We start from the raw sequence: 143,427 nt of genomic DNA, 5'->3' as shown, positions 1-143,427 counted from the left end.
GTGACAGAACCTCTCTCGGCTCTCAGAAGGCTCCAGGTTCAATCCCCGGCATCTTCTGTTAAAAAGGTCATTTGGTAGATGATGGGAAAGACCCCTGAGACTCTAAAGAGCTGCTGTGTGTCTCACCAGACAACACTGACTTTGATCGGCCAATGGCCTGATTCAGTATCAGTATAAGGCAGCTTCTCTGGTGTGTTTTAACTGCTAAGGAGATCCTGGGTCGGCTGCTTTGCTCAGTAAATCTAAACATTTGTCAAGGCAGATATTTTAGTGGGAGGTAGGTGGGAGTTGGCTTTGCAAGGTTTGAAATCCCACACCTGCCTGAGTGCTAATCCTGCAAAGTACAGGATGGTCCAGCAAGATGATATAACAGAATAGTATAGCAGGATGGTACCGCAGAATAGCACAGTAGAATAGTACAGTTCCTGTTTGGCTTTTTCTACAAGAAAATCCCTGCTTGCGTTAATCCTAATTTTGAATAAAGTTCTTAGAACCCCCTCCTCCAGCAAGCTGAAGCATTATAGGAAAGGAAAGGTCCCCTGTGCAAGCACCAGTCGTTTCCAACTCTGGCGTGACGTTGCTTTCACGTTTCCATGGCAGACTTTTTACAGGGTGGTTTGCCATTGCCTTCCCCAGTCATCTACACTTTCCCCCCAGCAAGCTGGGGACTCATTCGACCGACCTCAGAAGGATGAAAGGCTGAGTCAACCTCGAACCAGCTACCTGAAAACCCAGCTTCCGCCAGGGATCGAACTCAGGTCGTGAGCAGAGTTTAGGACTGCAGTACTGCAGCTTTAACACTCTGCGCTATGGGGCTCTTTTTATTATAGGAAAACCTGCCCATAAAGGTGACCACAAGAGAGCGCTGTCCCTCTAATAATGCAGTTAGTGAAATCTCGCTTGCTCTACATTGGAGCCCAATTTTACTAGCAAGTCTAAGAAAGGGAACAAAACTGGTCAGGAGAAAATTGCCTGGCTCAGCATCACCCGGCCCTCCTTCGGTCTGCTAGACGGGGCTTCTTAGAACAGCCGGCAAGGGACCCGAAGCTGCAGCTGAAGAGGCTATTTCTGATGGCGGTACAGATGATCACTATTGTCCCAAAGCAGAGGGGCTCTATTTTAAGCCTTCAGCCTGCCTGAATTAAGGTCACGGCGAGGCCCAGCGCTTGCAACAAAAGCCAGGCAACTTGCAACTGAAGATCCAGTTGAAGATCCTCCGCCCCAGTCTGTGTCTTCTAATTAGGGGTGCCAACCTCCTGGTAGGGCCTGGAGATTTGGAACCGAAACTGATCTCCAAACTATGTTGGAATCAGTTCACCTGGAGAAAATGGCTTCTTTGGAGGGTGGATTTTGTGGCATTTAGACTTGGTGAAGGCCCCTCCGTCAGCTCCGCACCCCAGCTTGCCAGGGATTTCCCAGCCCATAGCTGGTAACCCTACTTCTGTTGCACCTGTCGAATAGGTACGCCCCTCCCTGCAGCCTCTTTTCCCTGGGAAAGAGCCACATGTGGCTCCCGAGTCACAGTTTGGCCACCCTTGGTTTAGGCAACAGGCAGTGGTTCTCTCTCTGAGGTTCTTTCCTACACTTGCTTCCAGAGCCCCCCTTTTTCAGCCTGCAGGCCCATTTGGAGTTCTGACAACGAAATGGCTGCCATAGGACATGGACAGGAAGGCCGGCCTCCAAGTGGGACCTGGGAATCCCTTGGGATTAAGGCTCATCTCCAGACTACAGAAAACATCTACCTGGAGAAAATGGCTGCTTTGGAGGGTAAGCTCTGTGGCATTGTACCCCACTGAGGTCCTTGTCCTCCCCAGTGTAATGTACTGAGTTGCGAGATGGTTCGAAGGCAACATGCTTTATTCAGTGGTACACTACAAGAGAGGGAACACGCGGGCCAGGTCCCGCTTATATACATTCCCCGGAACTGCCCCCCAGTCTGACCAGTCCAATCCCGACCAGTCAAACTTCCTGCCACAGATCTTGATGGGCGGGGCATCTAGCGAGCTACATCCGGGGACTTGTGGGGTCGCCTCTGTAGCGATCGCCATGCACATCGGCTTATGTTTCAAGACATAACACTCCTCCCCCCCCCCCCCCCTAGTTCAGGACACATAGTCTTTAGGCTTCCCAATCCCCAGGTCCCAGAGGGGGATCCCCCGGTTTTACAGGCTTCCCCCCTCCCCCAGCCAGCTGGCCGGCGTGGGAAGCCCCACCCCCATAGCCATCATGCACCTCCATGAACGATTCCCATAGGGAATGATGGGGAATTGAACTGCGGGTATCGGGGGCTCTGGGAGGGCTGTTTTTTGAGATAGGGGCACCAAATTTTCAGTATAGCATCTAGTGCCTCTCCCCAAAATACCTCCCAAGTTTCAAAAAGATTGGACCAGGGGGTCCAATTCTATGAGCCCCAAAAGAAGGTGCCCCTATCCTTCATTATTTCCTATGGAAGGAAGGCATTTAAAAAGATGTGCAGTCCCTTTAAACGTGATGGCCAGAACTCCCTTGAAGTTCAATTATGCTTGTCACACCCTTGCTCTTGGCTCCGCCCCAATGTCTCCTGGCTCCACCCCCAAAGTCCCCAGACATTTCTTGAATTGGACTTGGCAACCCTAATAGTCTTGCAAGTAAGCGGGGGCCTTGCGTTCCCTGGTCGACCTCCTTGGAGTTACTTGTGGTGGTGTGGGAGCGGTCACCGGGGCTGCCGGGGCGGCGGCGGTTTCCCCGTGTGGGAGTAGCGCCTGCCTATGGTTGTCCGCCCCCTGCTGCTCTTCTGGTGTCCCTACTCTTGGGGGGTCGCCCCCGCCCCAGTGCAGCTCTTCCGCCTGATCGGTCGGAGCGGTCGGCAGAGGCGGGCTAGCTCTCAACGTGGGTGCGGCTGCTGGTTCATCCTCGTTTCGTACTGCAGCCGACTCTTCTGGCAAGGTGCGGCGGTGCATCTGATCTATATGCCTCCGCAGGATTTGGCCCCCCTCGGTTGAGACGTTGTAGTGGCGGGACCCAGTCACGCGCAGCACCCGACCCACTACCCACTTGGGGCCACTAGCGTAGTTCCTTGTGTATACCGGATCCCCCAGAAAGAATCCCCTAGCCGCTTCCCTGATCTCGGGAGAGCTGCGGAGATCGGTGGCCCGGTCAGGATGCAATCGGTCCAACCTTGTGATCAGCTTCCTTCCCATTAACAACTCTGCTGGGCTCACCCCCATGACTGGGTTGGGGGTGATTCTATTGTCAAATAGGGAGGCGGCCAGGCGGTGGTCCCAGTCCCCCTATACTATGCGTCCCAGGGCCTCTTTAGTGGTGCGTACCATCCGCTCCGCTTGGCTGTTGGTGGCCGGATGGAAGGGGGCAGACCGTATATGTTTTATTAGGTATCTCTGCAAGAACTCCCGGAATTCCCGGGAGGTGAACGCGGTCCCGTTATCCAAGACGATGGTGTCCGGAATCCCATGTGTGCAAAGAACCCTGCGCAACGCTCAGACCACCACTGCCGTTGAGGTGGAGGCTACGGGGATAACTTCTAACTACTTGGTGTAAGCGTCCACCAGAATGAAGAATGTTTGGCCCTGAAGAGGCCCCACAAAGTTAAAATGTTACCTAGACCATGGCCTCCTATCGGCTTCCCAGCGGTGGACTGGGGCACTGGGCGGTTCGGGCCGGGACTCCTGGCAAGGTTGGCACCTTCAAACCCACTCCTCGATCTCCTCGTCCATCGTTGGCCACCATACATAATTGGAGCTCTTGTGGAAGAGGAATCGGCGGGCAATGATTGAGGGCTGGGGCAAGAAGTGCCCCGTGAGGAGTCAGACTATCTCCTCATACGTCTTCTCCGTGAGTCTCGCAGGGGCTGAGAGACCCTTGGCGATCTCAAATGTGGCCTCTCCGCAGACGCTCAGGAGCACGTCTCTTTTCTGGCTGTCGTCTGTTATCATGTTTGCTCGAAGGTAGCAATCGACCCGCTCTGTGTACGTCTCCCACCTCTCCGGTTTAGCGGGGTTGAATTCTTCGAGGCGACCCGTCGTTCCGCTCAGGTTAGCCATGGTGGCTGCGGCGGCGGGTGCTTCCGTCTCCCTGGATGGCGTGCCTTCTCCGTCTCCGGCCAGCTCCTCGAGGGTCCTCTTTGGGAGTTACCTGGCTAGAATCCCATCCTCGTCGCAACTGTAATGTACTGAGTTGCAAGACGGTTTGAAGGCAACATGCTTTATTCAGTGATACATTACAAGAGACAGAACACGCGGGCCGGGTCCCGCTTATATACATTCCCCGGAACTGCTCCCCCAGTCTGACCAGTCCAATCCTGGTCAGTCAAACTTCCCGCCACAGATCTTGATGGGCGGGGCATCTAGCGAGATACATCCGGGGACCCGTGGGGTCGCCTCTGTAGCAATCGCCATGAGGTACATCAGCTTATGTTTCAAGACATAACACCCAGGCTCCACCTCCAGGTATCCTGGAGTTTCCCAATCTGGATTTGGCAATCCTGCCCCCCTTATCCCCAGATGACAGCCAGGAGGAATTTAGACCCCCTAGACATGGATCCAGCCACAAATTAGTGGCCAGAGCTTCCCTTCACACACTCAGCCAAACAGAAGCCTTGCTGCGCAATAGCCCCACCTACTTCCTCAAAACACATGACAGACACCAGGAAAGACCAATAGGGATGCTGGGGACCACTGCTCTAGTCTGTAAAGCGACAAAAGAGTCCATTGCTTTGGTTCAACCTACTCTCCCCTTGCCATGAAAGACCCTGCCCAGACAATAAAAGCTGCTTCCCCCCCGCCCATGCCCAACAAAGATGCACCTCAGCCTTTGAAAGGTATCAAGTTGACTTTGCTCTCACCTTTGCCCACCTAAAAAACTTGAATGGATGGGGGAGGGGTCACAACCATAAAGCCAACTAGAATGTCATCATCAGGGCCTTTTTTTTTGTAGAAAAAGCTCAGCAGGAACTCATTGCCTATTAGGCCGCACCTCCTGGCATCACTGTTGTTTCACACATGGCTTTTTTGCGGGAGAAGCCCAGCAGGAACTTATTTGCATATTATGCCACACCCCCTGTCATCACCGTTGTTTTACACAGGGCTTTTTTGTGGGAAAAGCCCAGCAAGAACTCATTTGCATACTAGACCACAACCCCTTACACAACCATTGTTTCACACAATGTTTTTGGTAGGGAAAGCCCAGCAGGAACTCATTTGCATATTAAGCCACAGCCCCTGATGCCAAGCCAGCCGGAACTGTGTTCAGGCTGTGCGTTCCTGCTCAAGAAAAGCCCTGCCCCTGCCAATGGATGCAGGACTCCCGTGCCTCAGTGGCTAAGCCCCTATAGCCACTGAAATCTACTAGAGAGAGGGCCTTCTCGGTAGCAGCCCCGTAACTGGCGGAACCAGCTACCGGAGGACATGAGGGCCTTGTGGGACCTCTCCCAGTTCTACAAGGCCTGTAAAACCACACTCTTCTGGTTAGCCTTTAACTGATCTAGAGTTACTGTTATTGTGGGAGAAAATGTAAGAACACTGAAGCCATCGGATGCGAAAGGACGACATACAATATCAGCACCAGAGTGTTTTAATGATTGTTTAATTATTGAATTTTAAATTGTATTAATGTTATGCAATTTTTAAACTGATTGTTTTTGTTTTATTGCCACGAGCCGCCCTGAGCCTGCTCTGGCGGGGAGGGTGGGATATAAACCAAATCAAGAAATAAAATAAACAAATTCTGTTAAAACTGGGGGGGGGGATACCCCTCCTTCATCCATAAGCCTTTGCATTTGGGGGTCCAGACGAAACGCTGGCATCTCTTGGGAAATGCAGAGCGGTGCCTAGGGAGAGGCTGCCTGGAACGCCCACCAGCCCCGAGGTGCCAGCCTGCAGTGCCGTCTTCTTGGCAGGGGGACGTCCACCAAGGCCCCAGGCTGAGCGCATTCAAGGCTGGAGGGGGGAAGAGAAGCAAGATGTTGTTCTGCCATCTGAATTATACAAACCTGCTTGTTTTACATAATCCATATCCGCACATCGGAGCCATACGGAGCGGATGCTCCCCCCCCCCCCCCGTCCTCCCGCTCCTTCTCTGGCTGCTGAGGCTTCTTTGCAGAAACAGCCACCTCCTATTTTGCATGAGTAAAATGCAAGTCTTGGTCATAGGGCATCCCATGCTTTTTGCATGCACAAAATGGGCAGCGTGCTCCACAAGCCACAGGCAGAAACACCGCTGGGGATATTTCAAGCGCTAGAAATAGGATATACTGGAGCACGCCCCAGTCGGAGCACGGGCTTCCAATTTCAGAGATGGGAGGCTTGGAAGAGGGAGGGCTTTTTTTGAGCAGGAACGCAGTTCTGGTTGGCTTGGCATCAGGGGTGGGGCCTAATATGCAAATGAGTCCCCGCTGGGTTTCTTCTACAAGATGCCATGGGAGCAGGCAGGGTGGGAAGAAGATATCGAACGAAGATAATGGGTTTATATCCCACCCTATACTCAGAGCGGTCACCATCTCTTTTACCTTCCTCCCCTACAACAGACACCCTGTGAGGTGGGTGGGGCTGAGAGAGCTCTCACAGAAGCTGCCCTCTTCGAGGACAACCCCTACGAAAGCTATGGCTGACCCAAGGCCATTCCAGCAGGCGCAAGTGGAGCAGCGGGGAATCAAACCCGCTTCTCCCAGATAAGAGTCCGCACACTTAACCACTACACCAAACCGGAAGGCCATTGCCAGAGGGGCCCAGTTTGTGGAAACAAGATGGGCTGCTGGTCTGTTCCAGCACGGGTGCTCTTTGATTGTTATGAATGCTTTCAAAGGGGATTAGAAAGATTCACAAAGGAGAGGTCTATCAGTGGCTACTAGCCATGGTGATTAAAGGGAAACTCCACAGGCAATCGAGCTCTGCATCTCAGTGTCACGAAGCAGCATCTGGGGAAGGTCTCGGCCTCTGCCCTGTTGCTGGCCCTCCAGAGGAACTGGTTGAGGCTGCTGTGTGCAACAGGATGCTGGACTAGATGGACCTTTGGTCTGATCCAATATGGCTCTTTGGCCTCTGTGCCCTATTCTGTTGCACCTGGTGTGGGATCTCCAGAAGAACTTGTTGGCCATGTGTGAGACAGCTGAACTAGATGGACCCTCACTGGTCTGATCCAGCAGGGCTCTTTCGATGTTCTTATGAGAGGAAGGCCTCGGCCTCTCTGCCCTGTTGTTGGCCCTCCAGAGGAACTGGTTAAGACCACTGTGTGAGACAGGATGCTGGACTAGGCGGACCAGTGGTCTGATCCAGCAGGGCTACTGTTATGTTCTTATGAGGGGAAGGCCTCAGTCTCTCTGCTCTGTTGTTGGCCCTCCAGAAGAACTGGTCAAGGCCACTGTGTGAGACAGATTGCTGGACTAGGTGGACCCTCACTGGTCTGATCCAACAGGGCTCTTCTGATGTTCTTATGAGGGGAAGGCCTCAGCCTCTCTGCCCTGTTGTTGGCCCTCCTGAGGAACTGGCTGTCTCCTGTGTGAGACAGGATGCTGGACTAGATGGACCCTCATATGTCTAAGACCATCTTATTTCATTTATACCCCATCAGTCTCCACAGATGGGACCAAAGCAGCATATATTCTTCTCCTCTCCTCTGTTTTCTCCTTACAACAACCCTGTGAACTTAGGTTAGGCTAAGAGAGAGTGATCAGCCCAACAACCTTCCATGGCAATGGAGATCTGAACCTACATCTCTCAGATTCTACTCTGACTGTCTTAACCACTACACTAATCTGGCTCTTTAGGGCAGGGATTAGTGCCTATGGTTGCCATGCCACCTGCCAGCACCTTTTCTGGCACCCGCCAAGTGTTTTTAGGAAGAAGATGGAGCCAGGTAGGGTTTTGGCCAACAAGGCTTCTGATTGGCCCCTGGAGATTTGATTGACTGTGCAATTTTTTTTAAAAAAAAAAACGTTGTTTGGACAGCAGCTGCCACCCCAGCACAAAGATCTACGCTGTGTGACTGAAATGAAGCTGTGGCAGCCATTTTGTAGCTAGCTCCAATTCTGGTGATGGCCATTTTGTTGCTGTGCCCATAGGGTTGCCAAGTCCCCTGCGTTCTCCAGCATGTGACACAATGATGTCACCCGGGAGTGACATCATTACCTTGGAGATATCACATGTGGCCGCTCTAGGTGTTTCCGGGAAAACTCTATAGTTTTCCCAGATGCTCTAGTCATTTGGGAGGGGGAAACTATGGTACCTATGAGGGCTGGTGGGTTGGTGCCCACCATACGTGTCAGAATTTAAAATGTGACCTCAGGCTCAAAAAGGTGGGGGACCCTGCTCCAGGGAGTTCAGCTCAGACCCAACGCTGTGTTCCTTTATTCTGACGTTCCATGTAACTCAGTGGGCCTTCTAAGTAAAAGGTATAGGGATACGGATTGTTAGATGCATACCTTCAAACCTCTCAGTGCTACCTTAAGGACTAGAAACTTAAAACAATCTCAGAATAATATCAATATATTACCAAGCCAGGAGGAACTACAACCAACAGGCTGAAATTAAATCAAAAGAATTTCCGGCTCAACATTAGGAAGAACTTCCTGACTGTTAGAGCAGTTCCTCAGTGGAACAGGCTTCCTCGGGAGGTGGTGGGCTCTCCTGCCTTGGAGGTTTTTAAACAGAGGCTAGATGGCCATCTGACAGCAATGAGGATCCTGTGGATTCAGGGGGAAGTGTTTGTGAGTTTCCTGCATTGTGCAGGGGGTTGGACTAGATGACCTTGGAGGTCCCTTCCAACTCTGATTCTAAGCCTTCTGAGGAAAAGCTGAGGGATTTGGGAACATTCACTCTGGAAAAGAGGTTGGGGGGCATGATTGCTCTCTTTAAATGCCTGAAGGGTTGTCAGAGGACAGCGGGGAGCTGTTCCTGTTGGCAGAGGAGAGGACTCGTAATAGTGGGTCTAAATTAAGGGCAGGAAGGTACCGGCTGGATATTAGGAAAAGGTTTTTTACAGTCAGTGTTGTTCAACAGGGGAATCAGCTGCCGAGGGAGGTGGTGAGCTCCCCCACCCTGGCTGTCTTTAAGCAGCAGCTGGACAAATACTTGTCAGGGATGCTAGCCTAGGCTGATCCTGCATTGAGCAGGGGGTTGGACTAGATGGCCTCTAGGGCCCCTTCCTACTCTGTGATTCTGTATATTTGTGTGTGTGTGTACACCCGGACGATACTGAATCTTGCGGGCATATATCTATTGGGTTTGCATGAACTTGGCTGCAAAAAGAAATCTGAAAAGGTTGCAAAGTTGAGGATTTCAGTTGCCTGGGTAACCTAACTCGAGTCCCTCCCTCCCCCCTTTTTGGTAGTGGCACAGACTTAAAGCTCGGATCACACAGTGATTATTTTCCACGGCTCCTACCTTGTTGTTCAATGGTCGGGGAGGGAGGAGCGGGGGCGGGTGGGTGGATGGATTTTGAATGTTGTTCTTCTGTGTAATCCCGAAGTCGGGATTACTTTCTTTAAAACCTGTGTCAAAGAACTGCTCAAAAAAATATAATTAACAGTAAGAGGGATTTGGGGGAGCTGAGGAATGAAAACGAAAGGGCCGGATCCTGCCGTTCTTGCATCTGGGGAAAAGCTGCTTGCATGTTTCTGAAGGGTTGAACAAACAAACAGAAACCTCAGAGTGAGAATAGGTATAAACATTTGTTTTAAAACGTCTGTTTCATAGAATCATAGAGTCGGAAGGTACCTCCAGGGCCATCTAGTCCAACCCCCTGCACCATGCAGGAAACTCACAAATACCTCTCCCCATCCACACATATCAAGTGACCCCTGCTCTGTGCTCAGAAGATGGCAAAAAACCTCCCGGATCTCTGACCCAACTGGCCTGGAGAAAAATTGCTGACAGACAACAAAATGGTGATCAGTATTTCCTTGGGTGCATAAGAAAGGACCTTGAGAACTAAGCACTGATGCAACCCTTCGTGAAGGAGCTGGGCATGTTTAGCCTGGAGAGGAGGCAGCTGAGAGGTGATAGGATCACCATCTCCAAGTACTTGAAGCGCCGTCATCTAGAGGATGGTGCAGAACTGTTTTCTGTTGCCCCAGAAGGTTGGGCCAGAACCAACGGGTTGAAATTAAATCAGAAGAGTTTCTGGCTCAACATTAGGAAGAAGTTCCTGGCAGTTCGAGGAGATCCTCAGTGGAACAGGCTTCCTCGGGAGGTGGTGGGCTCTCCTTCCTTGGAGGTTTATAATGCTGCTAGATGGCCATCTGGCAGCAATGCTGATCCTGTGAATTTAGGGGGAGGTATTTGTGGATTTCCTGCATTGGGCAGGGGGTTGGACTAGATCGGGGATCATTTTGTAGAAGAATAGGTGGTGGAGCTCACCCGGGGATTGTTATGCAGCTGCACCTACTATTCAATAGACAAGGTAGGTAGCTGGGGAGGAAGAACCTCAGAAAGGTTCAGGAGCTGTGCTCCTGTGAGCTCCTGCTGAATCTGAGGCCTGGACTAGATGACCCTAGGGGTGCCTTCCGACTCTGTGATTCTATTATTCCTGCCCTCCCTCTCATAGAATCAGTCATAGAATCACAGAGTTAGAAGGGACCTCTAGGGTCATCTAGTCCAACCCCCTGCCCAATGCAGGAAACTCACAAACACCTCCCCCTAAATTCACAGGATCTTCATTGCTGTCAGATGGCCATCTGGCCTCTGTTTAAAAACCTCCAAGGCAGGAGAGCCCACCACCTCCCGAGGAAGCCTGTTCCACTGAGGAACCGCTCTAACGGTCAGGAAGTTCTTCCTGATGTTGAGCCGGAAACTCTTTTGATTTAATTTCAACCCATTGGTTCTGGTCCTACCTTCCAGGGCCACAGAAAACAATTCCACACCATCCTCTATAGGACAGCCTTTCAAGTACTTGAAGATGGTGATCCTCTCATATCATATCGTGATCTGCCCATTTCACAAGATCCTCATTGCAGTCGGGTGGCCATCGAGCCTCTGTTTCAAAACCTCCAAAGAAGGACAGTCCACCGCCTTCTGAGGAAGCCTGTTCCACTGAGGAACCGCTCTGATAACTTTGATGGATTCCCCCCTTCCTTACTGCCCCATGGTGCATGGCCCAGGCTATCCTAGTCTCAGAAGCTAAGCAGGGTCAGCCCCTGATTGGTATCTGGGATGCTGGACAGGTCTACAGCATAACGTCTGAGGGCTCAAGAAAGTCCCAGGCTCAATCCCTGGCATCTCCCACCAAGTGATACCCAGTAGCAGAGCTGGGAAATGACTCATCTCTGCTGGAAACCCTGCCAATGGCTGCTGCTAGACACGCTAAGCTAGACAGACCCACACTTTGCGATGCGGCAGCTGCAATGTGTTTGCTATCAGCTATGGCATGATGGTGGTGGAAAGAGCCATCAAGTTATGACCGGGTTGGGTTTCCAAGGCAAGAAATGCACAGAAATGGTTCACCACTGCCTGCTTCTGCATAGCAAACCCCAGGACTTTTCTTTTTTCATAGGAGGAACTCCTTAGCATGTTAGGCCACAGCCCCACGGTGTAACCAATCCTCCACGAACTTACAGGGCTCTTAGTACAGGGCCTACTGTAAGCTCTTGGAGGATTGGCTACAACAGGGGTGCATGGCCTAATATGCACGAGTTCCTCCTACAAAAAAAGGCCTGGCAAACCTTAGACTTTCTTGCAGGCAGGCCTCAGACTCAGCAGGAGCTCACAGGAGTGCAGCTCCTGAACCTCTCTGACGGCTCCCCCTCTTCCTCCCCACCTACCTTGTCCATTGAATAGCAGTTGCAGCTGCATAACAATCCCTGGATTAGGAGAGCGGGCAGCCAGCCAGCCACCAGGGGCTTTGCCACACCCCCAGCAGCCCTCATTAATCCCTGGAGACTCTTTCTCCACTTCTAATGTGATTTTGGGCAAGGCGTGGCTTGCTGGCCTTTTGACTGGGGGGCGGGCAGCCCTGGAGAGCCCCAGGCGAGCAAGTCCTGCTTGGGCTGGCTGGATCTCTAGCCAGCCCAAGCAGGCCTCGCTCGCCCGGGGCTCTCCTTTCTTGCGTCGGGTTGCTTTTGGCTGTGTGGGGGGGGCATATGCTAATGTTATGCTAATGAGCTTCCACCATCTATTTTTCTACAAAGCAGCCCCTGCTTGGAGGTTTCCCATCCAAGTACTAACCAGGGCTGACTCTGCTTAGCTTCTCCAGCTGGTTAGCCTGGGCCTTTCCAGGTCAGGGTAAAGATAGCCCCCTGTGCAAGCACCGAGTCGTTACCGACTCGGGTTGCCAAGTCCCCCACAGCCTCTGGCTATGGTACCTATTTACCATAGAGTTTTCCCTCCTAAACTGCTAGAGCAGCTGGCATGACGTCGCCAGCACAGTGATATCACTCGTGGGTGACATCATCTCGCCGGCGATGTCGGGAGAGGTTCCCCCTGCAGGCCCAGTTGGGAACCTCCCGGGTGGGAGAACCCTCACCCGGACCGGGGGCTTGGCAGCCCTATTACCAACCCATGGGGTGGTGTCACATTATGACGTCTTCTTGGCAGACTTTTTACGGGGTGGTTTGCCCTTGCCTTCCCCAGTCATCGACACTTTCCACCTAGCAAGCTGGGGACTCATTTTACCGACCTCGGAAGGATGGAAGGCTGAGTCACCCTCGAGCTGGCTACCTCGCCAGTTTGGTGTAGTCAGCTTGGTGTAGTGGTTAAGTTTGGTGTAGTGGTTAAGTGTGCGGTTTGGTGCAGGGAGCCAGTTTGGTGTAGTGGTGAAGTGTGCAGACTCTTATCTGGGAGAAGCGGGTTTGATTCCCCACTCCTCCACTTGCACCTGCTAGAATGGCCTTGGGTCAGCCATAGCTCTGGCAGAAGTTGTCCTTGAAAGGGCAGCTGCTTGTGAGAGCCCTCTCCAGCCCCACCCACCTCACAGGGTGTGTGTTGAGGGGGAGGGAGATAAAGGAGATTATGAGCCGCTCTGAGACTCTGAGTGGAGGGCGGAATATAAATCCAGTGTCGTCTTCTTCTTCTACCCGAAGCCAGCTTCCGCCAGGATCAAACTCAAGTCCTGAGCAGAGCTTGGACTGCAGTACTGCAGCTTAACACTCTGTGCCATGGGGCTCTTAAATGGTGGAGAGGCTGAGAGACTTGGGAATGTTCAGTCTGGAGAAGAGGAGGTTGGGGGTTGGGAACGTAATGTTTAAATATCCGAAGGGCTGTCACTTAGAGGAGGGCAGGGAACTGTTCCTGTTGGCAGCTGAGGAGAGGACTCACAAGAATGAGTTTAAATTAAGGGTGCGACGGTACCGACTGGGTGTTAGGAAACACTGTTTTACAGTAAGAGTTGTTAGGAAAAGCTTTTTTACAGTCAGAGTTGTTCAACAGTGAAATCAGCTACCGAGGGAGGTGGTAAACTACCCCCCCCGCCCCCGGCAGTCTTTAAGCAGTGGCTGGACAAACATTTGTCAGGGATGCTCTAGGCCACGGGTGGCCAGACCTCAGATGTTTGAGAGCCAGAAGACATGAACGTCAGATGTTTGAGAGAAGGGAGGGAGGATGCAAGGAAGGAAGGAAAATATATGGGGAGGGAGAAGTGAAAAGAAAGCTACTTTAAATACATTCTCCAAGCTGCCAGCTGGTTTCGCAAAGTGATTTAAAGAGAGAAATGCCTTCTCCAAACTAGCCAACATGGCAGTAGGGGCTTCAAGAGCCACACAATATGTGTGAAAGAGCCACACGTGGCTCCTGAACCGCAATTTGGCCATCCCTGCTCTAGGCTGACCCTGCATGGAGCACGGGGTTGGACTAGATGGCCTCTACGGGCCCTTTCATAGGTATCATAGAGTTGGAAGGGACCTCCAGGGTCATCTAATCCAACCCCCTGCACAATGCAGGAAACCCACAAATATCTACCCCAAATTCACAGGATCTTCATTGCTGTCAGATGGCCATCCAGCCTTGAGAAGCTATGTGATTTCAGCTATGTGATTTCATTATTCTACAGCGTAAATGAAGTAAATAAAATCAGTATTTCTTTTTTCTCGATTTTGGGTTTTCCAGTCCTCACTAGGGTTATTATTTATCTTCTTCAGTGGCCGCGATGGAGTGAAAAAGATATTGGTTGAAAGGTGGGGGGCGGGGAAGGAGAGGACTACTCTAAGCACAGGTGAGATCTGGTAAGACTTCACCTGCAGTATTGTGTTCAGTTTTGGGCACTACATTTTAAGAAGGATATAGACAAGCTGGAACCAGAACGAGTCCAGAGGAGGGCGATGAAGATGATAAGGAGTCTGGAGACCAGGTCCTATAAGGAAAGGTTGAAGGAGCTGGGGATGTTTAGCCTGGAGAGGAGGCGGCTGAGAGGTGATATGATCACCATCTTCAAGTACCGTACTTGAAGGGCTGTCCTATAGAGGATGGTGTAGAATTCTTTTCTGTAGGTAGGACCAGAACCAGTGGGTTGAAATCAAATCAAAAGAGTTTCCGGCTCAACATTAGGAAGAACTTCCTGACTGTTAGAGCGGTTCCTCAGTGGAACAGGCTTCCTCGGTGGGCTCTCCTTCCTTGGAGGTTTTTAAACAAAGGCTAGATGGCCATCTGGCAGCAAATCCTTTGAATTTAGCAGGAGTTATTTGTGAGTTTCCTGCATTGTGCATTGGACTAGATGACCCTGGAGGTCCCTTCCTACTCTACGATTGTAATTTGAGTGACTTAAATATTAACGAGTGTGTGTATAACTAAGTGCTGATTCATTGGTGCAATAATCTTAATTAGAATTTAATGCATTCTGGAGATTCTTTCTTGGGGAGGAGGGATACGCACACTCACCCTACACACACAAACAAAAGAGTCAAAGATCCCGTTTTGGCAGCTCCGTTCGCCAACAGAGCCACCCGGCTGCCAGACGAGATCATTTTGTCAGTTTTTGCTAGTGGGAGAAAGAAGAGGAGGGTATCCATCAGGAAAGGGGGTGGGGATACATACCGGAGCTGTCTGACACTGTGTGGTTAGGAGAGAGAATGTTTGCGTGTAGGGAGAGGGAATCCATCCTAGCCAGGAATTAATCTGAGCCACAAGTGTGTGTCTAGACACTGAGAGCTTCTAAGCACTGTGCAGTGTTTTTATACAGCTGAGCATGTATATAAGAAGAGCCTTTCTGGATCAAACCAGGAGGTTGAGCATATGGAGCAGAGGTCCATCAGTGGCTCTTAGCCACAGCGTATTGTCGGAACTCTCTGTCTGGGGCAGTGATGCTCTGTATTCTTGGTGCTTGGGGGGGGCATGTAACAGTGGGAGGGCTTCTAGTGTCCTGGCCCCACTGATGGACCTCCTGATGGCACCTGGGTTTTTTGGCCACTGCGTGACACAGAGGCCCTGTTCACACAGTGTGTTGAGTCCGTGTTAAACTGACCCGGTTCTGTTCCGAATATATTTGTTCCTGATATTATCCATCAGACTGCCATATTGCAATTCGAATCACTCCTCAGTGAAACCGTCTTCTGCCATCCACATGACGGCCCCATGCAGTTCTTTTGTTTGTTTGTTTCCCCCACTATTATGTGCAAATGCGCATAGGTTAAAACATTATGTGGTTATGCGGTTATGCGCATATCGCGAAGTAGTAAAAAAAATGGCAGCTGTAAACCGGATGTCTCTGAGGCTCCTTTTGCTCTGGGACAGCCTTCAGACATCCCGACATTGGTTAATATCGCAGCAGAACTATCCAGACGGAGAAAACTACGAGGTGAAACCGGACAACTCAAAAAACACAACAGATAACAAAATAATCCGGTTCAGAGCAGGATTGGGAGGGGGTGACAACGATTGACGACTGGGAGGCAGATGTTGTCTGATCAGCCACTTTTAATCCGGTAGGAAACAGCAGCGACAACTGATTAAACTGTGCGTCTGAACAGGCCCAGAGTGTTGGACTGGATTGGCCATTGGCCTGATCCAACATGCCTTCTTTTATGTTATGTCCATTTAGTCCAGCATCCTGTTTCAAACTGCAGCCAGCAACAGGGCATCGGGCCTGAGATCTTCCCCTGATGTTGCCTCCTGGCTCTGGGATTTTGAGGCTCGCTGCCTCTGAATGTGGAGGTTCCCCTCAGTCACCATGGCCAGTAGCCACGGATACACCTCTCCTCCATGAATTGGTCTCATCCCCTTTTAAAGCTGTCTGCGCCTGTGGCCATCACTACATCCTCTGGCCATGAATGCCACATTTCAGTCGCTTAATTTCAATGGAGAATTGATCTGCGGGTATCTGGGGCTTGACAATACGCCGTGTCAGCAAAAAAGAGCAAAAGTCCAGGAGCGCCTTCAAGATTAACAAAATTTACGGCAAGGGGTGAGCTTTCGTGAGTCACTGCTCACTTCTTCAGATATCAGCATCTGGAGAAGTGGGCGGTGACCAGGGGGTCGTTTTGTAGAAAAATAGGTGGCAGAGCTCATCAGCATATGCCACCACCATCACCCAAACAAAAGCAACTGGATGCAAGAAAGGAGAACCCTGGGTGAGCGAGGCCTGCTTGGGCTGGCTAGAGATCCAGCCAGCCCAAGCAGGCCTCACTTGCCTGGGACTCTCCTTGGCTGTCCCTCTCCTATTCAAAAGGCCAGCAAGCCACCTACCACCCAACATCACATAAGAAATGGAGAAAGGGTGGCATGGGCTTCTCCAGGGATTAATGAGGGCTGTTGGGGGTGTGGCAAAGCCCCTGGTGGCTGGCTGCCCGCTCTCCTCATCCAGGGATTGTTATGCAGCTGCACCTACTATTCAATGGACAAGGTAGGTGGGGAGGAAGAGGGAGAACCGTCAGAAAGGTTCAGGAGCTGCACTCCTGTGAGCTCCTGCTGAATCTGAGGCCTGGCAGTGACGCACGCAAGCTCATCCTTTGCCCCCTTGCCACAAATTTGGTTGCTCTTTTCTGCTGCTACAGAAAGACTAACACGGCTCCCCGTCTCCATCTATTTTGTGTCAAGAAGTCGTCCCTGTTGTCCATTCTGAATCTGCTGACCATCAGCCTCATCGGATGTCCTTGCGTTCTAGTCTTTTGGGGAAATGCGCTGCATCTGTGCCGCAGAGGGTTATGGGAATGAACCGAAGTTTCTAACAGGGAACGAATGGGAACAAAATGGATGTATACATGAATCTTCAAGTCTCCTCACTAAAATCCCACCACTGTTTAATCAGTGTCTTATTGCAAACCTGTTTTGCAGAGTTGCATTATGGTTGCCAATCCCCAGGTGGGGACAGGGGATCCCCCGGTTTGGAAGCCATCCCCCCACTTCAGGGTCATCAGAAAGCGGGGGGAGGGGAGGGAAATGTCTGCTGGGAACGCTATTATTCCTTATGGAGACTTATTCCTATAAGGAATAATAGAGAATTGATCTGCAGGTATCTGGGGCTCTGGGAGGGCTGTGTTTTGAGCTAGAGATACCACATTTTCAGTATAGCATCCAGTGCCTCTTTCCAAAATACCCCCCCCCCCCCAAGTTTCAAGAAGATTGGGCCACGGGGTCCAATTCTATGAGTCCCAAAAGAAGGTGCCCCTATCCTTCATTGTTTCCTATGGAAGGAAGGCATTTAAAAGGTGTGCTGTCCCTTTAAATGTGATGCCCAGAACTCCCTTTGGAGTTCAGTTATACTTGTCACACCCTTGCTCCTGGCTCCATCCCCAATATCTCCTGGCTGCACCCCTAAAGTCTCCCTGCTCCGCTCCCAAAGTCTCCAGACATTTCTTGAATTGGACTTGGCAACCCTAAGTTGCATGCAAAACCCATAGATATGTGGCTGCTGTCTTGTGAACTCGTTTAGGCACTGCATTCATTTACTAGGAAAATGTGTCCGCTGTCTCTCCAGAGAACTTGCATGAGGTCTTGCAAAACGCTTGGGGCTCTTTAACTTGGAGAAACGTCGACTGCGGGGTGACATGATCGAGGTTTACCAGATTGTGCAGGGGATGGAGAAAGTAGAGAAAGAAGTACTTTTCTCCCTTTCTCACGATACAAGAACTCGTGGGCATTCAATGAAATTGCTGAGCAGTCAGGTTAAAACGGATAAAAGGAGGTACTTCTTTACCCAAAGGGTGATTAACATGTGGAATTCACTGCCACAGGAGGTGGTGGCGGCTACAAGCATAGCCAGCTTCAAGAGTGTCAAGCATCAGATCTCAAAATAACCAAGCGTTGATTTTGAAACAAAGTCTTAGTTTATTGGTAATCCATTGTGCTTGAGTAGGCACCAGATTGGAGGTGATACAGTGTAACTCTAGAATACTAACTTTAAGGGGGCACATCAAAGGTATCTCAGGAATTCTTACACAGGGGTGTGAAACTAACACGCTGGCTACTTTATCTATTCTTGCGGTTTAGCAACATCCTGGGTCCAGGTTTGAGCCTGGGAAAGTATCCCAGGAGGCATTATCTTCAAAGAGGACATTCCTGCATTTGCTACTAGTGAGAACTAAAGGAGAGGATACATGGCTTTGATGTGCAATACATTAGAATAACAGTTAATAATACAGCTATACCAAGAAAGAACCAATATGCTTGACAAAGAGGGGACTGGATAAAAATATGGAGCAGAGGTCCATCAGTGACTACATATATGTGTGACTATATATATATGTGTGTGTGCGTGTATACACATACACATATATTGGCCACTGAGTGACACAGAGTGTTGGACTGGATGGGCCATTGGCCTGATCAAACATGGCTTCTCTTATGTTCTCTCATGTTCTTATGTCTACATGTTGCAGGGCAAAGTTGCAAACTGGGAGACCCCAACTAGCCACTTAATGAATTTATTTTACAAAATTTATATCCCGTCTTTCTGTCCTCATAACGGCCACAGAGTTGGCTAGTGAATTAAAATGTACATAATAAACTGGAAAACAACCCAAACTCATAAGAAAATGGCAAATGGGATGCATAAATCTAATCAATGGCCTTTACTATATCTTGCCCTTTCTTGGAGGAGCTCAAGGCCATCTTATGTGTGTTTCTCGCCTCCTTTTTAATGTAACAACAACCCTGTACAATGTTAACTAAGAGAAGTGGCAGGGAGATTAGGCCCCGTCTTCCACAGGGGGTTAGATTAAATATAACTTCTCAGGAGCATCTCTCTTTAGTTTGCTCACTGAATATTGTTTTAAACAATTAAAAATGACTGCCTTCTAATCTGGATGCCAAAGCTATGGGTTCCTTTGCTTTTCTTTTTTTTTTTTTAAAAGAGAAGTTGGCTTTGAATTGTGTTGATAGCCTTGTTGAAGCTGTTGTGGCATACTGCAAAGGAACCACGAGGAATGCTCTTAAAAACAGGACGCTGCCTCCATTCTAAGGGCAGCACTTTTCTCCCGCACAAGAAACATTCCCCAATGCAAGAGGATCATTCTGCCAGAGGGAAGTGAGCATCCAACCCACATTGTTTCCTCTCGACCCATTTTGCAATCCACATCTTGACTATATCCAAGAAGAAACCTCCTGAAGAATTAGTATTGCCAGCTTCAGGTTGGGAAATTCTTGGGAGATTTGGGGAGGGACCTCAGCAGGGGATGACACTGTAGAATCCCCCCTCCAAAGCAGCCATTTTCTCCAGGGGAATTGATCTCTGTTGCCTGGACTTCAACTAATACTGAGGGGGAGGTATCAGGCCTTGCCTGGAGGTTGGCCCTACCTGGAGTGGAACAGGGGAGAAACCCAAAGGCTCCATGTATCAAAACCTCTTAAAGATGTCTGTCAGTATCTTCCAATAACACAATAAAGAATCTTTAGTGCCAATATTTACTTCTGCTTCCAATGTGCCAAAGCACACAGGTATATCCAAAGCACTGGAAACTAATGGTCTTAAATCAGGGCTTTTTTTGTAGCAGGAACTTCTTTGCATATTAGGCCACACACCCCTGATATAGCCAATCCTCCAAGAGCCTCCAAGAGCCCTGTAAGAAGAATCCTGGAAGCTCTTGGAGGATTGGCTATATAAGAGGGGTGTGGTCTAATATGCAAATGAGCTCCTGCTACAAAAAAAGCCCTGGTCTTAATAATGAACAGGACCTTTCATGCATCCTGCAAATTTGATAAATGTGACATTCAGTGGTCTGTGTGTGTGATAGAAAAGAAAAAAAATGTATGTATAACTTTTAACAGGTATGAAGATAGTTAATGAAATACACCTGCGGAACCAGACTTTAGATAGCATCTTCTTGAGTAACTGAAGTTGATTATAGTGGTTAAGTCATAGATACAGTAGCTATACAGGTTGAATGGATTAAATAACTGGGTGTCAAGTTTATGAATATTATTGTCTTGTGGTGGAGTACAGACTTTGAATGTCAGGACTGTAATTCCTCCACCTTTGGAGATGTACCTGTGTGCCTTGGCGGGTTGGAAACCGCGGGACATCTTTATTATTGGCATGAAAGAGTCTATTGTATTATTGGAAGATATTGACAAATGTCTTTAAGAGGTTTTGATACATGGAGCCTTCGGGTTTCTCCCCAGTCCCACTTTCCGTGTGACTCTTGGTTGCTACACCTACCTGGAATTTGGCAGCCCTACCAGTGAGAATCTGCCCCCCCCTCACCAGCAGCCATTCTGAAGCACAGGATTGGAAGAGCAGCACATTCGTGCAGCAAGTCCACACACACAGAAATCTCCTGCACGAAAGATAGCCACGTGGTCAACTCTTGTGTACAGGATGCAAGTTTCATATTTAATGCTAATTCCTACCGGGGGATGCTGGACTGAAGCAGTCCTGACAAATCAAAGTCCCCCCCTCCCCTGTGCTTCTGAGATTAGCAGGCGGGGTTGGCTGAAACTCAAAGGAGGGCAGCTTCCAAGTGAGCCTGAAATTGTGGAAATTACTTGGCGTGTATCTGTTTCTTGCACACAGCGCCTTCCTTCCTTTCCCTTGCTGGGAGTGAATATTTGTGTTGGGCTTTGAACAATTAAAAAAAAAGTTATATAAATATTCTGTAGAGCAGGGGTCCCCTACCTCTGGGCTGTGGACCAGTACTGGTCCGTGACCTGTTAGTAACAGGGCCGTGAGTTGTATAATTATTTCATTATATATTACAATGTAGTAATAAGACATTGGATTTATATTCCGCCCTCCACTCAAGAGTCTCAGAGCGGTTCACAATCTCCTTTATCTTCCTCCCCCACAACAGACACCCTGTGAGGTGGGTGGGGCTGAGAGAGCTCTCCCCAGAAGCTGCCCTTTCAAGGACAGCTCTGAGAGAGCTATGGCTGACCCAAGGTCATACCAGCAGGTGCAAGTGGAAGCTTTCTATTTGCAGGGAGATTTCCCCCCCCCTCCAAAAAAACCAAAACAAAGCAGAGCAAACATGATCCATGTGGAGTGTAAAGTGATGCAGTTCATTTGTCCATCTTGGCATTCTTCTGCATATGTGTGAACTGGGTTCAAATCCCACTTGCCAACAAAGCCTTTGAGGGGGGGGAACATAGGCCAGTCTTGTCCTTGCTTCGGGGCTTTTTGTGTAGAGAAATCCCAGCAGGAGCTTATTTGCATATTAGGGCACACCCCTGACATCACCATTGTCTCACACAGGATTTTTCTGTAGAAAAAGCCCAGCAGGAGCTCATTTGCAAATTAGGCCACACCCCCTAATGCCAAACCAGCCGCAGCTGCCTTCCTGCTAAAAAACAAAAAAACCTGCCCTTCCTACTTCACAAAGCCATTGTAAAGATAAAAGGTAGCTTATCTCCTGCTGCAAACTCCTAGGAGGAAGCCAGGATAATAACGAATACAATTAAAAAATATCATCTTTGGCATTATAGTACAACACCTTCCACCCTAGCTTCTGCCTCACAGTGTCCAATATGTGCATTCTCCTCAGTGTGGTGTAGTGATTAGGGTGTCCGAGTAGGATCTGGAAGACCCCGATTCGAATCCCCACTCCACCCTGGAAGCTTGCTGGGTGTCCTTAGGCCAGTTGCAATCTCTCAGTCTAACCTACCTCACAGGGTTGTTGTGAGGATAAAACAAGAGCACAGGAGATTGATGTAAACCACTTTGTGTTCCCACTGGGGGAAAAGGCAGCCCAGTGTCCTGTTTCCTACTGTGCCCAAAAAGGTGCCCTCAGGAGGCTTGAGGGACAGAGGCCAAGTCCACTTCTGTTGTTACTGCTCCCACAAACAACAGGTATAAGCTCTGTACATGGAGGCTCCCATTTTTTCATTACAGCCAACCATTATTTATGGTGGCGGGAAGTGCTGTCAAGTCACAGGTGGGCAGGGGTGTCAAACTCATTTGTTACGAGAGCCAGAGCTGATAGAAGACGACCATAGATTTATACCCCGCCCTTCTCTCTGAATCAGAGCAGCTCACAATCTCCTTTATCTTCTTCCTCCACAACAGACACCCTGTGAAGTGGGTGGGGCTGAGAGAGCTTTCTCAGAAGCTGCCCTTTCAAGGACAACTCCTATAAGAGCTATGGCTAACCCAAGGCCATTCCAGCAGCTGCAAGTGGAGGAGTGGGGACTCAAACCCAGTTCTCCCAGATAAGAGTCCATGAACTTAACCACCACATCAAACTGGGTCTCATAAATATGACCTTGCTGGGCTGGGCCATGTGTGTCATGAAATGTAATGCCAGGTAGCAGAGATATAAACTTTATAAAAGGACACAGACAAACACAGATTTTTAAAAACTTGAAACATGCTTAAAACATTAGCACTTGTTGGTCTTAAAGGTGCTTTCTTTGTATCTCTCCTGTGCAATCCAGGCTGTCTTCATTGGACACCCAGTATTTTGGGAGAGGGAGAAAAAGTTTTGAGATATAGCAAACCAGAACTGCACACAGTATTCCAAATGAGGCTGCAACATGGATCTATACAGTGAATTATAACGTTGGCTGTTTTATTTACTCATGCATCATGGATATACTTCCCACACTAGCTTTGTGCGTGCCAGGGTTGTGTGATCTGTGTGACCCACTACGCTGGGAGAGAGAAAGATTTCCTCTTCCTTCCCCAACCCCTCCTATCATTCACACAGAACATTTTGACCAGAGCATTTGGCCCTCGGCTTGCACCCCCTCCTACAATTGGGCTCAGGCGCTCCAATAATGTAGATGTCCCCAAATCTCATTCAGCTCCCTTTCCTTCACACCCACGCCAGTCTGCTTTTCTCTACTCGCCCCTTTTCACACCTAAAGCTGCTTCTCATTCAGCAATTTCTTCCTCCCTCTTCCCACCCAAACCCATGTCTGTGGTTTTTCCTTCCTACACATCATTTTCTTATTGTCTCCCATGCACACACAAACACACCATCTCTCTCCTTTCAGACATTTCCCTCACAATCCCCAAAACCTACGAAGGCAAATTATTTCCTTTCTCTCTCACCGTTCTACACAATCCCTCTCAGGCATACACACAGGTGTCCCATCCTTTGTTTGTCTGCCTCCCCCCTGCCTCATACAGTTCCTTCAGTCTGTTCACTTCTCTGTCATTTGCAGGCAAATCCTGTGCATGTTTACTTATAAGTACGCATTGTGACACAGGGAAGTGTGCAGAATATGTCTTATACTCTTATCTCTCTCACACCCAGATTCTCTCACACAAACTGTCCCTCATGATTTTCCTCTCACACATTCACTTCCATACTCCCCCCTTACATTCCCTCTATCTCACACACAAACCATCCTTCATAATTTTCCTCACATTCACTTCCTCACGCCTTCTCCTTCCCATTCCTCTCACAGACAAACCATTCCTCATAATTTTCTTCACATATTCACTTCCATTCTCCTTCTCCCTCACATTCCCTCTCTCTCACATACATTCTCTATCACATAAACCATCCCTTTTCTTCTCCACTCTCCACTTCCACTCCTTTTCCCTCTGTCACTTTCCCTCTGTCTCTCTCTGTCCCTAATAGTTTCTCTCACACCATTACTTCCCCACTCCTCCCTCACATTCTCTCATACGCACATTTTCTCTCCCATTTTCTCTTCTCACACACTCAAAATTCCCTCTCTCATATGTTCACTCCCTTACATGCATAGTTTCTCACAAACACACTCTCCATGCATTCTGCCCTTTCACGCATTCTGCCCTTACTATTCTCCCCTCTCATAGGCACTGCCTCACATACATCTCTTTTCCTCTCCCCTCCTCACAAAATCTGCATCAGCAGTAGGGCCACCACTTTCCCAGGCAGGGCTTTAAACAAATAAATGTGTATTTGATGGGGGATTGTGATTTTCCTCATAACCAATGGAAACTTCTAGAACTCTCCCCCTCTTCAGTGGCACTGTCTCCAACGTCAGAACTTTGGAGCATCTCAGTGCCTTTTAGTTCCTGCAAAATGAGAACAGATTCCTCTTTTTCCTTTATGCCTCTGTATCACTCAGTCTTTTCCTCAGTCTTCTCTTGTGAGGGAAACAGTGCTCAGCATGGCAAAAACAGAACACATGATGTGGGAAGGGAGCTGCAGTCTAGTATTGGCATGGGGTAGTACATAAACATATAGTTTAATTGAATGAAACTAAATCCTCAGGGCCAGATAAAGAACTTGTGGATGTAATTTTGAGCCTCTGTCCATTATTGTTGAATTCCTGGAGAACAGGTGAGGTGCTAGAAATTGAAGGCGGGCAAATGTCCCCATCTTCAAAAAGGAGGGAAAGTAGGATCCAAGTAACTACCATCCTATCAGCTTGATGTCTATATCTGGAAAAGTTTTAGAACAAATTGTCAAACAATCAATGCTTGCATATTTAGAAAGGACGGCTGTGATCACTAAGAGTCAACATGGGTTTCTCAAGAACAAGTCATGTCAGAGTAACCTCTCTTTTTCTGAGAAAGTTACTACCTTGTAGGATCAGAGGAGCAGACATAGTCTGTAGATATAGTTTATCTTGATTTCAGTAAGGCATCTGATATAAGTTCCACATAATATCCTTGTTGACAAGCTGGTAAAATGTTGTTTGCATCCTATTACTGTTAAGTGGATCTTTAACTGGTTGAGAAATGATCTCAGGGATCTGCCCTGGAATCTGTTTTGTTCAACACCTTTATAAATGATTTGGATGAAGGAATAGAGGGAATACTTATTAAATTTGCATAAGATACTAAATTGGGAGGGGTTGCAAATACAGTAAAAGACAAAGTCAGAATGCAGGATGATCTTGACAGGCTGGAAAACTGGGCTAAAACAAATAAAATGAATTTTAACGGGGATAAATTTAAAGATCTCCATTTAGGTAGGAGAAATCAAATGCATAATTATTGGATTGGGAGACTTGGCAGTAGCATGTGCAAAAAAGATCTAGGGGTCTTAGTGAACTGTACCCTGAACATCAGCCATCAGTGGGTTATGGCAGCTAAAAAGGCAAATGTGATTATGGGCTATATCAACAGAAGTATAGTGTCCAGATCATGCAAAGTGATGTTACCACTTTACTCTGCTGTGGTTAGACTTCACCTAGAGAATTGTGTTCAGTTTTGGGCACCACAGTTTAAGAAAGATAAAGACAAGCTGGAACAGGTCCAGAAGAGGGCAATGAAGATGGTGTGAGGTCTGGAGACCAAGTCCTACAAGGAAAGGCTGAAGGAGCTGGGTATGTTTTGCCTGGAGAGGAGACAACCATCTTCAAGTACTTGAAGGGTTGTCATATAGAGGATGGTGCAGAATTGTTTTCTGTTGACCAAGGTTGGACCAGAACCAATGAGTTGAAATTAAATTTTAAAAAGTTTCTGGCTAAACATTACGAAGAACTTCTTGACAATCAGAGTGGTTCCTCAGTGCAACAGGCTTCCTTGGGAGGTGGTGGTGAGCTCTCCTTCCTTGGAGGTTTTAAAACAAAGGCTAGATGGCCATCTGACAGAAATGCTGATTCTGAGAACCTAGGCAGATCATGAGAAGGAGGGCAGGAAGGGTCGCATCAGTGCTTAGTTCTTGTGGCCTTTCTTACATGCCCAGGGAAATGCTGATTGACATTTTGGGGTCAGGAAGCAATTTTCTCCAGGCCAATTTGGTCAGAGATCCTGGAGGTTTTTTGTTTTTTTTAACCATCTTCTCTGAACATGGAGCAGGAGTCACTGGGTGTGGAGACAAGGCATTATGAATTTCCTGTATTATGCAGCGGTTTGTTCTAGATGACCCTGGAGGCCCCTTCCAACTCTAGGATTCTACTTTTTAAGGTCAGAGGGTACCCCGTCATTTCCTTAGGAAAAGAAATTTCCCTTCCTTTCCCCTTTAAGCCTTGGGTCCTGCTGACATCCCTGAAGGGGAAACATGCTCTGGAACCTGACTGCAATATATCTACCTTGAAAAATCCACCTTGAGCAGTTGGGGGGGGGAGGGGGGATCTTGGAGGGCCACAACAGTGGGGCGGGGTTTGAAGCGCGGTAACGTCAGGGGGGGGGGCACCAGGCATTACTTATTTTGACTGTAGATTTATAATAAATCATTTATTTCTATGCCACATCCGCGCTCCGTCTCCCTTGGGCCACACTTCTTCGTATTGCACTCACTCCCTGAGGCTTACTTACCGAGCAAGCACGCACCCAATTCGGATCGTGCAGCGCAGCGCTGCAAGAAAAACGTGTGTGTTCGTTCTCACGTACAGTGCAATGCACCCGCACCAGTCAGCCTTCCTCGCCCGCCTCTTGGGAAGTTAATTTTCCATTACGCTCAGGGGCGGCTTACTTCCCGAGTAAGCACGCATGCAATTTTGAATGCTGCAGCGTTGCAAAGACAAACCGGGGACTTTTTTTTTTGGTTGCATTTTTCAAATCTCATGCAATGCAATGCAGTTGCACCGAGCAGCCCTCGCCCGCCACGTGGGAAGGCAATTCCCCATTGCACTTACTTCCCGAGTAATCACGCGTGCAATTTGGAGGGTGCAGCGTTGCAAAGAGAAACGGGGACCTTCTCCCCCCCCCCCTTTGCGTTTTTTAATCTCATGCAATGACCCCGAGCAGACCTCGCCCCCTTTTGGGAAGGTAATCCCCCATTGCACTAAGGGGGGGATCGCTTCCCCGCGATTCGACGGATCGGGCCGCAGATCCCGCTGCCTCTGAGTGCGCGCAAGGCCCCGGCGGGAGACAGGACCCCGGGGCAGCAAGCAGCCAGCCCCACCGCTGGGCGGGCCACCCACCTGCTGAGGATCCCCTCCCCTCCCCTCCTCCGCCGGCTAGCACGAGGGCTTCCTCCCGAGTAAGCGCGGCGGATCTCTCTCCCTCTCCCGGCCTCCCCCTTCTCTGGCGCCGCCCCGTCCGTCTTGCTTCCCCCCTTCGGCGGCGGCGGCGGCGGCTCCTCCTCCTCTCGCCCTGCTCTGCCCGCCTCGCCTGGACGCCTCGCAGACAGACGGCAGGAGCCGAAGCGGCGGCCGATCCGCGCGGAGGATGGGGGCGGCGTGGACCCCCTTGCCGCGCCCTTAGCCGCCTCGCCTGCCTCTCCCTTCCCCGACGGCTGCCGCCCCGCCCTCCCCGCCCCATGGCTGAGTAGCCGCCCGCAGGAGGGCTTGGCTGCCTTCTCTTGGGGGGGAAGGTCGCGAAGGGGACCCCCCCTCCCAGCCCCGAGGCGCCCCACCTGCCAGCCGCGTCCCCCCCCCCCCCCAAGTCCCCTCCCGGCCCCACCATGGCGTTCACCTTCGCCGCCTTCTGCTACATGCTGACTTTGGTCCTCTGCGCCTCGCTCATCTTCTTCGTCATCTGGCATGTGAGTGGGGGGGGGGTCGAGGTGGGGGGACGGAGAGCCCAGGGGTGGGGCGGGAAGGGGGAGGGAGGGAGCGGCTGGGGAGCCGTCGAGGGAATGGGGGGTGAAGTTGGATGAAGGGAGCAAGCAGTGGGGGCTTCCTAAAGGCGGGCAGGCAGTGGGTCTGAGAGTGTGTGGGGCAGATGCCTAAGGAAACATTTTTTGGGGGGTGGGGACCTCTGGGAGAAATCTGGCTACATATGAAGTGGGGAAGGCTGGGGAGGCTTCATGGAGGCGCCTTGGATTTGGTGGGGGGTGGAAATGAGAGGATGTTATGCCTTGAGAAAAAAGGTGGTTCAGGGAGAGGAAGGGGGGGATCAGGTTGTGGGGTTCAGGCAGGGCAGGCCCTAGACTGTCTGGCACTCAATTCGGTGCCCCCAAAATGCCGGCGCTGTAGGCGGTCACCTAGTTTGCCTAGTAGCAGGGCCAGCCTTCGGTTCAGGGCTACAAATCTAGCAGTGCCGCCAGTGGCGTTGTTCACCTCTTTCTCACGATTCTTGGGGCCTTGATATCCTTCCTCTGCCATGGTTTCTTGAACCCAGAGCTCGCTGTCCCGCAATTGGAGAATGTCTGAAGGGAAGTCACTTGGTTCTGACAGGGCAAGGGGGCTTATGGGGTTTTGAATGCAGGAGGCTTTGGGGGCGTCACAGTCCCCCAATTGATTTGGGGCCCTAAAGTTAGGGAGAGCTGCCATGTGCAGGGCACAGCGTGGCAGCGGTCTGTGGATAGGTGCCTGGGAATTTGGCACGATTCCACAGAAACGGCGCCCCAAGCGTGGGGCATTGCAGGAGGCCGCCTTAGAGGACATGGGATTTCTGGGTATGGGGCCTGCTGGCTTGAAGAGCTGGGGGTTTCTCTGTGCCTCTGAAAGGGCCGCCTTCTGCAGACATGAACCTGTGGGAAATGGGGGAGAAACGGACTGAGAAGCTTTAGCTATGCAGTGTGTATTCAGACACAGGAGAGGCCAGCCTGGTGAGCTGGGCGAATTTGGGGAAGGGGCGAAAGCTGTAAACGTGGCAGTGCAAGACTGGGGAGGCCCACGGTTATGGGTCTTGAGGTTTTGGTGGAAAAGTGGTGGCGTCTGGCTGGAGTTTTTGGATATCAAGAATACCTGACAGCCAGCTTTTATCCTGGGCCTTGTGAATGGAAATGATTTATTGTGCGGGTCGGAGACTGTTTCTGACCAAAGGTCCAGATTTGTGGGCCGGTTTGCTGGAGATACGGGCTGGATGGAACCACTGGCTTCCCCTTTTTTCTCCCAGATGATAGGATTTTTGAAGGGCTGAGGCCTGTTGAACTTTGCCAGATCATTAGAACATTTTTTTTTAAGGATAGAGGGGAGAAAGGGGGGAAAATCCCTATCTTACTTACTCTCCTTATCCTACTGAATGAGAGGCAAAAAAATCATTTTTGTGGGGGAAATGGATGGAAGGGTTGTGGTAGCCAACGTGTATCCGGGCTACCTGGATCTCCGTTTCTCTCCCCCACCTCCTCTTTCTCTGTCTCTTCCCCCTCCCCCCTTTTCCTTCCTTTCGGGTGACGCTTTCAGGAATCCCAGAAAAGAAAACAATTTCTCCACCCGTTCTGCCTGCCTTTCTCTGCCATCTCTCCCCTCCCAAACTCCCTGTGCCTCCCCCCCTCTATCCGTAACTAAGGAACCTGGCTCCGGTTGCCATGGGAACTACATATGTTTACAAAATGATGCTCCCCTACTAATAATCTGGATGCTACCATCTTTTAACCCCTTTTTTGCTGCAGCCCTGGGAGCATCCTTATCTCTCCCCCTCCCCCATTCATTACTGCTTATCAAACATAAAAAAAACCCTCCACAGACATTGGCCGGTGTGAGAGGGAAGCAGTTTTAGAGGAGAAATCTTGCAGGGACCAAAAGGGTAATAGATCTGGGCATGCCTGGAGGAGATAGATCTGCACATTTCTTTTGCTGCCTGTGTTGCTCAGATTGCAGTGCTCGCCTTTCTGTCCCCTCTTCAGAATCCATGAGTACCACCGGGTTGTATATTCAATTGTTATAAGTGGAGGTCCCACCTCATTGTTTCAGTAGGTCAATTTGAGGCTTTTCCGTTCCAATCTGCTGCTGTGAGTACAACGTTGGGTTGAAACTGGTGTTTGGTTTGGAAGTGTACAAGGGTGTGACTTTAGGTTTGTGGCCTCTCTTGTTTGCACCTTTCTCACAGTCACCCATAACACCGTGGACCTGTGTGACTTATAGCGAGGCTTAATTTGGAAAGCCCTTGCAACAGTTTTTGCTTTTTGGGCTCAGGCCATCAGTATCATTGAGCGTATGTAGAGTGCCTTCCTTTTCTTTCAGGGAAAGGAAAGGTCCCCTGTGCAAGCACCAGTCCTTTCCGACTCTGGGGTGGCTCTGCTTTCACAATGTTTTCACAGCAGACCATTTTACAGGCTGGTTTGCCATTGCCTTCCCCGGTCATTACACTTTCCCCTCAGCAAGCTGGGTACTCATTTTACCGACCTCGGAAGGATGGAAGGCTGAGTCAACCTCGAGCCGGCTACCTGAACCAGCTTCCGCTGGAATCGAACTCAGGTCCTGAGCAGAGAGCTCCGACTGCAGTACTGCAGCTTTACCACTCTGCGCCATGAGGCTTAAATAACCCCTCTTAGCTGCATCTTTCTGTCTTTAGCATGATCCTTGCTGTAGCAGAGCAGGAAACGGAAGAGAGGGCTTTGGAAATGCACATCAGTATCTTGGACCATGTAAGGTTTTGCAGTCTAACCTTGGAGCAAGAGCCATTTCATAGATTTCATTCCACACCCTTTTGTATCCAACCACCTTTTTCCTTTTTTCCTTCTTCAACCAAATCTTTCCCCCCTTCCGGTTGGGTGAGCGGCCACGGTGAGGCGGGCCGAAGGTGGAGGCGATCACGACTTCTGTTTGGAATTGCCTGATCCCGTGCAAATTTCTGTGAACTCGGTTTGCACACAAGTACACTTCACTCTCGGTTGAACAAATAGGTTTATGTGTATCTAAAGACTTCCTAATCCTCCTCCCCCAAAGAAAAGTCAGGCTACACCAATGGAAGGAGAGTGAAAGGAGTGCACATGCAATTCCGTTCAGCAGCGTGGACAACTCAGACCAGAACGGCATGTTCTAGAGAATTCCTGCCCGTGAGAAATTCAGATGCTTCCAGTGTGGATGGCGTTCAGCTGCAAGCTGTCGATTTTAGGTGTACCTCAACTACCTTCGCCTAATTGGGCTCTGCCTCTTGCACAGCAGGTTTGGAATTTGGGAAGAGCCCCTTGCTGGGCCCCGGGAGAGCAAATGGTGGTCAGAAGAGGCGTCCCCAAGCTAGACAGGCCATCGGTTTGACATGATACAGTGCTGCTCCCTTTACAGTCTATGTCTCCACCCATCTGTGATGAGAGAGAAGGGCATCCGACTTCCATGTGCAGGGCTGGCACGGATGTCCGACGTTTTTGTCACGGTGACATGCCAATTTATTCACAGCCAATCTGATGTGACTGAGAATGCGTCAAAAGCAGGCCGTTGCGAAAGGACCTTGTCCCAATTCTCGGCGGTGCGTTTTGTTCCATCCCCTGCAACAGGCTTTTCCAGAAGAGGCTTACAGGGAAATAAGGGGTGGGGGAGAATCCAAATATCTCCAAACGTCGAAGCGGGGTGGTGCCTTTTCTCCTTGGCTTTTCAAAGACGGGTCGACTCCGGCGACGGGTCATCTCGCGTTCTGGAAGGCGTGAGTTGGCTTTTGGGAGCAGCCGAGGGAACAGGTTTCAACTTTTTAGGAAGAGAGTTCTTTTGTGCGCCAGCAGCGTGTTTTTTAAAAAAGATAATCTGCGTCTGGTTGTGCGTCCTGACCTGTTGCTGCCCTCTCCTGGTGTGTATCTGCATCTTTGAAGTCAGGGCACGGCTCTTTAAAAACACTTGTCTTGGTCCCTTGCAAGCTATCGTTTTTTTTGGCACGTCATCCCCGCACGTGCAGAAGACGTGGTCCTGAGTCTCTAGCCTTTGTGAAAGAAGAAAAACAAGAGTTTTAAGTTCAAATATCTACTGTTTTGGGATGGATGGAACCATGGCTAGTGTCTTGTGGGAGCCGGCGTCCCCCTTACAGAATTGCTGCCACTGCGATACCCTCCTTCCATCTTCTTGGAGTCTCAATCATGCTTTAAAAAAACCTTTCTTCGCTCCTTTGTGTGGCTTAGACTGGGAGGTACCTGCTGCGATAGGGCTGAGGAAACATGCAGACATAGAGCTAGATCAAGATGGGTAGCTGTGTTCGTCTGCCTGTAGCGTTAGAAAAAGAGCAAGAGTCCAGTAGTACCTACAAGGCTAGCAAAATTTGTGGCAGGGTAGGAATTTTCGTGAGTCCCTGCTCACTTCTTCAGAAAAAGAGCAAGAGGCATGAGAACATAAGAGAAGCTATGTTGGATCAGGCCAATGGCGCATCCAGTCCACTCTGTGTCACACAGTGGCCAAAAAACCCCAAGTGCCATCAGGAGGTCCACCAGTGGGGCCAGGACACTAGAAGCCCTCCCGCTATGCCCCCTCCCAAGCACCAAGAATACAGAGCATCACTGCCCCAGACAGAGAATTCCAACAATATGCTGTGGCTAATAGCTACTGATGGATCTGCTCCATATGCTTATCCAATCCACTCTCGAAGCTGCCTATGCTTGTAGCTGCCACCACCTCCTGTGGCAGAGAATTCCATGTAATCACCCTTTGGGTGAAGAAGTACTTCCTTTAGTTGTACCTTAAAGACTAACAAAGTACTTCCAGTTGTACCTTAAAGACTAACAAAATTTGTGGCAGGGTGTGAGTTCACAGTGCCTCATGAAAGCTCAGATCCTGGCACAAATTTTGTTAGTCTTGTAGGTGCTAAAAAACATAGGGCTGGAAGAGACCTCAAAGGTCATCTCAGTCAACTTGCTGCACAGTGCAGGAAATTCTCATTTATTCCACACACACACACACACACCACACCCGTGACCCCTGCTCTATGTCCAGAGGAAGACAAAAAACCTCCAGGATCCTTGGCCTGCAGGAAAAAATCCTTCCTGACTTCCAGGGCTCTTTTTGTAGAAGGAACTTCTTTGCATATTAGGCCCCACCCCCTGATGTAGCCAATCCTCCTGGAGCTTACAGTAGGCCCTGCACAAAGAGCCCTGCAAGCTCTTGGAGGATTGGCTGCATCAGGGATGCGTGGCCTAATATGCAAAGGAGTTCCTGCTACAAAAAACGCCCTGCTGATCTCAGAGTGGTTGGCAGCATTATTTTGGGCATGTAAGAATGGGCCATAAGAGCTAAGCCATGGCTCATCCCTTCTTGCTCTCCCTCTCACAATTTGCCTAAATTCGCAGGAGCAAAGCTTGGGTTGGTATCAAGATCAGGATGAGATAGGGTGCACGAAACTGTTGGCTGAATTGTGCCCCTTTAACATTACCCTTATGGGGATTAACAAAGCGCTGATAAGAGAAGAGACAGCCCATACAGGGAACGATTCCTAGGACAGATTTTTTTTTTTTGTCTCACCAGTTCTCCCCCACATTACATTTTTTAGACCTTCAAATACTTGACTGCAACCGAGAGAGGTTTGTGAACGAGCGTCATATAGGTCAGGGCTGGCTGTAGCTCCCCGTAAGCTGTGGTGAAAATGTGGCTATCAATGCTTATTGCTTGAAGTGCTTGTTGCTTTTTGGAACCTCTGGGCAGGGTAGACTCTGGAGCAATCTTAGGTGTGCCCTTGCAAAGCCTAATATGCAAAGAAGTTCCTGCTACAAAAAAAAAAAAGCCGTGCCTAAGACCCATGGCGTGGGGACAAGGCTAGGGGGTGAGCATAGCGAAGGCAGTTCAGTCCCCTGCCTCTGGAGCATCTCTTGTCCATTTCAACATGGCCTGGGAAGAAGCCATGGCTCAGGGGTGGAGAACGTGCTTGGCAGGCAGCCAGTCCTGGGTTCGATCCCTCGCGTCTCCAGTTAAAGATCTCGGGTAACGAGGTCTTGCGAGAGACCTTTTTCTGCTGGAGGCCCTGGCGAGCCGTGCCAAATAATATAGACCCTTGGCTTGAGTCTGTTTCGTTTTAGCGGAGGGGGGGGGGGGACACAGACTGTGCGTGAATCTCAGAGCGTCCAGAAAGTTCCAGGTTCAATCCCCAGCGTCTCCAGTTAAGAGATCTCGGATGGCAGACGCCGGAAAAGACCTTTCTTTGTCAGAGACCCCGGGAGAGTCTTCACCAGGCAGAGGAGCTGCGAGATAGGCACTGGCTGGCGCACGGCAGCTTCATACAATTCCATGTGGGCGAACTTCCGATTCGATTCCATGGGGTCAGCGCTGCCTGGTTGGTTGCTATCCGCAGCCCTTCATTCTCCTCACTTTCCACGGCCTAACGCCTCGTGCTCTGACCTTCTCAGTTAAAAACGTAATGTGTGTTTGGGAAGGGGGGGGGTACTAATGTACGCCCAGCGATCTTGCGAACGGCACCCTTGGAGAGTACAAGCAAGGCAATTTTGCCCGCTGGGTACAGTTTCAACTTGCTGGGCCCCCACAATTGGCAGCTGTTGTTGCCCTGGCAACCAATTGAACCTCCCAGGCCTGTGTTGTCGAGGTGAAAGGAGACGAGTGCTATATTTATTTCTCCCCCCCCCCCATTCGTCTTTTTCCTCTCTCCCTCCCTTTTCCCCCCATCGAGGGCAGGTTCTGATCTCAGTGGGGATGTGGGGGGAGAGAGAGAGAGAGAGCCATGCGTGTGGGGGCGGCAAGAAATGGAACAGTGATGGAGCTCTCCGAGGCTTTTGATATTCTCTTCTCATTGAAGACGGCCTGGTGTGAAAATAATACCACGAGGGACACGTCGCCCCCGGTTCCCAGAAGGACTTGGCGGATTGGCTCCCAAATTTCCCCAGTGGCGATTGGGGATGGGGGGGGGGGGGAGCGGAATAAAGTTTCTTGGAGCAAGGCATGGGGGTGGGTGGGAAACGGCAGGGATAGAAGTAATGGCGTGCCAAGAGAGCCAAGAATTGAGAAATTGGGAGAGGAGAGTCGCGTTTTATGAAAGGAATGCCCTTACTGTGAACTGCCACCGTCTGGAGACGTGCGAAATGGAGTCACAGGGTTGAAGCTGGCTGCACAACTTCTGACAGAAGAGGGACTGTATGACTTCCTCGCTGATGCGCACTTAGTGTAAGCTAGACTCAGATTCTTATATCCTCATGGAGAATAGGTCGTAGAGTCATAGAAGAATAGAGTTGGAAGGGGCCTCCAAGCACATTGATGGTTATCAAAGATTTCAGGTTTTCACGGCGGGTAACATCATTAGGGTTTGTAGAATCTTTCGGGCTCAAGTGCCGTGTTCTTTCTCCAGTAGAACACGGCACTTGAGCCCGAAAGATTCTACAAACCCTAACATTGATGGTTATTTGCCATGATTAAACAGAACCTCCGTGTTCAGAGGCAGTTATCCTTTTAATATTTTTTATTTACTTTTGAGGCAAATGGGTAGTATATAAGGAATTAGAGAAAGGAAACTAAGAGCCCCGGGGCACAGAGTGATAAAACTGCAGTCCTAAGCTCCGCTCACAACCTGAGTTCGATCCCGGTGGAAGCTGGGTTCAGGTAGCCAGCTCGAGGTTGACTCAGCCTTCCATCCTTCCAAGGTCGGTAAAATGAGTACCCAGCTTGCTGGGGGGAAAGTGTAGAGGACTGGGGAAGGCAATGGCAAACCACCCGTGAAAGCAGCGTCACCCCAGAGTTGGAAACGGCTGGTGCTTGCACAGAGGACTCCCTTTACCTTTTTTAAAAAGTAATTATGTAACATAAACCCAAACAATGGAATAATGCTTTCTCATTAACACCCCCTTCATTACCTAAAAGAATTTTTAAAACGCTTCCTATAAAATATTATAAGAATAATTTTGTTGGAGTACATTTGTATTCAGACTTTAACGTTTAGAACTACTTCTCATTCTATTTCTTAATTGCAATACATTTATGTACAAAATTTTAAACTACTTCTCATTCCAGATTTGCTTCCTGCTTTCATAACAAATAATACACACTCCCATCTCTCCTGGAATTTTGTAACTGATCTGTTTCTGAAATAAGATGTTAGTTTCACCATCACTGCATACGCAGCAAATTTGTTTTCCCACTCTTCTAATCTTGGGCACATGCCTGCTTCCCATTTTACTGCATAAGTAATCCTAGCCGCTGTCACCGAGTATTCTAAATGTCTCTTCCAAAATTTCGGCTAATCGTTAGGCTGTAATCTTTTGAATGCAAGTGCTTTGGGGACAATAACAGGGCAGGATTTGGCTTCTTTCCTGCTTCATAGGCTTTTTGGGAGCATCTGTTCAGCCACAGGCTGTTGGACCAGGTAGACTGTTGGCTAGAGCTGCCGGTGGCACCTGGAGATGTCCCACAATTATGGTTGATCTGCAGAAGACCAAAATCAGTTCCCCTGTAGAAAATGGCTGCTTTGGAAGGTGGATTCTGTGGTCTTGTACCCTGCTGAGATCCCTCCCTTCCCCAAATCATACCCTCTTCAGACTCTACCCCCCAAATCTCCAGGTGTTTCCTGATCCAGAACTGGCAAACCTAGCCTGTGGCTGCTCTCGGTATCCTTCTGATCATCTCAAATCTGTGTTCCTATCAGCTTTGCAACATAGGTTTATCATAAGAAAGAAACAGGGTGTGCTGCAGAAAAGAAAATACAGATTGAACTCATAAACCTGCCTTGTTTGGTGTAGTGGTTAAGCAAGTTTGGTGTAGTGGTTAAGCCAGTTTGGTGTAGTGGTTAAGCCAGTTTGGTGTAGTGGTTAAGCCAATTTGGTGTAGTGGTTAAGTGCGAAGACTCTTACCTGGGAGAACCAGGTTTGATTCCTCACTCCTCCATGTGCAGCCGCTGGAATGGCCTTGGGTCAGCAATAGCTATCTTAGGAGTTGTCCTTGAAAGGGCAGCTTTTGGGAGAACTCTCTTGGCCCCACCTACCTCACAGGGGATCTGTTGCAGTGGAAGGAGATAAAAGGAATTGCAAGCTGCTCTGAGTCTCTGATTTGGAGAAAAGGGCAGGGTATAAATCTACTTTCTTCCTCCTCCTCCTCCTCCTCCTCCTCCTCCTCCTCCTCTTCTTCTTCTTCTTCTTCTTCTTCTTCTTCTTCTTCTTCTTCTTCTTCTTCTTCTTCTTCTTCTTCTTCTTCTTCTTCTTCTTCTTCTTCTTCTTCTTCTTCTTCTTCTTCTTCTTCTTCTTCTTCTTCTTCTTCTTCTTCTTCTTCTTCTTCTTCTTCTTCTTCTTCTTCCTGTTCCCGTACCCCCTCAGACTCTCTCCCCACCTCTGTCCTCTGTGGCAGCAGCTCTCCTCTCAGGCAGAGGTCTTTCACATCGCCTGCTACCTGGTCCTTTTACCTGGAAGTGCTGGAGGACTGAACCTGGGACCTTCTGCATGCCAAGCAGAGGCTCTGCTGCTAAGCCACAGCTCCTTCCTGTGCAATTGTGGTTAGCTGAAGCCAAACTGGGTGCTACGGAGGAAAAGCAGTCCTGCTTCTGGATGCTGAAGAAGACCTGAGGAAGGGGAAGAGAAATGACTTGCCGGCAAGGCAGCTGTGTCCTGAGTATGAGCACACCCTGCCTAGGTGTTTGAGGACATTTGCTAGCCGCAGGAGGCCATGGGGAGGCCCGCACCAAGACATCGTCTTTGGGGTCCCTTAGTGTGCACACCTTTGGGCACCTTGTGCAGTGTCGGAGTTGTCCATGCACAGAGCTTCTGTAAGCCTGGAAAAGCATCTGTCTGCAACAGTGTCTGGAGCAAAGGTGGCCAAACTTTGGCTCGGGAACTACATGCGGCTCTTTCACACATACTGTGCTGCTCCCGGAGCTCAAGGAGGAATTTAATGCAGGCTTACTCTCAAGTTAGCATGCTTAGCACCGGGACCTCATTCAGCCTCTGAGCGCTGACCACTGCGTGTAAAGTGGGGAAGGAGGGGGAAATAGGCAGGCTCACAAGTTCTTCTCTTCCACCACAGAGGTTTGCCTGGAGACCTAGAGTGGGGAAAGAGAGCCGAGGGAGCCACTGGAAGGAGGGATGGAATTACGCAGGGCAGCACAAGGTCCCCCCTTAGTTTCATAGCTCTTGCAGGAGCTGTATTTACTAACCTTGGTGTCAAGGCAAAGAGAGATGCACACTAATACAAATGATAGTCAATGGTTTATACGGTGCATGTGTGTTTCCTTCTTGCACTGGTGTCAAAAAATAATTTCCTAACCTTTCCCTATGCTGGTCTTATGGGGACTGTTATTCCCAGCTTTTGTTTTTTCTTAAAGTCTCCTTCTTGCATGGTTGTGTTATAAAATACATACGTGTGCACCAATACTCCGTCTAAGCTGTGGAATCTTGTGAGCAAAAATTCTGCTTTGTGAGCTACTGGCGTTAAAGCTGTGAACCACTGCATAAATTAGTTTGCTCTGAGGCCAGTTTTCCTGAGCTAAGACAAAAATGTGTGAACTGGAGGCTAACAAACTGTGAGCTAGCTGACACTAACTCAGCTTAGAGGGAACCTTGGTGTGCACTTTACTTTTCTGTGCAAAGGAAGTATTACGAGTTTTAAGAAAGACGTGTGTGTAATATTTGTTCACGACTTGCGACTTTCAAACATCTGACGTTTATTCTATGTGACTCTTACGTTAAGCAAGATTGGCCACCTCTGGTCTGGAGCTTCCCCAGTGAGCTGCTAGACCAGTACCCTCCCCAGTAACTCATAAGAAAGGAATGAAAATGGCAGTCCAGGAATAGACAGCATCCCATAGTATCAGCCTGTGTTTCGTGTGTGTGTGTGTGTAATGCCGTCAAGTTGCAGCCAACGTGGCATAGGACAGAAGCGTCGAACTCGTTTGTTATGAAGGCCAGATCTGACATAAATGAGACCTTGTCGGGCCCGGTCATGTCAGACTGGGCCATGTGTGTTCCTATTTAAGATTAGGTAGCAGAGATATAAACTTCATAAAGGACACAGACAAACTAAATGAAAGATTTTTTAACTTAAAACATGCTTTCTCAGTCTTAAAGGTGCTTTCTTTGTATCTCTCCCATCGGATCCAAGGAACTGGATGAAGGAAGCTCTGGCTCTTTCCTCCCTACCCCAGGGGGTCAGAAGAGGGAGGAGCCTCAGCCAACAGAAGGAAGAGAGGCTTCGCTTAGTAGCTCTGCTGTGTAATTGAGAGAGCCTGGAGAAGCAAGCTCTGCCTCCCTCCTTCCTCCCCAAGGGAGGAGTCTCACCCAAGGGAGAAGATAGAGACTTTGCTCTGTAGCTCCTGTGCTATTGAGCAAGCCTTGCAAAGCAAGCTGCTATGCAGAAAGAAGCAAGAGAGAGGGAGAAGGAAGCAGATGACAGGCAGTTGCTTGGAGGCCTGATAGGTGCCCGGGCAGCATGTTTGACACATCTGGCATGGGATTTTCAAGGCAAGCGAAGAACAGAGGTGGTTTGCCATTGCCTGCCTTTGCATAGTGACCCTGGGCTTCCTTAGTGGTTTCCCATCCCAGCATTAACCAGTGCTGACTCTGCTTTAGCTTCCAATATCTGGCAAGATCACGCAGGCCTACAGAGCAATGCAATTGAAAGCCGTTCAGTTATTTTAACAGAAGCTCAGTCCCCAAAGTTTGCCTCTGAATCCTCGTTTCCAAACTGCAGGAGAAACAGTCTGGTTGCTCCTGGGTGCTGGTTTTGACCTGATTGCGTTGGCTGATGCAATGGGTCTGATGGTCTTCAGTAGGCATTGGGGGTGGGGGGTTATACACCTGGTCCAGCGTCCCAGTTTACTCAGAAGCCAGCCAGATATTTCTGGAAAGCCCTAAGCAGGGCAAGAATGCAACAGCTTTTCTCTGTTGTTTCCCCGAATCAGTAGGTTCTCTAAGGCAGGGGTGGCCAACGGTAGCTCTCCAGATGTTTTTTGCCTACATCTCCCATCAGCCCCAGCCAGCATGGCCAATGGCTGGGGCTGATGGGAGTTGTAGGCAAAAACATCTGGAGAGCTACCATTGGCCAGATATTCTGCCAGCTCTGGTCCTCTTAAGGTAGACTTCTCCTGTATAGAGAGGTTTTATGAACTACTGGCCATGACACCTAAATCAACAGACTCATCCTCCATGTTTCTCTCTCTCTCTCTCTTTGCTATCAAGTTGCACTTATGTGACATGGGAGGGTTTTCTCCATAGGCAAGAGACATTCAGAGTTGTTTTGCCGTGACCTGTCTCTTTGTAGCAGCCCCGGACTTCCTTTGTGGTCTCCCATGCAAATACAGACCAGGGCTGACCCTGCTTAGCTTCCGAAATCCCATGAGATTGGGCTAGCCAGGTTAGGGTGACATTTTCTAAAAAGGTAAAGGTAGTCCCCCGTGCATGCACCAGTCATTTTCGACTCTGGGGTGGCGTGGCATCACGGCGTTTTCACGGCAGACTTTTTACGGGGTGGTTTGCCATTGCCTTCCCCAGTCTTCTACACTTTCCCCCCAGCAAGCTGGGTACTAATTTGATCGACCTTGGAAGGATGGAAGGCTGAGTCAACCTGGAGCCAGCTACCTGAAAACCCAGCTTCCATCGAGGTTCGAACTCAGGTCATGAGCAGAGCTTAGGACTGCAGTACTGCAGCTTTACCTCTATGGTTGTGTTTTTTAAAATACTTGTTAACTGCTAGTGATTTCTGTGCTTTTTAATGATTTTTGTCATGTTTTGTTTTACTTCTCGTATTTATAGTTTATTGAAATACATTATATACATAAATCATATACCATATTAAAAAAAATCCAAATACAGATAAAACAGAGATCGAAGGTCGATTCCCACATTCTTATTCACTTGCGATATTAACTCTATCTATTCATTAATAACTGTTCACCTTCACTATTTCATTCTGATTTAAACCTGAATTTTTCTCATTTACTCATTTGTTTTGTGAGTCATTTTTAGGCAGGTCTCTGGCGTGTAGAGCTTTCCTTGATCAGTTTGTCCCAGAGGTCATCCGTGTATCTTGTAGCAGTGAGTTCCTTATGTTCACTGGGTCTTCGTGAAGATCACTTCCTCTGCCTCTCCTGAAGGAAGGAAGGAAATAGGAGAGGGAAGAAGAAAGAGACGGAAAGAAAGCAGCTTTAGAGCCAGTTTGGTATAGTGGTTAAGTGTATGGACTATTATCTGGGAGAACTGGGTTTGATTCCCCATTAGAACATAAGAACATAAGAGAAGCCAGAGAAGGGCAACTAGAATGATTAAAGGACTGGAGCACTTTCCCTATGAAGAAAGGTTGAAACACTTGGGACTCTTTAGCTTGGGGAAACGTCGACTGCGGGGTGACATGATAGAGGTTTACAAGATAATGCATGGGATGGAGAAAGTAGAGAAAGAAGTACTTTTCTCCCTTTCTCACAATACAAGAACTCGTGGGCATTCGATGAAATTGCTGAGCAGACAGGTTAAAACGGATAAAAGGAAGTACTTCTTCACCCAAAGGGTGATTAACATGTGGAATTCACTGCCACAGGAGGTGGTGGCGGCCACAAGTATAGCCACCTTCAAGAAGGGTTTAGATATAAATATGGAGCACAGGTCCATCAGTGGCTATTAGCCACAGTGTATGTGTGTATATAAAATTTTTTGCCACTGTGTGACACAGAGTGTTGGACTTGATGGGCCATTGGCCTGATCCAACATGGCTTCTCTTATGTTCTTATGTTAAGCCATGTTGGATCAGGCCAATGGCCCATCCAGTCCAACACTCTGTCACACATTGGCCAATGTGGCCACATTCCTCCACTTGTACTGCTGGAATGGCCTTGGATCAGCCATAGCTCTCACAGAGCTGTACTTGAAAGGGCAGCTGCTGTGAGATCTCTCTCAGCCCCACCTACCTCACAAGGGTGTCTGTTGTAGGGTGGGGAGAAGGTAAAGGAAATTGTGACTCCTTTGAGACACAGTTTGGCCACTCCTGACATAGGATTCTCAAGGCAAGAGGCATTTGGAGGTGGCTTACTATTGCCTGCTTCTGCCTAGCAACCCTGAACTTCCTTGGTGGTCTCCCATCCAAATACTAACCTTGCTTAGCTTCTGAGATCTGTGTAGACTGGGCAAGTCTGAGCCACCCAGGTCAGAACTTTAAGACAATCTAGTAGTATTCCTTCAGTTCTGTCGTCTTCCAAAGGACTGATGAGCTGATATGTGTCAAACGCTTCAAGCCTTCAGAAAGCACCGCACAAACACTCTGATAGAAATTACCAAGTAAAAATAATACTCCACATGGAGCGACATTCTCTGATGTTTTGCAAATCCCAGGCCGATACCGATATTTATTTATGCAAACTTGGGGACTGTTCCTCGTAGTAATTATATTTTATTGGCTAATGATGTAATTACTCATACTTTATTATTTTTTTTTTAAAGAAAACCCTCTTTTTCTTTCTTTTCAGAAAGGGTTGGGTCTTTTGATTGGCCCTAGACCCTTGCTTTCCCCACAGTTTTGTAAAAACCCTTGTCCGGATGGCAAAAGTGTTGAGGTTCCTGAAGCGTCTTGATTAGTTAGCATAACTGCAGGAAGATGATTAGCATAGCGGCAGAGGGCTGAGGAGCGCAGAGAAAAGAGAAGATAATTTCTGCCCACGGCTTAATTTGAGCAAGGACTCAAGGGGGCTCCAACTTCAAGATCTGTTTTCCAGGCCCGGCCTCAGCTCGAGAACATACGAAGCAATAACGTGTTATTAGCTTAGGGAATTCATTGCCACATGATACGGGGACGGCCGGGAGCTTAAAAGGCTTTTAATAGGACTAGGCAGCTTTCTGGAAGACAAGACTCTTCGTCTTGATAGCTGAGAGCAGAGTCTTTCCCCGTTCAGAGGCAAGATGGAAATAATCGTCCCCTGCTAGTTTCCTGACTACCAGATGTTGGAATTGGGGTGTGTGTGTGTGTCCTGCCCGGTTGCTGTTAGGAAGGCGAAACCGAGCTTCAGTCTGATCCTTAAGACAGTTCTTGGGGTCTTATGGCCAGGGCTTTTTTGTAGCAGGAACTCCTTTGCATATTAGTCAACACTCTCCTGATGTAGCCGGTCCTCCAAAAGCTTACAGGGCTCTTAGTACAGGGCCTACTGTAAGCTCCAGGAGGATTGGCTACATCAAGGTGGTGTAGCCTAATATGCAAAGGAGTTCCTGCTATAAAAAGCCCTGCTTATGGCATCTTTTATCTGAGCATGTGCAAAGTGTTCCCCCCTCACAGCTGAATAACCCATCTTTCAGCTTTCAAGATCTGAGCAAGGCTGTTAACTATAGGATGTTTTGGAGGTCATGAATCCATGAGGTCATCATAAGTCAGAAACAAGTTGGCGGCACTTAACCCACAAACATGGAATTCGCTGCTGCAGGAAATGGTGGCGGCTACAAGCATAAACAGCTTCAAGAAGGGATTGGAGAAACATTTGGAGCAGAGGTCCATTGGTGGCTGTTAGCCACAAGGAATAGATGGAAGACTGTTATGCATAAGGCAGAGATGCTCTGTCTTCTTGGTGCTTGGAGGGGGGCAACAGTGGGAGGGCTTCTGGAGTTCTAGCCCCACTGGTGGGCCTCCTGATGGCACCTGGGTTTTGGCCGCTGGACTGTATGGGCCATTGGCTTGTTCTTAAGAGCAGAGGTCCATCTGTGGCTGTTAACTATAAGGAATAGATGGAAGACTGTTATCTATGGGGCAGTGATGCTCTGTCTTCTTGGTGCTTGGGGGGGCAGCAGTGAGAGTCCTTCTGGAGTTCTAGCTTCACTGGTGCGCCTCCTGATGGCACCTGGATTTTGACCGCTGGACTAGATAGACCATTGGCTTGTTCTTAAGAGCAGACATCCATCTGTGGATGTTAACCACAAGGAATAGATGGAAGGCTATTATGTATAGGGCAGTGATGTTCTGTCTTCTTGGCGCTTGGGGGGGCAACAGTGGGAGACCTTCTGGAGTTCTGGCCCCACTGGTGGACCTCCTAATGGCACCTGGGTTTTGACCACTGTGTGACAATGGATGGGCCATTGACCTGATCCAGCATGGCTTCTCTTATGTTCTTATGAATAACCACAGCCATGCTACCAGTGTGGATCTAGCAGGTATACTTTCCCAGGCCAAAAAATTGTGCCAGTGGATCTCTGAGACTTCGCAGTTTACCGATTTAGATGTTTACACACCGCTTTTCTGCTCAGTAGAAACCCAAAGCAGCTTATACCATTCTTGCCTCCTCATTTAAAAAAAAAAATCCTCACAACATTCTGTGAGGTGGGTTCGGCAGAGAATGTGTGCTGGGCCTGAAGTCACCCAGCAGGTTTCCATGGCGATGCGGGGCTTCCCACATCCTAGTCTGACACTGACCTCTGCATCCTGCTGTTAATCCTGAATTTCATAATCCTGAATTCCCAGTGGCAGGCCTGTTGCAAAGTAGAGATTACTGTTACTCCTTCCTGTTCCTCCCCACAGTAACAGGTACAGTAACAGGTGCAAGGATATCTGGGCTTGAGGAACTGTTGTTTACATGAAGCTTTCTGCAGTAGACCCTGTGAATCCGAGAGGACATATTCGTTCTTTTCTTGTCCTTAGTTATTATTGGGACTTCCTTTTTTAAAAAATAAATAAATAAACATTTTATTACAAACTATGATGATCAAGGTAGATCCAAGTGGGCAGCAATATTGGTCTGAAACAGAGGTGGCCAAACCGTGGCTCGGGAGCCATATGTGGCTCTTTCACACATATTGTGTGGCTCTTGAAGCCCCCCCCCTCCCCCCCGCATCGGGCTGGCTTAGAGAAGGCATTTGTCTCTTCAAATCACATCACCAAACTAAGCCAGCTGGTGGCTTGGGGGAATACATTTGAAGTTCAAGTTGCTTTCTTTCCACCTCTCCCTCCTTACCCATCTGTTTGCTTTCCTGCCTTGTCTTGCAACTCTCAGACATCTGACATTCATGTCTTGCAGCTCTCAAACATCTGACGGTTATTCTTTGCGGCTCTTATGTGAAGCAGCTTTGGCCACCCCTGAAGCAATATGGTCTGAAGCAATAGAATAAAGTTGGAGTCCAGTAGCACCTTTAAGACCAACAAAGTTTTATTCAGAATGGAAGCTTTCATGTGCATGCATTCTGAATAAAACATTTTTGGTCTTAAAGGTGCCACTGGATTCCAACTTTGTTATCCGATGATACGGATCATATATATTGAGAAACAATTAATCAACATCCAATAGAAACTATTGTATGTATATATATATAATATATATCCAAATACAATATATAATATACAATATATATCCAATACGTTGTATTTCTGTGGTCCCAGAAATATAATATATATTTCTGTGGTCCCAGAAGGTAGGACCAGAACCAGCGAGTTGAAATTAAATCAGAAGAATTTCCAGCTCAACATTAGGAAGAACTTCCTGACAATTAGAGCAGTTTCTCAGTGGAACAGGCTTCCTCAGGAGGTGGTGGGCTCTTCTTCTTTGAAGATTTTTAAATATCTGTCAGAGGCTAGATGGCCATTGAACAGCAATGCAGATCGTGTGAATTTAGGGGGAGGTATTTGTGAATTTCCTGCATTGTGCAGGGGGTTGGACTAGAAGATGACCCTGGAGGTCCCTTCCAACTCTATGATTATATCTAAAACAAATTCAGTGAGACTGTTTCTTCACTAGAAAAAACCATTTCAAGTAATCTATAGTAGCAACTAAAGCTTGATGTTCAAATGACTTTTTAATAATGTCTTGAAAGTGCAGTCTGACTTGTGATGTTCTCCATGATCAGTAGGTCCTAATTGGGACTTTCTGAGGAGGCATCTCTCGGCTTGACTTCGCGAACGAAGATTTAAGAAGGGTGCAGTAGTCCACGTCTGCTGCAGGCTCGCTGGTGGCTGACAAGACCAATGCGGGACAGGCAGATCCGGCCACAGTGGCTGCAGGGAAAAGTCTGATTTGGGGTTGGTGCTGTAGCAGCGCGATTCTTCCTCAATCTCCTTTTGTCCTCAAGACCAGCTATGCGTGCATTCTCAAAGGAAGAGACAGCCTGGTGGATGGTGTGCCTCCATGCTTTGCGATCTGAGGCTAGGTCAGACCACTGGTGATGGTTGATGCGACAGGTGCCAAGGGATTTCTTCAAGGAGTCCTTGTACCTCTTCTTTGGTGCCCCTCTATTTCGATGGCCGGTGGAAAGTTCGCCATACAGAGCAATCTTGGGAAGGCGGTGGTTTTCCATCCTAGAAATATGCCCTGCCCAGCGCAGCTGCGTCTTCAACAGCAGTGCTTCGATGCTTGTAACCTCCGCCTGCTTGAGGACTTCAGTGTTGGTCACAAAGTCACTCCAGTGGATGTTGAGGATGGTGCGAAGGCAGCGCTGATGAAAGCGCTTAAGGAGTCGCAGGTGATGACAGTATAAAACCCACGATTCGGAGCCATAGATGAGGGTTGTCATCACAACCGCTTTGTAAACATTGATCTTTGTGCCTTTTTTCAGATGCTTGTTGCTCCACACTCTTTTGTGCAGTCGGCCAAATGCACGGTTTGCCTTTGCCAGCCTGTTGTCAATCTCCTTGTCGATCTTGGCATCTGAGGAGATGATGCACCCCAGGTAGCTGAACTGCTGGACTGTCTTCAGTACTGATTCACCCACAGTGATGCAGGGAGGGTGATAATCTTCCTGGGGTGCAGGCTGGTGGAGAACTTCTGTCTTCTTCAGGCTAACTTCTAGGCCGAATAGCTTGGCAGCCTCTGCAAAGCAGGACGTCATATGCTGCAGAGCTGATACCGAGTGGGAGACGAGTGCAGCATCATCAGCAAATAGTAGCTCTCGGATGAGTTTTTCCATTGTCTTGGAGTGAGCCTTTAGTCGCCTCAGGTTGAACAGGCTGCCATCAGTGCGATAGCGGATGTAGACACCATCGTCATCATCTAGATCTACTGCGGCTCTTTGAAGCATCATGCTAAAGAAGATCGTAAAGAGAGTTGGCGCGAGAACGCAGCCTTGCTTTACACCTGTGCCTATTGTGAAGGGCTCCGAGAGGTCGTTGCAGTGTCTGACTTGGCCTCGCTGGTCTTCATGTAGCTGGATGATCATACTGAGGAACCTTGGGGGACATGCCAAATGTTCCAAGATTTGCCACAGGCCTTTCCTGCTAACGGTATCGAAAGCTTTGGTAAGGTCGACAAAAGTCACATATAGACCCTTGTTCTGTTCCCTGCATTTCTCTTGGAGCTGCCTGAGAACAAATACCATGTCGATGGTGCTCCTGTTAGCAGAGAGGCTGAGGCCTTCCCCTCATAAGAACATCAGAAGAGCCCTGCTGGATCAGACCAGTGAGGGTCCATCTAGTCCAGTATCCTGCCTCACACAGTGGCCTCAACCAGTTCTTCTGGAGGGCCAACAACAGGGCAGAGAGGCTGAGGCCTTCCCTTCATAAGAACATCAGAAGAGCCCTGCTGGATCAGACCAGTGAGGGTCCATCTAGTCCAGCATCCTGCCTCACACAGTGGCCTCAACCAGTTCCTCTGAAGGACCAACAACAGAGCAGAGAGGCTGAGGCCTTCCCCTCAAAAGAACATCAGAAGAGCCCTGCTGGATCAGACCAGTGAGGGTCCATCTAGTCCAGCATCCTGCCTCACACAGTGGCCTCAACCAGTTCCTCTGAAGGACCAACAACAGCGCAGAGAGACTGAGATCTTCCCCTAATGATGCCTCCTGGCTCTGGGATTCAGAGGCTGACTGCCTATGAACATGGAGTTTCCCTTTAATCACGTTGCTACTGTACTGTACTGATCCTCCATGGATCTATCTAATTCCCTTTTAACGCTGGCCATCACTACATCCTCTGGCAGCGAGTTCCACATTTTAATCACTTGCTGTGCTACTGGGCTCTTACTCTTTTCTACTGCTGTGTAAGGGAGCATTTCCTTTTGTCAGCTTCATTGAATACCCTCAAGTTCTAGTATTTTTGGAGAGGGATACAAATTTCTCTTTGCCAATGGTCTCCACCCCATGCATACTTTCATAAACCTCTATCATGCCCCCTCTTGGTCATCCCAACTCTTCAGTCTTTCCTGAAGGAAAGGGAAGGCGATTGTAAGGCACTTGGAGACACAGGAGGCCTGCTGGGTGACCTCAAACCAGTCCCGGTTCTCTCCGGACTCTCTCAGCCCAACCTGCCTTTCAAGCGGCCTGTTGTAGGGAGAATAAGGGAAGCAGATTGTAAGCATGGTTCCCTCTAACTGAGTTGAAGAGAGCTAGCTCAGAGTTTTTTAGCCTCCAGCTCACACATTTTTGTCTTCGCTCAGGAAAAATGGCCCCAGAGCAATCTAATTTATGCAGTAACTCACAACTTTAAAGCAGTAGCTCACAAAGTAGAATTTTCGCTCACAAGACTCCACAGCTTAGAGGGAGTACTGATTTAAGCTGCTTTGAGACTTCTTAAGGTAGAGAAAAGCAGGGTAGAAAAACCAACCCATCTTCTTTTTCTTTAAGGACATCCTTTATGTGGCTTTGTAAAATGTGGGCAATTTGGGTTTGGGGTGGGCAATGACGTTGCTCGGACTTTTAAATATTTGCGTGTGTGTGTTTGCATCATCTGCAACGGAGGAGGCTAGACGTTTCCTCTCTCCCCCCAACATGTGCTCGAAAGCACAGCATCTTCCCCAGGGACCAGATTCCACACAGAGAAGAGATGGCTTTCTTCAGAGTGACGTGAGCGATGGAGCCCTGGACACAACATAATCCAGAGATTGCAAAGGCCATCAATGGCCAGGCCTGTGGCTGCCCTTATGAACATATGAAGCTGCTTCGTGCGGAGTCTACCCGTTGGCCCATCTTGCTTAGCTCTGACTGCTCTGACTGGTAGCAGCTCTCCAGGGGATCGGGCCAAAACTGGTCTTAAGAACATAAGAGAAGCCATGTTGGATCAGACCAATGGCCCATCCAGTCCAACACTCTGTGTCACACAGTGGCCATAAGAACATAAGAGAAGCCATGTTGGGTCAGGCCAATGGCCCATCCAGTCCAACACTCTGTGTCACACAGTGGCCATAAGAACATAAGAGAAGCCATGTTGGGTCAGGCCAATGGCCCATCCAGTCCAACACTCTGTGTCACACAGTGGCCATAAGAACATAAGAGAAGCCACGTTGGGTCAGGCCAGTGGCCCATCCAGTCCAACACTCTGTGTCACACAGTGGCCATAAGAACATAAGAGAAGCCATGTTGGATCAGACCAATGGCCCATCCAGTCCAACACTCTGTGTCACACAGTGGCCATAAGAACATAAGAGAAGCCACGTTGGATCAGGCCAATGGCCCATCCAGTCCAACACTCTGTGTCACACAGTGGCCATAAGAACATAAGAGAAGCCACGCTGGATCAGGCCAATGGCCCATCCAGTCCAACACTCTGTGTCACACAGTGGCCATAAGAACATAAGAGAAGCCATGTTGGGTCAGGCCAATGGCCCATCCAGTCCAACACTCTGTGTCACACAGTGGCCATAAGAACATAAGAGAAGCCATGTTGGATCAGGCCAGTGGCCCATCCAGTCCAACACTCTGCGTCACACAGTGGCCATAAGAACATAAGAGAAGCCATGTTGGATCAGGCCAGTGGCCCATCCAGTCCAACACTCTGCGTCACACAGTGGCCATAAGAACATAAGAGAAGCCATGTTGGATCAGGCCAGTGGCCCATCCAGTCCAACACTCTGTGTCACACAGTGGCCATAAGAACATAAGAGAAGCCATGTTGGATCAGGCCAATAGCCCATCCAGTCCAACACTCTGTGGCACACAGTGACCAAAAAACCCAGGTGCCATCAGGAGGTCCATTAGTGGGGCCAGGACACTAGAAGCCCTCCCACTGCTCCCCCCCTTGCCCAAACACCAAGGATACAAAGCATCGCTTGCCCCAGGCAACATTACATCAATACCCTGTGGCTGATAGCCACTGATGGACCTCTGCTCCAGCTGTTTATCCAGTCCCCTCTTGAAGCTGTCTATGCTTGTAGATGCCACCACCTCCTGTGGTAGTGAATTCCATGTGTGAATCACCCTTTGGGTGAAGAAGTACTTCCTTTTATCCATTCTAGCCCAACTGCTCAGCAATTTCATTGAGTGCCCGTGAGTTCTTGTATTGTGAGAAAGGAAGAAAAGTACTTCTTTCTCTACCTTCTCTATTCCATAACCTTGTAAAACTCTTATCATGTCAAACCTCAGTCAATGTTTCTCCAAGCTAAAGAGCCCTAAGTGCTTTAACTAAAATGTTCTAACCCTTTAAGCGTTCCAGTTGCCTTTTCTGCACTTTGTCCAATACTATAATATCTTTTTTGAGGTGCGGTGACCAGAATTGTACACAATACTCCAAATGAGGCCACACCATCGATTTATACAGGGACATTATGATACTGTCTGATTTGTTTTCAGTTCCCTTCCTAATAATCCCCAGCATAGCATTGGCCTTTCCCTGTCTCTGTTGTTAGAGGGCCTTTGAACTGGAAGCAGTGGGGATCGAACGTGGGGATAGTATGTCTACAGACCAGTGACCTATAAGGCTGGTTCTTATAGCTCCTTTCTAGAACTTATTTCATATCAAGAGAAGATTGCTCCCATAGCCTGTTGGCCCTTAGAGCCAGATTCTGTCCAGTAGAGAGAACGTGGTTCTGGATACTGTCTGTCCCACCCACTAGCAACACATTAGAACACAAGAAGCAGGGATGGAATTCTAGCAGGAGCTCCTTTGCATATTAGGCCAAACACCCCTGATGTAGCCAATCCTCCAAGAGCTTTCAAGGCTCTTTTTTGTAAACTCGCAGAGAATTGGCTACATCAGGGGGCGTGGCCTAATATGCAAAGGAGCTCCTGCTAGAATTCCACCCCTGACAAGAAACCATGTTGGATCAGGCCAGTGGCCCATCCAGGCCATCACTCTGTGTCACACAGTGACCGAATAACTCATCAGCAGGGCCAGAACTCCAGAAGCCCCCCCAGCACCAAGAATAGAGCATCACTTGCCTGAGACAAAGAGTTCCATCAATACCTTGTAGCTAAAAGCCACTGATGGACCTCTGCTCCAGATGTTTCTTCAGTCCCCTCTTGAAGCTGTCTGTGCTTGTAGCCACCACCACCTCCTGTGAATGCACAGTATTCAGCATCGGCGCCACAGAGCGAGAGGCTCAGAGGTTCTCTCCCTTGGCCCCAACTTCTTATTCTTCTGACTGAAGAACAACATGCCATCAAGTCACAGCTGACTCACAGTGACCTCTTCCACTGGGCATTCCTGGCAAGAGATGAAGAGAGGTTGTTTGCCATTTCCTGCCTCTGCATAGAATCTTTGTGGTGGTCTCCTCTGGTCTAAGCAACAACCATGGCCAACACTGCTCAGCTTCTGAGCTAAAGTAGCTGCTCTGCTGACTGAATTGCTGATTATTTCTCCGCTATGCTTTTAGCAAGGGTGTGTGTGTGGGGAAACCATGTGAGCTGTCCATGTGCTGAATTTTCAGAGCATGCCAATTGGATGGAGAAAGAAAAGAAAAAAGAAACCAATGATGAGTTTATGATTCTGTAATTCTAGTGTAGAAAATTAGTTTTGGGGGGGGGGGCGGGCTGAACCAGGATTAAAGGTCTAGTTTGGAACTGGCCTCAGGGTGAAGGGCGGTGTATAAATCCAATACCACCACCACCATCATCTCCTCCTCCTCTTCTTCTTCTCCTCACTCCATCCCAGCGCTACAAGATCTGCTGGACCTGGAGAATAGGTCACATCTGTGAGGCAGAATCTGCCATCTTAGTCTTTGTAATTTTAGATTTTATATATTTTTAATTTGCTGTTTACTGTTGACTCTTTTTATGACGTAACCCGCCCTGAGCCTGTTCTATGGGAAGGGTGGGCTAAAATCGAATAAAAATAAATAAAAAATATTTTTTATTGGGCGTTTCGTTATATAGCAGTACAGACTTATGTATTATTTAACAGTATTAACAAATACTTTCTCATGTCATCGTTGTCGGACCTCCTCCTTCTCCTTCTTTTCATTCTCATTCTCGGCTTCCTGTTTTGGCATGTGGCGTTGCAGGCTGGTCTCCCTGAAACTGTGCCCTTGAATCCGGTGGATGCTTGCTTTGGAGCCCTTGAATAGGATAGATGCTTTGCGTCGTTCAGCCGTGTGTTAGAGACTAACCAGCCTAGGTAGATTTATGAATGCACTGAATATCTCCGAAGCCCTTGCTGCAGGAGACACAGGAAAGGCAGACAGCGTGGCGGGGCGTCCCGTTTCCTCCTTGCTGCAACCTTGGAAAGTAGGTTAGGTGGAGACAGTAATTTCTCTGAGACTTTGGTGAACTTTGTGGCTAAGCAGGAGATTTAAATATGAACTCCCTCCCTCCAGAGCGAGCACTCTCTCCACTGAATGGCAGCAGATGGATGGATGCTGAGGACCTAGGATGAAACTTTTGCACTTTACCTTTCGATCTGATGTTAAAATTTTAGTTGTTTTAGCGCTACCCCACTTTTCTCCCCAGTGAGCATCCAGAGCGTCTTTCATTTTCCTCATCTTCTCAGTTTTGTCTTCACAACAATCCCGGGGGGGGGGGCGGGTTGTTAGCTGAGTGCGTGTGGTTGGCCCAAGCTCATCAGCAAGTTTCCATGGCAGAGAGAGGATTCGAATCTGGGTCTTCTAGCTCCCAGTCTGACACTGTAGCCACTACCCCCAGAGGCTCAATCTAATCTTGTTTGTCTGTCTCTCTGTCTGTCTCTCTCTTAATCTCCTTCCTTCCTTCCTTCCTTCCTTCCTTCCTTCCTTCCTTCCTTCCTTCCTTCCTTCCTTCCTTCCTTCCTTCCTTCCTTCCTTCCTTCCTTCCTTCCTTCCTTCCTTCCTTCCTTCCTCTATCCTCTCTCTCTCTATCTCCTCTCTCTATCTCCTCTCTATCATTTCTCTATCATCCATCATCTCTGTATCATCTGTCATCTCTCTAGCTATCAGCTATCATCGTCTGCCTGTTTGTCTGCTGTGTTAAGAAAGGGAAAGACATCTGAGGTGAGTATCACAAGGCCTGGATGGCACTGTACAAAAGGCCCTGTTTTGAGCAGCCACATAACTTTTGAAATTTCTTATTTATTTATTAAATTCTTCTGCTCTCGCTGGAAAACATGGCTTGCCCTTCCTTCCTCCCCCCCCCAACAATCCTGTAAGATTGTTGGAATGCTCTGTCTGCAGCAGTGATGCTCTGTATTCTTGGTACTTGGGAGAGCAACAGAGGGAGGGCTTCTGGAGTTTTGGCTCTGCTGGTGGACTTCCTGATGGCACCCGGGTTTTGGCCACTGAGTGACACAGAGTGTTAGCCTGGATGGGCCATTGGCCTGATCCAACATGGCTTCTCTTATGTTCTTATAATAGGTTAGGCTAAGAGGCAGTGACTGGCTTGAGGTGGCCTAGAAAGTTTTGGGGCAGGGTGTGGATTAGTCTCCCAGTCCTAGTTCCATACTGGACTCATTGGGCCACCCTGAACATGGCTTCTTCAGAAGTTCAGGCATGGGCAATATTTGTCTGGGAGCGGGCAGTCCTTAAGGTGAGCCAATCAGAGACAGGTGCTCAAACAGCAACAACAAGCACCCAGTAACCAATGAAGATCTTTTTTTCCACATAATATTTAATTTTATTAATTATTTACATACAGAAGAAAAATATAAATGGCAAAAATAGGTTAAACCAATATTCATATAACTTGCATTATTACACTCTTCAACATATATGTGTACTGAGGTAGGATGTCAGCAAATTCCATGTTTAACATAAATCTGTGAGTTGACATTTTTTATCTCCAATACGCTTATTAATTTGATCTTAGTATTGCAATAATAACTTTTAATTAAATTCTCATTAATTTAGTTACAGCCAGGGCTTTTTTTTGTAGCAGGAACTCCTTTGCCTGTTAGGCCACACACCCCTGATGTAGCCAATCCTCCTGGAGCTTACAGTAGGCCCTCTGCGAAGAGCCCTGTCAGCTCTTGGAGGATTGACTACATCAGGTAGGTGTGGCCTAATATTCAAAGGAGTTCCTGCTACAAAAAAGGCCCTGGTTACAGCAAGTCATATAACTTCTTCCATTTCTTAATGGCTTAACCAATGGCGATCTCAAAAACATCTGAAGAGCCCTCCTGGATCAGACTTATGGTTCATCCTATCCATCAGCCTGTTTCACACAGTGGCCAATCAGGTGCTCCGGAGGACCAACAAAGAAGTTATAGAGGAGGGGTCCCCATCATAGTTCCTGGGGGTACCAAGCTGCCCACCAAATCGTTTTCTGGCACCCGCCAAGAGTTTTTAGGAAGTGAGGGGGGGATAGCAAGGTTTGTGATTGGCTGTTGGAGATTTGATTGGCCATTCGGACTTTTAAAAGAAGTTGCTTTGGCAGCACCTGCCAGCACAGTATGAGAATCTACGCTGTGCTGCTGAAATCAAGCCGTGGCAATCACTAGGAGGCCTGCTCTGCCTCCAGTGGCAGCCATTTTGTTGCTCCGCCCGCCATGCTGCATCAGAATTCCAAATGCGCTGGCAGGCTCAAAAAGGTTGGGGACCACTGTTACAAGGGCTGAGGCCTTCCTTGAGAGCCAGTTTGGTGTAGTGGTTAAGCGTGCAGACTCTTATCTGGGAGAACTGGATTTGATTCCCCCACTCCTCCGCTTGGAGCTGCTGGAATGGCCTTGGGTCAATCATAGCAGAGTAGTTGTCCTTGAAAGGGCTGCTTCTGTCAGAGCTCTCCCAGCCCCACCCACCTCACAGAGTGTCTGTTGTAGGGGAAGAAGATATAGGAGATTGTAAGCTGCTCTGAGTCTCTGGTGGGGTATAAATCCGTGGTTGTCGTCGTCTTCTTCTTCTTTCTTGGTGATGTCTCTTAGTACTGGTATTCATAGCCATGCTACTGCCTGATTTGAAAGCGTATTGGCAAGACGTGATTCACCCCCAGCCCCCATGAACCACATCTTGCGCTAGTCAGATCTGTCACTGTGTCTGGAACCAGGGCCGTGAAGCATCAGTTCAAGCCTCAGCTCCTACCCCCCTTCTTGCCACCACTTATTTCCCTACATGTTTCTGAACAAAGCAGGGTTCCCCTGCCCCCAATCTGCAATTGCAGATGCTGAGCCCTGAAGGGGCTATTATTCGTTGTGCCCTTTTTCAATGCCTTTCTCTATTGACCTGTTACCTCTTCCTTCTTTTCGGTGCCTTTAAATACAGGGTTCTTTGCAAGATGCAGATTCCCCGGCCACCTTTCCACCATTTGGATGGATACTTCTTTTTTTAAAAAATGCCCAAACTGTCTGCTTCTCATGCTTTTGATCTTCTTGTCATCCCCTTCCCCAGGCCTCAGATTCAGCAGGAGCTCACAGGAGCACAGTTCCTGAACCTTTCTGACCACTCCCCCTCTTCATGGGGGGGGGGAGGGCAAGGGTTGTTTTGTAGAAAAATAGATGATGGAGCTTATTAGCACAAGCCACCTACCTTGTCCATTGAATAGTAGATGCAGCTGCATAACAATCCCTGGATTAGGAGAGCGGGCAGCCAGCCACCAGGGCCTTTGCCACGCCCCCAGCAGCCCTCATTAATCCCTGGAGAAGCCCGCACCACCCTTTCTCAACTTTCTATGGGCAGCGCGTGGCTTTGATTTTGGGGGGAAGGGGCAGCCCAGGAGAGCCCCAAGCAAGTGAGGCCTGCTTGGGCTGGCTGGATCTCTAGCCAGCCCAAGCAGGCCTCGTTCACCCGGGGCTCTCCCTTCCTGCATTGGGTTGCGGAGCCAGTTTGGTGTAGTGGTTAAGTGTCCGGACTCTTGTCTGAGAGAACTGGGTTTGATTCCCCACTCCTCCACTTGCAGCTGCTGGAAATGGCCTTGCGTCAGCCATAGCGCTTGCAGAGGTTGCCCTTGAAAGGGCAGCTGCTGTGAGAGTCCTCTCAGCCCCATCCACCTCACAAGGTGTCTGTTGTGGGGGAAGGAGATAAAGGAGATTGTGAGCGGCTCTGAGATTTGGAGTGGAGGACGGGACATAATCCAATATCATCTTCTTCTTCTTTTGGCTGGGGGTGGAGGTGGCATATGCGAATAAGCTCCATCACCTATTTTTCTACAAAACAACCCTTGCCCTTCCCCCAACCCCTGCTCTCTTTCCCCACTTTTTTCTCCTTCCTTTTTCTTTCTTCCTGTTTCTTCCCCAATCTCCCATTTCTCCTAACCCACCCCCCCTTTTCCAGTCATTTGAGCATCCCTGTAAGACCCTTCTGAGTAGATCTCAAGAATTTTGCTCCTTTTGGCACCTGGTAATGGGAAAGGAGAATGGGGGGGGGGAGAACAAGGCTGGGGGAGGCGGGAACCCGACGGCATGGCATCTCCTCTGCCAGGAACACATCAGCCAGCGTGCGGAGCGTCGCTAGGCAACCCGAACGGGGCGCCTGTAGTACACTGTCACTTTGACGGGTGACAAGCTCCGCTCAGCCTTGACTGTCACTGGAATGAACATTGGCGGTGGGGGGGGGGGGGAGGGAGAGAGGAGAGAAGGACAAGGCTTGGCAGAGCAGGAAGGATGTATATATATGTCTGTGTGGGACGGGTTCTTGGCTGGGACCGAGAACGAGATGGCAGGAGCCCTGTCACCGACGGGTGTGAATGACCGGGGGGACGGGGGTGTCCGCTTTGCTCCTATTTTCGATGGGAGGGGGGGAATTTGCACAGCTGTTTTCCTTTTGGCAGTTGTGAATTATTTTATATATATAAAATAATTCACAACTGCCAAAAGGAAAACAGCCGTGCAGATCCCCCCCCTCCCATCGAAAATATATATATATATATATATATATATATATTTGCAGGGTTTTTTGTGTAGCAGGAGCTGCTGGAGAGGAGGAGGGGGAACCCTCAGAAAGGTTCAGGAGCTGTGCTGCTGCTGAATAGGGCTGGGCCACGCACCCCCTGACATAGCCAATCCTCCAAGAGCTTTTAAAGTTAAAGGTAGTCCCAGTCATTTCCAACTCTAGGGTGACCATTGCATCACGACGTTTTCACGGCAGACTTTTTGCGGGGTGGTTTGCCGTTGCCTTCCCCAGTCATCTGCACTTTCCCCCCAGCAAGCTGGGTATGTTTTCACGGCAGACTTTTTACGGGGTGGTTTGCCATTGCCTTCCCCAGTCATCTGCACTTCCCCCCCCAGCAAGCTGGGTATGTTTTCATGGCAGACTTTTTGCGGGGTGGTTTGCCATTGCCTTTTCCAGTCCTCTACACTTCCCCCCCCCCCAGCAAGCTGGAGACTCATTTTACTGACCTCGGAAGTATGGAAGACTGAGTCAACCTTGAGCCGGCTACCTGAACCCAGCTTCCGCCAGGATCGAACTCAAGTTGTGAGTAGAGAGCTCGGACTACAGTACTGCAGCTTTACCACTCTGCGCCACAGGGCTCCTAATTCCAAGAGCTTACAGGGCTCTTAGTACTGGGCCTACTGTCAGTTCTTGGAGGATTGGCTACATAAGAGGGGTGTGGCTTAATATGCAAAGGAGTTCCTGCTACAAAAAAGGCCCTGTATTTTTGCATGTTCCCTTGCGCATGCCCGCCTTGTTTTGTTGTGCAGCCTTAGTGATTCAGGAGGGGAGGGCATCTTGTGGGAGGGGAGTGATCGGCCCAGCAAACTGCCCTCCTTCTGGGCTGCCAGAGTCTCATGCAGTGTGACAGATCAGCAGAGACTCTGGTAAGAGGGCATCTGGCTTCAAGACTATGGAAGAGCCAAGTGCCTGGGCCCCTGCTGGTGTGAGGCCCAGCGTAGCTGCTCCAGGTTCTTCATGATCAGGCCGCATTTTGGGCAGCTCACAGGAGGGGCGTTCCGGAACCTCTAAATTTTATTGCGCTCTTTCTTCCTTACTCCCCCCCCCCCCCATACTTGCTTCTGGGCGCCATTGTGCAAACCCTCTGTGGGAATTTGGCTGAACTGAATTTGACAAACTCTAAAATTTTCCCTACCAAAAAATGGGGAAATAGCCAAAATACGTAAAGCAAACAGGTGGAGAGCCAGTTTGGTGTAGTGGTTAAGTGTGTGGACTCTTATCTGGAAGAACCGGGTTTGATTCCCCCACTCCTCCACTTGCACCTGCTGGAATGGCCTCGGGTCAGCCATAGCTCTGGCAGAGGTTGTCCTTGAAAGGGCAGCTGCTGTGAGAGTCCTCTCAGCCCCACCCACCTCACAGGGTGTCTGTTGTGGGGGAGAAAGGGAAAGGCGATTGTAGGCCTCTCTGAGCCTCTGTCCTTGAAAGGGCAGCTGTTGTGAGAGCCCCCTCAGGTTCACCCACCTCACAGGGTGTCTGTTGTGGGGGAGGAAGAGAAAGGAGATTGTAGGCCGCTCTGAGCCTCTGTCCTTGAAAGGGCAGCTGCTGTGAGAGCCCTTTCAAGGCCCCACTCACCTCACAGGGTGTCTGTTGTGGGGAGGAAGGTAAAGGAGATTGTGAACCATTCTGAGACTCTTCGGAGTGGAGGGTGGGATATAAATCCAGTTTCTTCTTCTTCTTCTTCTTCTTCTTCTTCTTCTTCTTCTTCTTCTTCTTCTTCTTCTTCTTCTTCTTCTTCTTCTTCTTCTTCTTCTTCATCGTGGCACCGTGGCCACTTAGGAGACAAGAATTTAAAAAGTATGATGGGAGTTATGCAAATCAGTTGTGCTAATGAGCTCCGGCACCTGTTTTTCTACCAAATGACCCCTGCCCACGGTTAAGAAAAGAATGATATTGGATTTATACCCCCCCCCTTCACTCTGAATCTCAGAGTCTCAGAGCGGCTTACAATCTCCTTTACTTCCTCCCCCCACCCGCAACAGACACCCTGTGAGGTAGGTCGGTCTGAGAGAGCTCTCCCAGAAGCTGCTCTTTCCATTACAGCTCTGCCAGAGCGATGGTTGACCCAAGGCCATTCCAGCAGCTGCAAGTGGAGGAGTGGGGAACCAAACCAGGTTCTCCCAGATCTCCTTTCCTTTCTCCTCCCCATAACAGACACCCTGTGAGGTAGGTGGGGCTAAGAGAGCTCTTACAGCAACTGCCCTTTCAAGGACAACTCCTACGAGAGCTATGGCTGACCCAAGACCATTCCAGCAGGTGCAAGTGGAGGAGTGGGGAATCAAACCCGGTTCTCTCAGATAAGAATCTGCACACTTAACCACTACACCAAACTGACTGACCTTGCTATGAAGGGCAGCTAAGCTGGGGAGCTGAGGCCCTGCCCCATGTCCACTGGTGCTCCTTCTATCTCCTTCCCTTCCCTTTGTGCCGAGTGTTCGATTGCAATGGATTGCAAGCTCTGTGGGGCAGAGAACCCTTTGTCTCGCTGCTTCAGAAAGCATCCTGCTGGTGTTCTGTCAGCAGTCGGCGGATTCCAACAGGCATTGCCTGTGGGTGGTTAGCGATACAGTCATAAGTGAAAAGCTTGTTTTTTAAAAAAATGCTCTTGAGTGTCTCAGCTTTCTTATATGAAGCAGCCTTATACTGAATCAGACCTTCGGTCCATCAAAGTCAGTATTGTCTTCTCAGACTGGCAGCGGCTCTCCAGGGTCTCAAGCTGAGGTTTTTCACACCAATTTGCCTGGACCCTTTTTTGGAGATTCTTGATAGCTATTCGCTTCCTAGACCTTCCAGTTCAACTAGACCTGAGAGCCAGTTTGGTGTAGTACTAGTAGCTAAGTGCCTGGACTCTTATCTGGGAGAACCGGGTTTGATTCCCCACTCCTCCACTTTCAGCTGCTGGAATGGCCTTGGATTAGCCATAGCTCTGGCAGAGGTTGTCCTTAAAGGGCAGCTTCTGGGAGAGCTCTCTCAGCCCCATCCACCTCACAGGGTGTCTGTTGTGAGGGGAGAAGATAAAGGAGATTGTATGCTGCTCTGAGACACTGATTCAGAGAGAGGGGCAGGGTATAAATCTGCAATTCTTCTTCTTAAAAGGTGTAGTGGTTAGAACTGAGGTGTAGCGTAGTGGCTGGAATGCTGGGCTTCTGGTCTGGGAGACGCAAGTTCGAATCCTCCTTCTGCCGTGGAAACTCACTGGATGACCTTGGGCCAGTTGCATTCCCACTCAGTTTGTCCTACCTCTCAGGGTTGTTGGGAGGATAAAATGGAGGAGGGGAGAGTAATGCAAGAAAGGCGAGGTGTAAATGAAGTAAATAAAGTTAAAGTAATAATAAGACGAGAAGAAGATATTGGATTTATACCCTGGCCTTCACTGCCCAAAGGAGTCTCCGAGCGGCTTACAAATCTTTCCCTTCCCCTCCCCACAACAGACACCCTGTGAGGTAGGTGGGGCTGAGAGGGATAGAAACTGCTCTTGAGGGAACAGCTTTGTGAGAACTTGTGATTGACTCAAGGTCACATCAGCAGATGCATGTGGAGGAGGGGGGAATCAAACCTGGTTCCCCCAGATGAGAGTCTCCGCACTTAATCAGTACGCCAGACTGGCTCTAATAAAAAAAATACAATAAAGTCAAATAAATAAAATAGAGCACAAGCTAGAACTGCAGAGATTCAGGTTCATTCCCCCTCCCCCCAGAGATCTGAAGGGGTTTTTTTGTGTGTCTTTGTGTAAATCTCTTTCTCTGAGCTGCACCTACCTCCTAGAGTTGTTGTGAGGATAAACTGGAAGAGTGGAGAATGATGTCAGTCACTTTGCATCCCTGTTGGGGAGGAAGGTTGGGTGTAAATGAAGTAAAGAAAATAAGGATGAGAACCAGTTTGGGGTAATGGTTAAGTACGTGGACTCTTATTTGGGAGAACCGGGTTTGATTCCCCACTCCTCCACTTGCAGCTGCTGGTGTGGCCTTGGGACAGTTCTCTCAGGACTATTCTCTCAAGAGCTCTCTCAGCCCCACCCACTTCACAAGGTGTCTGCTGTGGGGGAGGGAGATAAAGGAGATTGTAAGCCCCTCTGAGACTCTGAGATTCAGAGTGAAGGGTGGGGTATAAATTCAATTTCTTCTCCTCCTCCTCTAGTGTAAAACTGAGTTCACTCCCCCTGCTGCTGTGACCCTTTTGGGGTCCCTGTGCGAATCCATTTCTCTGAGCCGTACCTAGCTCTCCGGGGTTGCATGAGGATATCACGTAGGGAGAGAGATGCCTGGCATCCTCGGGGGAAGGGATAGAAACGTGAGGATTAAACTGGAGACCTTCACCCTCTGTGTCTTGTCTCAGTGAACCCAAACACAGCTTGGGAGTGCAGATGCCTCGAAAAGGAGGCAAAGATCTATACAAGGACGACAGGAGTATTTTAACAGGGGAAGGTTGCCCTATCCACTGGTACTGGGAAGCGCCTCTCTCGCAAACGTGTGCTCCGCAATTCAGCTAACGCTGTGGGTGGTTCTGGCACAGACTGGAGCACTGGGGTGGAGTGAGGGGAGCCATGAGCCAGCCTCCCCCTTCCCTCTTCCCTCCCCCCCCCCATCCCTGCTTCTGAGACTTTTTGTTGCTCTGAAGATCCCGGATGAGTCACCCAAACACGGCTGCTTCCGGGAGGCCTGCGTGTTCCTGAGAAGCTGCTCTGGGTAGGGTGCCATATGGTGCCAAGGAGAAAAATGGAGACACCAGGGGTCGGGGAGGGGGGGGAGAGAACGACAGGCAAAGGGAAACTGCTGGGTAATTAATTCCACCCCCTGAGCCCTATGAAAATGGCATGACGTCTGGATGCTTTCTTGGAGATGCAGGGAACAAATGTGGTGGGGGGGAAACACAGAAAGACCGGAGGGGGGGGGGGTGGAGAGAGTTTGGTGGGGCGTAATCGCAGAGTGGAACAGAGTTGGCAAGCATGAAAAACCACCCAGAATGTTGTGCTCGCGGTCTCTCCCCAGATAAGGGTGAGGTCTTGGGAAAGCATAGAGGAGCTGCGTTCAGTCTACCTCCTGGGAGCAAACGGGAACCTAAACAGGCAGTTTCAGAGGCAAGGTTGCCATGTATTCATCTCCTGGGCCAGGGGTGGCCAAACTGTGGCTTGGGAGACACTCGTGACTCCTTCACACATAGAGTATGGCTCTTAAAGACCCCCACTGTCCTGTTGGCTTATTTAGAGAAGGCATTTGTCTCTTTAAATCACTTTGCCAAGCCAGCCAGCGGCTTAGAGAAGCATTTAAAATTAAAGTTGCTTTCTTTCCACCTCTCTCCCTTCCCATCTATTTCCTTCCTTCCAGTAGAGAAGGAAGAGAGAGCCAGTTTGGTGTAGTGCAGGGGTGGCCAACGGTAGCTCTTCAGATTTTTTTTGACTACAACTCCCATCAACCCCAGCCAGCATGGCCAATACCTGGGGCTGATGGGAGATGTAGGCAGAAAACATCTGGAGGGCTACTGTTGGCCACCCTGGGTGTAGTGGTTTAGTGTGCGGACTCTTATCTGAGAGAACCAGGTTTGACTCCCCTCCTCCACTTGCAGCTGCTGGAATGGTCTTGGGTCAGCCATTGCTCTGGCAAAGGTTGTCCTTGAAAGGGCAGCTGCTGTGAGAGCCCTCTCAGCCCCACCCACCTCACAGAGTGTCTGTTGTGGGGAAGGAAGATAAAGGAGATTGTGAGTCACTCTGAGATTCAGAGTGGAGGGGGGATATAATCCAATATCTCCTTCCTTCCTTCCTTCCTTCCTTCCTTCCTTCCTTCCTTCCTTCCTTCCTTCCTTCCTTCCTTCCTTCCTTCCTTCCTTCCTTCCTTCCTTCCTTCCTTCCTTCCTTCCTTCCTTCCTTCCTTCCTTCCTTCCTTCCTTCCTTCCTTCTGTAGAAGAGCAAGATTATAACCCAATATCACCTTAGAGAGCAAAGAGATTTTCAGGGCATGAGCTTTCAAGAGTCAAAGCTCTCTTTGTCAGATACCAACAAAGGGAACTTTGATTCTCAGAAGCTCATAGCCCAAAAATCTTACTAGTCCCTAAGTGGTACTGAATTCGAATGTCACTCTTCTAAGCTAAAAAGTCCCAAACTCTTAGGGTAGGCGCTCCAGCTCTTTAACCATTTTGACTGCCCTTTTCCTGTACTTTTTCCAGCTCTGCGATACTGTCTCCTTTGTTCCCGTATTAGTCTTTATAGGCATGTTTCATAGAACATAATCTTTTTATTGAAAGATTTTTTTCCTCCCCCCCCCCCGAACGGAGAAAATTACAGACACCAACGTCGCACAGCCCATAGAAACCGAGGTGGCGACATTATTTATGGAGATTAGTGCTTCAAAAAATGGAATGCAGACAAAAGCGGTGAAATAATACGGGATAAGTGCACAAACTTTAAATTGACTGACATCCTTCCGAAACGAAACGTGGGAAGACGAGGGCAATAGAGGCTGATGAGTCTCCATTTATGAATGGCACAAAAGGAAACTGCTTGGCAGCAAAAGCGTCTGGTGCAGAGAAACCCTGAGATAGCCCAAATTGATGGTTGAGCTAAGAACATCAGAAGAGCCCTGCTGGATCAGAACAGTGATCCATCTAGTCCAGCATCCTACCTCACACAGTGGCCTCAACCAGTTCCTCTGGAGAGCCAAGAACAGGGCAGAGAGGCCGAGGCCTTCCCCTGATAAGAACATCAGAAGAGCCCTGCTGGATCAAACCAGTGAGGGTCCATCTAGCCCAGCATCCTGTCTCACACAGTGGCCCCAACCAGTTCCTCTGGAGGGCCGACAACAGGGCAGGGAGGCCGAGGCCTTCCCCTCATAACAACATCAGAAGAGCCCTGCTGGATCAGACCAGTGTGGGGCCTTCTAATCCAGCATCCTGTCTCACACAGTGGTCCCAACCAGTTTCTCTGGAGGGCCAACAAAAGGGCAGAGAGGCTGAGGCCTTCCCCTCATAAGAACATCAGAAGAGCCCTGCTGGATCAGACCAGTGAGGGTCCATCTAGTCCAGCCTCTTGTCTCACACAGTTGTTCCTCTGGAGGGCCAACAAACAGAGCATACAGGTTGAGGCCTTCCTCCAATTTTGCCTCCTGGCACTGGCGCCCAAAGGTGTATTGCCTCTGAATGTGGAGGTTCCCTTCAGTCACCATGGCTAGTAGCCACCGATAGACCTATCAATGAATCTGTCCAGTGCTGTGGCTACTCCTTTAAAAGTCTTCCATGAAGATAGTTTCAGAGGGTAACCATGCTGACCTGCTGTAGAAGAGCTAAACCCAACTCTAGTAGCAATTTAAAAAGGTAAAGGTAGTCCCTCTATGCAAGCACTTGAGTCGTTACCGACCCATGAGGTGACGTCACTTCATGACATTTTCTTGGCAGACTTTTTACGGGGTGGTTTGCCATTGCCTTCCCCAGTCATCTACACTTCCCCCCCCAGCAAGCTTATTTTACCTACCTTGGAAGGATGGAAGGCTGAGTCAACTTTGAGTCAGCTGCCTGAACCCAGCTTCCGCTGGGATCGAATTCGGGTTGTGAGCAGAACTTGGACTGCAGTACTGCAGCTTACTACTCAGCGAGTCACGGGGCTCTTGGAGACCAACAACATTTTCAGAATATTAGCTTTTGAGGGTTGAAGCTCTGACAGAGGGAGCTTTCGACTCTCAAAAACTTATGCCCTGAATTCTGTGGTGGTCTTCATGGTGCTACTGGACTGGAATCTAACTCCTTTAACACTCTTTCTTTATGACATGAGAATATATGAAGAGCCCTGCTGGATCAGCACAGTGGCCCATCTAGTCCAGCATCTTGTCTCACACAGTGGCCTCCATCAGTTCCCCTATAGGGCCAACAACAGGGCAGAGGCTTTCCCCTCATAAGAACATCAGAAGAGTCCTACTGGATCAAACCAGTGCTCCATCTAGTCCAGCATCCTGTCTCACACAGTGGCCTCAACCAGTTCCTCTGGAGGGCCAACAACAGGGCAGAGAGGCCGAGGCCTTCCCCTCATAAGAACATCAGAAGAGCCCTGCTGGATCAGACCAGTGAGGTCCATCTAGTCCAGCCTCCTGTCTCACACAGTGGCCTCAACCAGTTCTTCTGGAGGGCCAACAGGGCAGAGAGGCCGAGGCCTTCCCCTCATAAGAACATCAGAAGAGCCCTGCTGGATCAGACCAGTGAGGTCCATCTAGTCCAGCCTCCTGTCTCACACAGTGGCCTCAACCAGTTCTTCTGGAGGGCCAACAGGGCAGAGAGGCCGAGGCCTTCCCCTCATAAGAACATCAGAAGAGCCCTGCTGGATCAGACCAGTGAGGTCCATCTAGTCCAGCATCCTGTCTCACACAGTGGCCTCAACCAGTTCCTCTGGAGGGCCAACAACAGGGCAGAGAGGCTGGAGGGCCAGGAACAGAGCAGAGAACCTGAGGCCTTCCCCTCCTAACAGAAGAGCCCTGCAGTGACCAACCAGTTGCTCTGGAGGGCCAATAACAAGGCATGGAGCCCGAGGCCTTCCCCTCATAAGAACATCAGAAGAGCCTTGTTGGATCAGACCAGTGGTCCATCTAATCCAGCATCCTGTGTTACACATTAGACAGCCAGTTATTCTAGAGGCCGTGTTTGAATGGCCAGCATTTTATGTGTAGAAGTGCATAATGTCTGGATCTGTGGACCCTGGTGGTAGACACAGGCTGGTCTATTGCAATATTTATTGTACATTATCACCTTGGTCTGAGTGCACAGGTCTTCTGCCTTTGTAACCCACTTTTTGCCTTAGAAGAAGAAGAGATTGGATTTATACCCTCCTCTTCGCTACCCGAAGGAGTCTCAGAGCAGTTTACAATCCTTTCCCTTCCCCTCCCCGCAACAGACACTTTGTGAGGCAGGTGGTGCTGAGAGAGCTCTGACAGAAACTGCTCTTGAGAGGAACAGCTTTGGGAGAACTTGTGGCTGACTCAAGGTCACATCAGGAGGTGCATGAGGAGGAGTGGGGAATCAAACCCGGTTCTCCGGGTCTGCGCACTTAACCCCTACACCAAACTGGCTCTAATAAAATAAAGTAAAATAAAATAAAAGTACAAGCTAGAACTGCAGGGACTCAGGTTCATCCCCACCCTGAGATGTGACTGACTCAAGGTCACATCAGCAGTTGCATGTGAAGGAGAGGGGAATCAAACCCAGTTCTCCCTCATTAAAACAGATTAACAGACAACTTCATTTACAGACCACCTTTCTCGCAGGGAGTCAAGGCAAATGACAGCTTAAAAACATTGGAGTCAGAGTGGCTCAATAACAAAAATGACCAGAATTATAGAACCATATTGTCAGACGTTGGAGCTTCAAAGTAAACGAACCATCATTTGTTGCAAAAGTAGTAGCGTTTATTTGATATCTCAAAGTTCTGGACAGGCAGTCATTGGAACTGATAGCAAGCATTGAAACATACATGGGTTTTAAGGCCTTGCATCAAAGCATTCATAAACGATCCTACATTCTCACACTCTACCGTCAGAAGTAACACTTTCCCTGCTCCTTATCGCTTGCGGCTCCCTTTCTTACGGAGGAGCCCTGCTGACTCTCCTTGAGACTTGCTATCTTCAAAGGCCTATTGCTTTGTTAGTGTTATGCAGAGGAGTTCACAGCATGGGTTAGTAACATTTCTAAGACCGTTTGATATGCAAGGTCTTCTGCTTCACAGTTAGTATTAGGAATTCAAAATGGAGTTAGTCATGTCAAAGAGCAGGTTACAGAATACATTTAGCATAAAAACGCAGTGATGCTCTCCAATGTCTGACATACTGCCCCCCCCTAAACTCTTGCTCGGGGTTTGTCTGGGTGCAGCAGGTAAAATTTCTTCAACAGCGAGGGATCCCTCAGGTCAGTCGATTTAACCCATTCATCACAACTGGTAGGGAAGTACTTCCAGCGAATCCCTTTGGACTCTAGAGTCCAGCACCTCCTGCACCTCTTTATGATGACTCTGACCCTTCACTTGAGTAGGTGGGGGCTCTGGAGGGCAGGGGTGCCAAGACGTAATCCCAGGATCCTTGCGAAGAAAACTGCAATGAAAAACAGGGTGAATCTTACTAAACATCTTAGGAAGGTCCAGTTCTACTGTCACTCTGTTGATCACCCTTTTGATTTTAAATGGACCTAGGAATTTGTATGCTAGCTTCTTGCAAGTCTGTGGTAAAGGAAGATTTTTAGTGGACAAGAACACACTCTCCCCTTCCTTGAAGTCCCATTCAGGGGAGCGCTTTTTGTCCCAATAGGCTTTATGGTCCCTTTTTGCCACTTCTAAATTTTCTTGGATGACCGCCCAGCCCTTTTTAACTTTTTCCCACCATTGTTGGCAAGAGCTAGGTGGCGCTGTTCCCTCGGGACTGGGCAACAGCGGGAACGGCTTCCCTTCATAGCTATTTACTATCTGGAATGGCGAGGCTTTAGTTGAACTGTGCAAGCTGTTGTTGTAGCCGTATTCTGCGAATGGGAGCAGCTCTACCCAGTTGGACTGCTGATAGTTTATATAGCACCTTAGGTACTGCTCTAGAAGACTGTTTACACACTCCGTCTGTCCGTCCGTCTGGGGGTGGTAGGCGGAGCTCAGCCCCTGTTCTATTCCCGCCATTTTGCAAAACTCCCGCCAGAAGTTGGCAACGAACTGCAGCCCTTGGTCGCTAATGACCTTGTCGGGGAATGAGTGGAGCCTAACCACGTGATGGAAAAACAAGTAGGCTAGTTTCTTAGCTGTTGGTAGTTGTTTACAGGGAATGAAATGCGCCTGCTTAGAGAAGGTATCCATCACCACTAGCACTACTGTTTTTCCCTGGGAGGCTGGGAATTCTGCTATAAAGTCCATCGATACTACAGACCAGGGCTGGTTTGCGGTGGGGATTGGGTGTAGCAGTCCCGGGGTTCCCCCCCCCCTCCGCTTAGCCATTACACAGATGGGGCATGAACTCGGAAATGTCTTTTTTCATTTGGGGCCACCAGAACTGGCAGTTTACTAAATGCAAAGTTTTTACATAGCCAAAGTGGCCGGCCAATTTGCTGCAGTGGCAATGCTGTAGGACCTCTGCTCGGAGGGACTTTGGCACATAGAATTTTCCCTCGTGATACCAAAATTCCCCCTCTCCCTTCAGAATACCCTCCGGCCTCCCCTCTCCTTCCTTTTCTGTTTCTTCAATGAGTCGGTTCCCCCCCCCCCCCCCCATGGTTCTGGTTGCCCCGTTTTCTTCCCAGAACGGGTAGTCACCCCCCCAGCTACTGTGGAAGGAGGGATGATTGAGTCTATGACTTCCTCCCTCTGGCTCTCATGCTGGGGCAAGCGCGAGAGAGCGTCGGCTAGAAAGTTCTTGGAGCCCGGAATGTGTTTGAGCACAAAGTCAAATTTGACGAAGAACCCCGCCCACCGAATTTGTTTGGCGGTCAGTTTCCTCCGGCCCGTTAGGGCTTCTAAGTTCTTGTGGTCAGTCCAGATCTCGAATGGCACCCTGGCACCCTCTAACCAGGATCTCCACGTTTTCAGAGCATATGTTACAGTGAACGCCTCTTTGTCCCAGACTGACCAGTTGCGCTGCTCATTAGAGAACTTGCACGAGATGTAGGCACAGGGCCAGAGTCTTCCCTCCTCATCTTTCTGCATGAATATGGCTCCTGTGGCCACGTCGAAGGTGTCGCATTGAACCACGAGGGGCTTTAGCTCATTTGGATGGGCCAACACGGGTTCACTCGTGAACAGTCTCTTAAGTTCGTCAAAGGCTGCTTGGCAACTAGGGGACCATGGTAGCTTCGCCCCAGGTTTTTTGGCTTCCGGCCCCTTCCCCTTTGTTTTCAGGAGATCGGTTAAGGGCAGCATTACTTGGGCGAACCCCTGTATGAACCCCCTATAAAAGTTGGCGAACCCGAGGAAGGATTGGAGCTGTCTGCGTGTCCTTGGGGGTTTCCAATCTAAAACCGCCTGGATCTTGGCTGGGTCCATTGCCAATCCCTTCCCGGACACCCGAAACCCCAAGTAGTCGAGTTCTGTCTGGTGGAACTCACATTTCGATAATATTGCATACAGTTTGTGCTGATACAAAGTCGTTAGCACCTTTCGCACCAGGGGCACATGAGACTTTAGATCTTTCGAATAGATAATGATGTCATCCAGGTACACCACCACCACCCCCTTGTACAGGTATTCCTGCAACACTTCATTTATAAAATTCATGAACACCCCGGGGGCCCCCTGCAAGCCGAAAGGCATTACTAGGTATTAGAATTGTCCCATGGGTGTATTGAACGCCGTTTTCCACTCATCCCCCTCCTTGATCCTGACCCGAAAGTAAGCGTCCCTTAGGTCTAGTTTAGTGAATATCGATCCCTCTGATACTGTGCTTAATAAGTCTTTGATCAGGGGGATGGGATAGGCGTTGGACATAGAGATCCCGTTTATTTCGTGAAAGTCTGTGCAAAGCCTCAGACTCCCATCCTCCTTCCGGAAGAGGACCGGGGCGGCATGGGGCAGAGTTGCTGGCCTAATGAACCCCCGCTTCAAATTCTTATAGATGAATTTCCGCAATTCGTCCTTCTCAGCCCACCCCATCAAGTACAGTTTGGCTTTGGGTAGCTCCTGCCCCGGTATCAGCTCAATTGCACAATTGGTGTCTCGGTGTGGTGGGAGCTCATTAGCCTTCTCCTCGCTAAACACCCTGCGGAGGTCCTGGTACTATTTTGGGATGGAGCGGACCTCTTCCACCGACACACGTCTTTTCGTTCACTGGGGGAGGTGTTGGCCCCCACTTCCCCTGCCAGTGGTGGTGGGCGCACCGCCGGTCGGTAAAGTCTATTGTCTGTGCCTCCCATTGTATGTCCGGCTGGTGGCGAGCCAGCCATCCCACCCCTACCACCACATCAAAAGGCGAGGAGGGGGCAATGACAAAGGCCTCCACCTCCCAGTGCTCTTGGATCCCTACTGGCAGTCCCTGAGTTTCCTCCGTGCATGGCTCCCCCCTCATGGCCGTCCCGTCCATCTGCTCGAATTGGATCGGGTGGGGAAGCGGGACCTTGGTCAGTCCCAGGAGATCCACTAGCCTTGGGGTGATGATCTCGCGGGTGCAGCCCGAGTCTACTAAGGCTCGAGCGTGCATGAACCGCTTCAATTTTGGGTTTAACAAAGTCACTGGTACAAAGAGTAGGGCCCCGGTTATTCTCACCCGTAGTGGTGCCGCCAAATCCATGACCTGCCGTCCGGCACCTCTCAGTGCAGGTCGCTCTCGTTTTCCTCCGGCTCCCACGATTCTTCTCCCGAATCCTCGGTTATTATAGATTCCTCGTCAAGCACCATGGAGGTGGCGACGCTGCCCCGACTGGGCTCTTTGGTCTTGCTCCCGATTTCTTTTGCCCGGCCGCTGCTGGCTTTAGGGTCGTGGGGGGTGCGCGTGGCTTATCTGGGCAGTTGGCTGCTAAATGCCCGGGATCGCCACAGCGGAAGCACCGGTGCCCTGGAGTCGGTTTGGGGGTACTACTTTGGGGCGCGGTCTTCTTCAGCTCCGTTTTGGTCCCTGCTTTGGGCTCGCGTCCCCCTCTCACCCCTTGCTGCTGCTGCCATTGCAGGACTACATCTTGAGGTTGGTCTCCACTTCTCCGGCCAGTTGTATCCAGCCCACTAGGGTGGTAGGGCGAGCTTGCTGGAAACATCGGTCGAGGATGCTTGCATTAAGGCCGCGGTGGAAGGCCTCGTACTTCATCCTCTCGTTCCAGCTGCAGACCTTGGAGCAGTGTGCCCGGAAGTCGGCCGTGTACTCCCTCACGGTTCTTGACCCCTGCTGTAGCTCCCGCAAGGCAGTGAGGGCCCGCACCTCCTGCAGTGGATCGCCGTACTGCTGGAGCATGGCTTGTAGGAACCCCGCCACGGTGGTCAATTCAGGGCCTCGGGCTTCGTACAGGCTGACGAACCACCGCCTCGCTGCCCCCTTCAGCTTCGACCCCAAGTAATCCACTTGGCTGAGCTCGGTAGGGAAGGTGTTCCCCCAGTGGGTCATGAAGCTGTTGCACTGGATAGTGAAGTACTCCACCTCCTCTGGATCGCCGTCGAAGGTGATCTGCAGCTCTCGACCCCGGCCCTCTGCCCAAGGTACTGGAGTGGCGGGCCCCACCGGCCACCCGGGGGGGGGGGGAGATAGGCCCGGGAGGCACTATGGGACCGGGAATCGATGGTGGGCCCGCTGGGGCTGGCGGCGCGGCTGGCCCACTCAGGGGGCCCCTCGGTTGGTCTGGTTGGGGGGCTGGAGGAGGCTCCGCCGGCTCCTCTGGTTGATCGACCGGCAGCTCTCCCGGCTCCGGGCGCTGCACTGGTTCCCCTGGCGGGGCTCTCATCTGCTCTCACATCTGGTCCAGTTGCCTCTGCACCTCATGTGAGATGTGCATGTTGCTCAACTGGAGTTCGTTTTGGATCTCCCTCATTCAGATCCGCATCTCATTCCTCAGCAGCTGGACATCCTCCGTCCCTCTCAGGCCCCGGCTGTCGTCCTTCCCCGGGCCTCCACTTCGGTCCTCCCTGGCCAGCGCTTCTTCTCCTTCCACCCCCATTCTGGTGAACAGGTTACTGAAGTGTCCGGCCGCCTCGTCCATGAGTGCGGTCGAGGTGCGGGGCTGCCACTTCTTCGGAGTGAAGAGTAGCGTTGAGAAGTGCAGCAGTGATCCCCCTTTTCTCCGGTCAACTGTAACACCTGGCGGGATCCCCTGCCCCTCTGTGAGTCAGTGAGTTATCCGGAACCTTGGCGGCCATCCAGCTATCAGGTTGCCGGTTCGGATAGACCCGTATTGGATCAGTTCCAAAATGTCAGACGTTGGAGCTTCAAAGTAAACGAACCATCATTTGTTGCAAAAGTAGTAGCGTTTATTTGATATCTCAAAGTTCTGGACAGGCAGTCATTGGAACTGATAGCAAGCATTGAAACATACATGGGTTTTAAGGCCTTGCATCAAAGCGTTCATAAACAATCCTACATTCTCACACTCTACCGCCAGAAGTAACACTTTCCCTGCTCCTTATCGCTTGCGGCTCCCTTTCTCACGGAGGAGCCCTGCTGGCTCTCCTTGAGACTTGCTATCTTCAAAGGCCTATTGCTTTGTTAGTGTTATGCAGAGGAGTTCACAGCATGGGTTAGTAACATTTCTAAGACCGTTTGATATGTAAGGTCTTCTGCTTCACAGTTAGTATTAGGAATTCAAAATGGAGTTAGTAATGTCAAAGAGCAGGTTACAGAATACATTTAGCATAAGAACGTAGTGATGCTCTCCAGTGTCTGACGCATATACTGGTACATTCAAGTGGGTAGCCATGTTGGTCTGAGGCAGTAGAACAAAGTTTGGAGTCCATTGGCACCTTGAAGACCAACAAAGTTTAATGGTGGGTAGAAGCTTTCATGTGTGCACATGCAAAAGCTTATACTCAGAATTAAACTTTGTTCATGTACTAATATATCTCATACATAACAAGCAGTGCTTTTTTTTTAGCAGGAATGCACAGGAACGTGGTTCTGGCTGAATTGGCACCAGGGGGTGTGGCCTAATATGCAAATGAGCTCCCGCTGGGTTTTACCTGCAAAAGAAACCCTGTGCAAATCAATGATGATGTCAGAGGGCGTGGCCTAACATGCAGATACGTTCCTGCTGGGCTTCTGCAAAAAAAAAAAAAAAAAACACCGTGTGAAACAATGGTGTCATCAGGGGATGTGGCCTAATATTGAAATACACTCTTGCTGGGCTTTTTCTGCAAAAAACCCCAAACCCTGATAATCAGTCAGACTGGTGAGAGTGGCAGACGAGGATCTGGGAGACCCAAGTGCAGATCCCAACTCGTGTCGTGGAAGCTTGCTGAGGGGCCTTGGGCCAGTCACACGCGCTCAGCCTAACTTATCTCACAGGGTTGCTGTGAGAATAATTAAATGGAGGAGAGGAAAAAAGGGCAACTAGAATGATCAAAGGGTTGGAGCACTTTGCCTATGAAGAAAGCTTAAAACGCTTGGGACTCTTTAGCTTGGAGAAACGTCGATTGAGGGGTGACATGATAGAGGTTTACAAGATTATGCATGGGATAGAGAAGGTAGAGAAAGAAGTCCTTTTCTCCCTTTCTCACAATACGAGAACTCGAGGACATTCAATGAAATTGCTGAGCATTTGGGTTAGAATGGATAAAAGGAAGTCCTTCTTTACCCAAAGGGTGATTAACACGTGGAATTCACTGCCACAGGAGGTGGTGGCAATGGCTACAACATAGACAGCTTCAGGAGGGGATTGGATCAACATATGGAGCAGAGGTTCATCAGTGGCTATTAGCCACAGGGTATAGATGGAACTCTCTGTCTGGGTCAAGTGATGCTCTCTATTCTTGGTGCTTGGGGGTAGGCACAGTGAGAGGGCTTCTAGTGTCCTGCCCCCACTGGTGGACCTCCTGATGGCACCTGGGTTTTTTGGCCACTGTGTGACACAGAGTGTTGGACTGGATGGGCCAATGGCCTGATCCATCATGGCTTCTCTTATGTTCTTAGATGTCTGCAGATTGATTTTTTTAATCAATTCCGCCTTCCACAGTAACCTAAATCACCCCCCAAATGTTAGCCCCAGGGGACGGGTACCCTCAGGAATAGCAGGGGGAGGGAATCGGAAATCTCCCATGGGAGGAAGAGGGGACCAGTGAACATTGACTCCACCATCTGCCTGCAGGAATCTATGCCAGTATCCTAGCCAACAGACAAAATAATGAAGCTGGGTTTCAAAATTAGACAGCATTAAAAATCTGTGTGTGTGAAGCACTATCACAGCCGACTTGTGGCGGCCCCCTAGGGTTTTCAAGGCAAGAGACTAACGGGTGGCTTGCTCATTGCCTGCCTCTCCGCAGTGACCCTGGATTTCCTTGGAGGTCTCCCATCCAAATACTGCTGTCATGATCCTGGGCCTAGTGAGGACTGCAGGCCCCAGGGAAGCCTGCTTAGGAGTACTGGGAAGAGCATACATTTCCCAGGATCCCCTCTATCCCTCTGATTGGGTAGCAAGGGTTTTGGAGGGAAACAGGCCCAGAGAGGGCGGTGGGGCCAGGGAAGAGAATATATAAAGGCCAAGCCCAGGCAGGGGGTGTTCTTTTCCTAGGAGGCAGAGCTGAGGAGGAGCTGCTGCCAGGAAGAGACCCTTGCCCTTAGAGGAAGGGTGAGTAGGCTAGGTCTGACTGAGACAGTAGGGACAGTAAGTTCAGACAGGTTAGGGCATTTGTTTATTTTCCCTTCACCCTTTTACTGTTATATTGCACTGAAATAAACTTTTTTGTTGTTGTTGTTCACTCTGCCTGGTCCTCACACCCATAATTTGCCTCAGCTAAGGGAGGCCTGGAAGGGCTTGGGAGGGTACTCTGGGCCTTCTCAAGGGAGACCCTTAACCCAGAGTGGTGGCAGCAATTGGTAAGACCCCCCTGAGTCATGACAACTGCTTAGTGTCAAGTTCTGCACAGTCCTTGTGGAATAATCACCTGAGTTTTAATAGAGTAGATTTATTGCATGATGGTAGACAGGTACAGCAGGCAAGACTTCTCTTGCTGAAATGGAGGTCCAGAACCTCAGTCCCCCAGATATATGTTCGAGTCCATCCGTTATACATTCAAAATACTAAGCGTCAAAATCTACCAACTACAAGCCCCCTCCTCTCCTCCCCCAGTAATATCCCAAGCAGTAACTGAGGAAGAAACGAAAGTACATTCTCTGAGAGCAGGGGTCATTTTGTAGAGAAAGAAGTGCCAGAACTCATTTGCATAACTCATTTGCATCTGCCACACACCCCTGACCTCACTGGAAGGTGTACTAAATTATATCAGCTCAGCATCTACCTTAAAATGCTTCTTGAGTTATAATTGTCATAATTACCTTACTCCCATCATACTTGATGGTTTATATGTTGCGGCATGATGGTTTATATGTTTTGGTTCTTTTCCCCCATTTTTTGTGGGGAAAACTATTAGAAAGTTTGTCAAATCTTAGAGATTAGCAAAATTCTCACCAGGGGGGTGGGGTTAACATAAGAACATAAGAGAAGCCATGTTGGATTAGGCCAATGGCCCATCCATTCCAACACTCTGTGTCACACAGTGGCCATAAGAACATAAGAGAAGCCATGTTGGATCAGGCCAATGGCCCATCCAGTCCAACACTCTGTGTCACACAGTGGCCAAAAAAAAATTATATATATTTATACACACACACACACACACACACACACACACACATATATATATATATATATATATATATATATATATATATATATATATATACACACACACACACACACACACACTGTGGCTAATAGCCACTGATTGACCTCCATATTTTTATCTAACCCTCTCTTGAAGCTGTCTATGCTTGTAGCTGCCACCACCTCCTGTGGCAGTGAATTCCACATGTTAATTACCCTTTGGGTGGAGAAGTACTTCCTTTTATCTGTTTTAACCTGACTGCTTAGCAATTTCATCGAATGCCCACGAGTTCTTGTATTGTGAGAAAGGGAGAAAAGTACTTCTTTCTCTACTTTCTCCATCCCATGCATTATCTTGTAAACCTCTATCATGTCACCCCGCAGTCGACGTTTCTCCAAGCTAAAAAGCCCCAAGCGGTTTAACCTTTCTTCATAGGGAAAGTGTTCCAACCCTTTAATCATTCTAGTTGCCCTTTTCTGGACTCTTTCCAATGCTATAATATCCTTTCTGAGGTGTGGTGACCAGAATTGCACACAGTATTCCAAATGAGACCACACCATAGATTTATACAGGGGCATTATGATACTGGCTGATTTGTTTTCAATTCCCTTCCTAATAATTCCCAGCATGGCGTTGGCCTTTTTTATTGCAATTGCACACTGTCTTGACATTTTCAGTGAGTTATCTACCACGACCCCGACATCTCTCTCTTGGTCAGTCTCTGCCAGTTCACACCCCATCAACTTGTATTTGTAGCTGGGATTCTTGGCCCCAATGTGCATTACTTTGCACTTGGCCACATTGAACCTCATCCGCCATGTTGACGCTCACTCACCCAGCCTCAACACATCCCTTTGGAGTGCCTCACAATCCTCTCTGGTTCTCACCACCCTGAACTGGAGCCCAGAAGCAAGTATTTAGGGGGGGGAGGGTAAGGAAGAAAGAGCACAAAATTTAGAGGTTCTGGAGCTCCTCTCCTGTGATCTCCTGCCCAAAATGAGGCCTGTCTGAGAATCAGATAACACTAGGTGACCTTGGTACTACTGCGCAGTTTCTCAGGGTAGAAGTGATTACTTAGTAAGGTGCAAACTAGAGATGTGAAGGCCTGGGGGAAAAAATGGAAAAATTCGGGGGAAAACTTTTTCCTGGTTTTTTTCCTAAAGCCTTGTTCCCCCCCCCCCCCCGAAAAATTGAAAAAAGGAAAGGAAAAAAAATGATTATGGAACGTTTTATTTTAACATGATGAATAAAATATTTTCCAAATCATTTCTAAAAAATATGTATGGTATCAGATTGTTCGAATTTCTGTGCACTGAGGACAAGCAAGTCCTAGGTCATGCCCATTCATTGAAACTTAGTCCCACTCTCCCTTCTATAATATACTTCCCTCTTCAAATTTTTATTTAATACTGTGGAGAGAAAATATGAATAATTGTTACTTCTGGATTTTTAAAAATTGTTTTGTGGAGGTTTTTTTGTCTGTTCTGCATAAACTAGTAAACAGTTAAGGAGATTGTTGCTCCATTTGTTACAATTACAAATAAATATTATTTTAAAAGTAAATTCTATTTGTAACAATTGTTTTGGATACAGTATATTTTTAAATATGGCAGTTGTGATAATTTCATGCCAAATAAAATTGCCCTATTTTATGTTCCTAAAGTCATATTTTATGTTCCTAAAGTAACAGAATGACTTTTAGTCTGGAAAAGAAAAAAGAAGTGCTAATTAGCATTTTTTTTCAATTTTTCTGAAAATTTCCATTTTTTTCCGGGAAAAAAACAGAAAAAAATGGGGGGGTTTTCCGAGCTTCAAAATTTCTGGAAATTTTACATCTCTAGTGCAGACGTAACAGGCAAAAGGCATTCATGAAGAAGAAGAAGAAGATATTGGATTTATATCCCGCCCTCCACTCCGAAGAGTCTCAGAGCGGCTCACAATCTCTTTTACCTTCCTCCCCCACAACAGGCACCCTGTGAGGTGGGTGGGGCTGGAGAGGGCTCTCACAGCAGCTGCCCTCTCAAGGACAACCTCTGCCAGAGCTATGGCTGACCCAAGGCCATTCCAGCAGGTGCAAGTGGAGGAGTGGGGAATCAAACCCGGTTCTCCCAGATAAGAGTCCGCACACTTAACCACTACACCAAACTGGCTCTCCTAAGCAGTGGGAACAATGCTAACCAGTGCTACTGATTTTATACTATCTGATGTTCAGTATATTATGATGCGCCCAGCTGAGCCGCCAAATTGTATTTACTTTTATTGGTTTTAATCGTTGTTTCACTGTTTTTATGTTGTTATCCGCCCTGAGCACATCTGGGAAAGGGCAGAATGATCAAAAATAAATAAGCGTGGGCCCTTTGTAGCCCCAACAGCTATGGCAAGAGGCACTCTTGACACGTAGCTTCCCAGATCTTGAGGAGATCGGGCCAGCCAGTATGGGGAAAAAACCCTGATGAGAATATACAGACTTTAACTACAACCTTGTTCAATTTATACAAATCACTTTCCTTTGCCCCTCCCCGCCCCAGCCCCTCCAAACTAGGATCCTCCAGCAAGCAAAGTAAAAAAAACAAAATAATGCGTGGTTGGAAATCAACGGATCGATTCAATACATTGTGTGCCAACTTCCTAACACCTGCATTTTGGGTTGCTGATTGCAGTCTGCAATCCCGGAGAAGGTTTGCATCGATAACCTTTCCTCTTTGTCTTTTCTCTCCCCTCTCTCCTCCACCCCCCTTCAGATAATCGCCTTTGACGAACTGCGCATGGACTTCAAGAACCCCATCGACCAGGGCAACCCGGCCAGGGCAGTAAGTCTATACATGTCATGTCCGAGGTGTGTCTGTCTCTGTGTCCATTTGTTCGTCTTTTCCCTCCACCTGAATCCTCCTGGGTTGCCTCTTCCTCCTTGTTGCAGTCGTGGTTTATTAGAAGCTAGCCAAACGCCCATTGGCCTAACAGGGAGAATATTTGTGGCAGGGCTTTTTTTGTAGCAGGAACTCCTTTGCATATTAGGCCACACACCCCTGATGTAGCCAATCCTCCTGGAGTTTATAGTAGGCCCTGTAAGAAGAGCCCTGTAAGCTCTAGGATTGCCAGTTTAGGAGCCAGTTTGGTGTACTGGTTAAGTGTGTGGGCTCTTACCTGGGAGAACTGGGTTTGATTCCCCACTCCTCCACTTGCACCCTGGAACGGCCTTGGGTCAGCCATAGCTTTCGTAGGAGTTGTCCTTGAAAGGGCCGCTGCTGTGAGAGTCCTCTCAGCCCCACCCATCTCACAGGGTGTCTGTAGTGGGGGGAGAAGATACAGGAGAATGTAAGCCGCTCTGAGTCTCTGATTCAGAGAGAAGGGCGGGGTATAAATCTGCAATTCTTCTTCTAATATGCAAAGAAGTTCCTGCTACAAAAAAAAGCCCTGCAGAGGGATGTATGTCTCTCCATTCCTTCTGCATATTGTTTGCACAGCAGGGAGGGAGGATGGGAAGGATCATAACTAGCGATTTACCAATATGCCTATTTAGTCCCGTCCGGTCAAGTTAGCCTTTATCAGCATTAATGTGTGTGTGTGTGTGTGTGTGTATATATATATCAGAGCAAATTAGTTTTAAAAAAGTAAAATGGAACGATTGCATACATATACATCTAAGTAAGCATAAACATAAATTGTTTCTATGAGATCCCTTGGGGTACCTTTAAAATAGAGTAAAGGAACTTAGCCACCTTCTCAGTGACACTAGATGAAGAATCGTTCAAAAGTCTATAAACCTTAAGTGCATCAGAACAGTCAACCATGCTAACTAAAAGAGGGTGTAAATACTTGTGATGAAGATCTGTATACAAGTGACAATAAAGAAGAATTTGAGTGATTGACTCAATACATTTTTGTTTACAGAGGCAGTATCTGACTGAGCATTTAACTCCCCTCCTTTGATGTTGAGTTGCATTGATGCACACTTTGTTGTTGCTAATGATCTGAATTATTTTTTTTTTAAAAACCACTTTAAAATGTGGTGGTAACCCTGATGGAAACTAAGGAGGGGCAGGAGCTCACAGGAGCGGAGCTCTGGAACCTCTAAATTTTATTGTGCTCTTTCTTTCGGACCCCTCACCCTGCAATAATTGCTTCTGGGCTCCATGGTTCAAACCGCCTGTGAGAATTTTGCTGGACTCCCAAGATTTAAAAAACTTTCTATTATCTCCCCCCACAAACAATGGGGAAAGAGCCAAAAGATATAAGGCAGACAGATGGAAATCTTCATCATGCCACATAGGAGAAAATAATTTAAGAACTATGATGGGAATAAGGTTTTATTAGGACAATCGGGGCCTTTTTTGTAAGCAGGAACTCCTTTGTCTATTAGGCCATACCCCCCCTGATGTGGCCAATCCTCTAAGAGTTTACAGGGCTCTTCGTACAGGGCCTACTGTAAGCTTCAGGAAAATTGGCTACATCAGAGGTGTGTGGCCTAATGTGCAAAGGTGTTCCTGCTAGAAAAAAAGCCCTGATAACAATTCTAATTCAAGAAGCATTTTAAGATAGATACTGAGCTGATATAATTTAGTACGCCCTCTGCTGATGTCAGGGTGTGTGTGACATATACAAATGAGTTATGTAAATGATTATGCTAATGAGCTCCAGCACCTTATTTTTTACAAAATGACCCCTACTTGAATGAGTAATCTCCTTGGAATACCAGAACTGGAGGCAGGGGCAGGCTTTCTCAGCCACCTCTCTGAATATGCTCCTCCCCACCAGTAGGGGTCAGTCATCAAAGGTCACCATGACTTCCAGGTGCACGCACTCATACAAATAAATAAATGGTTATAACCAGGGGTGGAATTCTAGCAGGAGCTCCTTTGCATATTAGGCCACACATCCCTGATGTAGCTAATCCTCCAAGAGTTTACAAAAAAGAGCCTTGTAAGCTCTTGGAGGATTGGCTACATCAGGGGTGTGTGGCCTAATATGCAAAGGAGCTCTTGCTAAAATTCCACCCTTGACTATTGGGGAAAATTTCACACCAAGAAACAAAATATGGTGCAAAAGAAACCCCATCAACTGCTGGGCACAGTTCTGCACTTGACCTTTAATCCTGGTTCAGCCCTGTCACCAAATGGATTTTCTGCACTAGAGTAATAGAATCATAAACTCATAGAGCTGGTTTCAATTATTCAGTCAGGGCTTTTTTCTTTTTCTTTTTTTGTAGCGGGAGCTCCTTTGCATATTAGGCCACACCCCTGATGTAGCCAATCCTCCAAGAGTTTATAGGGCTCTTAGTACAGGGCCTACTGCAAGCTCCAAGAGGATTGGCTACATCAGCGGGGGTGTGGCTTAATATGCAAAGGAGTTCCTGCTAAAAAAAAAAAGCCCTGGATTCAACGATTCAAGTGTAGAATGTCAGTTTTGGGACAGGGCTGAACCAGGATTAAAGGTCTTGTGTGGAATTTGATCGGTGCAAGCAGAAACACAAAAGGATTTCCGATCCCATACAAGAGTACTGCAAAATTCAGTGGCCAGCCTTGATGTAGCTTGCCGGTGGAGCTCTTGCTTTGCAGGTAGGCAATCCAAGATTCAGTTCTTGCCACCTCCAGAGTAAAGGATCTCAGGTGTTGGGTGAGGAGCATCCATCTGGGATCCCAGGAAGCTGCTGCCAATCAGAGTAGATGTCACTGAAATAGTGACAGACCAATAGTCTATGTCGAAGTAAGTCAATTTCTCACTGAAAAGGCACTCTAGGCCCATTCTCCATACAGCAGAATGAGCTGGACGACAGGAATTTCATCGGGCCTCTTCAGCCTGTGGATAAGGGCACCCCTTTTTTTGACGCTGTTTTATGTCAAAAGAAACTGTAAGCTGAAAGCTAGCTCATCTGGGGGAGAGGCCGAGTTAGAACCTAAAATGCTAGTTTTCTACTTTTGTTGTGTTCTTTTTCTTTCCTCAGATGGGGGAGGAACGTTCAAAAATGGTATCGCCAACCAGTGGCGGCCTGGCCAGGGTGTCAGCTTGCCCAGTGGCAAGTGGGTTAGGCCCCTGATGAAGTGGGCCCCCTTAAACATTAGACAATAGGATAAAAATGTTCCTGGCCTTTTAGTAGCTTGAAAATATAAAAGAAGTCCCAATATTGTTACTGTAATGCAGCTAAAATTTACATTGCATTTAGGGTTGCCAGCCTCCAGGTGGGGCCTGGGGATCTCCCTCTTTTCCAACTGATCTCCAGCTGGCAGAGATCAGCTCCCCCGGAGAAAATGCAACCTGTATTTGCATTTAGTATCTACTGTATACTGCCAGTAATATGTACAATATATGTACACTGCAATGACTAACATATATATACATTTATTTCGCCAATGTTTTAATTGTACCTTTCCCCCACTTATGTATTTTTTTGAAAATTTCAATTATTTCTGATACAAATTAAATGATAGCCTTATAGTTGTGGGTGGGCCCCCTATATCTCCTGGCAACCAGTATTTTTAGACCCAGTCTGCCACTGTTGCCAGCCTATAGTCTGAAGTGGTACAGTCCTCTCTGACCCTTGTATTTTGCTGTACTGGTTGCTTTTCCCTGTTGATGTGAATTTTCTACCACCGATTCATACAAAAAAGTATTAGGGTGCATGTGTATATGTGCATGTGCACCATCGATGAGGATGCCAACTCCGGGTTGGGAAATACCAGGAGATTTTGGGGTGGAGCATGGGTTTGAGGAAGGGAGGGACCTCAGTGGGATACAAGACCATAGAGTCCACCTTCCAAAGCAGCCATTTTCTCCAGGGCAGTTTATCTTTTCAGCCTGCAGAGCAGTTGTAAAAGCTGGAGATCCCCAGACCCCCCTCCCGGAGGTTGGCAACCTAGGTGGGAAAAAAATCAAGCCTTTTTCAATTGGTGTCGCCCCTGCCCTCCACTTGCGTAGTCTCCTCCCGGATTCTGTTTCCTGGTCTTTAGTACAGCAAGCTAGAATGAATCTTTTCACGGAGATATTGTAAGTCTATGCAATTCCATTCTGCGCAAAGGAAAGGCTCCCAGTTAACCAATCTCAGTGAGTCTCTGGCAGAACATCCTTGAATGTCCTTGATTTAATACACAACAGGCACCATCTTAAAAGAGGCTTTCTGTCTTCCCCCCAAACGGGTGGGGATGCCTTCTTTAGGGGGAGGTGTTCGTGTGTTTCCTGCATTGTGCAGGGAATTGGACTAGATGACCCTGGAGGTCCCTTCCAACTCTGTGATTCTAAGATGGGATTTGCTGTCATACATAAGGTGACCAAACGGTTTGCTTGCAGAAAGAGCAGTCGCTGAGATCCCAGGTTCTAGTAGAGACCAGTGTTCCCTCTAAGCCGAGTTAGCATGAGCAGGCGTACAGATTTTTAGCCTCCAGCTCACACATTTTTGTCTTCGTTCAGGAAGAGATGACCCCCAGAGCACACTAATTTATGCAGCAGCTCACCACTTTAATGCCAGTAGCTCACAACTTTAATACCAGTAGTTCACAAAGTAGAATTTTTGCTCACAAGACTCTGCAGCTTAGAGGGAACATCGGTAGAGATCCTCGTTTTCTCTCTTCCCCCCTCTACAGCCATTGCCAGTCAAAGACAATAATATTGAGCTCGTGTATTGATGAAGAGCCCCGTGGCGCAGAGTGGTAAAGCTGCAGTACTGCAGTCCTAAGCTTTGTTCATGACCTGAGTTCGATCCCAGAGGAAGCTGGGTTCAGGTAGCCGGCTCGAGGCTAACTCAGCCTTCCATCCTTCCGAGGTCGATAAAATGAGCACCCAGCTTGCTGGGGGGAAGTTTAGATGACTGGGGAAGGCAATGGCAAACTGCCCCATAGAAAGTCTGCCGTGAAAATGTGAAAGCAACATCACTCCAGAGTCGGAAACAACAGGTGCTTGCACAAGGGACTACCTTTACCTTTTACTAATATTGAACAGTGTTGTGTTCATTCAGGCAGGGGCCACGCAAACCATCTTCCCCAAACAACTCCAGATGGTTTATAATAACCATAAAAGAGTGCTGTTGAACATGGGCAGAGTGCAGTTTCCTTCACCAAGGACTGAATCGCCACAGCCAAGTCTTGTTCATAGAAGCCAAGGATCCCAGGTTAGAGAGTGTGGTTCCCTGATTTCTTCTTTTAAAAATTACCTAATTCACTCGTTCCCTGCTTTCCTCCCCAGTAGCTGACAGTGTTCTCCTTTGCTCCGTTATATCCTCACAACAACCCTGTGGGGTAGGTTAGGCTGAGTGTGACTGACCCAAGCTCACCCAGCAAGCTTCCATGGCACAAGTAAGGATTCAAACCCAGATCTCCCAGATACTAGTCCAGTGCTCTTAACCACTACACCGTACTGGTTGAGGGCTTGGATTCATATACATCAGACCAAGAATCCAGCCTTCCCTTACTTGTTACCCACCAATTCATATTCACAGGGACTTTGCCTCTGAACATGGAAGATTCGTCTAGTCATTGTGGATAACAACCATGGATGGACCTTTCTTCCTTCATCTTCTTCTTTTAAGCCAGTGGCCCTCTCTACATCCAGCAGCAATGGAGAGCCAGTTTGGTGTAGTGGTTAAGAATATGGAGACTAATCTGGGAACACTGGGTTTGATTCTCCACTCCTTTACAATGCAGGGTGGGTTATAAATCCAATCTTCTCCTCTTCTTCTTCTTCTTCAGAACATAAGAGAAGCCATGTTGGATCAGGCCAGTGGCCCATCCAGTCCAACACTCTGTGTCACACAGTGGCCAAAACCCAGGCTGCCATCAGGAGGTCCACCAGTGGGGCCAGAACTCCAGAAGGACTCCCACTGTTGCCCCCCAAGCACCAAGAAGACAGAGCATCACTGCTGCAGACAGAGAGTTCCAACAACACACTGTGGCTAAGAGCCACTGATGGACCTCTGTTCCATATACTGCTGCTGCTGCTCCTTCTTCTTTTGGCTTTTTTTGTAGCAGGAACTCCTTTGCGTATTAGTCTACACCCCCCTGATGTAGCCAGTCCTCCGAGGGCTTACAGGACTCTTCTTACAGGGCCTACCATAAGCTCCTGGATGATTGGCTACATCAGGGGGGTGTAGCCTAATTTGCAAAGGAGTTGCTGCTACAAAAAAGCCCTCCTCCTCCTTTCGACTGTGTGCAAAAGGACTTCCATTTTGTCTGGCCTGCGTCTGCTGACCGTCAACATCATTGGGCGATTCTACACGCTACCGTGACAGGGGAGTAGAGAAGGAAAAGATTCTCTCTGCCCACCAAATATAATTTTCTACAGCACTCTCCTGCCTTCCCCTTAGTCGTCTTTTCTTTCTAAGCCTAAAAAGAAAAAAGCCCCAAACGCTTTATCCTGTCCTAGTGCCTTCTCCCTCTGCGCCTGGTGAGTTTGTTTTCTTAAGTAATGGTGCCAGATCGCGATTGTGCCCTCTGGAGTTGTCTCCGAATCCCAAATGTATCGGGGGCAGCCTCTGGCATTTCAGTAATAAGGGCTGGGCACTTTGCCCAGACCTGGAGTTCCACCCACGTGTCAGTTGCCAAGGGGGGGGGGGGAAACGCTTCCCGCTCATGAATGCTCATGTACCTTATCTGCATTACAAAATGATAATCAACATTAGGCTGTTTTAAATGCCGTGCTTTTACGTGTACCCTAAAAGAGTTCTGGGAGTTGTAGTTCGGCAGAGAGTCTCTGTTGTTGATCGATAACATACTCTTCCATTTCCCAGAGTTCCTTGGGGTATCACTTGTTACTTTGGGGTGAACCTGAGAGATCCGTTCTGCTCACTGTGGTGCTTTCAAGGAGCCTCTTGCATCAGAGGAAAGCGCTACCTTTTGTGGAATGGATCCGGGGCGTGCTGTCCTGTTTTTCTTTTTGATATTTGCAGTGTGGTGGGCCACTGGGCAACCCTGATTCCCTCAGCGTGTAATGCCCTTTTATTCTGAATGAATTAAAGCTACTGAAGCCTTTGGCCAACCAGGAAAGCTCCAGTCTTTCTCCACCCAAGGGGCTAGTTGCAAGGTCTTTTCCCTTTGTTTCTTGCCACAATTTAAAACTGCTGGCATTGACTTCGAAAGCCCTGAACAACCTGGAATTCACCTTCTCCAGTACAGACCTGCCCCTCCAGCTAAGATCACCACCGTGGAGGAGGGGCCTTTTCTGGGGTGGCCCCATGCTTCTTTGAATGCCCTCTGTCTGTCAGCTCTTAGGTTCAGGTTGAAGTCTGTCCTGTTCTTAGACTGCTTTGTTGGCTAAAGATCCTGTCCGTTCTTAGTTTGGACTCTGAAATGTGTGTGTGGGTGTTTCTTTCTGAACAACACACCTGGAGTCCCAATTTGAATGAAGTATCCATATGGAACTCCTGTGTTTATTTTTACCCCACTTTTCTCCTGAAAGAACATAAGGGAAGCCATTTTGGATCAGACCAGTGGCCCATCCCATCCAGCACTCTATGTCCCACAGTGGCCAAAAAAACCCAGGCGCCATCAAGAGGTCCACCAGTGGGGCCCGAGCTGCAGGAGCCCTCCCACTGTTTCCCCCCCAAGCACCAAGAATACAGAGTGTCACTGCCCCAGACATAGTTTCCATCTCCAGGGGTGTCAAACTCATTTGTTATGAGGGCCGGATCTGACAAATGAGAACATGTCAGGCTAGGCCATGTGTATCATAAAGCGTAATGCCAGGATTTGAGGAATCCCAGGTTCAAATCCCTCCTCAGTCAACAAAGGCCACGGACAAGTCACTCTTAGCATTTCCAGCTCTGGGTTGGGGGAGTTCCTGGAAATTGGGGAAGGGGGTGGAGCCTGGGGAGGGCGGGGTTTGAGGAGAGGCCTCCGTGCAGTAGAAAGCCATAGAGTCCACCCTCTGACAGCCATTTTCTCCAGAGGGGCTTTTTGTCATCCGTGAGATACAGTCGTGATCCCAGGAGATCTCCAGGCGCCACCTGGAGGTTGGCCACCCTAGTCACTCTCTCTCAGCCAAACCCGCCTCACAGTGTTGTCGTGAGGTTCAAATGAAGGTGGGGAAAAGGGATAAAAAAAGTTAAGTGAGGGGAATCAGTTCGCTGGCCTGGCCGTTACACAGCTGTTGTTTAATTGCCCCTCTATAACATGGCTGGATAAACCCTCAGCCATTTTTTATTTTGTAAACCTGCCTTGAATGCTCCGTTTGCACCGCAAAGTGGCCTGTAAACCTTGTTTTACAACCTGCCCTAAACGTAACCCCGGTTTTGGCTCCTGTCCATCAACAGCCTTTCTCTGTGAGCTCTTTGTCTTTCCCTGTCGGATTTCATTTTAGATCCAGCCGCCTACCCTTTGTCTGTTATCTCTACTGCTGTTATCTACCTGGGTAGCAATTGGTTTTTTTCTTTGGGTTTTTAAATCTGTTTTATCTTAACTGAAAAGGAGTGTGTGTGTGTGTGTGTTTAAGGGACACTTGTCATGAGCCCTGACGAGGAGGAGTTGGAAGGGTTAACAGACCTGGAAGAGTTGCCAGCCAGTTCCTCAGCTGAACAAACAGCAGCTGGCCCATCAATCACTCTCAAGGCACCAGTGTCAGCTGTTGACGATCAATCTCCTCCAAGCTCTCCTTCTCCCATCTCAAGAGTTCGAAGCAGGCTCCAGAAAGAACTTTCAGAGCAAAGACATGAGGCATGCCGATGCTTCAGCTCTCTCAGCCCTGAGTTCTAGCAGAGTCACTGCCACCCAGGTAGCAGGCCGATTGAGACTCCCATATAGCTCCCACCGAGGACCTGGTAACCTTGTGGAAGCAACAAGTCTATTCTCTGGCTTGCATCCACGCTCCTTCCTGATCCTGACCTGCTTGATTTCCTTGGCACCCTGACCTTGTGGCTTTTGCACATTGATTTCTGATTCTGGTTTGTGATTCTGCATTGGTGACTTGGCTCCTGCTTGACTTCCTGGACTTTGACCTTGGACTGGCTTTGGACTCCTGCCTGCCTGCACCCTGAGAATGTGACACTGGTCATTCCATACTCCTAAAAAGTGGGGCGGGATAGAACGTAGAGGCAGCTGGTGGGAAGTGGAGGGGATCCCTTGTCCATCTTTTCTGTTGCCCCCCCCCAAAAAATCCATCCCCCTTCGGCTTTTTCTTTCCAATTTATTTCTGCTCTTAGAGACCCAATAAGCTATGCCAGCGTTTCCCATTTGCAGGGTTACAACCCGGTGCTGGGCCACGGAAGCCTCAATACTGAGTCACAAGAAAAGTCAAAGCTAGCCCCGCCCCCAGCAAATCATGAGCTCTGCTCTGCTTTCTTCCTTTCCTGTCTCTCTATTGTGCAGAGAAAAGCTAGACTTGAAGACTAACATAGGCTGCAAGCCTGAGCTCCGTTTTCCTTCCCTCCATCCCCCAATGTCTCTGTGTTGTGCAGATAAAAGCTAGGCTTGAAGGCTGACACAGGCTGCAAAGCCTGAGCTCCATTTTCCTTGGAGACCTCTGTAGAAGAAAGAGATAGGCTTTCCTGTCTCCCGGCTCCACCCCCAAAGTCTCCTGGCTCTACCCCCGAATTTTAGTGGGCCACGAAGGAGAAGTTTAAAAATAACAGGACCATGGGGGTAAAAAGTTTGGGAAACCCAGAACTAAACCATGGCTTGAATGATGCTGGGTTGCCAACTTTGGGTCAGGAACCACTTGGAGATTAGAGAGAGATGGAGCTTGGGGAGAGCAGATTTTGGAGAGGGATGTTAGTAGGGTATAATGCCATTGAATCCATCCTCCAAAGCAGCCATTTTCTCCAATGGAAGAGAACTGATCTTGGTCCTTTGGAGGTCACTTGCACTAGCAGGCCACCTGTAATGTTGGAGATCAATTGTAGTAAGTGCACCCTGGGGGTTGGCAACCCAAGGAATGAGGTTTTTTAAAAAGGGGGGAAGCGTAACTGGGAGAAACTTTCAGTATCCAACTTTTGCCTGCCTGAGCTATAGGCTAACGCAGGGGTGTCAAACTCATTTGTTACAAGGCCCGGATCTGACATAAATGGGACCTTGTCGAGCCAGGCAATGTGTGTCATAAAATGTAATGTCAGGTAGCAGAGATATAAACTTTATACGGAACACAGACAAACACAATTAAAGATACTATCTTAAAACTTAAAATACAAACATGCTTAAAACTCCTGCAGTATTTTGTTTAAAAATGGAAAGGCAGGGAATAGTGGGATTTGGCAATGCAATTTTTAAAATAAAACATTAAGTAAAAGCACAAGGATCACAACAGGAACTAAAAATATAAAATACTCTGAGCCTAGGAAAACATGAAATGGCTGGGCATTGCAAGCTTCTTCCCCTCTGGGTCTACTCAGATTGGCAATGGCTCTCCAGTGTAATATTCCTCTTTGGCTTCAGGTTCCCAGGTTAGAGGACTCACTAGGCACCAGTTCTCAGGTCCATTCAGCAGAGACAAGCTGGCTCAAAGCATCAGCCCTTTATTTGCAAGGACACAATTCCAGGAAGTATGTGCTTCAGCTGGCCATTGGAACACTGTAAAGTGAAACTGAGCTCCACTCCATTGAAACACATTGCAATACCGAATTGCAAGGAAAACATGGGATGGGTTTTCCATTACATTCTCTGGGCCCAGATAGACTATTTATCTGGGCACAGATACCTTAATGGAAAATCCACTCTGCATTTTCTTTGCAGCTTTGCTTTCTGCTGCAGCCAGCAAAGGCAAGGCAGAAAGAGCAGGGAACTTTGGTAGCCTCAGAGCTTCAAAGGGTATGGGGAGGAGAGAAAAGAGCCAGATTAAAGCCCTGGGCGGGTTGGTTCTGGCCCCTGGGCTAGACATTTGACACCCCTGTGTTAACCCTTTCCCTTTTGCAGGAACTGTTAGGCAAGCTGGTTTTGGATCAGACCTCAGATTCAGCAGGAGCTCACAGGAGCACAGCTCCTGAACCTTTCTGAGTGTTCCCCCTCTTCCTCCCCACCTACCTACCTTGTCCACTGAATAGTAGGTGCAGCTGCATAACAATCCCTGAATTAGGAAAGCGGGCAGCCAGCCCCCAGAAGTTTTACCACATCCCCAGCAGCCCTCATTAATCTCTGGAGAAGCCCACACCACCCCTTCTCCTCTTCTTATGTGATTTTGGGCAGCGGGTGGCTTGCTGACCTTCTGACTGGTGGGGAACGGCCCAGGAGAGCCTCAGGCGAGCGAGATCTGCTTGGGCTGGCTGGATCTCTAGCCATTCCAAGCAGGCCTTACTCACCCGGGACTCTCATTTCCTGCACTGGATTGCTTTTGGCTGGGGGGGGGGGCATTTGCTAATGAGCTCCGCCACCTATTTTTCGACAAAACAGCTCGTTTTGGATAATATAGGATCCCCTGTCGCCAGGCTCAGCAGGCAGCAGACTGAATTTGCAGGGTTCCTCCAGGCAGTGCAGTGGTGGGACATTGTGGAGTGGGGTGGGGTGGAGAGTAGCTTTCTGGGAGTAGTAGAGGGAAGCACAAACTTGCCCTGGATCTTTTTCCTGGGGGTAGAACTCTCAGACCGATTCCCCACTTGCCTTATCTGGCTCTCACTCTTCTCATCTTAGCGGGACCTCCGTGGGATTTCGCGCAAGCTGCCCCGAGGCTGCAACTCGCTCCGCCTCTTTCGTGCAGCAGACAAGATCCTCTAAAAACCAGTTTCTGTTTGCTGCGTGTAAAAGGCGAAGCTAGTTGCAGCCCCGGGGCAGATAGTGTGAAATCCGATGGAAGCCCCATGGAGAAGAGGAGCGTGAGACCGGAATAAGGCTAGTGGGAGAGTGGTCTCAGTTTTCTACCTCCTCCTCCTAGCTCAAGCTTGATGCTTTTACCTGCATGTCATTTCTGGTCCCTTTTCTGACTCCTGGTGGGTTAGCAGTATGTATATCCTGAAAGAGTGCATTCTTCTCCACCCCCAGGGATGGATGATTGTGGTGTCTGTCTTTAAGCGCATGTTTTTGAGCTAGCTCTGTCTGAAGTTAGCTGGTTTTTCTTTTAGCTGAGTGGCAGCAACAATTCATCTGCGCATATCAGTCCAGGAAATGTTTTATGTTCCCCTGGGTAGAAGCTGACCTAGAGCAGTTTGTAGACCAGCTGCTTCGCTTGGAATTCCCATTCTTCCTTACACAGCTATTGTAGTGAATTCAGAAAACCAGGGCTTTTTTTGTAGCAGGAACTCCTTTGCGTATTAGGCCACACACCCCTTCTTACAGGGCCTACCGTAAGCTCTTGGAGGATTGGCTACATCAGGGGGTTGTGGTCTAATATGCAAAGGAGTTCCTGCTACGATGACAACAACAACAAAAAAGCCCTGCAGAAAACATTGTTTCCAAACTGCTGTCATCTGTTGTTTCCCACTGAGTCCTCCTGTTATAAGAACATAAGAGAAGCCATGTTGGATCAGGCCAATGGCCCATCCAGTCCAACACTCTGTGTCACACAGTGGCCAATATATATATATATATATACACACACACACATACTGTGGCTAATATCCACTGATGGACCTGTGCTCCATATTTTTATCTAAACCCTTCTTGAAGGTGGCTATGCTTGTGGCCGCCACCACCTCCTGTGGCAGTGAATTCCACATGTTAATCACCCTTTGGGTGAAGAAGTACTTCCTTTTATCCGTTTTAACCTGTCTGCTCCGCAATTTCATCGAATGCCCACGAGTTCTTGTATACTGTCTTTTACACTTGGTGGTTTGTGGCACTACAAATTGAATTGGAACACTAATCTGGACTGGCAAAGTCCTTTTCATGTAACTGGCAATAGAAGTGGTTGGGCTGTCACCACACTCTGTGACATTCCACCATTTCCTGGTTGCATTTCCATTTTAAAATATAACACCGATTGCCCCATCCGAAACCTCCCCCAATGCCCCCCCCCCTGATTATTTTTAAACAGCTGGGATTGCAAAGAAGAAGCGAGATCAGGAAACGTTTAATGAAGGCGGCCAATTACAGGAGGGATGGATGGGAAACAGGAGATCTTAATTTTGTTTGTTTGTTTTGCTTACCAGGAGAGAATTTTGTTTGGAGTTTGTTTTTTCCTCCCTAAATGATTTCCAGTTCCGTCGGTTGCAACAGCGAAATAGCGCAGCTGACAGATCAGTGCAAAAGAGAGAGAAAATGTGACATTGCCAAGAGGAAACGAGATCAGGAAAAGATTAATTGAAGGACTGTTGATTCTGTTCCACAGTCGCCTTGTAGAACAGACAGCGAGGGGTTGGGAGAAGAGCTGCAGGTTATTCCAGCACCCTCTGCCTCAGAAATTCAAAGAACCCCCCTTCTTCTGTTAACATGGGCACTGAGTACCCTGAAATCCTCCTACACAGTCTGTATGCTAGCAGTCAGTATATATTTATTTACTTGATTCATACCCTGCCTTTGGTGTAGCAGTTAAGTGTGTGGACTCTTATCTGGGAGAACCGGGTTTGATTCCTCCACTTGCAGCTACTGGAATGGCCTTGGGTCAGCCATAACTCTCGCGAGAGTTGCCCTTGAAAGGGCAGCTGCTGTGAGAGCCCTCTCAACTCCACCCACCTCACAGGGTGTCTGATGTGGGGGAAGAAGATATAGGAGATTGTAAGCCACTCTGAGACTGATTCAGAGAGAAGGGTGGGGTATAAATTTGCAGTCTTCTTCTGCAGTCTTCTTCTTTTCTTCCCAGTGGGGACTCAAAGTGGCATACGTCATCTGCCTGTCCTCCATTCCCCCCTCCCCTCCTCCCCGAGAGGTGGATTAATCTCAGGGCTTTTTTTGTAAAAAGAACTCCTTTGCATATTAAGCTACACCCCCCCCCCCCGATGTAGCCAATCCTCCAAGAGCTTACAGAGCTCTTCTTACAGGGCCTACTGTAAGCTCTTGGAGGATTGGCTACATCAGGGGTGTGTGGCCTAATATGCAAAGGAGTTCCTGCTACAAAAAAGCTATAGAATCATAGAGTTGGAAGGAATCTCCAGGGCCATCTAGTCCAACCCCCTGCACAATGCAGGAAACTCACAAATACCTCCCCCTAAATTCACAGGATCCTTATTGCTGTCAGATGGCCATCTAGCCTCTGTTTAAAAACCTCCAAGGAAGGAGAGCCCACCATTTCCCAAGGAAGCCTGTTCCACTGAGGAACTGCTCTAACGGTTGGGAAGTTCTTGATTTAATTTCAACCCATTAGTTTTGCTCCTAGCTTCTGGGGCCACAGAAAACAATTCCACACCATCCTCCCGATGATTAATCCTGATTAATATGATAATAAGTAACTGGCTGAAGAAGACGTTGGATTTATACCCCCGCCCTTCATTTGGAGTCTCGGAGCAGCCCACAATCTCCTTCCCTTCCACTCCCCACGACAGGCACTCTGTGAGGTAGGTGGGGCTGAGAGAGCTCTGAGAGAACAGCTCCAAGAGAACTGGGACTGACCCAAGGTCACCCAGTAAGCTCCATGTGGAGGAGGCTCCTTAGTAAGCTCGAGAGTCATGGAGTAAAAGGACAGGTCCTCTTGTGGCTAATTAATAGGAAGCAGAGAGTGAGTATAAATGGGCAGTCTTTGCAGTGGAGGACAGTAAGCAGTGGGGTGCCGCAGGGCTCAGTACTGGGTCCCATGCTCTTTAACTTGTTCGTTAATGATCTGGAGTTGGGAGTAAGCAGTGAAGTGGCCAAGTTTGCAGATGACACTAAATTGTTCAGGGTGGTGAGAACCAGAGAGGATTGTGAGGCACTCCAAAGGGATGTGTTGAGGCTGGGTGAGTGGGCGTCAATGTGGCAGATGAGGTTCAGTGTGGCCAAGTGCAAAGTAATGCACATTGGGGCCAAGAATCCCAGCTACAAATACAAGTTGATGGGGTGTGAACTGGTAGAGACTGACCAAGAGAGAGATCTTGGGGTCGTGGTAGATAACTCACTGAAAATGTCAAGACAGTGTGCGATTGCAATAAAAAAGGCCAGTGCCATGCTGGGAATTATTAGGAAGGGAATTGATAACAAATCAGCCAGTATCATAATGCCCTTGTATAAATTGATGGTGCGGCCTCATTTGGAATACTGTGTGCAATTCTGGTCACCGCACCTCAAAAAGGATATTATAGCACTGGAAAAAGTGCAGAAAAGGGCAACTAGAATGATTACAGGTTTGGAACACTTTCCCTATAAAGAAAGGTTAAAACGCTTGGGGTTGTTTAGCTTGGAAAAACGTCGACTGCAGGGTGACGTGATAGAGATTTACAAGATTATGCATGGAATGGAGAAAGTAGAGAAAGAAGTACTTTTTTCCCTTTCTCATAATACAAGAACTCGTGGGTATTCAATGAAATTGCTGAGCCGTCAGGTTAAAACGGATGACAGGAAGTACTTCTTCACCCAAAGGGTGATTAACATGAGGAATTCACTGCCACAGGAGGTGGCGGCGGCTACAAGCAAAGCCAGCTTCAAGAGGGGATTGGATAAAAATATGGAGCAGAGGTCCATCAGTGGCTATTAGCCACAGTGTGTGTGTGTGTGTGTGTGTGTGTGTGTGTATAAGGAAGGAAGGAAATAGATGGGGAGGTGGAAAGAAAGCAACTTTAACTTTACATGCATTCTCCAGGCTGCCAGCTGGCTTGGCGAAGTGATTTAAAGAGAGAAATGTCTTCTCCGAGCTGGCTGGTGGAGCACTGAGAGCTTTGAGAGCCACACAATCTGTGTGAAAGAGCCACTTATGTCTCCTGAGCTGCAGTTTGGCCACCCCTACACTATACCAAACTGGCTCTCAAGATCATCCAGCAAGTGCAGCCCTGTGTTATGGTGGAGCTCAAGTTCCTCTAAACAGGGCTCGCCCAAAGCATCTCCTTAGGGTTCATTCCCTTTGACACCAGGCAGGTGAAGTGGTCTTCCGGGGAGAGGCTGCAGCTCAAAGGCAGAGCACCTGTGTGGCGTTTGGAAAGTCCCAAGTTCAGTCCTCAGCATCTCCGGTTAGGAGGATTGGGTGACAGATAATGCGAAAGGCCTCTACTCAAGACCCTGGAAAGCTGCTGCCGGTCAGAGCGGACAAGAGTGACCTGGAGAGACCGAGGGTCTGACTCAGTAGAAGGCAGCTTCACGTGTGCTCACATACTTTGCGTTCAGACAGTACCAGGTTCAGTCCCCAGCATCTCCAGCTAAAAGGACTGCTGCGAAAGATCTTGGCCTGAGACTCTGCAGAGCCACTCCCAGGCTGAATATGCAGTACTGACCAGGAGAGGCCAAGGTTAGAAGAAGAAGAAATTGGATTTATATCCCGCCCTATACTCTGAATCTCAGAGTCTCAGAATGGGCACAATCTCCTTTTGCCCACCCAATCTGCAACAGACACCTTGTGAGGCGGGTGGGGCTGAGAGGGCTCTCACAGCAGCTGCCCTTTCAAGGGCAACTCCCACGAGAGCTATGGCTGACCCAAGGCCATTCCAGCAGCTGCAAGTGGAGGAATGGAGAATCAAACCCAGTGTTCCCAGATAAGAGTCCGCACACTTAACCACTACACCAAACTGACAGAAGACAACTTCATGTGTGAGCACATACTCTGTATGCCAGTTTGGTATAGTGGTTACGAGCAGCAAACTCTAACGTGGGAGAACTGGGTTTGCTTCCCCACTCTTCCATGTGCAGCTGCTGCAGTGACCTTGGGTCAGTCACAGTTCACACAGAGCTCTCTCTGCCCCACCTGCATCACAGGCAATGCTTCCTCCAAGCTGTGGAGCTATGAGCAAAACCTCTACCTCATGAGCTACTGGCATTAAAGTTGCGAGCTGCTACCCAAATTAAGTTTGCTCCGGGGCCATTTTTCTTGAGCTAAGACAACAGTGCGTGAGGCAGAGGCTTAGAAACTGTGAGCTAGCTCAGACTAACTCAGCTTAAAGGGAACAGTGATCACAGAGTGTCTGTTGTGGGGAGGGGAAGGGAATGGAGATTTGTAAGCTGCTCTGAGACTCAAGAGTGAATGGTGGGGTATAAATCCAGTCTCCTCCTCCTGTTCCTTCTCCTCTCAGTTTCAGTCCCAGGCATCTCCAGAAGCCAGTTGGGTGTAGTGGTTAAGTGTGCGGACACTTATCCGGGAGAACAGAGTTTGATTCCTTCGTCCTCCATAAGAACATAAGAGAAGAACATAAGAGAAGTCATGTTGGATCAGGCCAATGGCCCATCCAGTCCAACACTTGTGGCACACAGTGGCCAAAAAACCCAGGTGCCATCAGGAAGTCCATCAGTAGGGCCAGAACTCCAGAAGCCCTCCCACTGTTGCCTTCCCAGGCACCAAGAATACAGAGGATCACGTGCCCCAGACATAGAGTTCCAACAATACACTGTGGCTAATAGCCACTGATGGATCTCTGCTCCATATGTTTATCCAGTCCCCTCTTGAAGCTGGCTATGCTCTGTTCACCCGCTGATGTGATCTTGAGTCAGTCACAAGTTCTCGCAGCCTCTCGAGCAGTTTCTGTCAGAGCTCTCTCAGCCCCTCCTACCTCACATGGTGTCGGTTGTGAGGAGGGAAAGGAGATTGTAAGCCGCTCTGAGACTCCTTCTTCCTCTTCCTCCTCCTCCTTCTTCCTCCTCATTTTCCTCCTCCTAAGAACATAAGAGAAGCCATGTTGGATCAGGCCAACGGCCCATCAAGTCCAACACTCTGTGTCACACAGTGGCAAAAAATGTTATATACACACATACACTGTGGCTAATAGCCACTGATGGACCTGTGCTCCATATTTTTATCTAAACCCTCCGATAGGATTCCTCCTGCTGCCAGTTAGACTGGACAACACTGACTTTGATAGAGCCAGGCAGCTTCCGTGTTCATCCAGGCCAGACCCATCTGCTGTCATTGGAGGCAGCTCTTCAGGCTAGAGGTCTTAACTCTAGAGCTACCAGGGATACGTTGCCCCATCCTCTTCCCGGCTGCTTTATTTGTTAATTTGTTTGATATATCTGTATGACAGAGCTCCCAAGAGAATTTCCAGTGCCCACAAATACACGGAACCAACACAAAGGCCATTGCAATCAGCAGCGGCATTCGATTCAAACTGAAAAGCAGCCAGCCATAAAATCAGTTCTAAAATCAATTAGCGGAGGCGAGAGAAGCCAGGGGAAAGGGGTGGCCGTGAGGCCCAAACAGCAAGATACCAGAGAGCAGAAAAAAGACACGAATGGGGGAGGAGGGGGTAACTTAAATGAGGCCAAAAATGTCTCACAGCAGATTTAAAAATGCTTGCACAAACAAGGGGTTCCTCCCCCCCCCCCCCCCCAGTACTGGTAAGTTAGTAAATTTTGTCAGGTAACAGGGAGGGCCTTTAATAAATGTGGGGGCCACAATTGAAAAGTCCTTGCCCTGAGTAGCAGGGTAGATAGGGGGAGGGGGAGAAGTGGCCCTGAAAAAGAACCAAGCTCATCCCATCCTTCACCACAGTAAGGTAGAAGGGTGCATCAAGAGTCAGCATGTTGTAGTGGTTCATCTGGTGAACCAGGTTTGATTCCCCACTTCTCCTTGTGAGGACTACTGGGTGACCTAAGACCAGTCACAGTTTCTCTCAGCTCTCTCAGCCCCACCTGCCTCACAAAGTGCCTGTTGTGGGGAGAGGAAGGGAAGGTGATTGTAAGCTGCTTTGAAACCTGTGAGGCCTGCTAGGTTACCTTGGGCCAGTCACAATTCTCTCAGAACTCTCTCAAGCCCCACTTACCTCACAAAGTGCCTGTTGTGGGGAGAGGAAGGTAAGGTAATTGTAAGCCGCTTTGAGACCCTTGAGGCCTGCTAGGTTACCTTGGGCCAGTCACAATTCTCTCAGAACTCTCTCAGCCCCACTTGCCTCACAAAGTGCTTGCTGTGGGGAGAGGAAGGCTTGTAAGCCACTTCGACACTCCTTAGGGTAGAGAAAAGCGGGATAGAAAAACCAACCTCTTCCTTCTCCTCCTCCCTCCCTCCCATAGCAAGGCCTCCTTTCCCCAGGGGATTCTGGCTTGTGTCCCCCTGTCTGTTTGGGTTGGGTGGTCCCCAGGTTCAGGTAGCCTCCCCACCAGGTCATTGGTCCACTGGGGCTTCTTCTGGTGTCCTAGCGGCCAATCCATCCCTGCTGGCTTTCAAAGGGTCTTAATGGAAGTCCTTAACGATAGGACGTTATGGATGATATTAATTCATAGGGTGAATCAGTCGAAGTGGCTTGGCGTAGCACTTAACAAACAGTAGAAGAAGCACTTTGTTGGTGGTCTTAATTCACAGGCCAGGTTTGTCTTAATAGCTTCTAAAATCCATTTGCCTGCCTTGGGTGCCGTCTCTCGCTTCACCTTCGAGCAACAGAGAGCTAAGGACGGTTGTGTATGATCCAAGGCTTGGTGTAATGGTTAAGTGTGCAGACTCTTATCTGGGAGAACCAGGTTTGATTCCCCACTCCTCCACTTGCAGCTGCTGGAATGACCTTGGGTTAGCCATAGCTCTGGCAGAGCTGTCCTTGAAAGGGCAGCTTCTGTGAGAGCTCTCTCAGCCCCACTGACCTCACAAGGTGTCTGTTGTGGGGCAGGAGGAAGGCAGAGGAGGTTGTGACTGCTCCGAGACTCTGAGATTCAGGGCAGGGTATAAATTTAATTTCTTCTTCTTCTCCTCCTTCCCCTCCTCCTCCTCCTCCTCCTCTTCATTTATAATTCTGTGTTTCTTGCCTTGGTGACAAGGCAAATGATTCTTAATAGCAGTATTTATTGATCTAGATATTTATACCCTGCCTTTTCCCCCAGTGGGGGTGCGGAGTGGCTTACAGCATCATTCGTCTCACCTCCCTTTTGTCCCCCTGACAACCCTGTGAGGTAGGAGAGGCTAAGAGTGTGTGACTGGCCCAAGGTCACCCAGGGAGCTTCCAGGGCACAGTGGAGATTCGAACGTGGGTCTCCTAGATCCTAGCCTAGCACTCTAATCACTATATTGTAGTGGCTCCTAGCACCTCCTAATCAATATTTCTATCCCACTCTCTCTCCATTTTATAAAAAAATAATAATTAAAAATGTATTGTATTTTCACAAGATAAATATAACAATATAAAATATTGTTGGCACCAATTAACATTTGGAGCCAGGAAATTTTTAAAATAAGACTTCCACATACTCCAGAACTTTATTTGTTAAGTGTGGTTAAGGAAGATCTCCCCAAACTGGAGAAAAAACTTTTGGTGCATATTATTACTGTAGCTAGAATTTTATACGCCAAATATTGGAAGGTTACGAAAATTCCAGATAGGAATGAATTTTTGCAAAAGCTATTAGAGGCTGCCGAATTAGATATGTTAACAATGCGATTAAGAGGAGGGAACCATTGGGTTTGTGAAAAGACCTGGAATCCGCTGTATCTATGGATAAAGAATACGGGAATTGAATTGAGGAATTTGAATTTGTGCTTTGGGAATACCCCGCAAGCTCTTGGTGGTGGGGGGAGATACGTGGTGGGTTGTGTTGGATTGTACTGTTCTATTGTGTATTTTACTTTTTCTGTGTTTTCTTTTCCTTTGTGGTTGTCCTTTTGTCTGTACGTTTTAATAAATCTTTGAACTTTTTAAAAAATATATATAAAATAATATAGTATAGTGTATAATAGTTATAAATTAGTAGTTAGTAATAAAAATACAGCTTTTTAACTAACAAATGTCCAGTGTTCCCTTTGTAAAAAGGTAAAAGGTAGTCCCCTGTGCAAGCACCAGTCGTTTCCGACTCTGGGGAGACGTTGCTTTCACAACATTTTCACGGCAGACTTTTTACAATTTTTGTACAATTTTGTACAAAGTACAATTTTTGTGCACAAGACATGAATATTTTAAACATACACTGGTAATTTTCAATGTTTAAATCATAGTCGTTTCAAATGCTTTCTCTCAATAAAGAGTCTGTAGTCTAAGGAATTTAAAATCTGGTAAGTTTACTGTAAACAGAGCATATCAATCAGATCGGGAATATCATCACGTTTTATCCTCTAACAACCCTGCGAGGTGGGTTGGACTGGCATAGAGTGACTGGCCCTAGACCACCTGATGAACTTCCAGGGGGATTCGAACTCGAGTCCCCCAGCCCTATTCCAGTAATTTAACCCCTTATCACACTGGCTCTTCATAAGAGTGATCTTTATGAGGACCGAAGGGGCAGGGTATAAATTTTGTGAAGGAAAAAAAAAAAGAGCATTAATGTGGTGCATTTCAAGTGTACATTGTCTTTCGCAAACAACACTGGAAGAAGTCTCACAATACCTCTACAAGGCAGGACAGGATTCCGGATGGGCCAGGATGTCAAGTACCCCAACACCAGCAGGGTATAATGGTTAGTGTCAAACCGGAACTAGAGGGACCCAGACCGATTTCTCACTAGCCTTACGCCGCTCTCACACTCCTCTTCTCTGCGGGGCTTCTGTTGGATTGCACACTATCTGCCCCTGGGCTGCAACTTGCTTTGCGTTTTTCGCGTGGCAAACAGAAACTGGTTTTCAGAGAATCTTGTTTGCTGTGTGAAAGAGGCAAAGCTAGTTGCAGCCCCGGGACAGATAGTGTGAAATCCAGTGGAAGCCCCGCAGAGAAGAGGAGAGAGTAAGAGCGGCATAAGGATCGTGGGAAATCAGTACCAGTTTCGAATCCCAGCTTGGCTTTAAAGCTAATTGGTTGGCCTTGGGTAGTTCCCGGTGTACCCCACCTGCCAGGGTTGTTGTGAGGATAAAATGGAGGAGGAGAGATCCCTGTTCCTTGGAGGAAGGGCAGGGCAGTGCTTGTGACTGGATTAAGGCTTGAACACGGGATGCACTAGACTTTCCATTGGAGCTACCAAGGTCAAATTGGGCAGTGGGGAGCGAGGATGCCAAGTGCTTGTGTCTGTGTGCTTTACAAAAAAAGACAAAACGTGCTTTTTGGAATCATTCCCGATTTCTGTCCAGCGCGCACATGACCACGGTCCTCTCCAAAGACTTCTGAACCAAGTTGGGCTCTTCCTGCTGCAGTCCTGACCTGTAGAGCAAACGAGGAGAGCAGAAACTGAGGAGGAGGAGGAAAAGGGAGGAAGAAGCCGGTTTTTAAAAGCCGGCAGGATTGTTGCGGTGCCGTTGGAGGATAAAAGGGGGCTTTCATCAGCTGCCGAAAGAGCACAAAGGAATGGCAGGAGTCGGGAACATTCAGCTGCAGGAACACTTTGAAATCCCGCCCTGAAAGTGTCGCTCAACACCCCTCTGCAGCAGCAGGGGAAGCCGCTGCCCCCCTCCGGCTCCAGGCCGCCTCCCCCACTCTGACGCTGCTGCTGCTGCTGCAGACAGACAGAAAGGCAGGAGAGAGTGAGCCAGCCCTTTCTAACGTTCCCCGCAGTTGGTGAGGGCTGTAAACGTGTATCCCTCGTTTCCCCTTTCCAAGGTGCTGACAGAGAAGGGTGTAGCACTTCCGTCTGGGGGTCCTGCGTTTGATTCCCCGTTGATATGTGGGATTTTCCGCAGGACTTTGGGGTGGTCATTGCTTAGCCCCGCCTCCCTTGCAGGGCTGTTGTGAGGATGAAACTGCCCATTTGCACAACTGGAGAGATATGCTGCTTAACATTACCAGTAGACAGGGATGGAATTCTAGCAAGAACTCCTTTGCATATTAGGCCACACATCCCTGATGTAGCCAGTCCTCCAAGAGCTTACAAAAAAGAGCCTTGTAAGCTCTTGGAAGATTGACTCCATTAGGGGGTGTGGCCTAATATGCAAAGCAGCTCCTGCTGGAATTCCACTCCTGCCCGTAGATCAAGATGGGAAGCCACGTTAGTCTGTCTGTAGCATTAGAAAGAGCAACAGTCCAGTGTTACCTTGAAAACTAACACAGTTTGTGAGCAGCATCTCACAAAGATGAGTATGGTGTAGTGGTTAAGTTCACTGACTCTTATCTAGAAAAACCGGGTTTGATTCCCCACTCCTCCACTTGCAGCTGCTGGAATGGCCTTGGGTCAGCCATAGCTCTCGCAGAGCTGTCCTTGAAAGGGCAGCTTCTGGTTGAGCTCTCTCAGCCCTGCCTATCTCACAGGGTGTCTGTTGTGGGGGAGGAAGGTGAAGGAGATTGTGAGCCGCTCTGAGATTTGGATTGGAGGGCAGGATATAAATCTTCTTCTGATACTCTGCCACAACTTTTGTTAGTCTTTAAGGCACTACCAGATTCTTGCTCTGTTCTACTGCAAATGTTACTGACAATTCTCCTATTGCTTCATAATCCATAATGCTTCTGCAGTTCAAATGCTAGCTTTTGTAACTCCTTTTTATTTGGAAATGGCGCACACGTTAACTAATAAATATGCACAGGAACACCCTGCACAATTGTTCTATTGCGCTGCCATAAATCTGTGTGCGGTTCACGGTTGTGTTACTGCCAGCTGTTCGCGTCTATCATTTCCCTTCCCGTAAAGCATTTCTAAGAAGCCCTTGAGTCCCGTAGACAAAATCTTTGCCCCCATTCCTTTCACGTAGCAGTTATTGTAGTGTCCCACCTGGCGGTATAAAGTGCTGTAAACTCACAGGGGATTTAATGGCAACCCCCACAGGGTTTTCAAGGCAAGAAAGGAACAGAAAAGAAGAGTTGCATTTATAGCTTTCCCTTTCCTCAGAGTGGCTTACAATCACATGCTCTGCCTCTCCCCACAGCAGATACCCTGTGAGGTAGGTGGGGCTGAGGGAGCTGTGAGAGATGAAGAAGATGAGAAGATGATATTGGATTTATATCCCACCCTTCACTCTGAATCTCAGAGCACCTTACAATCTCCTTTACCTTCCTCCCCCACAACCAACACCCTGTGAGGTAGGTGGGGCTGAGAGAGCTCTCTCAGAAGCTGCCCTTTCAAGGGCAGAGTCTCAGAGCGGCTTACCATCTCCTTTACCTTCCTCCCCCACAACAAACACCCTGTGAGGTAGGTGGGGCTGAGAGAGCTCTCTCAGAAGCTGCCCTTTCAAGGGCAGAGTCTCAGAGCGGCTTACAATCTCCTTTACCTTCCTTCCCCACAACAAACACCCTGTGAGGCAAGTGGGGCTGAGAGAGCTCTCTCAAAAGCTGCCCTTTCAAGGACAGCTCTGCCAAAACTATGACTGACCCAAGGTCACCCAGCAGCTGCATGTGAAGGAGTGGGGAATCAAACTTGGTTTCCCCAGATTATGAAATAAATAGAATAAATAAGAGTCCACCGCTCCTAACCACTGCATCAAACTGGCGCATCAAAAATCAATTATCGTCTACTCAGACTGGAAGCAGCTCTCCAGGGTGTCGGGCAGAGGTCTTTCACATCATCTAAAAAGGTAAAAAAGGTAGTCCCCTGTGCAAGCACTGAGTTGTTACTGTCCCGTGGGGTGACGTCACATTATGACGTTTTCTTGGCAGACTTTTTAACGGGGTGATTTGCCATTGCCTTCCCCAGTCATCTACACTTTACCCCCAGCAAGATAGGTACTCATTTTACCAACCTCGGAAGGATGGAAGGCTGAGTCAGCCTAGAACTGGCTATCTGAACCCAGCTTCCGCTGAGATTGAACTCAGGTAATGAGCGGAGTTTAGACGACAGTACTGCAGCTTTACCACTCTGCGCCACAGGACTCTTATTCACATCACCTACTATCCATTTTTTTTTTTTAAAAAAATGGGGATACTGGGGATTGAACCTGAGACCTTTTGCATGCAGAGCAGATGCTTTACTACCAAGCCACAGCCTCACTGGTGCTTGCCGTCTCCTGTTTGAGAATCTCAAATAGCAAGTGCCGGAGGACCCCAGAGAGCTGTGGCTGGTCAGAAGAACAGAACATGGGACTGTGATTCTGTGATGCAAGGTTTTGGTTGTGACCTTTAAGGCCTTGAGTGGTCTGGTACTGATGTATCTACAGGATGTCTCTTCCACTATGTTCCTGGAAGGGCTTCATGCTCTGCTGGTCAGAACTTGTTGGTGATCCCTGGCCCTAAAGTGGTCCAGCTGTCCACCACCAGGTGGAACGTTCTGCCAGAAGACACCAGGGCCCTGCGAGATCTTTTGCAAGTTTGCAGGGCATGCAAGGCAGAGATGTTCCATCAGGCTCTCACCTAAGGACAGCAGCTCTCGCCTCTGTACCTTTCAGGGGTCCCCGACCCCGATGTAGCATTAGAAATCTGGACTTACAGCACTTGAATAAGACGCCATCGGGAGTTCTACTCTGTTTTTAGTTAAATCTGGTTTTATTGGTCAATGACTGTGTTTTTATCTGCTGCTGTACATCGCCTAGAGCAGGGGTGTGAAACATGTGGCCTGAATCAGGCCCCCGGAGGGCTCCTATCAGGCCCCCAAGCAACTGGCTGTCATCTGCTTTCTTCTCCCTCTCTCTTGCTTCCTTCTGCATAACAGCTTGCTTTGCAAGGCTTGCTCAATTGCACAGAAGCTACAGAGCAAACCTCCTATTTTCTCCATTGACTGTGGCTCCTCCCTTGGAGAGGAAGGGGGGAGGGAGAGAGAGCTTGCTTTGCCAGGCTCTCTCAATTGCACAACAGAACTACTGAGCCAAGCCTCTCTTCCTTCGATTGGCTGAGACTCCTCTCCCTCCTGGTCCCCTGGGGAAGGAAGGAAAGAGAGCTTCCTTTGTCCAGTTCCCTGGATCCCATAGGAGTGATACAAAGAAAGCACCCTTAAGACCAAGTACTAATGTTTTAACCATGTTTTATTTTAAATTTTTCTTTAAAAAAGCTTTAATTAAGAACATAAGAGAAGCCATGTTGGATCAAGCCAATGGCCCATCTACTCCAACACTCTGTGTCACACAGTGACAAAAAACAAACAAACCCTGGTGCCATCAGGAGGTCCATCAGTGGGACCAGGACACTAGAAGCCCTCCCACTGTTGCCCCTCCCAAGCACCAAAAATACAGAGCATCACTTGCCCTAGACAGAGTTCCAACAAAACGTTGGGGCTAGCCACTGATGGACCTGTGCTCCAAAGGTCCATCAGTGTGGACCTGGAGAGGAAGGGGGGGAGGGAGAGAGAGCTTGCTTTGCCAGGCTCTCTCAATTGCACAACAGAACTACTGAGCCAAGCCTCTCTTCCTTCGATTGGCTGAGACTCCTCCCCCTCCTGGTCCCCTGGGGAAGGAAGGAAAGAGACAGAGCTTCCTTTGTCCAGTTCCCTGGATCCCATAGGAGTGATACAAAGAAAGCACCCTTAAGACCAAGTACTAATGTTTGAACCATGTTTTATTTTAAATTTATAAAATTTATAAATTTATAGAATTTATATCTCTGCTACGTAAACTTAAATAGGTGCACACAAGGTCCGGCCTGACAACGTCTCATTTATATCCGATCTGGCCCTCAAAACATATGAGTTTGACACCCCTGGCCTAGAGCCTGGCATTAGCCAGAATGGGGCAATTCATCAGGCTGAATAAATACTACTACTTATAATAATACCACCCCAAGCTGAGGACTGCTGTGTTACAGGACAAAGGTAGTTTTGACTTAAGGCAGGAATCCTTGTCATCATGAATCTTCCGGCAAGGACAGGGCAGTTAAGTGAAGATTGCTGGCTGTTTTGCTGCGAATGTAGCAGCGATTGCAAAGATCTAGAGCAGACAAGGAGATGTGGTTGCAGAGGAAAATCCAGGCCGGACGGAACACGGGGCGTGAGATGGGAAATCAAGGGCATCGCAAGGGTAACGAGGATCCACTTGGGGGAGAGAGAAGGTTAAATTTCTGGGATTCCCCTGATGCTCAGGGACACGGGAGAGGGAGGGCTGGCACCAGACCACGGAAGTGGCAGCCTTTGAGGCAGCCCCTCCCATCCCACAAGTATAAATAGCCTGACCTCAATTTCTGTCCTTGCGTTGCAACCGCACACAACCCGTCAGAGGCCGCCCCGGAGCTCTGCAGGGGATGCGGCATTTCGGTCCGTGGTGGGCAGCTCAGCCTGAGTCCAGAATTGCTGGGCCTTCTCCTGGAGATGGCTCCCTTTCCCTTACAGGGGTGTCGAACTCATGAGGGCTGGATCTGACATAAATGAGACCTTGTTGGGCCGGGCCATGACAGGTTTTGCCGAGCCATGCTGGGCTGGGCCATGTGTGTTCCTATTTAAGATTAGGTAGCAGAAATATAAACTTTATAAAGGACACAGACAAACACAAATATACACACACACGTGTATATATATATACATACATAAAAGATGCTTAAGAGAGCCAATCTGGTGTAGTGGTTAAGTGTGCGGACTCTTACCTGGGAGTACCGGGTTTGATTCCCCATTCCTCCACTTGCAGCTGCTGGAGTGGCCTTGGGTCAGCCATAGCTCTGGCAGAGGTTGTCCTTGAAAGGGCAGCTGCTGTGAGTGAGTGGAGGGTGGAATATAAATCCAGTGTCGTCGTCTTAAAATGTTAGCAGTCATTGGTTTTAAAGATGCTTTCTTTGTATATCTCTAATGGGATCCAGGGAAGTGGGCAAAGGAAGCTCTGGCTCTTTCCTTCCTTCCCCAGGGGACTGGGGGTCAGGGGAGGAGCCTCAGCCAATAAAAGGAAGAGAGGCTTGGCTCAGTAGATTTGCTGTGCAATTGAGAGAACCTGGCAAAGCAAGCTATTCCTTCCCCCTTCCTCCCCAAAGGAGGAGCCTCAGCCAACGGAGAAAATAGAGGTTTTGCTCCGTAGCTCCTATGCGATTGAGCAAGCCTTGAAAAGCAAACTGTTATGCAGAAGGAAGCAAGATATAGGGAGAAGGAAGTAGATGACAGCCAGTTGCTTGGGGGCCTGATAGGAGCCCTCCGAGGCCTGATTCAGCCCCTGAATTGCATGTTTGACACTCTTGCTTTAAAAGCTCTGCCTTGCTAAAAGATGGCACCGCCGTCCCATCTCCTGGCTGCTCTTCTGGTCCCTTTTATCCCACCTCCACTCTTGGCAGCTTTGTGAGAGTTGGGACACGGCGTGGTTTAACCTGGTAGCTGGACATCTCCAGGGCAAGTGCTAGGCCTCTACTAGTATTATCCAACTCTGTAAGAAAATGCTGAAGGCTGCGTTCCTCTTTCATATTGTGGAGCGGTGATTTCTCCCTTTTTGAAATTTGAATCAAGAGATCTTGAAAATTTGCAAGGATCCTCTTAACATTATAGCAGATTGTAATCTTGAGTGACCCAGGCACGGATTATACACCAACTTGTTCTGAGAACAGAAGACGACTTGTTTTGAAACAGGAAGGACACCAGGCACCCATTTTCAACTTATCAAGCTGATGTTATTGGATGTTGTATATTGGTAATATTTGGTTAATCATTCAAATTTTGGATATCACCTGTGTGAAGCTGTGAAGCAACCTGCCAATAGTGTGTATTGCAGGGGTGTCAAACATGTGGCCTGGGGGCTGAATCAGACCCCTGGAGGGCTCCTATCAGGCCCCCAAACAACTGCTTCCTTCTCCCTCTCTCTTGCTTCCTTCCGTATCACAGACTGAACATTCCCAAGGCCCTCAGCCTTTCCTCATAGGGTTCTTCCTCCAGACCCTCGATCATCCTCGTTGCTCTCTTCTGCACCTGCTCAATTTTGTCCACATCTTACTTGAAGTGAGGCCTCCAGAACTGCGCACAGTATTCCAGGTGTGGCCTGACCAAGGCAGTGTACAGTGGAGCTGTGACCTCCTGTGATTTTGATGCAGTCGTCCTTTTGATACAACCTAGGATTGAATTTGCCTTTTTTGCCACAGCATCACACTGTTGTGGCCAAAGGTGCACGTTCCGGAGCTTCCTTTTGAAATACAGCCGCTGTTTTGGACTCGCAGGGGATGTGTTTCTCCAAGTCTGGGAAGACGGAGCTGTTCACAGACTGAGGATGGTGGAACCGCAGCGTGGATTTTTTCAGACAGCCCAGGTCAGGATTTGAAGGGCGTCGGCCTGGGTTTACAAAATAATTACCGCCAATTAGTTAAAAAATACTGTTCCGGGATTAAAAGCCACAAACCCGATAAGAGAGCGCACCGGATAAATACGATTTTGAACAGTTCATTATCCTTCCAGTTCCCCGGCAGATGTATTCCCCATGCGCCTGGGGGATTAACACGGCGTCTTGTGTTTGAGAAGGCAGGCTGACGTGCCCACCTTCTTACGCTGTCTCTGGTTGGGATTGCTTGGCGGGGCTTGGATTTAGGGATCCCTCACCTGTTTCCTGGTAGAAGCTTAGTTAGTGGCACATTTCAGCCCCTTGTGTGTGGACGTGTATGCGGTCAATAAATAACTATCCCCTGCCTTGTTTTCTTACATCCTAGAAAGCCCTGTCAATTATTCACCTTGTCCTGTATACATTTGAGCCCTCAGTACGTATGTCCCAGGCTGAATCTCCCAGAGCCAGGAGGCAACATCAGGGAAGGCCTCAATTTCTGTGCCCTGTGGTTGGCCCTCCAGAGGAACTGGATGACCACTGTGTGAGACAGGATGCTGAACAAGATGGACGACTGGTCTGATCCAGCAGGGCTCTTCTTAGATGAGGAAGGCCTTAGCCTCTGTGCCATGTTGTTAGCCCTCCAGAGGCTCTTATGAGGAGAAGGCCTCAGCCTGTCTGCCCTGTTGTTGGCCATCCAGAGGAACTGGTTGAGGCCACTGTGTGAGACAGGATGCTGGATAAGATGGATCTTCACTGGTCTGATCCAGCAGGGCTCTTCTGATGTTCTTCTGAGGGGAAGGCCTCGGCCTCTCTGCCCTGTTGTTGGCCATCCAGAGGAACTGTTTGAGGCCACTGTGTGAGACAGGATGTTGTGCTAGATGGACCACTGGTTTGATTCAGCGGGGCTCTTCTGATGTTCTTCTGAGGGGAAGGCCTCGGCCTCTCTTCCCTGTTGTTGGCCATCCAGAGGAACTGTTTGAGGCCACTGTGTGAGACAGAGTGCTGGACTAGATGGGCTATTGGTCTGATCCAGCAGGACACTCTTTATGTTCATACTTCCTGGTCTTTTGACTCTTCTGTTAACAATATTCTAGCTCTCATATTGTGTGCGCAACTTGAACAGACTTTACATGCACCTGATTACATGGGGTTCGGTCCGCAAAAGTTTCTGCTGTGATATACCCATTCATCAAATACAATTTTGGGCTGTATCAACAGTATAGTGTCCAGATCACGTGAAGTGATGATATCACTTTGGTGTGCTCCGATTAGACTTCACCTAAAGAACTGTGTTCAGTTTTGGGCACCACAATTTAAGACGGATGTAGACAAGCTGGAACGTGTCCAGATGAGGGCAGTGAAGATGGTGAGGGGTCTGGAGACCAAGTCTTCTATGAGGAAAGGTTGAAGGAGCTGACCATGTTTAACCTGGAGAGGAGATGGCTGAGAGCTGATATGATCACCATCTTCAAGTACCTGAAGGGCTGTCATATAGAGGATGGTGTGGAGTTGTTTTCTGTTGCCTTGGAAGGTCAGACCAGAACCAACTGGTTGAAATTAAATCAAAAGACTTTCTGGCTGAACATTAGGAAGAACTTCCTGACCGTTAGAGCAGTTCCTCAGTGGAAAAGGCTTCCTCCGGAGGTGGTGAGCTCTCCTTCCTTGGTGGTTTTCAAACAGAAGCTAGATGGCCATCTTACAGTAAAGCTGATTCTGTGAATTAGGCAGATCATGAGAGGGAAGTCAGGTAGGGTTGCATCAGTGCTTAATTCTCGTGGCTCTTTTTTACATGCCCAGGGAAATGCTGATTGCCACTTTGGGATCAGTCAGCAATTTTTCTCTAGGCCAGTTAGGTCAGGGATCCTGGAGGTTTTTGTCATCTTCCGGGCATGGAGCAGGGGTCACTGGAGATGTATGTGTGTGGGGGAGGGGAGGTATTTGTGAGGTTCCTGCATTGTGCAGGGGTTGGACTAGATGACCCTGGAGGTCCCAACTCTATGATTCTATGATTCTGACAATTAAGTTACCACTACACAAAACTTTGGGGTCGCAAAGAGTCAGACTCGATTGTGCGACTGAACAACAAAAACACGAAACTTACTGTTTAATGCAGATACAACCCACGCTCTGTCAACGTATATGAATGGAAACCTTTATCAAATTTCATCAGTGCCTAATTATTGTAATATACGCATCCTCTAAACTGGGTAGAGCTTCTCCCCCCCAGGGCAGTAGATCTTGGCCCTTATTATAATTTTCCTCCCTTCCCCAACTTGAGGGCATCCAGTGAAGCTGATGAGCAGCGGGTTCAGGACAGACAAAAGGAAATACTCCTTTACACCGAGAGTGATTAAAGTGTAGAATTTGCTGCCAGAGGAGGTAGCGATGGCGACAGGAATAAACAGCTTTAAAGGGGAATGAGATAGATTTGTGGAAAACCATTCTACTAGCTATGGCGACTGAGGGGAACCTCCACATTCAAAAGGCACTAATCCTCTGAATCCGAGAGCCGGGAGGCAACTTCAGAGAAAGGCCTCAGTTTGGTGTTGGCTGTCCAGGTGAACTCCTTGAGGCCATCGTGTGGGACAGGTTGCTAAACTTCAGGGCCGGATCTACAGGGGGCAGAGGGGGGTGTCTGCCCCAGGCGCCAGCGGAGGAGGGGCACCAAATTGGATATAGAGTCCATTGTATTCTATGGGGCCACAAGAGAGAATGGCCCATAAGGGGGGTGTCATTTTTTAATTTTGCCCCCCCCTTTCAAAAATGTAGATTCAGTCCTGCTGAACTTGATGGACTATTGGTTTGATCTAATAGGGCTCTTCTTATGTTCTTAATTCTGGTTTTATAAATTTTTTATTAAATTTCAAATATGGGGAGGGGAATGGGAAAAGGGGAAAGAGGGAAAAGGGGATTGGAGGGGGAGAGCACATATCTTTTCTGTTTACATTTTCCTTTCATTTTATCAATTGACATTTACTATTATTCCGTAATCTTTATAACATTAACATTTATATTTACTCTTTCAGTTCATCTCTTATATCATCCAAACATTGTGTTACTATTCCTTCGTAGTTCACATTTTTATGTTCCTTATAATTACATCTTACAAGTTACTACTATTACAATGCAGCCTATTAACCCCTTATCTAGTATACATGTGTCCCATCGTATACATCTTATATACATTAACTTCTTATTATTATCTCCATGATTATAAAGATTATAGAAAATTTGCTTCATACCCTATTTTTCATGTATTACTTAACCAAGCATATAATGGAAGAAAAACTTTGGAAGAAAAACTTTGTCCAGTAGAACACGGCACTTGAGCCCGAAAGATTCTACAAACCCTAACAAGCATATAATGGTTGCCAGGTCTTTTTATTTTCTTGTATATTGCCATCTTTTAATTTAATAGAAAGTACGTCCATTTCTGCAGTTTCTAGGAGCTTTTGAATAAATTCTTCTTGCTTAGGCACTTGTTGTAGTTTCCACCGTCTCGCATATACTATCCTTGCTGCACTTGTGTTCTTTATTCATCCGCTGTTGAATTCCATCCGGGTCTCATGAATGTGAAACCCCAGTCCAGTCAAACAGTGTCACAATCCAACCAGTAAAGAACTGCAAAATTCCAATTCAGCAAGTCATTGTCGGCATGCCAGCTCCTCTGCCATTTCAATACATAATCTTCTTCAAAGTCAAACAGATTTCAACAATGCCTATTAGCATAACAAATCCACCAAAGTTATAAAGAGCTCGAAAACCACATCAGTATAGACAACCAAGAGCATCCAGCTTCACTCCCTTCATTGCAAAATTCAAAGGCAGCAGCTGTCAGATCACACCTGGGAATGAAGCTACTGCAAACAGCATTGAGACCACATCTATATCAACCCGGCATGTGGGGGACACAAAGACTTTGTAGTGTGCAGATTGGCTCCATGTTGCCTAATCCTGGGTGTTTTTCTTGGTCAGCTTTGTGTGTCAGTCCAGATGCTGGATGGGGTTTAGGGAACTATCATAGCAGTTAACTTCTCTTTAGAGAGAGGGGGAATGGTCATCGCAGTGATTTTAGGACCCACCCACAGGCCTATTGGATGTTTTGCCGATGTATTAAAATGGATGAATCATTCCCTGCCCCAAAGCGCTTGCTTTCAAGAGGGAATGTGGGTGCTTTCCAGACAGAGCGCCACTTCTATTGTGGCACCAAGTGGATCTCCTCAAACATATTCTGCCAACACTGACTTTAATATCCTTCCCATACTTGGTGGAAACTTGGGCTGCCGGCCTTCTGGAGATCCCCTGACATTATAGCTCCTCTCCAGACTACAGAGATCAGTTCCTCTGGAGAAAAATAGATGTTTTGGAGGGTGGACTCTGTGGCATTGTACCCCACGAAGGTCCCTGTCCTTCCCAGGCTCCATCCCCAAATCTCTAGGGCAGGGGTGACCAACGGTAGCTCTCCAGATGTTTTTTGCCTACAACTCCCATCAGCCTCAGTCAGCATGGCCAATGGCTGGGGCTGATGGAAGTTGTAGGCAAAAAACATCTGGAGAGCTACCGTTGGCCACCCCTGCTCTAGGAGTTTCCCAAACTGGATCTGGCAATCCTAACCCCCCAATCCTCCAGCAGTGACCAGTGGGGACCTGGGAACTCTAGTGGAAATATTTTTTCCCCTTTATTAAGGCTTTTCTGGTGGACTCTATTTATTGAATTTTGGCTTTTCGGTGAGGCTTTAGGCTGCTTTGTTTTTACAATCTGTAACATAGATTGTGTCCTGATTTTTTTTTTAAGTCAATACGATATAGAAGAGGGAGACTATATGAGAATGGTGTTTGTAGAAAACCAAATTTCAGGAAGGTCTGTGGTTCAACGGTAGAGCACCTGCTTTGCCTGCAGAAGGCCCTGGGTTCAAGTTCTGGTCCTCTTTTGCTAAAGGATTATGGCTAGAGCAACCGCTGTTGTGCTTAGAGGGCCCAGTTGCTTTGACCACAGCTTTATAAGTTCAGTAGAAGCGATGGAGTCTCTGTGTTGGGGCACCACGGCTTCTTCTACACAGACCGCCACGGAGAACAAAAATAATTTTTCTTCCTGATTTCCCATGATGCAATTCCTTACAGAAGTGTTTACTTCCATTTGATTACATCCATGCGAATGCAGAACTCAGTTTCCTTCTCCTCTCCACCTCTCCTTCCAGTTTTACTCAGCTTGTTCTATTAATTTATTTTTTTTTATGCAGAGAGAGAGGTTGAAAAACATCGAACGGATCTGCTGCCTCTTGAGAAAGGTGAGTGCTTTTGTCTTGTCTGTTCGACAGGTCTTTCTCTCACCTGACCTTCTCCTCTCAAACACCCTTTTTGTTTTGACTGATGACTCTTTAGAAGCCCAACCTATTTCTGCAGGGCAGGTAATTCGTCTGGCAACAAGAATTAGATCACTGAAAAACATACGCACACCCTGATGAGGTGGGAGAACTCACACTGGCTGACGTCGACTTGCCGAGCGAGTCCCCAGGCTGGATTTGAACTCAAAACTGGGCTGTCCCCAAAAAACAGTGGGGAATCCAGAATGCTTCTTTATCTTGCCAGTTAACACAGAGCGCACATCCTAGGAAAGTTTTCTGTCATAACTCTGCACGATTTCTATATTCTTACACTATATGGGGAAAGCGTGGGTTGGGATTGTGAAACTTCAGCACCAAAGCAACACTCTAATGTAAGAATTGGATCATAAATGGAACCTGAGGAAAAACAGAAGATAGATCCAGGGCCTTTTTTCCTGGGGGAATGCAGCGGAACAGAGTTCTAGAACCTCTTTGTGGAAGCGAAGTTCTCAAAAATTTCAAGTTCTCTCTTAAAAGTTCATGAGGGCCACTTGAACTTGTGTTTCTCCTTCATTTCCTATGTGAGCATTTCAGCGCCTCTTTTTTCAGAAAAAAAGCCCTGAAATGGGAAATGTTATAAAGATAGATTCATACTTTGAATTTCCATTGGGCTTTCTTCCATTTTCTCACAGCTCCCTCCCAAAGAATTCTGGGAACTGTAGTTTGCTGTTGTGCAGAATTCTCTGGTAAAGGTTGCTTTTGCTTCCATCTCCCAAAGAATTGCAATTCTCTGGTTTCCCTGAGGAGTGAAAATACCTTAAGAGAATTTAAGGGTCTAATTGTATGCTACATTGTCCTCATACCCGCATCCTTTTCTCCTCTTGGAGATAGGAATCTGGTGGAATCCTTTTGGAGATGGATCCTGTTGACTATTCTTTCGCACATGTTAATGCACATGTTAAATAATGCAGTAATTCAGCGACCATTTGCAAGTGGATTTTGCCATTTTACAAAGTAAAATCCAGTCACAAAATGCATTGAAAGTGCATTATTTAGTGTGTGTGAAAGGGCACGTACACATAGTGTGGGAGTCTGTCCTTGTGTCATGATCCTGGGCCTAGTGAGGCCTGCAGGCCCCAGGGAAGCCTGCTTAGGAGTACGGGGGAAAGCTTACATCTCCCGGGATCCCCTCTGTCCCTCTGATTGGGTAGCAAGGGGTTTGGAGGGAAACAGGCCCAGAGAGGGGTGGGGCCTGGGAAGAGAATATATAAAGACCAAGCCCAGGAAGTGGGGGTTCTTTCCCTGGAAGGCTGAGCTGGAGGTAGGCTGTGCCTGAAGAGCTTGAGCAGGGGAAAGCTCCCCAAGGAAAGGGGTGAGTGCTGGTTATTAGTTTAGGGATGCATTAGGACTTTTGTTTATTTTCCCTTCACCCTTTTACTATTTCATGCACCTTGTTAATTTATATTGCACTGCAGTGAACCTTTTTGATCTTCTTCATGGTCTCTGCTTCACACCAATGGGATATAGTGCGCTGGTTCCCGATCGGTACTTCAAAGCCTATTATAGAAGGATTTTCGCACCCTTCCCAATGGCCATGCGCACGGGCCCCACCGCGCATGCCCACTGGGACAGGCACAAGGATCTCGTCAGTTCCTTTCTGACCGCTGCGCAGATCAGTTCCCTCTTCAACTGCTCGTTGGTACTCACTTTTTTTCTCCCAACTTCGTCGACCCTTTTTGCCTAAGACAAAGAAGAAACATCGGTGATACAGGGTAAGACCTATTTACCCAAGTGCACCTCTCCCTGGTCAGGAGCCGTGACTTCCCCCCCTTCAAAACTCGTCCCTTGGGGGAGTGGGACTATTCCCACCACCACATGGAAAAACCTTGGGGGTTCTTCAAAAGGTTCAAATGGTGTGGCAGTAAAATCCCCCCTCCGGACGGACACGAATTTTGCCTATTGTGCCTTGGGGAAGCCAACCGCCCAGACTCCTGTACTCACCGTGCAAAATTCTCTAAGCAAACCTGGAAAAACCGTGCTGCAAGACTTAAAACAGCCCTCATGGAATCCGCACTCTCCGTGCATTCCACAGCACCATCACAACATGATTCTGGGCTCGCTCGATCTGATGCCGAACAGTCGGTGCCGAAACACTCAACCGCAGCGCCCGAATTGGAATCCTCCACTCCTGCTAAGAAACACAGGGAGGACAAAGAGCGAAAGAACGAGAAGGAGAGACGCAAGAAAGACTCTGCTCGGAGCTTGCATCCATCTCCACCTCTGGAATCAATTTTGGCATCGGAGACGATACCGCCCCTTCAGCTATTGCATTCCCCGATACACCAGCTAGCGAGATGGAAGGGAGATACTCAGGACACTAGTCTGTCCGATTTCAAAATCGATCTTTCCATGGATGCCTCGGCCTTACCCGGACTGGGACACCTGCTCCATGATGTCGCATCACTCAAAACATCGAGACCGAGATCGCCCAACGTCCGGGACGTCAACATTGAAGATCCCAGACGTGAACGCACCCCACCACCACCGAAGTCAACTCTGAAACCAAGCACTCCACCTCGATCTCCAGAGCTCTCAGAAGGCGAAGCGGCGTCCGCCGACTCAGATAGTGAGTCCAACCACTCGGAGCTCCCTGAAACAAGCACAGAGACGTCCTCACCTCAACAATCTCTGGAGGCAGGCTCCATCTCACCACCTACAGCGATTTTATCAAGCGGATTGTGCAGACCCTTTCGCTATCGATATCGCAACTGAAACCTACAATAACAGACACAGTCTTCGACATCATACGAAAGGATGCCTCAACACTGATATCTCTTCCCATGACCTCCGTACTGCTCCAGGCTGCACAAACGCCTTGGGACAAGCCAGCATCCACACCGATCTCCTCCAGAAGGATTGATCACATGTACAAAATCTAGGATGAGAATGCTGGTTTCCTCTTTAACCGCCCTAAGCCGAACTCAGTGGTGGTGACATCCTCCTCCAAAAGCAAAGAGACACATTCCTTACCTCCCGACAAGGAAAGAAAGAAGCCAGATGGGATGGACAAGAAATTCTATGCAGCAGGTGCACTGCCAACTACACTGCCAACTACACAGCATGTTTGAGCCGCTACCAATATGCCCTATGGGAAAAGGCCACACAGTTTTCTTCCCTGCTTCCGGAGGACAAGTGTCAGGACTTCAAATGTCTATTGAAGGAAGGGATGTTGGTTACAAAACATCAGGTCAACACGGCTAAACGCTCTCTGGACATATCAGCCAAAACGCTCACATCTGCAGTCACCCTCCGGCGCCACTCTGGGCTTAGAGCGACAGCACTTTCACCCGACACAAGGGCTTGGGTCGAGGACCTACCCTTTGAAGGAGAAGGCCTCTTCAGTTCAACCAACGACACGGCTCTCCAGGAACTGGATAAGAGCATCAAAACCTCTAGAAACTTAGGAGTCTCCACATCCTCCAGGACCCAGAAACAAACCATGGTGCAAATCATGATCCAAGAAGCCATACTCCAAACCATCCCCAGAGCGACCGTGGTCTCCCCGATCACAACATAGCCAATTGAGACCTACCTATGGGGCTAAATAGAAGTTCACCCCCAGCCAGCAGCAGTCCAAACTCAAGAGCACCAAGCCAACCAACCAGAGTCTTTGACTTTACCCCCCAAACCCTGCTCATACCCCAACCCACCCGCCTTCACCCATACTTACCTGCCTGGCAGAGGATAACATCCAACAAGTGAGTCCTTGCACTCATCCAGGAAGGATACCACATAGAATTCCTTCAAATTCCTCTTCCCTCCGGCATCATCATCACACCTCCAACACTTGTCCTGTTGGAGGAAGTACAAAATCTCATTACAAAATCTGCAATAGAACCTATCATTGCACCTGCTCATCACTGTGGTTTCTACTCCTGGTATTTCACCGTTCCCAAGAAGGATGGGGGCCTTCGCCCCATCATGGACCTCAGAGCTCTCAATACCCACATAGTCTACAAGAAATTTCAAATGGTATCCCTGCAGAACATCTTACCTCCCCTCTGGGAGAATGCATCAATGGCCACCATAGACCTCAAGGAGGCGTATTTCCATCTAACCATCCATCCTTTGTCCCGTCCTTACCTCCGTTTTGCCATTGGAGACCAGCATTTCCAATATACTGCCCTCTCCTTTGGCATCTCCACAGCACCAGAGTGTTTACGAAGACTATGGCGATCATCGCAGCACAACTACATCTACAGGGCATACTAATATTTCCGTACATTGACGACTGGCTAGTGGTCACAAAGTCCCCTCGGCAACTCCAGGAACATCTTCAGGTCACCATGTCGCTCCTACAGGACTTGGGGCTTCAAGTCAACCTGAAGAAATCGCATCTCGCACCATCCACGTGGGTGCAGTTTGTAGGGGCGATCCTGGACTCATCGCACTGCAGAGCATTCCTACCACCAGACTGGACCCAGGCGATCCAGACCCTCATCCAAACATCCAACTGCAGAAGATAGCCACAGCACTCCAGATCCAAAGACTGCTGGGGCTCATGGCTTCCACAACATCAGTCCTGCTCCATGTAAGGAGCAGGTAATGAAGGAACGACCGGTGGGCATCCTGATCACTCTGTGGTCGCCGCGGCAACACTGGTTTCCAGTGCTGTTCCACCTCTCCAACCAATTGTGGCACCACTTTCCACTGGCACCGGACCTTCTGCTGGCACACGGGGGCGCAATACTCCACCACAATGTACCCCAATTGAAGCTGTCAGCATGGTGACTGACTTGACGCAACTGTCCAACAGGATACATCATGTTCTCCTCAACAGCCGCTGGCCATCCACTAGGAAGTCCTATGCAGCAAAGTGGGCCGCCTTTACTCACTATTGTACACGTTGGGGAGCCCATGCACCTCGAGCAGACCTCACCCTAATTTTTGGATTTCTGCTCTCCCTCACGGACAAGGGACTGAGTCACTCCTCCCTGAGGGTATACCTCGTCGCTATTTCAGCTGCACATGACGAAGTGGACGGTTTCTCTGTGTTCACACATCCATCTACTAAACACTTCCTCAAAGACCTTATTTGCCTTTTTCCACCATCACGCAGGCCGTCGGCAGCGTGGGATTTGCCCCTTGTCCTGTCTAGGCTGACAAGACTGTTTGAACCCGTGGCTACGTGCTCACACCCGCTCCTAGCGTGGAAGACAACTTTCCTGGTAGCCATTATTTCTTCACACAAAGTAGGGGAACGCAGGGCACTGCGTTGCGACTCCCCCTATCTCACCTTCACCCAGGGTGACCTTAGCTCCTGACTTGAACTTTCTATCAAAAGTCATTTCAGAGTTTCATTTGTCCGCAGACGTAGTTCTACCCACCTTTTTTCCTGCTCCTTCCTTGGATGAGGAGAGGAGACTGTATATCCTGGATGTCCGGTGGGCCTTGTCTTTCTACCTGCACAGGACACGGGAGTTCCGCCGTTCGTCCTCCCTCTTCATCTCGTACGCGACCCGGACCAGAGGGAGTCGAATCTCCGCACAGTGGCTATCTAAATGGATTGTGGAAACCATCAAGCTCTGCTACCTGATGGCAAAGCAACCCCTCCCACATCCTGTCCGTGTGCACTCCACGAGGGCACTGGCTGCATCCACAGCGTTCCTCAAGGGGGTCCCACTGGTGGACATCTGCAGAACTGCTACCTGGGCCACGCCACACACATTCGTGAAGCATTACGCCCTCGACGTCCGTCACACTCAAGGAGCTCCGGTGGGTTGGGTGGTCTTGGAGGCAGTTCGTTTGTGAGAACCTCCAGCACTCTCCGTCCAGGTAGGACTTATACTGCTTGTTATTCTCCCATCGGTGTGAAGCACAGAGACCACGAAGAAGATAAACAGGTTGCTTACCTGTAGCTGATGATCTTCAAGTGGTCATCTGTGCATTCACACCACCCGCCCTCCTTCCCCACTGCTGTCAGTTCTCCTGGGGGCACAGCGGTCAGAAGGATTGGCGGGATCCTCGTGCCCGTCCCACTGGGCATGCGCGGTGGGGCCCTCGCGCATGGCCATTGGGAAGGGCGTGAAAATCCTTCTATAATAAGCTTTGAAGTACCGATTGGAACCGGCGCAGGCGCACTATATCCCATCAGTGTGAATGCACAGATGACCACTCGAAGATCATCAGTTACAGTTGAGCAACCTGTTTTTGTTCTTCACTCTGCCTGGTCCTCATGCCTATTATTTGGTCTAAGCTACAAGAGGCCTGAAGGGAACTCTGGGCCTTCTCAAGGGGAACCCTTAACCCAGAGTGGTGGCAGCAATTGGTAAGACCCCCCTGAGTTGCAACACCTTGGAACTCAGTTCCTGGGTGCATATGGGGCTGGCTCAGATTGTGCCCATGGCATTCGCATACCGCCTCCCGCACACACTGTTTTCCATGGCACTAGGGAGCCACTCTTTCTCCTGTTGAGGGAAGTGTAGTTGTAGTCCCATACACTCATGTGGATTTCTCCAGCAGGGTCACTAGCGACTCTCCCAGCCCCTTTCAGGTTGGGAAAACAGGGTGTGAGGGAAGGCTCATGTCCCCTCATAGCATGCTCCCAATCCAAATCACACCTTCACAGGCCCATAGCAATGGGGGGGGAGGGTGCAGGAAGAGCCAGGCCACTCTATTTAAACCCCCCTTCCCTCTGTAGGGCCCCTCCATTGGACTCGAGGAAAAGGGAAAGAGAGAGAGCGCGAGAGAGAAACAGCGAGAGAGCAGCAGCAGGAGAGAGTGGCAGAGAGAGAGCGACAGCAAGGGGGAGAGCAAAAGAGTGGCAGTGAGAGAAAGAGAGAGAAACTGAAAGGGTGGCAGAGAGAGAGCAACAGAGAGAGAGAGCATGACTGCAAGCTCATGAGGAGACTGTTAGGCCTTTAGCCTATAATGCGTCAGGATAATCTGCTCACCCTCAGCTCCCTGGCCATGACAGTTCCTAAAGGTGCTAGCAGGATACTAATGGCTGTGTTTCTCTCACAGCTCGTGGTTCCAGAATATTCCATCCATGGCCTCTTCTGCTTGATGTTTCTCTGCGCAGCTGAATGGGTGACCTTGGGGCTTAATATTCCTCTGCTTTTCTACCACTTGTGGAGGTGAGATTTGGACACTTAACTCTGCCTTCTCTGTGTCATAAAGCTTTGGCCCAGCAACGCCGAGGCGGCTACCGAAACAGGGAACGGCCATTGCAGGAGGCCAATCGTATTTCCAGTTTCCCTCATTTAATGCTTTGGGATTTGAACTTTTGTTGTGAGTTAAGGATTTGCTACAGAGGTCAGCCCTGCGGAGGGAACTAGGGACCAGTGTGCCTTGAGCGTCCCCCCGTGTTTCCAGCAAGATTCCTGTGCTTTTAAAGCAGTATGCATCAGGCAGATGTTTGACAGGTCAGGCAGTCCTTGTTGTTGCCAAGCTGAGTAGAAGAAGTTCTCACTGCATTCACAGGCTGACCATATAAACCTGCCTGGTAGAGTGTTGCCTCTGATCCTGCAGTTCAGCTGGAGATGAATGCTGGGGGTTGTGAGGTAAGTTGTGCTGGGAGTGTGTGGCTGGCCTAAGGTCATCCAAGCTTTCCTGGCACTGAACCTGGAATGGCTCTTCTAAGATGAAACAGACAAATTTCAGCGATGTCAACGCCGGATCTGACCTAAGTGAGACCATGTCTGGCTGGACCTTGCGTGTACCTATTTAAGATTACGTAGCAGAGATATAAACTTTTTAAAGGACACAGACAAACACGACTAAAGATTATCTTTTTAAAAAAACCTTAAGATAAAACATGCTTAAAACATTAGCACTTGTTGGTCTTAACCAGTTTGGTGTAGTGGTTAAGAGCCAGTTTGGTGTAGTGGTTAAGTGCGTGGACTCTTATCTAGGAGAACCGGGTTTGATTCCCCACTCCTCCACTTGCACCTGCTGGAATGGCCTTGGGTCAGCCATAGCTCTCGCAGAGGTTGTCCTTGAAAGGGCAGCTTCTGGGAGAGTCCTCTCAGTCCCACCCATCTCACAGGGTGTCTGTTGTGGGGGGAGAAGATATAGGAGATCGTAAGCCGCTCTGAGTCCCTGATTCAGAGAGAAGGGCGGGGTATAAATCTGCAATTCTTCTTCTTCAAGGTGCCTTCTTTGTATTTCTCCCATGGGCTCCAGGGAACTGGACAAAGGAAGCTCTGGCTCTTTCCCTCCCTCCCCAGGGGACCCGAAGGGCTCAAGTAATGGAGAAAATTGAGGCTTTGCTCTGTAGCTCCTGTGTGAGATGCAGAAGGAAGCAAGAGAGAGGGAGAAGGAAGCAGGCAAGAGCCAGTTGCTCAGGGACCTGATAGGAGCCCTCTGGGGACCTGATTTGTCCCCCGGGCCGCATGTTTGACACCCCTGAATTACATCATACCCCACCCATATTGGGTGAAGTTCTCCCTTTCTTTCTCTCAGGAAGGAATCCTTCATCTAAAATTGTCCCCAGCTTCCATTTTTTAGTAAGCAGTTATATTAAAACGATTTGTTGTTCAGTCGCACAGTCGAGTCTGAGTCTTTGCGACCCCATGGACAAAGTCACGCCAGGCCCTTCTGTCTTCTGCCATCCTCTGAAGCCTGCTCAAATTCATGTTTGTTACATCAGTAACGCTGTCCAGCCATCTCACCTTTTGCCTTCTGTCTTTCCCAGCGTCAGGCTCTTCTCTATTGAGTGCTCCCTTCTCATTGGGTGGCCAAAGGATTTGAGCTTTCAGCTTCAGCATCTGACTTTCCAGGGAACAGTCTGGGTTGATTTCCCTTAGGACTGACTGATTTGATCTTCTTGCAGTCCAAGATTGTTCTCCAGCACCACAACTCAAAATCATCTATTCTTCTGTGCTCAGCCTTCCTTATGGTCCAGCTCTCACAGCCATACATTACTACTGGAAATACCATCACTTTGACTATACGGACTTTTGTTGGCAGGCTGATGTCTCTACTTTTTATTATACTGCCCAGGTTCTCCATAGCTGTCCTCCCAAAGAGCAAACGTCTTTTCATTTCATGGCTACAGTCACCATCTGCAGTGATCTTGAACCCCAGAAATGTGAAGTCTGTCACTACTTCCATATCTTCCCCTTCTATTTGCCAAGGTGTGATGGGGCTGGATGCCATGATCTTTGTTTTTTTGAAGCTGAGTTTCAAGCCTACTTTTGTGCTCTTTTCTTTCACCCTCAACAAGAGGTTCTTTAGGTTCTCCTCACTTTCTGCTATTGGAGTGGTGTCATCTGCATATCTGAGCTTGTTGATGTTTTTCCCGTCAATCTTAATTCTGGTTTGTGCTTCATCCAGGCCAGCATTCCGCATGATGTACTCTGCATATAAATTAAATAAGCAGGGTGACAATATACATCCTTGACGAACTCCTTTTCCTGTTCTAAACCAATCAGTTGTTCCATATCCCGTTCTGACAGTTGCTTCTTGACCCTTATACAGGTTTCTCAGGAGACATGTGAGGTGATCTGGTACTCCCATCTCTTTAAGGACTTGCCACAGTTTGTTGTGATCCACACAATCAAAGGCTTTAGCGTAGTCAATGAAACAGAAATAGATGTTTTTCTGATACTTCTGTGCTTTCTCCATAATCCAGCGAATTTTTGCAATTTGATCTCTAGTTCCTCTACCTCTCCGAAACCCAACTTGAACTTCTGGTAGTTCCCAATCAACATACTGCTGAAGCCTAGCTTGTAGGATCTTTAACATGACCTTGCTGACATGTGAAATGAGTGCAATGGTGCAATAGTTTGAACATTCCTTGGCATTACCCTTCTTTGGGATTGGAAAATAAACGGATCTTTTCCAATCCTGCAGCCATTGTTGCGTTTTCCAGATTTGTTGGCATAATGTTTGCATAACTTTAACAGCATCATCTTTTAGGATTTTGAAAAGGTCAACTGGGATACCGTCATCTCTGCTCACTTTGTTGTTAGTAATGCTTTCCAAGGCCCATTTGACTTCACACTCCAGAATGTCTGGCTCAAGGTCAGCGATTTCACTGTCATGGTTGTCAAGTACATTGAGATCCTTCTTGTATAATTTTTCTGCGTATTCTTGCCACCTCTTCCTGATCTCTTCTGCTTCTGTTAGGTCCCTACTGCTTTTGTCCTTTATCATGGCCATCTTTGCACGAAACATTCCCTTGATTTCTCCAATTTTCTTGAAGAGATCTCTTGTCCTTCCCATTCTATTATTTTCCTCTGTTGCTTTGCATTGTTCCTTCAGGAAGGTCTCCTTATCTCTCCTTGGTGTTCTCTGGAAATCTGCATTCAGTTGGGTGAATCTTTACTTTTCATCTTTGCCTTTCGCTTTCCTATTTTCCTCAGCTATTTGTAAAGCCTCATCAGACAGCCACTTTGCTTTCTTCCATTTTTGTTTTTTTTTGGGATGGTGCTGGTTGCTGCCTGCTGTACAATGTCATGAACCTCTGTCCATAGTTCTTCAGGCACTCTGTCTATCAACTCTAGTCCGTTAAATCTATTCTTCACCTCTGCTGTATATTCATAAGGGATGTGATCAAGGTCAAACCTGAATGGCCTAATGGCTTCCCCAGTTTTCTTCAATTTAAGCCTGAATTTTGCAATGAGTAGCTCATGATCTGAGCCGCAGTCAGCTCCAGGTCTTGTTTTTGCTGACTGTAAGGAGCTTCTCCATCTTTGACTGCAGAGTATATAATCATTCTGATTTCTGTGTTGCCCATTAGGTGATGTTCACATGTAAAGTTGCCTTTTAGGTTGTTGGAAGAGGGTGTTCGCTATGACCAACTTGTTCTCTTGACAAAACTCTATTAGCCTTTGCCTGGCTTCATTTTGTTCTCCAAGGCCAAACTTGTCAGTTGTTCCAGTTACCTTTTGACTTCCCACTTTGCCATTCCAGTCCCCTATGATGAGGAGGACATCATTTTTTGGTGTTAATTCTAGAAGGTGTTGTAGATCTTCATAGAACTGGTTCACTTCAGCCTCTTCTACATCACTAGTTGGGGCATAGACTTGGATTACTGTGATATTGAATAGTTTGTCTTGGATACGGACTGATATCATTCTGTCATTTTTTAGATTCTATCCCATTACTGCCTTCTTCACTCTCTTGTTAATTATAAAGGCCACACTATTTCTTCTGTGGGACTCTTGCCCACAATAATGATGAGGTGTGAACTGGCAGAGACTGACCAAGAGAGAGATCTTGGGGTCGTGGTAGATAACTCACTGAAAATGTCAAGACAGTGTGTGATTGCAATAAAAAAGGCCAATGCCATGCTGGGAATTATTAGGAAGGGAATTGAAGGCAAATCAAACAGTATCATAATGCCCCTGTATAAATCGATGGTGCGGTCTCATTTGGAATACTGTGTGCAATTCTGGTCACTGCACCTCAAAAAGGATATTATAGCATTGGAAAAAGTGCAGAAAAGGGCAACTAGAATGATTAAAGGTTTGGAACACTTTCCCTATGAAGAAAGGTTAAAACGCTTGGAGCTCTTTAGCTTGGAGAAATGTCGACTGCAGGGTGACATGATAGAGGTTTACAAGATAATGCATGGGATGGAGAAGGTAGAGAAAGAAGTACTTTTCTCCCTTTCTCACAATACAAGAACTCGTGGGCATTCAATGAAATTGCTGAGCAGTTGAGTTAGAACGGATAAAAGGAGGTACTTCTTCACCCAAAGGGTGATTAACATGTGGAATTCACTGCTACAGGAGGTGGCGGCTACAAGCATAGCCAGCTTCAAGAGGGGGTTAGATAAAAATATGGAGCAGAGGTCCATCAGTGGCTGTTAGCCACAGTGTGTATATATATGTATGTGTGTGTGTGTGTATATATATAAAATTTTGGGCCACTGTGTGACACAGAGTGTTGCACTGGATGGGCCATTGGCCTGATCCAACATGGCTTCTCTTATGTTCTTAATAATAGATGTAGTGGTCCTCTGAGTTAAATTCACCCATTCCCGTCCATTTTAGTTCGCTGATTCCCAATATGTTCAGTCTTGCCATCTGTTGTTTGACTACATCCAGCTTATCTTGATTCATAGATCTTACATTCCACATTCCGATGCAGTATTGTTCTTTGCAGCATCGGACTGTTCTTTCACCATCAGACACATCCACAGCTGAGCGTCCTTTCGGCTTTGGCCCAGCTGCTTCACTCTTTCTGCGGTTACTTGGACTTGCCCTCCGCTCTTCCCCAGTAGCATATTGGGCACCTTCTAACCTGAGGGGCTCATCTTCCAGCGCCATATCTTTTAGCCTTTTGTTACTGTCCATGAGGTTTTCTTGGCAAGGATACTGGAGTGGGTTGCCATTTCCTTCTCCAGTGGATCGCATTTTGTCTGGGTTCTCAGCTGTGGCCTGTCCATCTTGGGTGGCCCTGCATGGCATAGCCCACAGCCTCACTGAACCGCGCAAGCCCTCTTGCCACGTCAAGGCAGCAATCCATGAGAGAGCGACAATATTACAAACAATATTTTAAATGTTCAGTTCTGTCTGCTCTGATGGGCATCAGGCAGAGAGTCTTTCAGAGCACCTGGTGCCTGAAATTCTTTTAGCTGGAGATAGACCTGTGGGGGCTCAGGTGTGGAAACCAAGGCCTCTGGCACCGAGCTGTGCCCTTTTCCTTTCTGGCTCTTTATGCGGCTCTTCCTGACACAGCAGTCTTCCTGGGAGTGGAGAGCCAGCCCCCCAAACCGATTGGCATTTGCCTTCCATAAACGGAGGTTCATCACCAAAGCTCTGCGATTATCAGGGCTTTTTTTTTTTTGTAGCAGGAACTCCTTTGCATATTGGGCCACACACCCCTGATGTAGCCAAGCCTCCTGGAACTTACAGGAGGCTCTGTACTAAGAACCCTGTAAGCTCTTGGAGGACTGGCTGCATCATGGGGGTGTGGCCTAATATGCCAAGGAGTTCCTGCTACAAAAAAACGCCCCGGTGATGATTTGAATATAGGAAGTTTGTTATGTCGGTGGACTTGAATAAGGACTGAATTGGGTCTTCCTGCCTGGCTCATTGGAGCCATACAATCGGAGCGTGGAGACTTGGGAACAATAGGCAACAGGATCCAAATCCCTGCTGCCTTACACCAATCACAAGACCCCTGCCGGTTTGAATGGCCCAATAGCTGGCTCGTGCAGGAACCCTGAGTTGTATATAGTTGGCCTGTTGGCCCAGTTAGCCACCTACCATGCTGTACTTAATAAAAAGCTTGTTATCACTACCACCTCGTCTCAGCTATGCATAGAACCCACTATATTAAAAAGCTGACAGTCTCTCTTTGATTATTCTGGAACTCCACTTTTAAAAATTGCAAGTTGAGGGGCATGAGTGGGCTTTAGATGAATGCTGGTTCACGCCTCAGTGGGGAGGGGAGAGGGCTTTTTAAGAGGCCCCTTTATGATTGCGAGCTCCGGACTGGGAGATAACCTGGAAATTTGGGGGTGGAGCCTGAGGAGGGCGGGGTTTGGTGAAGGGAGGGGCTTCAGTGGGGTATAATGCCATAGAGTTCACCTCCCAGAGTGGCCGTTATTGTCAGGTCTGGCTTTACCTTCAATAATAACAACCCTCCATTCAGGATTAGTGTTTATTGTAAGACAGAAAACAGTGACACTGGACAACAGTGTCAAAACAGATACACTACTATAGTGACCGTTACGTGCACGCCTTTTGGTTTGGGCACGAGATTAATTCAAAAGTATTTGTTACAGTTCAAGCGTTCTCACACTACGAAGCATTCTGTGAAACATCCAAAGAATAGCCGTTGCCTTGAGTGCAGCTTTCGGTTTCGCAGTGACTGAGCGAAGCATACATTTTCTTAGGCACATTTGAAACAAGAAGTTGTAGGCAAGGAGCTTGACAGTTATCTCCAAGTGATTTGATCACTGTTGTCTGGAAAGCAGTTGTAATAGCGGGCGATGTCCAGCCACCGGCTGGAGGTTGGCAACCCCAGGCCCCCTCATCTCCAGGCGGCTGGGGCAGAATTGAAAGGGGTCGAGGAGGAGAAGAGAGGGTTTGAGGAGATTCAGGCTGTTGCCCAATTAAAGATATTTTAGTCAATTAATAGCGCAAGTTTCAATCAGTTGAAAAGTAGCAAAAATTACTTGAGAATGCATGGATTTTATAGGAGATACTTTCTTGGAAAAGCAGCCCCCTTTTCTCTCACACAGGAAGACATTTTATTTATTCCCCCCCTCCCATCATTTGTACCCTGCCTTTCTCCCCTATGAGGACTCAAGGCAGCTTATGTTGCCCTCCTCTCCTCCATTCTATCCTCACAACAACCCTGTGAGGTAGGTTAGGCTGAAAGGGGGTGACTGACTGGCCCAAGGTCCCCTAGCAAACTTTCCTGGCAGAGAGGGGAGACAAGCCCGGAATGCCTCTTCCAAGATGGCGTCTGCTGTAATACAACAACTGCCTAATGCACCTTCATCTTGGAAGAGGTCTTTCTCTCAGGAAGGAACCCCTCTTCCAAAATGGCCCCTGCTTCCAGTTTTTATATCATATAATAATCATATTATATCATATAATAATTAATAAAAAAAGGCTGCGTTTCCTGATCAGGATTAAATGCATCTCACGTTGCAGCAGATTTATGGGAATCACATAGTCAGGGGTGGCCAACGGTAGCTCTCCAGACGTTTTTTGCCTACAACTTCCATCAGCCCAGCCGTTGGCCATGCTGGCTGGGGCTGATGGGAGTTGTAGGCAAAAAACATCTGGAGAGCTAGCGTTGGCCACCCCTGCCACAGGTTTTTCAAGGCAAGAGATGAACAGAGATGGTTTGCCATTGCCTACCTTTGTGTAGTAACCCTGGACTTCCGTGGAGGTCTCCCATCCAGGGCTTTTTTTGTAGCAGGAGCTCCTTTGCCTGTTAAGCCACACCCCCCCCGATGTAGCCAATCCTCATGGAGCTTACAGTAGACCCTGTACGAAGAGCCCTGTAAGCACCAGGAGGATTGGCTACATCAGGGGTGTGTGGCCTAATATGCAGATGAGTTCCTGCTACAAAAAAAAGCCCTGTCCCATCCAAAAACTAGCCAGGGCTGACCCTGCTTAGCTTCGCAGACCGGGCAGGATTAAGTAGAGGTTTAAATCTGAAAGATTTTTCAATCACTTTAGCTAACTAACCAAGTGGTCCTAAGCATGTTTGCTGAGAGGGGTTTCTAGCCGAGTTCAGTGGGATTTCCTCTGTAGTAAGAACATTTTAAGGTTGCAAGCAACCTAAAATATTGCATTCTCCAGAGAGCCTGCCATTTACACAGTCCAGATTCCAGGTCTCCTGATTTTGGGTGCTGAACCAAACCTCAGCAGAAGATCCCCCCACCCCCTCCCCGAAAAATGCAGAATTGAAATGAGGTCCCTTACAGTGTTAACAGCGAGATGCGACCCATTTGCAAAATAAATAAATAACCTGAAGGGATCGTTACATTCCCCTGCATTTCCCTTTAGGATAGTTAGATTTTAGCCTATTCCTGTACATATCTCTATAGGATTAAAACAGCAGTCATGGAAACTGGGGCTAGGGAGAATTTAGAGAGGGAGAAGAGGGAGAAGAGACCCTTTGCTTGCAGGTCTCATCCATCCCTGTTCCGTTGTAAAAAGCTGCAGACAGAGGATGAACTCTAAGGGGAATTCTCCTCTAGCCTGCTGTATGCAATTAGGTCAGTTTTGGGCAGGTTATTTTTCTCCATCCTTTCAGGCTATTCCCCTCCTCCCCTTAACAGACTCTCAACTGCCCTCAACATTTTGTACTTCTTAGACCGCAGTGAGCATAAACAGTTTGTTTTGGGACATTGCAGAACTGGGAAAAGTACTGAGGAGCAGTGACCATAACATTGATTTCATCATTTGTATAAATAGGGAGTTGCCCCAAAAGACCAGCATAATTGCGTTTGACTTTAAAAGGGGTAAATTCTCTGAGATGAGGAAGCTTGGAGGCTATTTAAAACTACAATCCTAGAAGCTCAGATAAAATACATACCACAAGTTAGGAAAGGCACAAACAGGCATAAGAAAAGGCCTGCATAGTTAACAAACAAAGTAATGGAAGCTGTAAAAGGTGAGAAGGACTCCTTTAAGCAGTGGAAAGCTAGTCCAAGTGAGATTAATAAAAAGGAACACAGGCTGTGGCAAATCAAATGCAAGCCTGTGATCAGGCAGGCAAAAAGGGACTATGAGGAGCATATTGCAAAAAACATAAAGACCAACAATACGTTACTTGCAGCCCTGGGGCAGATAGTGTGAAATCGGAAGGCAGCCTCACTGAAAAGAGGAACGTGAGAGCGGCATAAGGTGAGTGGGAAATTGGCCAGTGTCTGTGCTGTAGCAATCTTGAGTATTCTGTTCAGGTGTTGTTCAGGTGTGTATCTGTAAGTTGCAAACCTAGTTTTGATTTGCTCGTGGGTCTGATAGGACCCCTCCAGGAGCCTGATCCAGCCCCCAGGCCGCATGTTTGACACCCCTGATTTAGGGGGTTGGAACACCTTCCCTACAAGGAAAGACTGAAGAGTCTGGAATGTTTCAGTTTAGAAAAGAGACAACTAACAGGGGACATGATAGATATTTACAGAATTATGCATGGAGTGGAGAGTTGACAAGGAGAACTTTTTCTCCCTCTCAGGAAAGACTGAAACTTGAGGGCATGAAATAAAGCTGATGGGTGGGCAGTAGGTTCAGGATGGACAAAAGGAAATACTACTTTACAAGGAGAGGGATTGAAATGTGGAATTCACAATGTAGTGATGGCCACAAGATAAAAGAGCTTTAAAAGGGGATTCAATAGATTCATGGAGGATAAGCCTTTCAGTGGCTACTTGCCACATTGACTTAGGGGAACAGCCAAATTCAGAGACACTTAAGCCTCTCAATCCCAGAGCCAGGAGGCTACGTCAGAGGAAGGTTGCAGCCTCTCTGCTCTGTTGTTGGCCCTTCAGAGGAACTGATTGTGGCCATTGTGTGAGACAGGAAACTGGACTAGATGGACCCTCACTGGTCTGATCCAGCATGGGTCTTCTGATTTTCTTATGAGGGGAAGGCCTCAGCCTCTCTGCCCTGTTGTTGGCCCTCCAGAGGAACTGGTTGAGGCCACTGTGTGAGGCAGGAGGCTGGACTAGATGGACCCTCGCTGGTCTGATCCAGCAGGGCTCTTCTGATGTTCTTATGAAGGGAAGGCCTCAGCCTCTCTGCCCTGTTGTTGGCCCTTCACAGGAACTGGTTGCAGCCACTGTGTGAGACAGGATGCTGGACTAGATGGACCACTGGTCAGATCCAGCATGGCTTTTCTGATGTTCTTATGAGGGGAAGGCCTCAGCCTCTATGCCCTGCTGTTAGCCTTCTAGAAGAACTAGTTGGCTACTGTGTGAGACAGGATGCTGGACTAGATGGACTAGTCTGATTCAGCAGGGTTCTTCTGATGTTCTCATGGGTTTTTTTTTTTAAATATTGTAAAGTTATTCTGTTTTTCCTACATGGGGAGACCATCGAAACATGGGGAAAAAATGGTCTCACCATTTGGAGTTGTCCCTGGCACTGAAGTTGGTTTGGCATTGCAAATTCTGGCTCAGATTCTGACCCAGACCCCCAATTCAGAAATCTGCTGGGTAAGGCTGCTGTAAGTCAGTGCAAACTAGTAAAAAACTTCAAATAGTAGGTTTTTATACCCCGCTTTTCTTTACCTTAAGGCTTACAGTTGCCTTCCCTTCCTCTCCACACAACAGATGCCTTGTGAGGCAGGTGGGGCTGAAAGACCTCTCAGAGAACTGAAACTAGCCCAAGGTCACCCAGCAGGCTGCATGTGGAGGAGGAGTGGGGAATCAAACCCGGTTCTCCAATTTAGAGGCCACTGTTCTTAACCACTGCTCTTAACGATGCTGGCTTTCTAAATGCAAGTAGTCTAATATGTTCCAAGTTGTTTAATTTAAAGTACAATCCTATGGAGAGTTTGACCAGTCTAAACCCATTGGAGTCAATGCGTTTAGACTGGGATAATTCTGCCTACAATTGCACTGTTAATGTATTACTTGAGGGCTGTGCCTTGGAAGAGCCTCTGCTCGGCGTGCAGAAGGTCCCAGGTTCGATCGCCAGTATCTCTATTTAAAAGGATCAGGCAGTAGATGATGTGAAAGACCTTTGTCTTCCTGAGACCCTGGAGAGCGGCTGCCAGTCTGAGTAGACAATCTGGACCAAGGGTGTGATCCAGCATAAGGCAGCTTCATGTGCTCCTGCGTGTTCATTTGCTACTTGCAGGGATTTTTTTTGTAGCAGGCACTTCCTCGCATATTAGACCACAAACCCCTGATGTAGCCAATCCACAAGGCTTTTCTTACAGGGCCTACTGTATGCTCCACGAGGCTTGGCTACATCAGGGGTGTGTGGCTTAATATGCAAAGGAGTTCCTGTTACAAAAAAAAGCCCTTGCTACTTGGTGAAGAACGAGGATTGTCAGCTGATTATCTAAGCATCTTTGCACTTTGCTGGAGGGGTCTACTTGTAGCTGAGCGCTCAGGTAAAACCCTGCCTACAAGTTCTTCCTTTATGAGGCTGTAAGCAAAGGGACCAGAGGCTTCCTGTTTTAGACGACTGCCACCCAATAAATCTAGATTGGTTAATCCGATGAATTTCAATCAATTTATTGTGCGGTGAGTCAATTAAATGGACTTGAGTTTGCTTCTGAGGTTTTTTAAAGGAAAAAAAGGGCTCTTGCACGTTTGTAATTTGGTTGATCTTTTATTGTATATGTCTAGATATGCCTATAAGGGTTTACAACTGAACGACGGGGGTGGGGGAACACAGTTTTAGGTTTATTTTTAACGATATACACTACAGCAGGCACCCTGCTGGAAAACGCATTCTCTCCTGTGTGAGAGATAATGGAGAAATGCCTCTTTTAGGATAATATCTACCCCCTAGTTTTTGTAAGAATTCACATGAAAAATAGTTAGATTCGAGTCTGTTCACATCTTGGAGAACAAGAGTTTTGGGGTAGAAGCTTTCTACCCTGAAATTCTTGCTGGTCTCTGAGAGAGTTTTGACTTGAAAGCTTCTAACGGATAAAAGGATAAAACGCTTCTAATGGATAAAAGGAAGTACTGGAAGTACATTCACTGGAATGTGGCAGTGAATGTGGAATTCACTGCCACAGGAGGTGGTGGCAGCTACAAGCATAGCCAGCTTTAAGAGGGGATTGGATAAAAATACGGAGCAGAGGTCCATCAGTGGCTATTAGCCACAGAATATGTGGCAAATCCTGCCTGTGGCAAATCTTGGAACGTTTAGGATGTCCCCCAAGGTTCCTCAGCATGATCATCCAGCTACACGAAGACCAGCGAGGCCAAGTCAGACACTGCAACGACCTCTCGGAGCCCTTCCCAATAGGCACAGGTGTAAAGCAAGGCTGCGTTCTCGCATGCTGCTTCAAAGAGCCGCAGTAGATCTAGATGATGACGATGGTGTATACATCCGCTATCGCACCGATGGCAGCCTGTTCAACCTGAGGCGACTAAAGGCACACTCCAAGACAATGGAAAAACTCATCCGAGAGCTACTGTTTGCTGATGATGCTGCACTCGTCTCCCACTCGGTATCAGCTCTGCAGCATATGACGTCCTGCTTTGCAGAGGCTGCCAAGCTATTCAGCCTAGAAGTTAGTCTGAAGAAGACAGAAGTTCTCCACCAGCCTGCACCCCAGGAAGATTATCACCCTCCCTGCATCACTGTGGGTGAATCAGTTCTGAAGACAGTCCAACAGTTCAGCTACCTGGGGTGCATCATTTCCTCAGATGCCAAGATCAACAAGGAGATTGACAACAGGCTGGCAAAGGCAAACCGTGCCTTTGGCCGACTGCACAAAAGAGTGTGGAGCAACAAGCATCTGAAAAAAGGCACAAAGATCAATGTTTACAAAGCGGTTGTGATGACAACCCTCATCTACGGCTCCGAATCGTGGGTTTTATACCGTCATCACCTGCGACTCCTTGAGCGCTTTCATCAGCGCTGCCTTCGCACCATCCTCAACATCCACTGGAGTGACTTTGTGACCAACACTGAAGTCCTCAAGCGGGCGGAGGTTACCAGCATCGAGGCACTGCTGTTGAAGACGCAGCTGCGCTGGGCAGGGCATATTTCTAGGATGGAAAACCACCGCCTTCCCAAGATTGCCCTGTATGGCGAACTCTCCACCGGCCATCGAAATAGAGGGGCACCAAAGAAGAGGTACAAGGACTCCTTGAAGAAATCCCTTAGCACCTGTCACATCAACCATCACCAGTGGTCTGACCTAGCCTCAGATCGCAAAGCATGGAGGCACACCATCCACCAGGCTGTCTCTTCCTTTGAGAACGCACGCATAGCTGGTCTTGAGGACAAAAGGAGATTGAGGAAGAATCGCACTGCTACAGGACCAACCCTAAATCAGACTTTTCCCTGCAGCCGCTGTGGCCGGACCTGCCTGTCCCACATTGGTCTTGTCAGCCACCAGCGAGCCTGCAGCAAACGTGGACTATTGCACCCTTCTTAAATCTTCGTTCGCGAAGCCAAGCCGAGAGAGAGAGATGTGTGTGTGTGTATACACACACATATATTGACCACTGTGTAACACAGAGAGTTGGACTGGATGGGCCATTAGCCTGATCCAACATAGCTTCTCTTATGTTCTACCCTGAAATTCTTGCTGGATTCTAAGGCACTAGTACGCTCAAATCCTACTGTTCTACTGTGGACCAACACGGCCACCCTCTGAAATTTATTAGATTTAAAATAATAAATGTTTCTTCGACAGTGTGTTCGGGGGGGTATCGTGGGTGACTGTTTTCTCGATCCAGTTGTTTCAAATGAATTCATCCGGCTAATTAATCAACTGTATCAGGGGTGGCCAAATTTGCATAACATAAGAGTCACATAGAATAAACATCAGATGTTTGAGAGCCACAAGACAGGAAGGAAAGGAAGGCAGGCAGGCAGGCAAATAGATGGGGAGGGAGAGAGGGGTGGAAAGAAAGCAACTTTAAATTTATTCTCCAAGCTGGCTCATGGGGCAGTGGGGGCTTTGAAAGCCGCACAATATGTGTGAAAGAGCCACAGTTTGCCTACCCCTGAACTATATGTTGGAACTCTCCTTCCAAAAAAAAGGCAAACATTTTATAGGGAAGAGACCCTGGTTTTCCCCTCCTTTTGAAGTTGTTGTCTTCAGTTGTCTTTCTCCGTCCTTTCCTGCAGGTACTTCCACCGCCCGGCAGATGGCTCAGAAGTGATGTATGATGCTGTGTCCATCATGAATGCTGACATCTTAAACTACTGCCAGAAAGAGTCCTGGTGCAAACTGGCCTTTTACCTGTTGTCATTCTTCTATTACCTGTACAGGTGAGTCAGGCCAAGATATGTAATCCCATTTACAAGACTCTTGTGCCTGTGGTTGCCTTCGTAAGAGACATTAAGAATAGAGGCTTTTGACCTTTTTTAGATAGGGATTTAAATGTTATTACTTTTTCTTCCAATGCGTCATTTTAATGATGTTGCCTCCTATCCCAATGCTAACACAGCTGTTCTTGGGAAACTCCATTTTCCCAACATTCCCTTACATGTGTAACATACCAGCTCAGCAAATAAGGCCACAAAAGTTATGTATATCGATCCAAGTGAGCAGTCGTGTTGGTCTGAAACAGTAGAACAAAGTAGGATTCAAGTGCACCTTTAAGACCAACAGAATTTTATTCAGAATGTAAGCTTTTGAGTGCTCCAAGCACACTTCATCAGACGAGGAATCAGGTAGAGTGAGCAGAGCTACGTATAGCTGGTAGGCAGTGGTTTAGAATGCAAAATGGTACAAATTTAAGATCCAGTGGCAGAATAGTAAAATTAACAAATTGAGCAAACCTTTGGTCTAGGTAGAATGTGAGAACGTCTGTCAATCACTCTATTATATAAGCCTTGGTCAAAAAGCGGGCTTATATAATAGAGTGATTGACAGACATTTTGACACAGTACTCTTTTGTTGCTTTCTCATACTCATGCTACCCAGATCAAAGGTTTGCTCAATTTGTTAATTTTACTATTCTATCATTGGATCTTAAATTTGTACCATTTTGCATTCTAAACCACTGCCTACCAGCTATACATAGCTCTGCCCACTGTACCTGATACCTCGTCTGATGAAGTGTGCTTGGAGCACACAAAAGCTTACGTTCTGAATAAAACTTTGTTGGTCTTAAAGGTGAACTTGACTCCTACTTTGTTAAGTATGTATGCGTCATCAAGTCACAACAGATTCATAACAACCTGGGCCGAGAGGGCTTACAAGGCAAGTGAGAAGCAGAGGTGGTTTGCCATGGCCTTCCTCTGCAGAGTCATGCTTGGTGGTCTCCCATCCAAGTATAGACCCTGGGGGGTCCTTGGGTCCCATAAAGGGGGAAAAAAACAAAGAGGGAAGAAACCCAGCCATGGAAACAGGGTGGGTACGCAGAAAGTTGAGTATAACAAACTTAAAAATAGAACAAAGTACTTATTACACCGTGTAACTACAATAAAAACAAAATAGATGCATAGAAATGCTAAAATCCAAACCATAGAAACCGAACATGAATCCCATAACAGAATATCTCATAAAAAGCCACTAGACCAGATGGGTTTCAGCTCTTCTTCAGTGGCCTAAAACCAAATAGCACACATTTAAAACAAATTGTAAAAATTAAGATCCAGGCAAATCAGGCCTGTATATAATTCTGAGCCAATCCACAAAGAGGACAGTGTCTCTCTCCATTGATTCTGTCTCTGGCCAAAATATCCATCATCTCTGTGTGTGCTAAAACAATTTGTTTTAAGTCTGTGCTATTTCGTTGCAGGCCACTGAAGAAGGCTCTCGGGGCTGAAATGTATCTGGTCTTATTGGCTTTTATGAGATATTTTGTTGTGCGATTCTGTAAGTGACAATGTCGTCAGCCGGTCTGGGAGCTAAACCTCATCCTTTCTTCTCCTCCCTTGCCGAGATTTCCCCCTGGTGACGAAGTAACCTCTTTTTCTCTCTCCTTTCTCTCTCCTGCCTTCCAGTATGGTTTATACGTTGGTGAGTTTCTAACAGAGCCCTCTGAAAGGGCGAGGAAGGGATCCTGGAGATGGTCCCAGCACCCTTCTGAGGGATGCGCCCCACCTGGACAATGAAATTACATACGAGGACTGCGTGGCTGTGGGGAGGGGACGGACCCGCAACGGCCTAAGCCCCTGCGTCTGAAGCCAATAACGTTGCAAGACTTTCCTTTTCCTTGCTGCCTTGGACGCTGATAATTCTGCTGCCTCATCTCGGACGGGGGCTGCCGTAACCACTCTCATTCCCCGCCCCCCTTCCAGCCCCAAGAACAGGGTCTACCGGTTCTCTCTTTGGTGAAGAAACAGTGCCTATTCTCTGCCGACCGATCGGCATCCCAGCCGCATTCCTTGCAAAGAACTCATTGTGGGGAGAGGGAATTAAGCGGGGTGGAGGCCAGGATATTGGGGGGGGGGCCCTGCTGGGACCTATAACGGGGGAGGGGAGCTAAGTTGTCTCCAACATATTTAATTCCAATTTGGGGGGAGGATACTGCTGAATGGATCGTTTCTTCTTCTCTTCCTCCCTTTTTTCTAAAAAAACTAAATAAATAAATTCTGGGGTATAAGGCCAGCAAACATCCCCCCTTGCTCTACTGGAGTGATCCTCAGGATATAACTGGGCCCTTTTTTAAAGTACAGTGATTATTATCCTTTTCTTTTCTTTTTTAAGGTCCTGGGGAAAAAAAATTAATCATGAATTCGGGGGAGGGCGGCCATTTTGTCAGCAGCAGAAATGCTTTGGAGAGAAGCAGGACGTTGAGGGGGCGGTTAAAAAACTCGCACTTCTTTTCTCCTTCCCCTCTAAAAAGAAAACTATGGGAAGTAATTCTGGGGGGGGGGGTGGTGGTTTGTAATGAATTGCTGAATGGTGATAGATGGAGAGAGGGATGCTGAGGCTGGAAGTGATGGAGGCGCTGTGTTGCTATGGCAACACCGAGGCCTATCTTTCTGCAGGATTTTAGTTATAAAAAAACCCCCCTTTCCTTCTTTCTGACATAGGGGCAGGAGGGGACGGCAAGGTTTGGTCTTATCCCCTCTTGTGGGAATCCGGGTGACTGCCTTATTGGTTTATAAACAAAACAATCCCAGATATCAGTCCATTCAAAATAAGAATATTAAAAATTGCTTGCTTGCTAGATCAAGGCTAGTTCAGCAGGGTGTATAATAGTAGCTGTCCAGATGCCTGCAGAAGGCTCACCAGAAAAGTGTTTAAAAAATAGCTGTCCCTCGCTTGATGGGGTAGGCCGCCTCTGAATGTGGAAGTTCCATTTAGCCGTCACACCTCAGCCATTGAGATAGCTCCACCCTCTTCCGTGAATTTGTCTCATCTTTTCTCAAAGCCATCTTAATTGAACAGCCAACGTGGCAATCAAAAATCAGTTCGTTAGAATTTTTAACATCTTTTATGGTAACTGAATCTGAATTCCAGTTGTAGTTTGTCCCAAAGGGGGAGATATATGTATAATACCTTTAACCAGAATGTTCTAGAAGCAGAACCAGAATGTTCTAGAAGCAGGCCCTACACATATCAGACTCCTCAGAGCTGGTTTTGTACCAAAAATAAGAAATGTCACGGCCTCCGATGTACAGGATGTTAAATCACATGCACAAGCCCAATTCTAATGAGTAAGATTTCAGCGGCACTACCTGTCTTTGGGTTGGGGCCTGAAAGTGGTAACCCTACCTCCAAAACTTTGGTTAAATTGATTTAAAGAGAACCACCCTTTCTCTTTTTCTCCCTCACCCCTACCAGCTTTGCCAAGAAAAAAATTAGACGTTTTCACATAGGAACTACTGTTTGTTACTGGCAGAGACTGACCAAGAGAGAGATCTTGGGGTCGTGGTAGATAACTCACTGAAAATGTCAAGACAGTGTGTGTTTGCAATAAAAAAGGCCAACACCATACTGGGAATTATTAGGAAGGGAATTGAAAACAAATCAGCCAGTATCATAATGCCCCTGTATAAATCGATGGAGCGGTCTCATTTGGAGTACTGTGTGCAGTTCTGGTCGCCGCACCTCAAAAAGGATATTATAGCATTGCAGAAAGTCCAGAAAAGGGCAACTAGAATGATTAAAGGGCTGGAACACTTTCCCTATGAAGAAAGGTTGAAACGCTTGGGACTCTTTAGCTTGGAGAAACATCGACTGAGGGGTGACATGATAGAGGCTTACAAGATAATGCATGGGATGGAGAAAGTAGAGAAAGAAGTACTTTTCTCCCTTTCTCACAATACAAGACCTCGTGGGCATTCGATGAAATTGCTGAGCAGACAGGTTAAAACGGATAAAAGGAAGCACTTCTTCACCCAAAGGGTGATTAACATGTGGAATTCACTGCCACAGGAGGTGGTGGCGGCCACAAGTATAGCCACCTTCAAGAGGGGTTTAGATAAAAATATGGAGCACAGGTCCATCAGTGGCTATTACCCACAGTGTGTGTGTATATATAATTTTTTTTGCCACTGTGTGACACAGAGTGTTGGACTGGATGGGCCACTGGCCTGATCCAACATGGCTTCTCTTATGTTATGATTTTCAGAATGATGAGTTACTCAAAACTAGGACTGCCACATCCCCTGCCGCCCCCACCACTGGCGGGGGACAGGGGGGTAGGGTTGCCAGATGTAGATTAGGAAATTCCTGGAGATTTGGCGTTGGGGCCTGGAGAGGATAGGGACTTCAGCGGGGTACAATGCCGTAGAGTCCGCCCTCCAAAGCAGCCATTTTCTTCAAGGGAACTGATCTCTGTAGCTTGCAGATGATCAATATGTCCTGCCTAGAGGCTGGCATCAATACTCAAAACCGAGATGCAACCTTTCCAACCTGACTAGAATCTGAGAAATATTATTATAGGTAGGAGAAGATGGAAAGTGCTGTGCAGGTAGAAGTACTTTGCCCATGCTCAGAGGCACTCTTTTTTAAAAAGCTGATTTAATGTCTTTGACGTTTTAACGCTGATCATTCACAACTTGCCACAATGTTAATATCCAGTGATTTGCCGATGCTGTCTTAGTTTCCTTTCCAGCCCAGAAAAGCACTCCCTTTTCTTCATAATATTATTTATAATATTATTATTAATATAATATTATACAGGCCGACAGTAACACACTGCCCAACTCTTTCTTCTTCAAGGGGTTCAGTTTCATCTACGGTCTCTATTTTGGTTATTGTTGTAACTGTTTTGCGTACTGTCGCTCTTCTCGGCAACGTTGGCGAGAAAACAAATGTAGGAAGGGGACTGTGAAGTGATCAACCAGGCTACTGGTCGGAAGCAAAGCAAGCTGACAAACCGCTGATTCAAACCACTAAGAACCCGCCAAAAAGGAAGACCAGCTGCCTGAGGCAGAAATGTCCACAGAGGCTGCCTTCTTGGTACGATAATATAACTTTTGGGGCTCATGTTGCCAGCTGACCAGGGAAAAAAGCACTGCTCAGCTCGGTCTCTGACCTTAAACGTCAAACTGATCCGGGGGAATAACTTGTCACAGTTCGGAGGAAAATACGATTAATAACTAAAAGCTCAGGAGCAGCAGGCTGCCTTTCTCGGGCGCTGGTTCCAGCATTCGCAATAACTTCTGACAACCTGCTTCTGTTTGGTTTTTCTGGGCAACCGCACAAGTCAGGGCTCATTAGGGGGAGGGAAAGCCGGTTGTCTGAATCCCTTCTGTTGTGAGCGCTCAAAATGGGACAAACAAGGCCTGTTCTGGCTGGAATCTGGAAAGTTGGGGGGCTCGGGGGGGGCACTGAAGGGTCCCGACCCTCATTTACCAGAACTGTTTATTCCTCTGCCCCATTTCCTTGCTCTTTTTTTTTTTTTTTTTAACTTGAGGGGCTCCCATTTTTACCCCTCCCCAGGGGGCTGTTGTATAAAGAACCCACGTTGGAAATAAAACTGATTTGACTGTGGTTGAAGATTCTGTTTCCTGGGGCGGGGAGAATCCGACTTAAGGGACATCACTTCCCTTCTCTAGGGTGGCCAACTGACCAGAAACGATATGCAGGCTTGCTTTTAGGCCTTTAATCCGCAAAGCTTTCCACAGCTTGGAAAAGAAGACTGAAGAAGAAGACCGCAGATTTATACCCCGCCCTTTTCTCTGAATCAGAGACTCAGAGCAGCTTACAATCTCCTGTATCTTCTCCTCCCACAACAGACACCCTGTGAGGTAGGTGAGGCTGAGAGGGCTCTCACAGCAGCTGCCCTTTCAAGAGCAACTCCTGCGAGAGCTATGGCTGACCCATTCCAGCAGCTGCAAATGGAGGAGTGGGGAATCAAACCCGGTTCTCCCAGATAAGAGTCCGCACTTAACCAAACTGGCTCTCGCATTGCATAGAAACACAGAGTTGGGAGGGACCTCAGGGGTCATCTTGTCAACCTCCCCCAGCCCCGCACAATGTAGGAAACTCACCGCTACTTCCCCCCTCTGCCCACAAGTGACCCCTGCTCTAAGCCTAGAGGAAAGCAATAAATTTCCAATCTGGCCTGAAGGAGAAGTCCTTCCTGACCCCAAAGTGGCAATCGGGATTATCCTGGCTATATACAGGGCTTTTTTTGCAGCAAGAGCTCCTTTGCATATTAGGCCACACCTCCCTGATCTAGCCAATCCCCCAAGAGTTTACAGGACTCTTAGTACAAGGCCTATCGTAAGCTCCAGGAGAATTGGCTGCATCGGGGGTGTGGCCTAATATGCAAAAGAGTTCCTGCTACAAAAAAAGCCCTGGGCATATAAGAAAGGGCCACAAGATCTGAGCACTGGCATATCCTTCCCTGCCCTTCCGCTCACGAGCTGCCTAAGTTCACAGAATCAGCACTGCTGTCAGCCATCCAGCCCAGGGGTGGCCAAACTTCAGCTCGGGAGCCACATGTGGCTCTTTCACACATACTGTGTGGCTCTCGAAGCCCCCACTGCCCCATCTGCCACCTCGGTGAAGGCATTTCTCTCTTTAAACCACTCCTCCAAGCCAGCCAGCGGCTTGGAGAATGCATTTTAAAGTTAAAGTTGCTTTCATTCCACCTTTCCCCCCTCCCCCATTTATCTACCTGCCTGCCTTCTTTGCAGCTCTCGAACACCTGACATTCATGTCTTCCGGCTCTCAAACATCTGATGTTTATTTTTTGTGACTTAGGCCACCCTTGATCTAGCCTCTGCTTGAAAATCTCCAAAGGGGGAGACCCAACCACCTCCCGAGGAAGCCTGTTCCACTGAGGAACTGCTCTAATGTCAGGAAGTTCTTCCTACTGTTAAGCCAGACATCAGAAAGGTGATTCAAGCCTGATTCTGTTTGTATTGACTTCCAGAGCTTCCCTTCCTCATCAGCCAGTGCTTAGTATCAGCAGCCACAGTGTACTTTTCAAACTTAGAATCATAGAGTTGGAAGGGATCCCTCAGGGTCATCTGGTCCGACCTCCTGCACAACGCAGGAACTTCACAAATACCTCCCCCTAAATTCACAGGATCAGCATTGCTGTCAGATGGCCATCTAGCCTCTCTTTAAAAACCTCCAGGGAGGAGAGCCCATTGCCTTCCAAGGAAGCCTGTTCCACTGAGGAACCGCTCAGATGGTCAGGAAGTTGAGCTAGAAACTCTTTTGATGTAATTTCATAGCATTGGTTTGGGTCCAATCTTCTGGGGCAACAGAAAACTCCGCTCCATCCTAGATGACAGCCCTTCCAATACTTGAAGATGGGTAGAAGAAGAAGACTGCAGATTTATACCCCGCCCTTCTCTCTGAATCAGAGACTCAGAGCAGCTTACAATCTCCTGTATCTTCTCCCCTCACAACAGACACTCTGTAAGGTAGGTGGGGCTGAGCGGGCTCTCACAGCAGCTGTCCCTTTGAAGACAACTCCTGTGATAGCTATGACTAACCCAAGGCCGTTCCAGCAGGTGCAAGTGGAGGAGTGGGGAATCAAATCCAGTTCTCCAAGATAAGAGTCCGCGCACTTAACCACTATGCCAAACTGGCTCTGAGAGGTATCCTGTCACCTCTCAGTCATTTCTTCTCCAGGCTAAAGATAACCAGTATTAGGTTGAGCGGCTGTAAACACAAGAATTGGCGGGGAGGGGAGACTGAAAACTGCTAACCTGTGTGAGAAGTGCAGGCTTAAGCTACACTGGGTGAACTGGTTTTTGCAAGGAAATTGTAACCCAGCTGCACTGAGGGCTGTCAGATTCTTTCTCCAATAGTTCTCCTGTGCACTTAACAAATACCACACCCTGCAAGCCCATTCAATGGATACATCTGCATGAGGGAAAGGTGCCCTTTTAGGTTTCTGCACAGGCTGTGAAAAGCACAGGAGCCTCGCCAGGCAAAAGTGGCAACTCTAGCCTGAGCCATTCTGCATGCTGGCTCAGATGGTGCCCTGTTTTTAAAGCTGATAGATGACTGCGGTGGATGTTGGTTTATTTATATCACCCCACCAATACACCTGGCACTTGAAAGAACAGCATCAGCAAAAAAAAAAAACAAGGTTCCTTGGAGAACTTAAAATTTATATTCCAGCACATTCTTTCAGGACATTCCACTGGTGACTTGAGAATGTCAATTCTATAGAGAAGCTTCAAAGGGAGATTACAAGGTGAGATTGCAGAACTGGAATTCATTAACAACTTCGGGACAATGGACCCCTCACAGGGCTGAAGAAAGACATAGGATTCTTATTTTGGCGATCGTGGAAAGTGCTATCAAGTCACTGTTGGCTTAAGGCAACCCCATAGGGTTTTCAAGGCAAGAGATGTTTAGAGGTGGTTTGCCATCGCCTTCCTCTGCATAGCAACCCTGGAATTCCTCACTGATCTCCCATCCAAGTACTAACCAGGCCACACCCTGCTTAGCTTATGAGACTTCATGAGATCAGGCGAGCCTCTTATTTTACAGACAATAGTCTGCATTTCCCACCTCTATACATATCTCTCCAGCTCAAAGCAAGCAGATTGTGTTTTGCATCCTGACTCCCAACTGGCTGTTATGGATAATGTCCCTCTCACCTTCTGATGTGGATATAAGGACTATGGATCTTCCTCCTTCGTATCTGATGAAGTGAGCTTTGACCGGTGAAAGCCTGTTAAATGTGGTTGGCTTTTAAGGCATTGCTGGTTATAAATTTCGTTCGGCTACTACAGATTAACATGGTTCTTCACCTGAGGAGGTCAGATAGGTGTAGGCAGTGCTATCATGGGATGCAAATTTGGTCAATGTAGTACTTAGAACAGGGGTGGCCAAACTTGCTTCCTGTAAGAGCCACTTAGAACAAACATCAGATATTTGAGAGCTGCAAGGCGGGAAGGAAGGAAAACAAATGGGGGAGGGAAAGGTGGAAAGAAAGCAACTTTAACTTTGCATTCTCCAAGCCTGCTGATGGGGCGGTGGGGGCTTTGAGAGCCACACAATATGTGAGAGCCACATGTGGCTCCGAAGCCACAGTTTGGCCACCCCTGGCTTAGAACATCTGAATAGAATCTGTGAGGCCTGGATTCAAGTCCCCACTCGACTATGAAAACTCTAGGTGACCTTGGGCCAGTTTCCTTCTCAGCCTAAACTACCTCATAAGGTCGTTGTGAGGACCAGGAGGAGAAGATAAAACTACACCCGCTGTTTAAAACTATTTGAGGGAAATGCTGAATAATAGTGTACTAGACACTTGCCAACAGGAGCAAATTTGTACTTCTGGCCTTAAAGATTCTATTCAGATGTTCTAAGCCAGGGGTGGCCAAGACTTCACAGAAACCCAGAGTGGTGTAGTGGTTATAGTGCTGGCTTAGGATCTGGGAGAACCAAGTTCGAATCTCCACTCCACTGTGGAAGCTTGCTGGGTGGCCCAGGGCCAGTCAAACCCTCAGCCCAGCCTACCTCACGGAGCTGTTGTGAAGATAAAATGGAGGAGAGGAGAACTATGTAAGCCAGTTTGGGCAGAAAGCTGGGATATGAATGACGGAAATAAATCGAGAAATTGGGAGAGATGGTGCTGCAGAGAGGGCGCTGACAGAACCAGCTGTTGTGAGAATTTACTGCGAGGAGGCAGGGAAGAGACGTTTTTAAGAAAGGGAGAAGTCCCTGAAGCGCATGTTCATGCTCCATCCTCAATTGGAGGATGCTGTCATTTGCTAAAGGACCTTGGATGCTATCCCTCTTCAGGTGTAGCCCACATTCTTCAGGGTTATAGAGTGACATCAAAATGGCAACCAGTGTTCTCTCTAAGTTGAGTTTGCGTGAGCTAGCGCAACAGATTTTTAGCCTCCAGCTCACCCATTTTTTTGTCTGAACTCAGGCATTCACTGCCACAGGAGGTGGCGGCTGTTACAAGCATAGCTTCAAGAGGGAATTGGATAAGCATATGGAACAGAGGCCCATCAGTGGCTCTTAGCCACAGCGTATTGTTGGAACTCTCTGGGGCAGTGATGCTCCGTATTCTTGGTGCTGGGGG

The 143,427-nt window shown here is 48.2% G+C and overlaps 1 protein-coding gene across 1 annotated transcript; it reads left to right on the top strand.

Moving 5' to 3' along the window:
- The first annotated feature begins 27,563 nt into the window (after positions 1 to 27,563).
- Positions 27,564 to 135,322, top strand: CNIH2 (cornichon family AMPA receptor auxiliary protein 2). Its single transcript, XM_060260566.1, has 6 exons — positions 27,564 to 27,658; positions 77,521 to 77,589; positions 111,810 to 111,857; positions 118,917 to 119,029; positions 133,139 to 133,282; positions 134,966 to 135,322. The coding sequence occupies exons 1-6, from the start codon at positions 27,578 to 27,580 to the stop codon at positions 134,991 to 134,993; spliced, it is 483 nt and encodes a 160-aa protein (XP_060116549.1). The 5' UTR covers positions 27,564 to 27,577; the 3' UTR covers positions 134,994 to 135,322.
- The last annotated feature ends 8,105 nt before the right edge of the window (positions 135,323 to 143,427 follow it).

This window comes from Heteronotia binoei, chromosome 1 (assembly GCF_032191835.1).
Source record: "Heteronotia binoei isolate CCM8104 ecotype False Entrance Well chromosome 1, APGP_CSIRO_Hbin_v1, whole genome shotgun sequence".
In the NCBI taxonomy this organism is placed as follows: Eukaryota; Metazoa; Chordata; class Lepidosauria; order Squamata; family Gekkonidae; genus Heteronotia; species Heteronotia binoei.
Note: the sequence above shows the minus strand (reverse complement) of the source record. Positions and strands in the feature narration are given on the sequence as shown.

What these genes read in the sequence shown, in the direction of transcription:
- CNIH2 (XM_060260566.1), top strand. Translation starts at nt 27,578, where the DNA reads ATGGCGTTCACCTTCGCCGCCTTCTGCTACATGCTGACTTTGGTCCTC. An exon ending in AGGGCAACCCGGCCAGGGCA is followed by an intron (nt 77,590 to 111,809) that starts GTAAGTCTATAC and finishes TTTTTTATGCAG; the next exon opens with AGAGAGAGGTTGAAAAACAT. An exon ending in TTCTTCTATTACCTGTACAG is followed by an intron (nt 133,283 to 134,965) that starts GTGAGTCAGGCC and finishes CCTGCCTTCCAG; the next exon opens with TATGGTTTATACGTTGGTGA.